This window comes from Gigantopelta aegis, chromosome 8, assembly GCF_016097555.1.
Source record: "Gigantopelta aegis isolate Gae_Host chromosome 8, Gae_host_genome, whole genome shotgun sequence".
Classification (NCBI taxonomy): Eukaryota; Metazoa; Mollusca; class Gastropoda; order Neomphalida; family Peltospiridae; genus Gigantopelta; species Gigantopelta aegis.
In genome coordinates this window covers 79,505,965-79,650,143 of record NC_054706.1, presented here as the reverse complement: position 1 = coordinate 79,650,143, position 144,179 = coordinate 79,505,965, and the positions used below count along the sequence as shown (strand labels likewise).

General features: G+C 37.4%; 5 protein-coding genes and 1 long non-coding RNA gene across 9 annotated transcripts; 4 read left to right on the top strand and 2 right to left on the bottom strand.

The window, feature by feature from the left end:
* The first annotated feature begins 1,531 nt into the window (after positions 1–1,531).
* On the top strand, positions 1,532–5,929 carry LOC121379337. The gene is made up of 3 exons (XR_005958834.1): positions 1,532–1,731; positions 4,791–4,987; positions 5,338–5,929. It is a non-coding gene; the product is annotated as an uncharacterized LOC121379337 (long non-coding RNA).
* A 20,205-nt stretch (positions 5,930–26,134) lies between these two features.
* LOC121379870 lies at positions 26,135–27,986 on the top strand. Its single transcript, XM_041508529.1, has one exon. It carries the CDS (start codon positions 26,553–26,555, stop codon positions 27,666–27,668), a length of 1,116 nt encoding a protein of 371 aa, XP_041364463.1. The 5' UTR covers positions 26,135–26,552; the 3' UTR covers positions 27,669–27,986.
* Positions 27,987–54,697: 26,711 nt separating this feature from the next.
* On the top strand, positions 54,698–89,043 carry LOC121378707. Its single transcript, XM_041506991.1, has 5 exons — positions 54,698–54,830; positions 73,157–74,406; positions 76,891–77,074; positions 79,952–80,068; positions 81,208–89,043. The coding sequence occupies exons 2-4, from the start codon at positions 73,175–73,177 to the stop codon at positions 80,033–80,035; spliced, it is 1,500 nt and encodes a 499-aa protein (XP_041362925.1). The 5' UTR covers positions 54,698–54,830; positions 73,157–73,174; the 3' UTR covers positions 80,036–80,068; positions 81,208–89,043.
* Positions 89,044–93,305: 4,262 nt separating this feature from the next.
* Positions 93,306–109,508, bottom strand: LOC121379090 (NAD-dependent protein deacetylase sirtuin-1-like). 3 transcript variants are annotated; one of them, XM_041507554.1, is made up of 10 exons: positions 109,195–109,508; positions 105,979–106,049; positions 104,914–105,016; positions 104,293–104,537; positions 103,033–103,185; positions 101,621–101,768; positions 100,622–100,701; positions 99,713–99,899; positions 98,122–98,766; positions 93,306–97,433 (listed from the first exon to the last, which is right to left on the bottom strand). In XM_041507554.1, exons 1-10 carry the CDS (start codon positions 109,400–109,402, stop codon positions 97,099–97,101), a joined length of 2,175 nt encoding a protein of 724 aa, XP_041363488.1. In that variant the 5' UTR covers positions 109,403–109,508; the 3' UTR covers positions 93,306–97,098. The 3 variants fall into 3 exon arrangements, with proteins under 3 accessions (XP_041363488.1, XP_041363489.1, XP_041363490.1); XM_041507555.1 differs by having other exon boundaries at positions 109,201–109,507; XM_041507556.1 differs by having other exon boundaries at positions 98,197–98,766; positions 109,195–109,504.
* LOC121379091 (dnaJ homolog subfamily C member 12-like) lies at positions 109,414–116,115 on the top strand. Its single transcript, XM_041507557.1, has 5 exons — positions 109,414–109,602; positions 110,254–110,332; positions 111,078–111,217; positions 114,675–114,843; positions 115,510–116,115. The coding sequence occupies exons 1-5, from the start codon at positions 109,525–109,527 to the stop codon at positions 115,602–115,604; spliced, it is 561 nt and encodes a 186-aa protein (XP_041363491.1). The 5' UTR covers positions 109,414–109,524; the 3' UTR covers positions 115,605–116,115.
* A 2,020-nt stretch (positions 116,116–118,135) lies between these two features.
* Positions 118,136–143,383, bottom strand: LOC121378670 (transducin beta-like protein 3). 2 transcript variants are annotated; one of them, XM_041506950.1, is made up of 23 exons: positions 143,254–143,383; positions 140,275–140,326; positions 139,554–139,649; positions 139,183–139,230; positions 138,483–138,560; positions 137,440–137,588; positions 136,839–137,009; positions 133,965–134,040; positions 133,005–133,104; positions 131,013–131,311; positions 127,551–127,751; positions 126,809–126,915; positions 126,143–126,344; positions 125,492–125,581; positions 124,904–124,972; positions 124,702–124,772; positions 123,219–123,375; positions 122,171–122,229; positions 121,237–121,340; positions 120,411–120,482; positions 119,534–119,692; positions 118,848–118,938; positions 118,136–118,320 (listed from the first exon to the last, which is right to left on the bottom strand). In XM_041506950.1, exons 1-23 carry the CDS (start codon positions 143,271–143,273, stop codon positions 118,176–118,178), a joined length of 2,616 nt encoding a protein of 871 aa, XP_041362884.1. In that variant the 5' UTR covers positions 143,274–143,383; the 3' UTR covers positions 118,136–118,175. The 2 variants fall into 2 exon arrangements, with proteins under 2 accessions (XP_041362884.1, XP_041362885.1); XM_041506951.1 differs by having other exon boundaries at positions 131,013–131,206.
* Positions 143,384–144,179: the final 796 nt, after the last annotated feature.

Sequence of the window (144,179 nt, the reverse complement as noted above, 5' to 3'; positions counted from 1 at the left end):
CAGTTTAGCTGTATACATCTATAACGAGACGCTGGGCATAAAGGGGCTGTTCAAATATTACGTAACGCTATTTTTGTCAAAATTAGACACCCACCCACCCCCTTGTAACGCTAGACCATACACCCCCAAAATATTACGTAACGCTCGGGGATAACACCCCCCCCCCCCCCCACACACACACACACATCCCACACCCCAATACACAGACAAAGCAACGTGGCAATATTTATTTATACCCATGGGTGCTACGATAATGTCATTAAAGTGACGTATTGCTGTACGATGGAGAAAGAAAACAGCGGGTTTTCACTTGCGCCATTTTAATTGATCACTATCATGGTTGACAAAGAAAAATTATACCTGACCCTAATTGAAGGGTATTGACGAGCTCACACAGAGTTGTCCAAAACGACGGTTCAACTTGAAGTTGCCAAAGTTTGGACGGAAATGAAGAAGCAACCAGAGGATCTCACACCTCTGCTTTCACCCGAATCCCAAGAATCTTCTTGGAAAGGAAAAATATAAATACAATATTAAAATGTCTGGTGTATTAAAGCATTTCAGCTTGATTCATAATTGTTTTGGGTTTACGTATTTACCTCTAAAAACCTACATTATATATTGTTGTCATGGCATGGCACGTTTAAGAGAAAAATTTTTTTTTACGTAATACTGTTCATTACACCCCCACCCCTTGTAACACCACATAACGCTTGGACTTACACCCCCACCCCCCTAAATGTTACGTAATATTTGAATGCCCCAAATAAATAAATAAATAAATAAAACCAAAAAAACACTACATATACTGGGTATTTTGTTGGAAAGACAACAATTTGGGGAAATTCATCATTCGGTTAAAGGCATACTGTCACGGATTTAAGGACCTTATTTCTCTAAAAGTGGATAATAAATAAAAATTACATTAATTGTTGGAAACCAAATCGCATCACCTTAACTGAAACATGATGGAGTGAAATTCATGTCATCCCTCTCGGCAATTTTAGTTTTTGGATTATGGACTATTGCCATAATTCAATTATTTTTACAAAATGTAATTAATAAATAGAGTGTGGTGGTTATGAAGATGGTTGAATAAAGTACATTTAGGAACAAATCGAATTATTTTTGTTCAGGTAATACTTCGTTAAACCATTAAATAGGTAAGTGGTCTATGACAATATGCCTTTAACCATTCTCATATGATGACATTTTATTTCGAATGCTACCTCAGCAATTGAGGACGACCTTGAAGTTGAACCAAACTATTTTGAAGTTCATTAAGGATGTTTTTGCAGGTTCAGCAATACAAATTGGGTCGTGTGCATCCGGATCAGCCTGATAATTATGTTGACCTCCACTGCCGAAACACCCACCACTACAGAGATATACAACGCAACACATTTACGAACTCATTTTCCGCCTTCCGGCATATTTTAAAGCTGCTATCTCTGGTTTCAATCTTATAAAATCAAGTCCTAAGTTCAAATACAAGCATAACTGCACTTTTAATTCACTCATGAGTTGTCGCCATTAACGCATATCGTCAAATGCTCACTACGCAGTTCGCAAAATGCTCGCCATTTTGTAACGTACCAGATGCTATACTGTACTATTTTTGTGTTTTTTTACCGTATTTGACGTCACGAATTTTAATGTGAAAGGCTTTCCCCCAGTCAGCAGCGCTCGTATATGTTTGGATTCGGTGAAACAAGCAGAGCAGGTAATCAGGTAAGATCAAAAAAGTAATTATGTACCTTGTTTACTTGTTTATGTCGTAGGGAGATATAATTGAGGCCTTTAAGCCGATATAATATTACGGCATGAGTTCCTTATTTTCCCCATAACGATTTTAAAGAAATATTTGTTAGAATTAGTTTAAGGTTAGGGTTAGGGTTAGCGATAGTTATATACAATATCTTTTAAAACAATTTGTTCTATAAAACCAACATAATGTTTATATTTCGTAATCCAGTTTCGCTATGTTTTGCCTTTGAAAAATTAGACATTTTGACTATTCTGTGTAACATTTCCTCCACAAGGGTGCTTTTGATGGTGCTTTTGGAAGAAATATAGCACAGAAGACAGAATGAGGCATCATGGGACTAAATCTTCGTTTTATTCCGTAGACGTTCGGTTCATTCCGTCAAAATACACCCTATGAGATTTATAAGTGTTAAAATGCACTTTCACTTGTTGATCCACTGCGTGCTCGAGTGGATACAGTGCTCGGCTACAGTCCCGATGGTCTGGAGTTCAAATCCAGGCCTAGCACTACGTTGTTTGTAGTGTTTAATGCAATACCCAGTTCATATGGCTAATTCAATACCCCAATAGTGGGGAAAATACTACGTTGGTGTATTAAATGACATACAGGCAATGTGGCCAATGTGGTCGTACGTATTGCCGTGATAAATCTATTGTGAGTATTGTCCGTCCCAGCCTCCATGAACAATGCTCTTTGTACATGTTTTCAGTTTGATCGGACATTAAAAAAAAGTAAAAATGTTTTGAAATGACACTTCCACCCACACCACATTTTTGTGTGCAGTAATAAAAAAAAAAGGTTCAGTCAGAAATAAATACGTATTATGAAGGTGACGTTCACTGGTGGGCACTGGCGTAGTCAGGATTTTATAGGGGGGAGTATGGGGGAACGCACCATAGTCCACAGGGAAATTCCTTTTTTTTCTACTATGGAATTTACTACAAGTTTTGTATTTCTAAGCCGATTGTTTTTTAAATTGCACACAAAAATAGGTGGGTTTTTTTCAAAAAAAAATTTTTTTATTCTACTTTTCTTTTTACATCAAACCCAAATGAAATTATTTACAATACAATTTTTTTGTAGGAGAATAAGATGGGGTTTAAAGTCCAATATGATCAACCCCACTGAAATGTTGGTAGTCTAATTACCCGAATGAAAGTTAAATTGTTCAAAGATGAAGATTAAAATTAATGTTGTTGTTTTATTGTATTAACTTATACTCCTGCGTCCAGGGATTTATCTAGATATTTTATGGTACCAGACATAAGCCCCTTCCCAAAAGCAAGTGACACTGAAAATTCCCAATTTGACATGAGAATATTTTTTTATTATGTCTACTCCAATAAATCATCATTCAGTGGCCTATATGTCACAATTATGAATCAGTTATGCTTATTTTCCCAGTTCCATCACATATAGGACCATAGTAAAACAATTCTCAATAAATCCCTGGAGTCATTATTATTATTTGTCATTAACATCCATAAATGCATTAGGCTTCAAATTCTGTTCGATTTGATTTCTTTTCTCGTGCATGCTTCATGTAATCAACATCCAATTTGTTGTCATCTGTTAGCAATTAATTTTTGAGGTTTTTTATTTCAAAGTTTGGGAACATTTTTATTAAAATCCTCCTACAAAGTAAATAAATTTCAGGTTGGTTTGACATGAGAAGAAAATTAAAAGGTTTTAGAAATAACAAAAATTACCATTTTTGTGTGCAAGTTAGAAAATAATCGGCTCAGAAATAAATAATGTGTAGCATATTCCATAGTATGAAAAAATGTGTCCCCTATGGGAAGGACTATAAATGCATATTAACTTTACACACAAAAAAGCCTGTTAATTTTACTAAATCATTATTCTTTATTCCTTACATGTAATTTACTGCTATTGGTCCACTTGATTCGTAGATATGAAGTTAAAAATGGAGAAAGATTAATTAACATTTGGTGAGTGTCACATGACCTCACACATGCCAAATCAACAAAGGTAAATTAGTAAATTTTTATGATTTTCACCCAACCCTGTTAAACGTTTGCTAAATTTATATTTGATTTGCAAAAGGTATGCTGCATTTGTGTGCCTCTATTGTAGTGAATAGGAGACACAATCCATTCACAAGTGTATATAATTTTGAGTGTATAAATTGTTATAATAATTAATAATCAGTTCATTAAAAACTTTATATTTAACAAAGTATTCATTGGTATGAAAGTATTGCCCATCTGTATTGACATCAAGTGTTAGCAACCATGGGTAAAAAAAACCCAGGTGAAGTGACTGCTGTTGACAAAACTGAATTTATTTATTTTTAAATATTAAAATGCTCATCCACTATGCATATTTCAGAAACATTTTTTTTTCATGTAGTGGCCTTAAAAATTGAAAAACTGCACATGAGCAAAAGAGTTACTTTTGAAAATACTGCCTAAATATAGTTAAAAACCTAACACACTTGCCAGTTTATTGGATGGTGTTACACTTTGTTCGCTATAATGGATTCGTCTTAAAGGGACATTCCCGAGTTTGTTGCACTTTTTAAGATGTTATTGACTAACAAAGACTTTTTAACGATTGTAATTACTTATGAAATATATTTGTTTCTTGCATAAAATATCAGTCGCTGTATAGTAAACGTGTTTCTGATCGTTCTAATATTTCTACTAGGTTAAATTTCATTTTATTTCCTAAAAATGTTGTTTTCGTACGTACGAAATTATTTCAAAACAAAATACAGTTTTGGCTTCTTACAAATATTAAGACGACCAGAAACACATTTAATATACAGACACTGATATTCTGAACATGAAAATATATTTAATATGTAAGTATAATCGTAGAAATATTTTATTAGTCGGAAACATCTTACAATGCAGCACTCAGGAATGTCCCTTTAAGCTAATTGGTCCTTTTGTTTTTTACAAAAAAAAACAATACAGTACAATACAAAATAATACAGTGTATCAGCTATAGTTATTAGGGAGCACCAGTATTTAGATTTGTTTCTTAAACATTCCAGTAAAATTCTGTTGATGATGAATCGGTAACCTATACAAGCAAGGGAAAGGGCCGTAGTAAGAACAAGGGTAAACAGAGGGCAAAGCAGAAAAGGGCAGAGCAGTGGACAACGACAGTGAAGGGAACGAGGGAGTATAACTTACCAAATGTGACACAGAAAGTGTGAAGCAACAATTTGAAAATAGGACAAGGTTAAACGTATGATTTTTATTGTATATAAACGTATAAAATGTTGTGAATGTGTTAATGAAAATCGCAGGAAATAATGTCAGGTTATCCATGTAACTCTGTTAGTATGTCACCTTCAGTATATTTTTGGTTAAAAATACATAATGGCATTAAAAAATACCAAAATTATTTTATTTATTAAAACAGTACAGTTCTTGTTACCAGTGTTACTCTTTTACTAGTCATTAATGGAATGTTTGGTCATTGCTAGATCATGTTAAAAGCTTTCCAAATAGCCAAATTAAACAAATTTCTCATAATAATGCACACATAGCATTAACTTTCTATGCATGTGCATAAACAATATGTTATTATTTCAGGGATGTCAACTGATGATGTGAGAAAACTGTCTGAAAATAACTGAAAGAGCGCTAGGAATTGTGTTTGACTTATATGAATTTAATAAGTACATCACCATCACCATATAGATACCATTTCCCACAAGAACAGACTAGTCCAAGTTGGTATAAGTGTGGCAATTATAGGGAGATGACAACAGAAATTGAAAGGAAATGCTGTGACAACCTTCCACGGAACTGCAGTTCACAACAACCAGTGTGTATTCATTGTATTCACATGTGAAATTTTATCATTAGACACTTCAGAAAAATAATAATAAAAATTAAATGTTTGCCAGTTTGGCTGTGATTAGTAAAACAAAAATTATCTCAAGATAGAAATATTCAGAATCAAAACGAATAATGGGAATAAATCAACTAGCCACTGTAAAACCGGCATTAACATCTGTATATGGTCAAATATAACATTGTTATCCCATAATTATACTAGCATAATTATGAACGTTTATCAAATGTTTCATACAACCCAGATAAATATTCCAAGTTGTATTTGTTATGGTTTCAAGTCATTGGTATAAGAGATAAACATGATATTAACTGCACACCAATTTTCTCTTACAGGAAGTTTTGCGACTCGCATACACATACAGTTAGGACAGTTTGGAACTCCACAACTTGATGCTTGGTTACTACAACAAGGCCATGATGCATACAGCCTATAGCCAGTTTGTCTTGTTGAAAAAAGGTCGTCTAGGTGTGATATCAAGCTGTTGTGTTTCGAGAATCCGATATAAATTTCCACACCAATATGGCAGTTACGTGGGTTTCACTCCTGATAGACTGGCTTGGTAGCTTATTGTGGTTTAAAGACAACATTCAAATACTGATTGGAATCGACTTCGTTTCTTGGAAACCAGAACTTCTGTTGCCTCTGGTTCTATCTCTGCAATGGTTCTGGATATCCTTCTTGGATCATCCTGTGAAATTGTCACTGGATATTGCATGTTCAAATATGCCTCATCTGTTCTTTTGTGCATGATCTGTGTTAATAATTCAAGAATGTACTGGTACAATTTCTTCTCCAAAACGGGCACCACACTCTTACTCTGCTTGGAATATATTCGATGATGCCTGAAATTAATGATAAATATGGATAATTAGTACATAAAATATTTAAATGTGTGGAAGGTACTGTTAATTGTCTATAAAGTTCAAATATATTAAACATTTATTTATGCATTCCACGAGATCTAACCATTTCACTCATTTAACTCATATATATATATATATATATGAAATAATAATAATAATAAATCAATAGGGCTTCTTGAATTTTTATCAAATCCACTAGCCATATTTTTACTAGCCACAATTAAAATTTCACTAGCCATAGTTTACTTTAGTTTATACAATTTTACTAAATAATAGTAATAATCAGATATGTGACCTAAAGAGGGAGATAGAGCTTAAAAACACTAACATTGGGGGTTGGGTGGGGCAGAATATGTATATTTACAAAATAGACGACTGCAACATTTGACTTTTTTCTTCCTTTTTTTCAATAGCCATCGGGCATGGTAATAATAATTTACAAGCCTAACATTGAATATCACTAGCCATGGGAGTGGGACTACCATAATCTAGAAGCCTTATACAAGTGAAGAAATAAATCTTTATATGTTGATATACATGTACAATACTGAAAATTGCTATATATATTTATATGAATAAATTACTGAAAATCTAAAAAATGCAAGAATAATGGTAAACAAAATAATATAAAATAATAAAAATGCAAGATAATATACATGTACACTGACCCTGGAGAATGTTTGGTATTGTGGTTGGGCTTTCTCTGTGAGGTTCTTCATACCTGTTATAAACATAAGTGAATAAATAACACAAAGAAAGATTTCAATTTGATACAATCCATATACCTCAGATGAGCAATTTACTAACTTGGCTAAATAACTCTTCTTCATAATGAAACAAAATAAAAAATTGAAGTATATATATACACTAAAAATGGCTTAATATATAATACATTTGAAGAAATTACCTGAAAATGTAAAAAGATCAAAATAAAAAAATATTTTTTTAGGTGACATAAAAAATTAATAAGAGAGGGCTTGTTCAAAAGTTCGCATTTAGACTTTGCTAATACACATGCGTACCTCCTTCAAAACCCCTGGATCTGTCCTTGGCAGCACCTAGTTCAAGGGGGTTTGTAGGCACACATGGAGGAATATTAGCTGCCAGGGGGTCTAGACTGGTGAGAGGGGATCAAGTCATGCTCCCCAAGAAATAATATTGAATATCCCCACTGCCAGACAGATTGCTTTACTGGGGGGAGGGTGTGTGACCCCCAAAACTGACCCCCCCCCCCCCTCCACATAACTGGCTACTTGCACAGGTCTCCAGAAAATATAGGAAATGGTTCCCATTTTATGTTTAGTGTAAAAGTAACCTTTTTGTCTACATGGAGACTAAAGTTTGTTTGTTTTGTTTAATGACACCACTAGAGCACATTGATTTATTAATCATCGGCTATTGGAAGGAAGGAAGGAAATGATTTATTTAACGACGCATTCAACACATTTTATTTACAGTCATATGGCGTCAGACATATGGTTAAGGACCAGACAGATATTAATAGAGGAAACCCGCTGTTGCTGCTGCATGGGTTACTCTTTTTGATTAGAAGCAAGGGATCTTTTTATATGCACCATCCCATAAACAGGATAGCACATACCATGGCCTTTGATATACCAGTTGTGGTGTACTGGCTGGAACGAAGAACTGAGAAAACTTTAAATGTTTTCTCTTTTATAGAGATATTACCTGTCCTCAAACAAGTGCACCCCCCCCCCCCCACGCAAGTGGACTGGTCCGAAAATCCCAACAGTGAATGGGATGGCCTAAATCTTCTACTGCATGCTCCCTTGTAGTTCCGGACATGTGACTATAGCTTCCTTCTTTTTCACTGAGTGCATCACACGGATGACGGGAAGCGGGGAGGCTCGGGCGGGAATAAACCCTTGAGGACAGGTAATACCTCTATAAAAGAGAAAACACTTAATGTTTTCTCCATTTCTTTTCAATATTACCTGTCCTCAAACAAGTGCAGCATTCAACAGATGATGGTGGGTACCAAAATCAGAAGATGTTCCTGTAATCTCCCCAAGACCGGATGGAAACTGACCAGTGGAAGAATTAGGTCAACCATAAAGACCCCTCTTCCAAGGAATGCCCGTCACAGCCCAATGCAGGTGATGTCAGGAACAACAACCGGAAAAGGCGGCAACCATCAGCAGTGGCAAGCCCAACACCAAGAACCCAACAGGAACTGGAGACATAAGCCACACCATATGCAGGTTCTGACAGGGTGGGAAGACGTAGCCACCAGGGATGCAGGTATTAGGTAACCTCCAACGTATTGGAGTGTTATTAAAAATAACGAGCAACAATGTATGGGTGCATCCGTCAGAACACTGAACTAAACAGGCCCCTGAGTGTTTTCTGACCAGTACACCAAAAACCTGTTAGTCCAGTTAGGAAACATAATACCAAATGCAGATTGTGCAAAGGTAAATGTTATCCTGACAAAAGTTCCGGCACCAGTACGTGAAAGGTGCAAAAGAACAAATGTCTCAGCAGTTCTCAGCTGTTGATTCGAAGGACATCTCGGTGTGCAGCCTAGAAGATGCCTAGAGGATGGCTAGTGTTCACCAGTGTCTGCGCAGGCACCACATGACCCAGATGATGAAAGCCCTCAACATCCTCAGTGGAGACGTCCATCAGGTAAGAGTTGGCAAAGATGGAGTCCGTCGCTCAGAAACAGCCAGTGAGTATGTGTTGGATAGGAGTGTTACAGCGCAAGGACATGGTGGCAGCCAGTGCATGCAGTTCATGCGGGTTTCATGCAGAATGAGCAGGCAAACCTGCCGTCTGGTACGCCGACAGAATCGTAGATCTAATCCAAGGAGTCTGGTGACAAGAAAGGAACAACCTCGAACGGCATTGGCGAAACGAGAGAGTCCTTTTAATATAGTGGTTCAGAGTTCGAACAGGACACAAAGCCAAGTCTTTAGTATCGGCCGGACCCAGGATGGACGATAACTCTTGGACCACATACATTCGCGGCGCTTGATCAGGAAGCTGATTCTTCGCCACAAACCCCAAGGTAACCGACTTGCATTCATGGTGAAATCGAACTAGGTCCACATCCAAGACATGTAGTTCAGAAACACGAGCAGCCGTTGCGAACCCCAACAAGAAGACAGTCTTCCGAGTAACAGCTTCCAAGGAGGACTCTTTCATTGGCTCATAGGGTGCCACAGTCAAGGACCTCAAAACCAGATTCAAGACCCACTTCGGAGGATAAAGCGATGAACTTGATCTTCTAATTTAGACCTGTTAATCATCTTATGGATCTCTCGGATAGCAGATAACTTCGTACCAGTAGCAGGATCACGGACAGTAGTGAAGACCGAGACGTAACCCACAATCGTCCAGCCCTTGAGCTTCAGAGACATACAGAGGTACACCAGGAAATCAGCCAGACGAGGTACAGGAACCGCCTGAGGCATGAGTTGCTGCCGCAGGCACCATTGGATATTGTACGCCGCAGTAGGAGATGATCGATGAGCCGTCAAAATTGCCGCAGTAGAATTGGAAGAAAAACCCTTCTTCAGGCCTATGGCAATACGGTCCACACATGTAGCCGGCATAAGCGTGGTTCAGATGGTAGAGCCGAGATGTGGGATGCAGCAGCAGATGAACCCTCTGGCAGAGGCAGCGAATGTATATCGGTGCGATCAGCAGCAGACGACAGCAGGATCGGAAGCAGGAAGGTGTATGCATCCATCTGATCCAAGCTGATATCAAGAGCACCTAGGTCGATGGCATCTGGATCTGGAACTGGCGACACATAGACCCGAAGTTGAAGGTTGAACAGGTCGATGTTCGGTGTCCAGAAACGCTCGCACCCCCATCGAAATGCCTCCGGATGTAGCATCCACTCAGTTGATTGTGGAGATGACAGCCGGGATAGACAGTCTGCTAGGACGTAGACCACTGGAATATGTCGTGAACGGAACAGCAGAGGCACGTCAGCCGCAGAAGACTACTGGATTGTGCTAATTGATGTAAGCCGCCGCGGTCATACTGTCTGTGGCCACCATGAGAGTCGCTCCAATCAACTGTTGGTGCCAGTAGCACTGCTTCTTCTGGAGACCACAGCCCAGACAACGTCTGGTCGTTGAGGTCACGCATCGGCAAACAGATGATGAGTCGCCTGGAATGGCCGCAAAAAAACTCTGTTGAAGACGTTCACCTGGCGTTAACACCATCAGAGACTGGACTGCATGGCGACTGGTAACCGGATCAACAAAGTTATTGTACTGAATGCATGGATTCAGAAACAACTGGATATGGCGAAGCTGGATGCGACCTCTAAGCGTCAAATCTTGCGCCGAAGTCAAAATTACTCTTGCAATGATACTTCATGAAACAGTAGTAGAGTGATGCAGGAACCAGGACATCGGAAACAGTGATCCCGTGAAACAGTCAAGAGCCACCGACAGCGTAGCGACTCGCGACGCTATATGCCCAATATACGTGGAAGTGAAGCAATGCAAACAGCAACCGGCTAAAATCCACGGCCGTCACACCACCTGGTGCGAGACATCAGCAGAGACAGTCTAGACAGCATCGGTCAGAAATGATAAAGCCTGATAATTATGACTTTAGGAATAATGACTTTAGGAATACTATATTTACATCAATATATTGATAACTTGTGCAGTTAAAACGGAAAGAAAGAGAGGTAATCAGATTGTCAGACAGCGTGCTTTAACCTGAATTAGATATAAGCACGAAAATAAGGTGAAATGAACGAATGAACGAATGAATGAATGAATGAAATGTAATATTCTCTACATCTTACACAACCCCACACAAATTATTAAACGGCTATACCTGAAAGTATTTAGTCTTTAAATACGACACAATCCCGCATTTCATCATTTTGGCTTTGAGTTTATGTCCTAGAACGAAAACAGTCACCATTACGCCTTTTGTTATACTTGTATTCGTGGCAACGTAACTGCGAATTGTTCAGTAGCATTATGTATTTGCACAACACATTTCGCAAACAGTGTTAGTAACTGATGAACATATTTCTTACTCAATCTGTTACCATTGATATATTCTAAGTGGTTTTACGATAATATTGTAAGCAGCTTTAGTGAAAGAATGCTTAGTTTACATTCACCCAACAGTATATTCAATGAGACACATATGGTCTATACAGCTCCGCTATATAATTTTCAATTTTGTCAGTAGCAAGTAATTCATTAATTTGTAAAGACAACTTTAGAATATATATGTGTCGAGTTTAAGAATTGTCGAATTAAAACTGTATGAACTATTTTGAGATTTGTAAAATAACGTTTTATTATAATACATTTTATGAAATTTGCTTCTTTGTTAGGTTTTCCAGACATGCCCTGATTGTAATAACTTCTTTCAAAAATTCGGAATGAAAAATCCCGAAAATAGATATTGTAAATGATAAGGTGCAGTTTTATCCACCTCATATTTATTTATGTATTTGTTTGTCTCAGAACTATATCCATTAGTTGGTGGAAGCTGCTCACAGAATCGCTGTTCTACATTACAGAAGTACCAAATAAAAAACAACAACAACAAAAACAAAAACAAACACCCAAATGCAAACTATCAGAAGACAGACGTATATTTCCTTTTAAATTCCAAATTGTCTCTCATTTAGTTTGCGAAGACTGCCCCAGATAATTATAGTACCAAGTTTCAGAACTATTCGATCAAAATGTTAGCGAAAATAGATTTTTAACTGTTCAATGTTAAAGCCCATAACAGAATCCTCTTTTTCCAGTTATGCCAAATATACGGTTAACAATACGAAGAAATCATTCTGATCAGTCTAAGGCCCAACAAATACCGGATCTGGGTTTGGGTCTGGCCAGTATGGTACCAGTCAAAAGTGAAGCGCACTGACAAAACATACCGCGCCTGTGCTGGCGCGAACTAAAGATCTGGCAACAGATGACCTAGAACATGCGCTATATTTTAACACTGCCAGACAGGTACACCGTAGCTGCACAATGTTCGAACCTTACTAATTCATTTTTGTTTATAAACAACAGGAATGGTATATATTAATCAATGTGGATTTTTCATACTTATTCTTAATGTTTCTAGAAGATTTGTCTAAAGTTATGAACGCATTAATATATATAGTAATAGTTACCGACCCAGACGTCAAAATAACCAGCCACGTGTGTTTCGGGCCTAATGCAATTTCTGGGAAATGGGCGCGTGGTTATCTCTTTCAGAGGGAACGGTTCATCCTTAGTTTTTCCTTAACTATGACATACACACATGACATTAGTCTTCGTCGTTTGTAACTAACGTTGAGTGCACTAGTAACGTGCTAGAGGGCGAGCGAAGTACAAACGAAAACAGTATATATTCCCTGTAAAATGCATGTCCGTAATAATATTAAAGGATAGGAGAAGAAGAAGTGGTTGGTATCACGGGTGCGTATGCACTCATTCCCATGACGGAATGTTTTATAAAGAATATTAAGTACACTGGCATTAAAAGCACATGTCAGCAGCCACGGTCATACTGTTGTGTAATGGCTTCTTTAGACAAGAACAGACCATCTGTGGGGCATATGATTGGTTGATAGGATTTAAAAGAGCAGGCCAGTCCAGTTTATTCAATATTTGGCATTTTATTATTGATGTAACCGCATTATATATATATATATATATATATATATATATATATATATATATATATATATATATATATATATATATATATATAATGTACTCTTCAAAAAAAAAGTAGACGAACTCTAATTAGAATTTACAATTGCAAAAATTGTAAGGTATATTAGCTGTGGGGAATGGTTATATGATAATAGTGAATTAATTGGGCAAACATTGCAACCGATAGTTCACTATTACAGTAGGTTTTATGACCACCAAAGATCTTGAAGGACAATTGGGGGTCAGAAGTGAAATGTATCAGTAAATCGCAAATTCAAACAATAACAATTACTAAAACAAAACAATAACAACTGTATGATCAACAGAATGAAAAAGATTGATAGAAATAATGTTCCAGTGATTAAACGATCTTCCTGGGAATTGACAAAATCGAGAATGACACCCCACGCACATGTACCGGGCAAATGCGTGATGCACGTGCAAACTATGGAATGTGTTTCGGTGTGTTGATAAACATACCTGGACGTTCTTTACTAGGATGTCTGTGGTCAAAATGTATGTTCGAAACGTTTTGTAGGGATGCTTTTATCCATAACCAGCATTTGGTATCGGTCTTTTTTTTACCCCGAGAAAGCTTATGATACCACGTGGAAGTATGGGATTTTGAAAGACCTCCATGACATGGGCCTAAGAGGTCGTATGCCTGACTTTATCTCAAATTTCTTACAGAATATGTCTTTCAAGGTAAGAGTGGGATCTACGTTATCCGATTCTTACTCCCAAGAGATGGGTGTGTCTCAAGGTAGCATCCTGTCAGTAACTTTATTTTCCGTGAAAATTAACAGCATCACCCAGTGTTTAAAACCTGGCGTTGATAGCTCGTTATATGTCGACGATTTTCAGATTTGTTACAGGTCATCCAGTATGAGTATCACTGAACGTCAGTTGCAGCTTTGTTTGAATAAACTTTAACAATGGGCAACTGACAATGGATTTCGATTCTCACGGTAAAAAACCGTCTGTATGCATATCTGCCAGAAAAGAGGTCACCATTTAGATCATCAGCTGTTTCTGAACAAAACTCTGGTTCCAGTTGTGGAAGAGACCAAATTTCTGGGTGTTATTTTTGACAGGAAGCTATCTTTTGTTCCTCATTTACAGTATGTGAAAAAGAAGGGCTTAAAGGCCCTCAATATCTTAAAAGTTATTGGCAAGACTGAATGGGGAGAAGACCGAAAGGTTATGCTCCGACTTTATAGATCTTTAGTTCGGTCTAAACTTGATTATGGGTGCATTGTGTATGGGTCAGCACGTAAGTCTTACTTGCAAATGCTAGATCTTATACACAACCAGGGACTTAGGCTTTGTCTTGGTGCTTTCAAAACATCTCCTGTGGAGAGCTTGTACGTCGATGCACACGAACCTAGTTTGGGTGCTAGACGTGCAAAGCTTTCTCTGCAGTATGCTACAAAGATTAAAGCAATGCCAAAACATCCTGCACACAATGCGGTGTTTGATAATAAATATATGAAGTTATTTGATGCGAAACCGGATGGGATTCGAACATTTGGTCTTCGCATTAAGGAGTTTTTATCAGTTTCCAACATAGATTTAACAGACACTTTGGAAACGCCTTCATATTTTATTTTGCCACCTTGGTGTATCAAACCACCAAAAATTGTATTCGATCTTGTGCAGCTAAAAAATATGATCGCACAGATGCAGTTATTTATAAACAACATTTCATGGAAATCCAAGAGAGGTACTGTGATTACATTCCTTTTTACACAGACGGATCACGGGATAGGAATTCTGTGGATTGTGCTACAGTTTTTCCATCAGACGCAATAATTTCCATGAGATTGCCCGATTCAGCATCAATCTTTACTGCAGAAACCTGGGCAATCATTAAAGCCCTGGAACAGATTACGGATTCATGTGCATCCAAATATATTATTTTTACACTCACTTTCGTGTCTCCGAGCTTTACAGTACATGAAATTGGAGCATCCCTTAGTTGGAATGGTGATACGAAAGTGTGTCTTTTTATCAATTGCCAATAAAGATGTTATATTTTGTTGGGTACCGAGCCATGTTGGCATTAGGGGTAACGAAAAGGTAGATGTTGCTGCCAAGTCTGCTTTGAACTTGCCCCGTGTCCATGCTGGTGTCCCCTACAGTGATTTTAAATTTCATATTAACCAATATATCTTTTCAACTTGGCAAGACGATTGGGACGGTGCGGTTACGAACAAGCTTCATTCTATCAAGGCAGTCCTGGGAGAATGGCAGTCATCCTACCGGCGATGCAGGAAGGATGAAGTAGTCTTGTGCCGTGCCCGCATCGGCCATACATATCTGACGCATTCATTTATTTTAAAGAAGCACCCCCCCCCCCCCCCCCCCCCCTCAGTTTGAACATTGTCAGTGTACACTGACTGTACGCCACATTTTGGTGGAGTGTAATCATCTAAAGCCGACGAGAAATGATATATTTGGCAACAAAAATGTTTTGGAATCTTTTAAATTCCATCCAGAATTAATTGTAAAGTTTTTAAAACACTTTTGTCTTCTATACAAAGTTTTAAAATATAATTACCTTGATTTTATGCATTGTATTATACTTTTCACCCACAGCTCCTTACACTGTGGTTTTACATAAATATATAAAAATAATATTTCCATATACTTACCATTTATGACACCCAATAGCCGACATGTATTTTTATGCTGGGGTGTCGTTAAACAAACATTCATTCATTCATTCATTCATTCATAACGTATGTTCGGTCTAATAGTTGATATTAACATTAACATTTCAGGTTCCCCTACTTTTTTTGAAGAGTATATATATACTCTTCAAAAAAAGAAACGCAAAAGGGTACAAATGGGTTATAACTCCGATTTTATGTTTCCTACCGGTTCATGCTTTGTGAATATAAGGTCATTGCATGTCCCAAACACATTCCCACGGTTACATTCGATAAAACGCAGCTACTGTACAATAAAGTTCCAAAATGTGAATATTCGCAAAAACGCAGCCACGTGCAAACCATGTCACCACTGCACGTGCGTTGTCTGCATGTGCAACATGAACACCGACAGTATAAAAGTGCAGGGTGTTCGCTTGCCTGGCCTCTGTATCTGGCCGACAGTTGACAATCCAGGACATGCCACGTCTCAGTGAACCGCAGAGAAACAATGCCATCGGCCGACTAGACGCAGGCGAATCCAGAACGGCCGTTGCCAGGGCATTCCATGTGTCCCCAAGCACCATCTCCAGACTGTGGGACCGTTACCAGCAACATGGATCAACACGTGACCTCCCTAGATCCGGTCGACCACGGGTCACTACCCCCGGGCAGGACCGCTACATCCGGGTACGCCACCTTCGGGAACGATTGACTACTGCCACCTCCACAGCCGCAGCAATACCAGATTTGCGCAGGATATCCGACCAGACCGTACGGAACCGCCTACGTGAGGTAGGAATTCGTGCCAGACGTCCAGTTCGAGGTGTCATCTTAACACCACAACACCGTCGACTCCGACTGCAGTGGTGCCAGATTCATCGACAATGGCCTCAACTGCGATGGAGACAGGTGTGGTTCTGTGACGAGTCCCGATTTCTGCTCCGACGTCATGATGGAAGATGTCGCGTGTATAGGCGTCGTGGTGAACGTTATGCGGCAAACTGCGTGCAGGAAGTGGACAGATTCGGCGGGGGTAGTGTCATGGTGTGGGCAGCCATCTCACACACTGGCAGAACTGACCTGGTCCACGTGCAGGGCAACCTGAATGCACAGGGCTACATTGACCAGATACTCCGGCCACACATCGTTCCAGTTATGGCCAACGCCAACGCAGTGTTCCAACTTTACAACGCCAGGCCTCACACAGCACGTCTTACAACGGCTTTCCTACAGAACAACAACATTAATGTCCTTCCTTGGCCATCGACATCACCGGATTTGAACCCAATTGAGCATCTATGGGACGAGTTGGACCGACGCCTCCGACAGCGACAACCACAGCCCCAGGCCCTGCCCGAGCTGGCAGCAGCCTTGCAGGCCGAGTGGGCCACCATCCCCCGGGACGTCATCCGTACTCTAGTTGCTTCAATGGGCAGGCGGTGCCAGGCAGTTGTCAACACACGCGGAGGCCACACCCGGTATTGACTCCAGATGACCTTGACCTTGGTGGTGTGTCCTATCACTTACTCACAATGGACTAGAGTGAACTGTGAACAATCCTGCAACATTTGGTAATTATCGGACTCACCATTCAATAATTAAATCAATTCTCCAAATGTTACGACAATGTGGTTTTGCGTTTCTTCTTTTGAAGAGTATATATATATAGATAGATAGATCTATATAATGTATGTATTAAAGAAAATCTTAACTCGCCAAAAGTATTATTATTATTATTATTATTATTATTATTGCACGTATCAGTATTATCCTTATTATTAATAGTATTAGTATTATTTTACCTTCAGAAGTGTTTGGACCTCCACCTCTATAGTAGTAGATATATTACCAAGGTTTTCTTCTTCGAGGTACGAAATACACAATTCGGCTTGCTTAGCAAAACTGGGCGCATTCATTAAGAGTGATAAATAAAATGATTAACTAATGATTTTATAGTTTTGTGTTGTTATTGTGCGTGCGTGCGTGAATATTTTATTGTTATTGTTGATTTTGTTGTGTTTTTTGTTTTGTTTTTCATACCTATAGTAGTATAAGGGCCTGCCGGGTGCCATGACCTACTTTCCGTGACCTTGACCTTGGTGTCTGGCCTTGGTGTGAGTCATAGTGGTGTGGCCTACTAGGGTGAACGCTCGCCCGTGTCCCTGACCGACTTAGGTTGGTACTGATGTCCTTGGACTGGCCCTGACCGACTTAGGTTGGTACTGATGTCCTTGGACTGGCCCTGACCGACTTAGGTTGGTACTGATGTCCTTGGACTGGCCCTGACCGACTTAGGTTGGTACTGATGTCCTTGGACTGGCCCTGACCGATTTGTTTAGCATTGACCGACTTAGAGGACAGTGACTGGTATACCTGGGCAGGTGTGCGACCTTGGTGTAAGTCATAGCCTTGACGTACTTGGTGTGTGACTCATCACCTAGCCTTGACCTATCTAGAGGGCAGTGAGTGGTAAGCAGCCGTGACTCATATTTTAGCCTTGGCATACTTGGGCCGGTACTGACGTCCTTGGGGGCTGGCCTTGGCCATGTTCTGACGTCCTTGGACTGACCTTGGACTGCTAATTTAGAGTATAAAAAGAGTATTTTCTCAGTATTTTTATTCGCTCGTCAAGTATAAGTATACAAACGAGATCTACATTCTGTTTTGCTGTGGGAAAAAAAGTTACTCAACAACCCAAGACTTCCCCAGGGAAAGAAATTACTGCGGAGGAAACAACTTGTCAACGTACCCCTTAGAAACCAAGTGTTCGTCAAGAAAACAGTAAGTTGTTATACTTTTTTTTAGTATTCAAATTTTTCGCAGCTTACAGAAGCAGAGTATTGTAGTGTGACACTGTATATGTACAGGAAACAATAACAACACAAAACTATCAACGCAGACCTATGTAAGATGAAACGAAGTATCACAATTTGGAACTTACTGTACTTTGAGAATCCATCGAAGTCAAGAATATATTATCAATGTGTAGAATGCGCCTTTAAATAAACCACTTCGTTTCCGTATACACAGTGGAATTCACGATAGAAACATAAAATACAAACACAGTGGAATCCACGATAGAAACATAAAATACAAACACAGTGGAATCCACGATAGAAACAGAAACTACAGACACGTTGTCTCGAACGATTCTATGTATCAAACACAGGAAGGGACGGGGAAAAGAATTTGAAAAATGTATAACAGATGTTCGCTCACTTACTCAACGAGTGCTTTGATAAGTGGAGTAACATTTCACCATGTGACCGTTTTATGTCAGGAAATTACTACAGCAAGGTGAAATATGATTCATCAGTACACTGCGATGTAAATGGGAAACGCTAGCCGCCAAAAACTGTGGGGGTCTCCCTGTGACACAGTTTTATCGCAACTTGTGGAATAGCGTCCCAACAAACACGTTTAGCTGGCTCCGCAAAAATGACCCGTTAAAATAGGAACTGCGTGTCGGCGCTGTACAAAAAAGGGGTAATTGTGCTGCTAAAATACAGATGAACAATAAATATCAGTTCAGTAAAAGTATGATATATAAAGTGAATAAGTTATATTTACCTAATATCCTTGTTTTTGTCCTCGAGTTCTTTTGATGACAGTATCTAGACGAAGTATGAAAAAACTATCACATCTGAATGTGTTCAGTGTATCAATTAGCCCGAGTACTCTGACTGTAAGAGAGCTAGACGGACATTTGGACATAAACACGCTCTCATTACAGTCAGAGACCAACCTATGTCTTTTATTGGCAATTCCTGACTACCACACGGTAGGCAACGAGTCCCGCTCTAATACCACAACAATCCTATGTTTGACGTCAAATACCTTTACATCAATCATTTTCGAGTTAAGTGATACAAAAAAATCCACATATTAATCACTAATACACTTACTACAGAAAGAAACCCGACAGCACCCACATTCAGCTACGCTTCGTGACACTCCGTCGCAACAATTGCAAAGCTCGGCGATCTATTTCGAGACGTAGACCACGTGATCGCGCACTGGGCGATTCCGCCTTGTGCAGCAGTTAGAGGGGCCGTCTCATATCAAGCGAAGTTACGACATGGATTAGTTTCGTTTTGTGTTTCTGCGATGGAATGTGCATGCTGTAAAGAACGTTTCGAGGATAAAAGTGGACGGTTGCGTAGAACAGGAATTTGTACACAATTCAAAGGTGGGCCCAGTGCTGCACAGACATTAAGTGATGTTTTTGATGTAACTGTCACTCCCGAAAAGGAATTATTCGTCTGTGTCCAATGTAGTTTGACGATTCGTTCCTTGGACACCAAAAAAAAACAATTGTCAAATGTGGAGATAAAATTTAGAAAAGTTAAAAAACCAGGCTCATACATAGCCACAAAACTACCAGCCACCCCAAGTGCCCGACAAACACCAAAGCGACAGAGAGTGATACACACGCCAAGCAGGCATACCAGTCGTAGATCAAAGACTTTTTCACCTGGAGAAAAGGTGAATATAATATTGTGTGTGTGTGTGTGTGTGTGTGTGTGTGTGTGTGTGTGTGTGTGTGTGTGTGTGTGTTACGTTTACGAGTTTTAGATTAGTGTAACTTCAAAACAGACATGCAGATGTTGCTATTGAGCATAAAAAGTCGCCAGGTTATCTTTTAAATTCCAAAAATTCGATGAACCCATTTATTTTCTATCAAAACATGATTTATTCAATGACATTCTGTTTACGGGTGCAAATGTATATTATTTAAAAACATATTTACATGCTTTATGTACAGTATTAATATGAGACAAGCAATTTGTTTCAATGTTCAATCAAATCTGTTTTTATTAATTCTTTAATTCTATATATAGGTGTCTACATCTGTGAAGAGCAGTCAACTGCGACAGGCACTCATCATCATCAGCAAGTCCAAGTACCACACTGGATTCCGTCGCCTGTTCAACAGCAGCAAGGCTGCAAAAAAGGCCGCTGTTAGAGTGATTTGTGAGGTTGTACGAAAAGAAGCAATCAATTTTGCTAAAACATTCGGAAACAAAAACAATAGTGCGATTGAGGACATCACCAACTTCAGTTGGGAAATTGTTTTAAAAGATGCATGGCATTTGTGCCCCACTTTGATTAAAATCATAATAGCTGCATTGACGAAGAAAGAAAACTGGAAAACAATAACGAGAAGAAGGGGTAAAACAATAATTTCTGCTAAACCTCTTGTTGGGTCACTTCTCTGCATTGTTGGTTTCATTCGAAGCTACCAGTGCAATATACTTCAACGGATGGTTTCATTATTGCTTTGGCTAGGAGGATGCAAAACAAAGGTAATGTAAAAAAGCTTTTTGATGTTTATAATGTTTAAAAATGTGAAAGACACACACACACACACACACACACACACATACACACACACACACACACACGGATCCAGGAGAATTGTTGGGGACCAGTACACAACAAGGTACCCCTGCTGATGTAAAGATATAACGGCCTTCCTCTAAGACTACGGCTTGGAATGATAAAATATTTGACACCCAAAAGCCGACGATCATTCAAAGCGCTCTAGTTTCATCGTTACTCGCCCCCAATACATTTAAACTCTGTAAACCAAGTACCATTTAAAACCTCACTATTTACTTGGTCCCATGGGTGTGCAGTTTACAGGTTTTAAAAATTACTGTTTGCTATTACATATTGCTCTACTTGTATAGGTATTTGGAAGCCTAAATCGACTTGGATTATGTCAAACCATCCAAACAACACGGAGGCGAATTGACGACATTAGACAGGATTTTGACAGCAAAGTAAAACAGTGGAGAGATATACTGTCAAAAAAAGAAAAAGGTAAATAGTTTCAACTTTAGATTAATGTTTTTTTTGACATTCATATTTCTATGTCAAGCATAATATTGAAATATTATTTCTGTTCACTAACAGTGGATTCTAAAAATTATGAAAGTATATTATAGACTGAATATGTTTTAATACAAAATGAGGTACATTCACAATACTAGTCTTAAACTTAATTTTGCTTTTCCTTGTTTGTATCACGGCAACCAGTTCCAGTCCTTGTCTTACATAACAATCACAGCAACAAAGGGCGGTCGGGTCACAGCCATTTGGCGAGACATGCACCGACTCTGATGCACATCAAAAACGGATCAAAGCCTGTCAGTGTCTGTAGAATCAACCGGCCTCGGTGGCGCAGTGGTTAGGTCATCATACATTTCAATGGGATTAATATATTTGTCAGAGAATAAATTTGCCATTTCTAGTAATATGAATGAAATATAGTTTTCTTTGGTTTTTTAAGCTTGAATCTATTTCCTGAAATTATTCTTCAATTGGTTTCACTGAAGTAATGGCGGATATGAAGAAAGCTAAATGCAGATCAAAGAAATTTATGCACTGCTTATTTTTAAGGTGGAATCTACTTTTTCTGAACATTATTGAGAAATAGAAGGCTACAACTTTGGATTAAACTATTATTTATAACAGATTTCGTGATATAAAGTATTTGTACATATTAGTACCAATCGTATAATGTTTCATGATAGCAGAACTAATGTACATTTTATTTCTATGTATTCAACACATGCATTTATATAGTAAATGAACAAAACAGAATTTATTTATTCCTGAATATATATACTATTAATATGCTATACATAGAAATATTCCACTGAAAATGGTCTATTGAAGCTGCAATCGAAGTTACAGTTATTAAGTTGTACAATATATTTTAGGATGCATACAGTAAATGTGTCATTTACAAATTGCTCATTTTGTTTGAAGAATTTATCTTGTTGTAGACTGATGTAAAATAAGGTCGCAGTAGTTTGTAACTCCGGACTTGTAATTACGGACTGGTGATCTCGACCCGGTAATCTCGGCGCACATCTATTTGTTACTGATTTTTTTTCACCCATTTCTTTTTTATTCAAATTCTTTAGCGTAGGTAGGCATTGTATGAAGGTTTTCTAAAAGACGGGAATATTTCATATTAAGATGTATGTAACAAGAGAGCAGGTTTTTGTTAAGTTCAATTAAATATAATATAATATTTTAAAAAAGGTTAACATATACATGTATCTTAAATGGTGCCATAAGACTAATATAGATGCATCTATGTAATATAAACCAATATAATTCAATACAATGAAAAAAAGTCTTTAAATGAAAATGTTTGTATATCTATGTGTAGTTTGACATCCCAACTATAAAATCATGAAAACTGCTTCATGTTGCCATAGTTACAGTGATACATATGTATTTTAAATATTTCACGTAAATCACGTAAGTTTGCAACCGTCAGTACTCTTTTCCGTGATATGTTGGACCGTGAATACTAGGCTAGTTAAATAATAATAACAATACATGTAAAATATAATTAGTAAAAAAAAAACCTCAAATTAAATTAACTTCTTTTGGGTATCGCATAACAAATACGTATCGCTGATGGCCTTTAAGAACTCAAAGCAGTAATACAATTAGTTTTTTGCATCCAGTAACACTTTGATGCCGGCCGAGATTATTGGGTCGAGATTACCAGGCAGTGATTATCGAAGTTACCGGTATTTTTAAAATAGAACACTTTCAAACTAACTGTTGAATTAAATAGCATTTTTTAAATATAACATGTTGTCATTTTTATTTAAAAAAAAAAGATGAAGGCGTAAGAGATGAAACAGTCGATGCACTTCCTACACTGGATGATGTCTGGGAGGACGTTGGGGAGGTGGATGATTTGTCTGCAGCTGACACGTTTGATACAGAGACAAGCTCAAACACCAATGAAAGTAAAGATGAAACGGTGGACATGAGCTCCGAACCGAGTGCAGAGTTGGGTGCATGTTCCGGAGAATCGCCTAATATCTCTGAAGGTGCACACACAAACATACACCAAGTACAATTATTAATACGTTCACCCTGTCGCAGCATAATCACTGAAACATTGTGTAGTAGTGTCTTCTGTATATATATGGGTTTTTGCAATCAATTGAAACTTTCATTGCAATTTTTTTTAATACGACTACCTAGCCTTCTATTTTTAGCAGATGTGTTTACTATGTCTACGTTTTTGCCGTTGGATTGTTTGTCCATTGTGTAATTAGCCCAATTACAATGTAAAAATTGTCCAATACTAATGTAAGTGTTTTGAACGAAGTTTTAGACAATGCATATACGTAAACACGGTTAATGGAATTCCAGTTTCCAACCGATTATAGTAATGAACTCTCAAATGGCATGCTAGTCGGGTCAGTCGATTGTCAGAGCGGTAAATTCAAGTACTGCCAATGTACACGTGTTTTTAATAGTATAAGGAATGAGTCCATATTCCAAAATGTTTCGTGTAAATTAAATATTACTTACTCATTTCAATGAATTGTAACAAACTTGTGTTATTGTTGGTATGTGATCATTGAAAATATTTATCATTTAATATTGATGGGCATTACCTGCTTAGAAAATGTATGTATGGAAATAAGACAAAAAACGTAATATGTTTCAGGATTCTTTTATTCAGTAATTCAATACTTTTTCTTTCAGTTTCTAACATTGGTAGACTGTATCAATAAAACTATTATAAAGAAACCGTCCTGTAGACCTTCCCAAAAACGTCTCATAATTTTCCAACATACACACATTTATTCCTTAGTCCAAAGAGGATGTTATGACGTGTGACTTTGATGCTTTGCTTTTCCTACATACCATTTTGTTTATTAAAAAAAGAAAAGCAAACTTTCATCTGGGTTCTTTTTAGTATACAAATAATTGATAATAAAATATGTCTTCTCTTTTCTTATACATTTTTATTTTTCTTCCAGGGTCCCATCCATCTGAATCCATTGAATCTGAAAGTGCAAACATACCTATTTATGATGCTAACAAGCATTTTCACTTTGATATAACGTTTGATAATGTTAATCAGAAGATTGGTGTCAGACATCACGTTCGGGGAAAAAAGAATACCATGTTGAATATGGTGCAGTCGTATGCCACATTAGAAAGAGTTGCAAGTTGTGGCCTGTCAAACACATTGCCAAGTGCAGATGACATAAGACAAATTAGTCTTTCAGATATGTTGCCTTCAGACACAGATGAGCTGGAACTGAAGAATGAGCTGAAGACGATGGTAAAGAGAATTCTAAGGAAATACATTCCAGTTTTTGAAAACGTGGATGTTGAATGGTCGATTTCACATCAGTACTCCCAACAGGCGTCTTATAAAAGTGAAATTGTAAGTGATTTATTCTTTCAGGCTCTGTAATTTAACAGGCGCGAATCCAGGATTGTTCAATAGCGGGGTCCAAAATCCGTTAATGTTTTGGAAATTAGAAATAAAAGATTCTTGACAATTGGACGGAATAAGTTTGGATTTTTCTAATATTCTGTAATAAATGTTGTTTGACCCAAAATAGTGAAGGCCCGGGCCCCTTGTACCCCTTCCTGAATCCGTGCTTGGTTAACCATGCATGTCATTGGTTTAAATTTGTCAGTTGATCCCTAACTAACCAGTCATTTCACATTTTACATTTACATAATTTAATCGCAAATCTAACAGATGCATAGCTCGACAATGTATTGATTTGTACTTGGGGGTCTTCCCACTCGAACCAGTGCCTCACGACAGTTAATTGAAATGCCTTGGTCTGTGGTATCCTGTCTTGGAGAAAGCACACATAAAATATACATTTATGCTAATAGTAAAATATAGCATGTTTCCTCTGAGAATAATCCAATGTGTGAAATCCAATAGCCGACATCAATGTGCTTTATTGATGTGCTTTACTGATGTGCTTTACTGTTTAACAGGTGCCTTTGGGAATCTTGAACAAAGACGAGTCTTCTACTGCTGGGATGATTGAAATCATGGAACATTACAAACAGTATGTGCCACAGGGCATACATGGCAAACCTATGAGTTTGTTGCTTTATTGTGACGGATTGAGTTGTGAAAGAATAGATGGTGCACAGCGTGCCCGGATAAATGGTGAAGACGAGTGGGCACGCCTTGACATGTATGAGCCTGGTATACAGGAATGGCACAAGCGACTGATGTATGTGCAGGTAAGGTTTCATTATTATTATTTTATTATTATTATTATTATTTCGTCAGAAATCACAACTATTTATTAAATACCAATTGACCATAGTTTAACATGTTCTCCATAACTATCTTCATAAACATACCTAGTACAAATAAAACCTACAGCAGCGCACACACACACACACACACACACACACACACACACACACACACATATATATATATATATATATTTTTTATTTACACTCATACACATATTTAGTATGTTTTTAAGCTTCGAATGGGCAAATGAATAAGAATATCCATCAAAACGATCGCCAGTAAGATGATCAAACTAGTGTATGTACATGGTGAAGTATGTTTGCTTCCTATTTTCATGTTGTCTCCACAAATTGAAAATGTCATTCGGACATTGTTACATTTCCAAACAACTGGACTAATTTTTTCATTTTCAATGAAGAAGACCAAAATGTGTCAAAAGAGATTGTATTAACTGAATGCCCTCAGGTAATAAATATGTTACAGTTAAGAATCATACAGATATCTCAAATCATTACATATCAACGTGATAATGTTCCTTTCAATGTATGAATAAGTAATCAGTATTTCAAATCATTTTCATTTTAGGATACCTATGATGAGCTATTTAAATTTGAAAGCCACAGAGAGAAAGGAACATTATATAATTTGAAACAGGTCTTTGATCACACAGGTGTATCAAAAAACATTATGGAATGTTTCAATAAGGCTGAGGAACTTCTCGTATTCTCAACAGAAGGACTGACACTTTTGAACTTTATGTCGCTTACCGAAATGGACAACATTTCATCTGTACCACTTTGCTTACCAAACTCCAAATACGAAAGGGAGCTTTATATGGACGATGTTGCTGACAGGATCATTGACTCAGTGTTTTATTCATCAAACACAAAGAATGTTCTCCATGTTGCAAGTGACAAAAATTCAGAAACTGGGATGTACTGTATTTGTAAGTTAGACATAGGTGGAACAATGGTTTATTGTAACAACACGGCCTGTACATTTGGATCATGGTTCCATTTGGAATGCTTAGAAATGGACGAAGCCGATGTTCCTGAAGGGGATTGGTTTTGTTCAGAAGAGTGTAAAACATACAGTAACACAAACAAAACGAAGAAAACAAGGAAAACTATGAACAAATTCATCGACATACAAAATCTGTATGTAAAGAGGTTGCTTTGGCGAGGATTAAATGACATTGCAAGGCATGATGCAGTTATTGAAAATGATGGACCAAGAATGATAATGCACTGGAAGTTTGATATGGTTGATTTCTATAACAAACATCACCCCAAATATTTCATATTTGGTCACAGGTTGCTTGCCAATATAGCAGGAGCTACTTCTGAAAGAATGAGACACGCTCTTCTGTGGGAAAGAACAGTGAATGTGCATGGAGGTAAACGAAAAAATGTACCAAAGGATCTCCATTGCGAGCATTTAAACAATGAATACAAAGAAAATAGTAGAAAGGCTGGTGGTCAGCTAACAGAGAAAACTGTAGGTAGGCACAGTCAAATGCTTGGAATAGGCAAGATACTTGACAGAGTATTTGATGAGAAGGTTGTCAGCAGACCAACTCCCATGAGAAAACATGGAAAGGTTGACAGGACACCAGATGTTTTAAGGATGGTTGGAATGCTACACCATATGGAACTTTTCCAAGTAAAGACTGGGAGATTTTTCAAGGGATTTGAAAATTTCTACATAGAAGGGGGCATAAAAAACCCAAAACAATTCAGGCAAAGAATGGACAAACACATGGAAACGTTGGCTAAAACAAGAGAGATGAAAATAGATAATTAGTTTTTTGTGACAAACTGATGATAAGCAACATAAAAAATCAATATTGAAATGAAACAGTGAAATATTGAAATGAAACATTGAACTATTGAAACATTGTAATGATATGTAATCAGTTCTGTACAAACATGTGACATATCAAGCATTAATCCAGTTAACTGCCATGGAATCATTACTGTGCTTGTGTCAAGTAAAATTCTATGATGGCTAGTAGTGTACTGTTTTTGCTAGGACATGTGCATTTCAAGCAACAGACGTAACAGCACAAACATCCTAAACATTGACAGCTTTGAGCACACATGTTGTCACAAGCAGACTTGTTAGCTAGACATTTAATTTCCGTTTCATTATCCGGAGATAAAGCAAAGTACTTCAGACAATAAACTCGTTGGCAAGTTGGTGTGGATACAAGGTCTTGCAAGTACACATTAGTAGGACAGGTCCATGTTCTTTTGTTACTTTTTTGTACATGTTTAGCATGGCTGTATGGTGCTTCTTGGATACCCATAACATATCATTAAAGACTTTCTTCCATCTCTTCCACACCTACCTGCTTGTTGCCAAAGTTGCAATAAAGTAGGTGGTAGACCCCATATCACAACTATCGATATGTCTGGAATGTCAATGCCCATACCCACAGCAACAGTGGCTATCAGAACTCTTATAAATCCACCAGGCGTGATGAACTTTTCCATAATACGCTCTTTGGAGCAGGTGTCTGTATGTGCATGATACATTTCAACAAGTCTATTTTCAATGTGTACATCGCCTGTGTATGCATTTTCATTCAGTGTTGAATGTAGCCATATGTATAATCGGTGACACATATTTACTAAATTGACATATACAAGAACTTTTTTCATGTGTACACCATGTTGTAAAATGCCATCTTTTATCCACTTGAGTTCCTCTTCATATTTCTCAGTAGATTTTAGTGTAGAAATCATGATGTTAGGCCTGGAATAGTAAAACAATGGTTGTAGTTAGAAGATGTTTTTGGTATTATTTTTATGTGTTTTGATTTATGATATTTATCTATGATAGTTTCATTTAAATTACACATATGCATGCAACAGAAAATACATTATGTGCAACAGTCCAATATTAGAATCTGAATCTGAATGTTATATATATATATATATATATCTTGTTTTCCATTGAGTGTTAAATATATATATATATATATATATATATATATATATATATATATATATATATATTATATAATATATGATTCAAGCAATTCACTGTTTGTTGTTTTCCATTAAGTTTCAAACAAAGCATAAACAAAATATATACCATGTTGACAGGTGTCAAAAATAAATTTTTTAACTATTTACATTAGAATCAATGCAGTGGCGCAACAATAATTGTCTAGTATGGATAACATAAACCTACCTGTCTGGTAAAGAGCAAATCACGTTAGCATCAGTCAATCCCAAGACAGTGTCAATGTCAGCCTTTATGTCTGATGTTGCAGTAGCTGTTAAAATCAACGCTGGACATTCAAAGATGCTCTGAAGAACACTCACTTTTCTATAATCGTCTCTAAAATCCAAGCCCCTGTAATTTAATTGTACACAATTAATCAATCAAAGACGCTCTTATATATATATATATATATATATATATATATATATATAATATATAATATATATATATATGTATATAATTGTATATAATCATGTATATATATATACAAACAATTGTTGGTCATATAAACAATATCAAGTATCTGTTTGAAAAATTTTAAAAATATTTGTCATGTATGCGTCACATTATGTAATAAAACATAAGGTATGTAAGTTTTAATCAAGTCAACAAACTATAGGTATGTGGGTGATATTATTAGTGATCTGCTTATAGTTTATCTCTGAAATGCATGTACCATGACATATCTTAAAACATGTTTATATGATTTGTAAACAGACTGACTTTCAATTAAATTATTTTATGCCAAAATATAACTTATTGGGAATATCGCACCATTCTGATATGCAATACGCCTCGTCGTATGCAATTACACACAGTTTTTTTCCGTAGACCTCTTGCACTATGTTCTTCCAGTATTTTGATGTTATGGCCTCTGGAGATGCAAACAACACAGTTGATTTACCTTGCTTTATATCTGAAATTGAAGTATATTTTGTGACATATAAGAATGCGCTGGTGAAAATACCCATAGCCCTAAGCAACTGACAGCAATGTGCCATTTGAAAATAAAACTAATGTTATCTGGGCAGATGTACTTTTTCTGTTGAAGAGTGCCAAATAAGAGCACTTTTTATTTTATTAGGGCAACTCCGACAAACACTTTGCATTTAAGACATCCGTGATCCCCTGTAAATGCACCCAACTTAGTACGGTTATTCTTGACAATATACAGATAACAGGTTTATAATCAATTACAAAGACTAGTACATTACTGATGCACAGATAGCAGAATTAATCATATTAATAGTAAATTTACAAATATATATTTATATATTTTAACTTGGAATGAATGTCGACATACATAATTAATTGGAAATGATGCATACATAATAGCAAATTTACAAATAAATAATTGTTTCGTTTCAATTTGAAAGGAATATCGATAGACAAAATTGAAATGCAACATGTGAAAGCCAAACGGCCCATTCAGACTGAAATTTGCAGACTATTACTAGGGCCACTTGATTTGTATCTAGAATATATAAACCGAAAATGCTTATGAAAGATGGTATCAGAAAAACAATTAAAGATGTAAACGGCACACATTACCATTACTCACCATTAACGGATTCGCTTTCCATATGTTCATATATACCATGGGCACTGATATTATGATCCCGTAAAGACTTCACTTGATTTTTTATTAGTGACGTCAGCTAGTGTGTAATTTCCCCGTGTGCATCTTAAAAAACCGGAAAATTTTAATATTGTGTAGCTTATCGGTCAGTAACATAATTGCATTCTTCATTTGATTGATATGATTGTAAAACGTACAGGTTATATAGATATGTATATGCTTATATGCTTATATGCAAGTAAATATTATAACACCAAACATGTCTTTCTTTTAACTGTTTAAAATGTAAAATTATTGTTTGAATTTTTTTTTTAATCGGAGAGGTTATTATTTTCATAAACAAATCAGCAGCAACGTCAGTCAAAAAAGAACTTGTAAATCAGCGACAAATATCATTGTCGTACTGTTAACTGCCAATGCGTATCGATGGGTAATCTCATTAATTGTGGCTACATTCTACGTTGAAAAAAGTTGTAAACCTTTTTTTAAAACTCCCACACCCCCTCTCGTTCTGAGTACAGTTTGTGGCCCTGATCAGAAATCGTGGTAGCGTACTTGAACATCAAACTGATATAAGCAGGTTAATTCCCGACATCGGACCTGGCAGTCATTTGTGGCCATACATGCATACGGCGAAACTCATCGCCATCGGTCCCTAGGCGTCAGCTTGTCTACTATGACGGGAACTCCTGTCTACAGCTGATCATTGAGTATTGTGTTACAGAATCGGTCTTTGTTCAGTTGTTGAAAACAATTGGGCTGTGTTCTACGTAGGTTAATTCATTGTCAATAATTATTAACTACCATACATATATGTGATTTACATTTGGGGCTGGAAGGGGGTAAAGTTTGATTAGCCATTTAGTAGCGGAGTTGGGGTTTTGGTGGTTATGGGTATCCCGGGGGGTGGTTGATGGGGTGGTTGGGCGGGTTGGGTTTTCCTGTAGGGTTTTCTTTGTTGGTATGAGGTACGGGGGGGGTGCAGGGTGGGTTGAGTGACTGGCGGGACCTGCTGGGGTTGGGGTGGGGGTAGTAGGGGGTGGGTGGGTTGAGGAGCTGGTGGGACCTGCTGGGGTTGGGGTGGTGGTTGTAGAGGGTGGGTGGGAGGGGGTGGAGGTGGGGTTTGGGGCTGAGGTAGTGGTGAGGGTAAGGGTGGAGGTGGGGTTTGGGGCGGAGGTAGTGGTGGGGGTAAGGGAGGGTGGGGGGATGCTATTGGAGAAGGTGGTGGTGAGAGGGGTGGTTTGGTTAGTTGGCGGAGTGGTTTTACTGAGTTTCTTGTTGACTGGCGCTACTGATTTTTTGGTGAGTTGCCCTACTTTTTGCCCTCTGGTTTTTAAGAAGTTGGTTGCTTTGAGATTGTTTTTAATTGGGCTTCTACTTTTATGGTACGCTAACCTTTTTATTGCCGTAGCTCTAGGGGGCAGTTTGGTTGTTGGGATACCTGTTTGGTTTTTACCTAGAGATGTAGGAACGTGGTGTGGACAGCTGGGATGAGTACTGGTTTTGTAAATATATTATATTTTGGTAAAAAATACATTTTAAAAATATATAATACATGTATTCAGAACGGCAACATGTTATATTTTAAAGATGGTCAGAAGTTGGAAAATGTTGTAATTATTAATAGTAATGTTGTATATTCTTTGGGAATATATTGTATATTATTAATTTCAAATATTGTATATTTGGTCTTTTATTCTGTAAGCTAGAATATGAAGAATTATAAATGAATTATTACAATGTTTTGGAGAAGTGATAAGTTGGTGGTTTTGAAATGCGAATGTAGTGTTACGGTTTGGGGTACCACTAGCCCGAGTACTCTGACTGTAAGAGAGCTAGACGGATATTTGGACATAAATACGCTCTCATTACAGTCAGAGACCAATCTATGTATATTTTTGGCAATTCCTGACTACCAAACGGTAGGCAACGATTCCCGCTCTAATATCACAACAATCCTATGTTTGACGTCAAATACCTTTACATCGATCATTTTCGAGTTAACTGATACAAAAAAATCCACATATTAATCACTAATACACCTACTACAGAAAGAAACCCAACAGCACCCACATTCAGCTACGCTTCGTGACACACCGTCGCAACAATTACAAAGCTCGGCGATCTATTTCGAGACGTAGATCACGTGATCGCCCACTGGGCGATTCCGCCTTGTGCAGCAGTTACAGGGGCCGTCTCATACTAAGCGACGTTACAACATGGAAGAGTTGGCTAATGCCGTTTGGGATGAATTACAACATGGATTAGTTTCGTTTTGTGTTTCTGCGATAGAATGTGCATGCTGTTAAGAACGTTTCGAGGATAAAAGTGGACGGTTGCGTAGAACAGGAATTTGTGCACAATTCAAAGGTGGGCCCAGTGCTGACCGACATTAAGTGATGTTTTTGATGTAAAGACTTCACTTGATTTTTTTATTAGTGACGTCAGTGGTGACACAACTAAGATAGTGTGTAATTTCCCCGTGTGCATCTTTAAAAAAAAAACAGAATTTTTTTAATATTGTGTAGCTTATCGGTCAGTAACATAATTGCATTCTTCATTTGATTGGTATGATTGTAAAACGTACAGGTTTATAGATATGTATATGCTTATATGCAAGTAACTATTATAACACCAAACATGTCTTTGTTTTAACTGTTTAAAATGTAAAAATTGTGTTTGAATTTTTTTTTTAATCGGAGAGATTATTATTTTCATAAACAAATCAGCAGCAACGTCAGTCAAAAAAGAACTTGTAAAGCAGCGACAAATATCATTGTCGTACTGTTAACTGCCAATGCGTATCGATGGGTAATCTCATTAATTGTGGCTACATTCTACGCTGAAAAAAGTTGTAAACCTTTTTTTAAAACTCCCACACCCCCTCTTGTTCTGAGTACAGTTTGTGGCCCTAATCAGAAATCGTGGTAGCAACGAGCGTACTTGAAACTGATATAAGCAGGTTAATTCCCGACATCGGACCTGGCAGTCATTTGTGGCCATACATGCATACGGCGAAACTCATCGCCATCGGTCCCTATGCGTCAGCTTGTCTACTATGACGGAACTCCTGTCTACAGCTGATCATTGAGTATTGTTACAGAATCGGTCTTTGTTCAGTTGTTGAAAATAATTAGGCGGTGTTCTACGTAGGTTAATGCATTGTCAGTAATTATTAACTACTATACATTTATGTGATTTACATTTGCTTGGATAAAACGATCGTTCATATAAAATTAGTTATTAAGCAAACAGAATACTTACAACCAACCCAAAACAAAATTTGAACTATTTTATTACTTAATTTACTAGTATCCTAGCGCACTTTTTTTCTTTATTTTTCTTTTTGCTTTTTAATGAGATATTACACCACAGTTTCACATTTGAGTCATTTCCGCATATTTCTTGGGGAGTGGGTTTCAGCTAGGTCGTTTGAGTGTTCGCGTCGCAGGATCGAACAACCTCGATGGATCCATTAAACCGATTGATTTTTTTGTCGTTCCAACCAATGCACCAGAACTGGTCAGTGGCCGTGGTATGTGCTGTCCAGCCTGTGGGAAAGTACATATAAAAGATCCATTGCTAATGTAGCGGGTTTCATCTCCAATACTCATGTCAGAGTTACCAAATGTTTGCCATCCAATATTTTGCAGTAACAAACATTGCCATCCGTCCCCTTAACGCCTCAGAATACAGCTTATGATACCCCATCCCCTCAAGAGCGTTACGTAATTGTTGAGAGAAAAAAACCCACACACTCTACTACTGTACTAATGACTAATTCATAAAACATAAAATAATCAAATTAAATTACTACTTTATCTTTCATAAGGAGGCAGTACGTAGCACATACTTTTGCCGTATCCTGTCGATAACACCCCAAATGTATCCTTCAAATTCAAAATGGAATCAATAATGTGTAATTGTTTTGGTTTAATGACGTAATTAAATCCAAATTCATCCCAAACGGCATTAGCCAACTCTTCCATGTTGTAACGTCGCTTGGTATGAGACGGCCCCTGTAACTGCTGCACAAGGCGGAATCGCCCAGTGGCGATCACGTGATCTACGTCTCGAAATAGATCGCCGAGCTTTGTAATTGTTGCCACGGAGTGTCACGAAGCGTAGCTGAATGTGGGTGCTGTCGGGTTTCTTTCTGTAGTATGTGTATTAGTGATTAATATGTGGATTTTTTTGTATCAGTTAACTCGAAAATGATCGATGTAAAGGTATTTGACGTCAAACATAGGATTGTTGTGGTATTAGAGCGGGAATCTTTGCCTACCGTTTGGTAGTCAGGAAATGCCAAAAATATACATAGGTTGGTCTCGGACTGTAATGAGAGCGTATTTATGTCCAAATGTCCGTCTAGCTCTCTTAGTCAAGAGTACTCGGCTAGGGTACCACTTGATTATTATTGTAATGACGTTAGAGTGGTTATTTTTGTGGTAGCGGTAAAGCTAGCCATTGGGAAGCCTATTGAATAGTTTGTGTGTGCACGGAGAGATTAGTCTATACAGACTGTTATTGGTGAAATGTGATATTTAAAATTGAGGTGCACTTTTGGAGACTGTTAATGTAAGGGTCTTGTTTACCTCGACACATAAGGTGCGACGACGGGGCAATACGTACCATGTTTATGTTGATCCATTTGTTGTTATAGGTTTTTGTTTGATTAATATGGAAGGCTGGAAGGCTCGAGGTGAATGACTTTACAAGATGTGAACCACTGACGGGCTAGCGTCGTGGCAATGACGGAATCTGAAGTAACCATGGAAGATCTTGTTATTGTTGCCGATATGAACCTACCTTTGTTGCAGGACAGATTCGCAAGCCATCTACGTCGGATGCGACTTTTGTTTAGTTAGCAACTGTTTGGACTTTGAGGGTGTAAACTACTAAATCAAATCCCATAGACGACAATAGTAACAGACATGGCTAAAACTCCTACCTGCAACGTATCAATCGACATAGATGCCACGGATATAAATACTACCACCCCTCACCCTTAAAGTGAAACACAAAGTGGGTGTCAAGCTGCTCATTTCTGAGATAACGGGTAGCGTCTATGACTACCCTAGTTCCGCACAAAATTTGAGTACTTTTTTTTTTACAGGTACCCCATACATGTTCTAAGCACAAGGCTACTTGACACAGTGGTACTAGATGAAATAAAATTGCATACATTTTTAGCACAGATGAAACTTTTTTTCTTTTCTTTTTTTACAACCAACACTCTCACATTTATAACCAATCACAGGACTTCTGGTGTTCACTTCTCTATCAAAAGTTCGGTGCACCTCGAACTTTGACCCAGCCGGAAGTTATTTGGTTTAGTACTAACTTGAAACTGAATTAATTTGTCAACAACTGTTCACTTTGAAACTGAATTAATTTGTCAGTGATTTGATCGGGGGGGGGGGGGGGGGGGGGGATTATATATAAAAGTAGAATCGCGATTTAATGTAAACTGAAGACATTTTAGAAATTAAATATATATTTTATTTTACTATTTGTTTTCATTTTTGTTTAGAATGTTCAGGTAGTGTCCAATTCAAGCCCTTGGTCAGTCCTGATGTGACAAAGTGCAAGGACTGTAAATAACTTTGTCGAAAAGATGTTAAAATTTGCTTAAAACCATTTGTTGTTGGTGGTTTGTCTTTGGTTTTTTGGTTTTGTCTTAATTTTTGGGTGTTTTTCTGTGTTTTTTGAGGATATGTAAGAAATAAAATAATACATTCGTGTCCGTTAGATACCATTTATCTCACAACTTGTTTAAAAACTATCAAACTAGCTTTCACTCGTTAGATACATTTTAAAACAACTCGTGAGGTAATTGATATGTCACTCATGTATTCTGTCTCTCTCTTTCTCTCTCTCTCTCTCTCTCTCTCTCTCTCTCTCTCTCTCTCTCTCTCTCTCTCTCTCTCTCTCTCTATATATATATATATATATATATATAAATATATATATATATATATATATATATATATATATATATATAATATATATAATATATAATATAATAATATATAATATATAATATAATATATAATATAATATAATATAATATATAAATAAACTTGTAGAAACAGGCCCGTACGACGGCCCAAAGTAGTTAGGGGGTCCGGGGGCATATCCCCGAAATCTTTTTAAATCTAGAAAACAGGAGATGCATTCTGGGAAGTAAATTCTCGCACGCACCTCCCCCCCCCCCCCCACCCCCCGCGTACGGGCCTGGGAAATGGGGGTAAGGTCACAAAACTGGTAGATACACACGGAAAGCTGCGAGCCCCATTTCCCAGGCCCGAGCGCAGGGGGGTGGGGGGGGGGGTGGGGGGCGACAATTTACTTCCCAGGATGCAGGAAAATGGATCTCCTGTTTTCTAGATTTAAAAAGATTTCGGGGACATGCCCCCGGACCCCTTAACTACTTTGGGCCGTCGATTATGCACCCCACACACCCCTATAAATTGCTGCGTACGGGCCTGTTAACACAAGTTATATTTTTATAGACTTGCTAAAGGGTGACTATATTAAAAGCATTATAAAATGTTTCGGGGCATTTAGGAATACAAAGCTTGGGAGTTAATGGATAGGAGAATTCATGTGTTACCAATATCGAAATCCTTTAGGGATTAGGGTCTCATATATATATATATATATAACACTTTTTCTGTAACGTCATAAAATAAAATTCAGTTTTATTTTTCAGTAAAAATTACATCTTATAAAGTTGTTGCAAGAGTACTTACACATTTTATAACCCTACCCCTATTTCCTCAACAGCAATATTTCAATGAAATTTTTAAAATATTTATTAGGATGGGCAAGGAAAAAATAAGGTAAATACAAGTTAGTCCAATAGAAATGGAAGCAGTCGTCTCATCCCTTGGAGTTAGGGTCTCGCATAATACGTTTTTTACATTATTATCCATATGGTTATAACCAGTATGACCCACGTGTATCATGATTACACGTGCACAACTAATGACGTAATTTTGTGAATCGACGTCATAACTTGATACCGCTTCCACAGTGTAATCGCTTATTAATTTATAAACACAATATTCAACTAGAGCCATATTTATTACACTGTATACATCCAGAACACTGTAAAGCTTTTACTAAATTACGTCTCGGTGACCACAAATTAAGAGACTGGGCGCCATACAAAACCCTTCACACCAGTGGAAGAACGTTTATGTGACCACTGCAATGTAATTGAAGATGAATACCATCGTATCACAATATGTAAGAAATATAATAGTCAACGTGTCAAATTATATGCATATCTAACTTTCCATAATTACCTATTTAAAAGTATGAGTATGCAAGAGAAATTTATATATATTATGCAAAACCAAAATCCAGCCTCTGCTGGTGCGGTATGCAAATTTGTTCACGATTATACATGTATTGCCCATAATTAGTCCTTATTTAGTCATTTTGTTTGTTTCTTGTTTATGCATATGTTTTGTATCCAGTTCCGTATGTGGAATGTTTATATGCAATAAAGTTTTTATCTTTTATCTTTTTTCGGAAAATTACGTCGTTTTGCTAAATACTACTTGGGTCCTCAAGTGAATTTGACGTTATGTTGGTGAGGTGCCATTAAAATGAGCTCTCATTAGATTAAAACCGATTTTAAAGTCTTATTGTATTGATTTCAACCCGATTGTAATGTACAGCATAACCTGGTGACACCAAGTGTAACTATGCCGGGATTGTTTGATACAACATACACATCATTCAATCAACCCGATTGTAATGTACAGTATGACCTGGCGACACCAAGTGTAACTATGCAGGGATTGTTTGATACAACATACACATCATTCAATCAACCCGATTGTAATGTATGACCTACTGACACCAAGTGTAACTATGCCGGGATTGTTTGATACAACATACACATCATTCAATCAACCCGATTGTAATGTACAGTATGACCTAGTGACACCAAGTGTAACTATGCAGGGATTGTTTGATACAACATACACATCATTCAATCAACCAGATTGTAATGTACAGTATGACCTGGTGACACCAAGTGTAACTATGCCGGGATTGTTTGATACAACATACACATCATTCAATCAACCCGATTGTAATGTACAGTATGACCTAGTGACACCAAGTGTAACTATGCCGGGATTGTTTGATACACATCATTCAATCAACCCGATTGTAATGTACAGTATGACCTAGTGACACCAAGTGTAACTATGCCGGGATTGTTTGATACAACATACACATCATTCAATCAACCCGATTGTAATGTATGACCTGGTGACACCAAGTGTATCTATGCCGGGATTGTTTGATACAACATACACATCATTCAGTCAACCCGATTGTAATGTAGAGCATGACCTGGTGACACCAAATGTAACTATGCAGGGATTGTTTGATACAACATACACATCATTCAATCAACCAGATTGTAATGTATGACCTAGTGACACCAAGTGTAACTATGCAGGGATTGTTTGATACAACATACACATCATTCAATCAACCCGATTGTAATGTACAGTATGACCTAGTGACACCAAGTGTAACTATGCCGGGATTGTTTGATACAACATACACATCATTCAATCAACCAGATTGTAATGTATGACCTAGTGACACCAAGTGTAACTATGCAGGGATTGTTTGATACAACATACACATCATTCAATCAACCCGATTGTAATGTACAGTATGACCTAGTGACACCAAGTGTAACTATGCCGGGATTGTTTGATACAACATACACATCATTCAATCAACCAGATTGTAATGTATGACCTAGTGACACCAAGTGTAACTATGCCGGGATTGTTTGATACAACATACACATCATTCAATCAACCCGATTGTAATGTACAGTATGACCTAGTGACACCAAGTGTAACTATGCAGGGATTGTTTGATACAACATACACATCATTCAATCAACCAGATTGTAATGTACAGTATGACCTGGTGACACCAAGTGTAACTATGCCGGGATTGTTTGATACAACATACACATCATTCAATCAACCCGATTGTAATGTACAGTATGACCTAGTGACACCAAGTGTAACTATGCCGGGATTGTTTGATACACATCATTCAATCAACCCGATTGTAATGTACAGTATGACCTAGTGACACCAAGTGTAACTATGCCGGGATTGTTTGATACAACATACACATCATTCAATCAACCCGATTGTAATGTATGACCTGGTGACACCAAGTGTATCTATGCCGGGATTGTTTGATACAACATACACATCATTCAGTCAACCCGATTGTAATGTAGAGCATGACCTGGTGACACCAAATGTAACTATGCAGGGATTGTTTGATACAACATACACATCATTCAATCAACCAGATTGTAATGTATGACCTAGTGACACCAAGTGTAACTATGCAGGGATTGTTTGATACAACATACACATCATTCAATCAACCCGATTGTAATGTACAGTATGACCTAGTGACACCAAGTGTAACTATGCCGGGATTGTTTGATACAACATACACATCATTCAATCAACCAGATTGTAATGTATGACCTAGTGACACCAAGTGTAACTATGCAGGGATTGTTTGATACAACATACACATCATTCAATCAACCCGATTGTAATGTACAGTATGACCTAGTGACACCAAGTGTAACTATGCCGGGATTGTTTGATACAACATACACATCATTCAATCAACCAGATTGTAATGTATGACCTAGTGACACCAAGTGTAACTATGCCGGGATTGTTTGATACAACATACACATCATTCAATCAACCCGATTGTAATGTATGACCTGGTGACACCAAGTGTAACTATGCAGGGATTGTTTGATACAACATACACATCATTCAATCAACCCGATTGTAATGTACAGTATGACCTAGTGACACCAAGTGTAACTATGCCGGGATTGTTTGATACAACATACACATCATTGAATCAACCATATTGTAATGTATGACCTAGTGACATCAAGTGTAACTATGCAGGGATTGTTTGATACAACATACACATCATTCAATCAACCCGATTGTAATGTAGAGCATGACCTGGTGACACCAAGTGTAACTATGCAGGGATTGTTTGATACAACATACACATCATTCAATCAACCAATTCAATACGTTTTTGTTTTGTATTTTCTTGTTAATACTTTCCCTATCTCTTTCCTTAACTTTGTACCTACAATTAGATCACGTCACGTGCAAAACCACCACCAATTTCTTATCTTCATGTTGACTAGCCTGCCTGACCTCTGTAAAAAGGAATATATTAATATTTTCAAATTGCCCAATGGGTAATGACAGAAGCTTACAGAGCGTCTGTCGGGCTTTTCAATATTAGGGTGAGATCATGGAGTTATCGCATTCGATCCACATTTAACTTTGATAGTTCGTACATGTTCGATGAATTCGTAGAATTCAAGACTCTGTTTTTCTCCATATCCATGGCTACAGCTCTCATGACTTGTCTTTACATAATTCAGATGTCTCAAAAATCAAACCCGATTCTTCTTTTTATTCTAATTCTATTGTGCAATGATGTTGAATCAAATCCCGGGCCAAACCAAAACACTGAAAATTATGAACAATTATCAATCTTCCACTTAAATATACGTAGCTTTAATACGCAATAAACTCTGTATACCAGAACTTTCGGAAATACTTACTGACTTTCACATCCTATGCTTCACTGAAACCCATCTTGATAATCAGGTATCCAATAAGGAAATAAAGATAGATCACTATGACGAACCGTACAGAAGGGACCGTACCAATCACGGAGGGGGTGTCGCAGTTTATGTCGATTCACATCTAGCCCATACACGACGATACGACTTAGAAACGCCTTATGACGAAATAATATGGGTACAAATTAAACTTAAACAGAAATCACTACTATTATGCGTGGTATACCGCCCAAATACAACACAGACAACATTCTGGGACAGGTTAGACTATTCGATAGAAAAAGCTTTAGGTATATGCGGCAACATTATTATTGTCGGTGACCTCAATCAAGATTTACTCTCGTCAAAACGAAACAAGCTGCACGAGTTAATAATGCACAAACACTTGTTCAATGTAATTGACACCCCGACACGTGTAACAGCGAACAGTGCGACACTTATTGACCCAATTCTTATCACAAATGCATGTGAAATCAACGAGAGTGGCGTTATACCGTTATCCGCGATTGTTAGCGATCATAAAATAACATACATTGTATTAAATAATTTCAAATGCACTGCTAGAGCATATGAAAGAGTAATATGGCTTTATAATAAAGGTGATTTCGAAAAATTGAAAAAATTAATTACGAATGAACTATGGCAATTAATATTTGAAAATTCTGAAAATGTTGTTATTGCATGTGATAAATTTGAAACTGTAATTAAAAATCACATTAAAAATAGTATATAGCATCGCACTGTTACTATTCGACCTAACGATAAACCATGTTTTGATAGTAAACTACGGAAAGAATTACGAATTGGAGACTGACTTCGAAAAAAAGCGCTAAAATCTAAACGACCAACGGATGAACGTAAATACAAAAATCAAAGAAACAAAGTCAATAATATGAAAAAAGAGCTAAAGAAGAATTTGCTAACTCCCTAGACGAAAAACTAAGAACACTTTGTAGTGAAAATAAAACCACGTACTGGCAATATATGAAATTTATTTTTAAAAACATCGATACCACAAACCATTATACCACCACTTAAAGATGCAACATCAGATGTGCCTGTATCATATACGAATTTTGAAAAAGCCGAAACGTTAAACAAGAATTTTCTATCAATTTCATCAGTTGATGATGCAAATATTGCACTTCCGAGTTTTGGACAACGTTGCAGGGAATCTTTGGAAACCTTGACAAGAACCACTGAAGAAATAATAGACATTATTAAAATAGTAGCTCCTAATAAAGCAAGTGGCCCAGATGAAATAAGCCATAAACTACTAAAACGTATTCCCAATTCCATTTCGATTCCTCTCCAATTGCTCTTTAATAAATCACTGATCTCAGCAGAATTCCCTACCAATTGGAAAATTGCCCACATAAAACCACTTTTCAAAAAAGGAGATAGAAGTTCACCAACAAATTACAGACCTATATCATTAATAAGTTGTGTTGGAAAAATATTTGAGAGAATAGTGTTTAAACACCTGTATAATTATTTCACCTTCAATAATCTACTTTATAAGTATCAGTGTGCATACCGACCCAACCACAGCACCGTGTACCAATTAATTGAATTGTATAATAAAATTTGTAAATCACTGGACAATAAAGAATATTTCTGTGCAGTTTTCTGTGACATGACCAAGGCCTTTGATCGGGTATGGCACAGGGGTTTAATCTATAAACTTAAACACTATGGCATCAGAGGCAATCTCTTAAAATGGATTAATAATTATATTTCTAATAGGAAACAAAGAGTGTATATAAATGGAACGTTATCAAATTATGGAACTCTAAAGGCTGGAGTACCTCAAGGATCCGTTTTAGGTCCCTTACTATTTTTGATCTATGTTAACGATATTGCTGATGAACTAGACTGTGTAACAAGGCTATTTGCTGATGATACAAGTATTGGAATATCGTCAAATGACATTTCAATTATAGAACGCGATCTAAACATTAATTTGTTGAAACTTTATGAATGGTCAAACAAATGGTTAGTTACCTTTAACCCAAATAAAACGAATGTATTATTGTTTTCTCTAACCAAATTAATTAATGAACCATGTCTCGTATTTGGTGACACAACTTTAAACAAATCAAAAACGCATAAACATTTAGGTTTAACTTTAGCAGATGATGCAAAATGGTCTAGTCATATTCAAAATGTATGCACATCAGCATCGGTAATGATCTCAGTATTAAGGAAATACAGACTGTTATTAAATCGTCAAACTCTAATGCGAATATATAGTACTTTTATTCGTCCCGTCCTAGAATATGCTTCAGAGGTCTGGGATGGCTGTTCCCAATTAAACGCAGATAATTTAGAAAAGGTACAACTAGAAGCTGCAAGGGTAATCACTGGCATGTCTAAATTTGCTTCACGTAATTCGCTATATATTGAAACCGGTCTTACAACACTTAGTGAAAGGAGAAAAACAAAACAACTGTGTACAATGTTTAAAATAATGAAAGGAATGACTCCCGATTTCTTAGCTAATTGTATTCCACAAAGATTAGAAGAAAGGGTTCCTTATATGTTAAGAAATCGGGAGGACATATTTACACCTTTTGCTAGAACCTGCTTATTAAAATCATCATTTATTTATTCAGCAATTGATTTATGGAATAATTTAAGCCCAGCAATTAAAAAGTGTGAAACAATATCGTCTTTCAAAAAAGCAGTAAGACCAGTGGTAAATAAAGTTCCATATTATTTTTCCTGTGGAAAAAGAATAGAAAATATATTGCATACTAGATTAAGACATGGATGTAGCCCTTTAAATGCCGATTTGTACAGATGTGGACTTACCACAGACCCTTCATGTAACTGTGGATACAGATTAGAAAACGATATCCATTTTTTCTTACAATGTAAACAATATGAACAACAGAGACTGATTCTATGTAATTCCTTATAGCTTTTTCAACCAATAGATTTACAGTTACTGTTATATGGTAGAAGCACATTAAGCGATGCCAATAATAAAGAAATATTTACTTATGTTCAAATATATATAAAACAAACTCATCGTTTTGATTAATAAAGTATTATTTAAATTACCAAAAGGATTATTTGTAAATGTGATAGCGAATTTAACTGTACGTGATGTACTATTTGTGTAATCTTTTCTATCATATTTCTTTTTCTTTCCTTTACATTATTTTGTATACAATACATTTCCTTACACTGGATATCATTGAATGTATACATGTAGTTTATATTTACAGCTATGTATTATAGGTCGCCATGTATATTGTATGAATATAGAAGAGGGCCTCGTAAGTTGTCAAACTTGTGCCCAATTCGTTTGTTCTTGGTACAATAAAATATGTTTTCAATCAACTATGCAGGGATTGTTTGATACAACATACACATCTTCCAATCAACCAGATTGTAATGTACAGTATGACCTGGTGACACCAAGTGTAACTATGCAGGGATTGTTTGATACAACATACACATCATTCAATCAACCCGATTGTAATGTACAGTATGACCTAGTGACACCAAGTGTAACTATGCCGGGATTGTTTGATACAACATACACATCATTCAATCAACTCGATTGTAATGTACAGTATGACCTAGTGACACCAAGTGTAACTATGCCGGGATTGTTTGATACAACATACACATCATTCAATCAACCCGATTGTAATGTACAGTATGACCTAGTGACACCAAGTGCAACTATGCAGGGATTGTCTGATACAACATACACATCATTCAATCAACCCGATTGTAATGTACAGTATGACCTAGTGACACCAAGTGTAACTGTGCAGGGATTGTCTGATACAACATACACATCATTCAATCAACCCGATTGTAATGTACAGTATGACCTAGTGACACCAAGTGTAACTATGCAGGGATTGTGTGATACAACATACACATCATTCAATCAACCCGATTGTAATGTACAGTATGACCTAGTGACACCAAGTGTAACTATGCAGGGATTGTGTGATACAACATACACATCATTCAATCAACCCGATTGTAATGTACAGTATGACGTAGTGACACCAAGTGTAACTATGCAGGGATTGTTTGATACAACATACACATCATTCAATCAATCCGATTGTGATGTATAGTATGACGTAGTGACACCAAGTGTAACTATGCAGGGATTGTTTGATACAGCATACACATCATTCAATCAACCCGATTGTGATGTACAGTATGACCTAGTGACACCAAGTGTAACTATGCCGGGATTGTCTGATACAACATACACATCATTCAATCAACCCGATTGTGATGTAGAGTATGACCTAGTGACACCAAGTGTAACTATGCCGAGATTGTCTGATACAACATACACATCATTCAATCAACCCGATTGTGATGTACAGTATGACCTAGTGACACCAAGTGTAACTATGCAGGGATTGTCTGATACAACATACACATCTTTCAATCAACCCGATTGTGATGTACAGTATGACCTAGTGACACCAAGTGTAACTATGCCGGGATTGTCTGATACAACATACACATCTTTCAATCAACCCGATTGTGATGTACAGTATGACCTAGTGACACCAAGTGTAACTATGCCGGGATTGTCTGATACAACATACACATCTTTCAATCAACCCGATTGTGATGTACAGTATGACCTAGTGACACCAAGTGTAACTATGCCGGGATTGTCTGATACAACATACACATCTTTCAATCAACCCGATTGTGATGTACAGTATGACCTAGTGACACCAAGTGTAACTATGCCGGGATTGTTTGATACAACATACACATCTTTCAATCAACCCGATTGTGATGTAGAGTATGACCTAGTGACACCAAGTGTAACTATGCCGGGATTGTCTGATACAACATACACATCATTCAATCAACCCGATTGTGATGTAGAGTATGACCTAGTGACACCAAGTGTAACTATGCCGGGATTGTCTGATACAACATACACATCATTCAATCAACCCGATTGTGATGTAGAGTATGACCTAGTGACACCAAGTGTAACTATGCCGGGATTGTCTGATACAACATACACATCATTCAATCAACCCGATTGTGATGTAGAGTATGACCTAGTGACACCAAGTGTAACTATGCAGGGATTGTTTGATACAACATACACATCTTTCAATCAACCCGATTGTAATGTACAGTATGACCTAGTGACACCAAGTGTAACTATGCCGGGATTGTTTGATACAACATACACATCATTCAATCAACCCGATTGTAATGTACAGTATGACCTAGTGACACCAAGTGTAACTATGCAGGGATTGTTTGATACAACATACACATCTTTCAATCAACCCGATTGTAATGTACAGTATGACCTAGTAACACCAAGTGCCGTTAGGGCGGGACGTAGCCCAGTGGTACAGCGTTCGCTCGATGCGCAGTCGGTGTGGGGTCGATCTCCGTCGGTGGGCCCATTGGGCTATTTCTCGTTCCAGCCAGTGCACCACGAATGGTATATCAAAGGCCGTGGTATGTACTACCCTGTCTGTGGGACGGTGCATATAAAAGATCCCTTGCTGCTAATCGAAGTGTCGACAGCGGGTTTCCTCTCGGTTTCAATATCTATGTGGTCCTTAACCATATGTCTGACGCCATATAACCGTAAATAAAAAAATGTGTTGAGTGCGTCGTTAAATAAAACATGTCTTTCTTTCTTTCCAAGTGCCGTTAATACAGGCTGGGAAATAAAAACAAAACTCTATTTAGCATCTTGTAGACTGGTATAACGTTCATAATTGAAGACCGTGACATCCAGGTTGCAAATGAAGACTGGTGGAAATGTAGCACAGAACTTTGATATCTGCAAAATATGCATCCATCTCTATCATGTTGTTGTTGTTGTTGTTTAGTCTATCAAGGCAATGTATGCATTTCCAACTGATTTATGGCTTCTTGTACAGCAATATGATTTTAAACAATAATCTTTATTATCATCTGCAGGTAACAATAAATAAGTGATCAAAATACATTTTAAGTTGACAGGGACCTTTACTGGGTTTATATTAGAAAATAATAAAACTTGTATTAAAGGAAGGGACAATTAAGCAGTGCTAGCTCTGTGTGGCTATTTTTGTTCGCCAAAAAATTCGCCAATATTCAATTTCTTTCGCCAATCTAAATATGTATTCGCCAATTACATTTTGACATTTCAGTTAAAATATTTTGGTTTTGCTCGAATTTTAGTATAAACCATCCGCGTATTAGACCAAACTCTGTGGTTATCGACGGCAGTGTGTAACCCCCACCCTCACCCCCCCCCCCCTCAAAAAAAATATCCCAATGCATATATGATAAAGCAATGAATAAATGTTTTTATTAACAAAATTTAAAAAAAGTGCGAAACGGCCATACATGGGGGCGAACCGACTCAGTTAACAGTACAAATGGATCCGGGTCGAAACAACGCGGGCAATCTAGTAACGGGCGAAACGACCTGTTACCAGTCACACCAGATACTGTGCTACCCCTCCAGAGTGCTCCAAAGCCACCGGCCTATATGCATATATCTTAATAAATAGATGTATTATTGTATATATAATAAAAAACAATTTAAGTGCGTAACTCTTGATCATACCCTACCCCATGACCTCGCTTTGTAAAATAATATGACAATTTAAGGCATTTGGCCTGGTATGCATATTCAACGATATATAATGCACATTATTGCTTAATATCAACAAGTATAATCGTATAGTTAATTAATAAAACGGTTAAATGTGACGGCTATTATATATAACGGGCGCAGCCATTTTGTACCATCTCAGTGAGTAGGCCTACGCCCTCTGGCGAGCTGGTGGTTACGTAATACTTAACGCGTAACGAATGCGCCTTAGAACTAGAGAAACACAATCTACCTGTTTTTTGCGGGATGATAAATAGTCATACATTGCAATGTTCTGTAATAATACACATCCCAGTAAGCCAGCAGTAAGTACATCCAGCTCTATATATATTATTTTTCAATACAAAATAAAATACCATTGTCAAATTGGCTACACAACAAGTCGAAATAATGAACAATGTGTTGTCCATATATTAACCTACGTACTGAAATGATACACGGAGTGTTTTCTTAGTTAATTGGTCTATGCTGTTAGTTGCTTCTACCTGTGATTCTTGATTGGCAGGTGTGTATTTGATTGGTAACCAGACTAGCCAATTAATTGACGCTGTCTAGACGCAAAAATACATACCGGTATTGTGGAATATGACCTGACGCCCTTAAAATGGCAATGGACATGGTTTATTACTGTAAATAGTTCTGTAAAACTATTGATTAAGTAGACTTTTCCATCTAAAACCACAGAACTGACCAATTACGTAGTCCCAAAGAAAAGAAAATTATCACTTGGGTATCGTGGGTTGTCGTATTTGCTCCAAATGTAGCATATCAATAGGCCTAATAGTGTACATTTTTCCTTTGGATTATTTAATAGAGAAAAATACTATAACCCCATTTTGTTCCGTTAATGCAACTTGAAATATATTTAGTATATATTTATATTATTACGTCATTTATGCTGTTTTACAAGTCAGGTTGATCAAAGAGAAGCGCCTTGTCGAAAATTACTGCTTTTGTTTACACTGTACATACAGGAGATAGTCAGGAGCTGACGTCACTTCGCCCCAAGCTATCCCACCGGACGTCACAAAAATGAAACAAAATGGCTGCCCCCAGTTAGCAGGAATAATCATGGTTTTTTATTAACTCTAAAATTACGCGTTTTTAATTTGCTAAAGTGTCAGTATGTGTTGGTGGTCCGGGTATGCATCTTTCCAACACATAAGGCTCTTGTTTGAGTTGACCCTACCTTTAAAATATATATTTAAAAACCCATATGAATACTCATGTTAATAACTTCATCAGCAAATGGCTTCACAAATAATGTAGATATGGAAGATCTAAATAATGCGTGGGAGTCCAACAAACATTCACGTATAATAAAGCCCCCAAAAAGGTGTAAACCTAAAATTCAACTAGAATTACTGTTTGAAAATTTCGAAAATTGCATTACTTAACGTCGAAAAAAAGTGTTATGTGAGACCTTAACCTTCAAATGATGTCACTATTGCTTGTATTAAATGTCAACAGGTGTGAATACAAAGTTGTGTTTAAACGAGTAACAGGATAGCGCGATATCGGACGCTAAATTAGTAATATCGATTTCTAATACCTGTAGGCTGTATGCCACCGTATCAAATAGCACAGACGATAATAGTAACGTGTAGCTAAAACTGTTACATGCAGCGTTTCAATCACCATATATACCATGAATATAAAGAATACCATCCTCACCCCTATAGTAATTCGGGGGGGGGGGGGGGGATGGACTCATTCTGCTCATTTTATACATAACGGGATGGGTCTTTGACCAACTTAAATTGGCTCAAAAATTGTCATGTTATTTTTGTATGACCCCCAATATGTTTCAAGCACATTCGTAGTTGGTACACTGAATCTAGTTCAAATTAAACTACAAGAATTTACTGACGAGATAAAGCAACATTTTACGACAACAAACACGGTCACATTTATCACCAGTGGCAGGAGTGGTAGTGTTAACTGTGAAATGAAAAGTTGGATGCACTTCGAACACTGACCCGCTCAGATACTATTTTGTGGAATGATTGAATGAATGAATGCATGAATGAATGAATGAATGAATGAATGCATGCATGTTTAACAACATCCAGCGTAAATAATACATCGGCTATTAGTCTAGTGCAAAATCTACACAAAAAGCCCTAAAACGTTTGATAGGCATTTCAGGCTAGATTTTGTTATTCGGTTGATTTTATATAATTTGGGTATGCTGAATTCAAATATGGCGGATGTAAATCTAAAAAAAAATTAATGCAGGAGCTAAAACCAAAATGGCCGCCAATACTGTTTCTAACTGTGGTCACTGCTTCTGTGTTTTGTCAGAATGATGTTTATTTGATTATTATAATAAGCAAAGTCAAAAGGATGTTTATTTTGTGAACGTGTATATAAAACTATGTTTATATATTTTGCTATAAAATATTGGAAATTAATAAAATGTGGATACTGTTTGTGCATACTGATACAATAAAATGCAGGTATTTAAATGTATCTGTTAGTATTAAAGCACTGGCATTTACATATTCTAGTAGAAATCATATTGGTTTTCTGGCAGCCGCAGTGACGGGTAACACATGTGCCTGAACACCTGCATCTTATGAGCTTGATGCACGATTTCGGAATAGTGTAAGACGTACAGGCTTTAGTTGGCCATTTACAATTGTACACCCATACTCAGCTGTCTGTGATATAGCTGGCCTAAGTTCTACATCGTTGAACCAGGCCTGGGCCCATATTTTCGAAGCAATCTTAGTCTACGAAATCGTAAAATTATCGTAAGCTATGACGTCACTATGGCGTGTGCTGTAGTGACGTCACACCCTACGATGGTTTCACGATTTCGTAGCGCTAAGATAGCTTCGAAAATATGGTCCCTGGTGCTTATACAACCTTTTGTCTAGACTCAAAGTGCTGTGCCAGATGTATGATGTATTGAGCTATATCAATCAAGATATTATTTAATATGATTAGAAAATAAAATAATAAAATGTAAAAAAAATTATATACCGGTATATTTTCCATTTAAAAATATTCCCCTGAAAAACAGAACCAGCTGAATTCGTTTCGGGAATTTCCGTAAGATTTGATCCGTGACGTCACGAAGGGAACTCCTTTCGATAGTCAGCGCCATTGTTCATTGCTTCGTTTGTGTTTATTATGGTTAAACGGCGTGTTGTTGGCGGCTGTAGCAATACAAAAACCGATAAATTTAGTCTTCAAGCTGTGTGTGAATTTGATTAAAACAACGTGGAAATACTGGACAGGAAGAAAATGCCGGAGACCGTTGCGACAGCAGACACTTTAGTTTCGATTTGTCCAAACTGGCGTGTCGGCTTTAGCGAGATATGGGAATACCATGTGTTATGGCTTTTAAAAAAGATGCTGTACCAACAATTTTTCTGCGACACAAAACAAATGACAACAAGCCGACGCCATCCACACCGAAACGACCTTGGGGTGCATATCGTCAATGTCCCAAATTGCGTTATGCTTTCAACTCCGGTCAATTTGTTTTCTCATGCACGGTTCGTGCAATCATCGAGATCCGATTTGTTGTCGTTTGCATCTCGTTCATTTGTGAGATTTTTCTTTATAGTTCGAGAACATTAAAACAATAAAGTCAGACAAGTAAGTATCTATAGCCTAGTCCGTCCCATCCTACAAAAATGTAGGGTTTTTTTTTTTTTTGGGGGGGGGGGGGGTTAAAGAAAGAAAAAGAAGCTAATTTTGTATGCATCTTAGAAAACAATCTGCTCAGAAATAAATGACTTGTAAATTCCATAGCATGAAAAAAGGCGTTCCCTGTAAAACACTATAAATACATTAAATTAATTTTACTATACCTCCCAGAGAAAACCTTTTTTCATACTATGGAATGTGCTATAAGTTATTTATTTCTGAGCAGACTGTTTTCACAACTGCACACAAAATAATTGTATTGTTTTGTTATTTCCAAAACACTTTTACTTTTTTTTTTTACGTCAAACTAAACTGAAATTATTCACACTAAAACAAAATATTCCTAGATGGATGGGACGGACTAAAAGTCGTTTTTGTTTATTTTTTAAAATTAAAATAAGTTATTTATTTCTGAGCAGACTGTTTTCACAACTGCACACAAAAAATAGTATTGTTTTGTTATTTCCAAAACACTTTTACTTTTTTTTTTTTTTACGTCAAACTAAACTGAAATTATTCACACAAAAAACCTATCATGCATGGGACGGACTAAAAGTCGTTTTTGTTTATTTCTTAAAATTACCGATATCGGGTCCACTTGACTTGTAGAATTCAAGTTATTTATCGTCTTTTCTACTACATCACAAGTATTAGAACATACAGTGTAGTAAAATAATTCGCACGAAAAGCTAAAGAACAAAACAAGAATAAAAGTTGTAAATTAGTGGTAAGCTGTCTCCACGACCATTTTCATCGTCATCTGTCAGGCCGGTGGTTCGTCGGAAGATGTTCCAGGTTCAAACTGATAAGGCATTATTTGTTGTGTTGCACAAATATTTGTCCAGTCGTCATTACTACACTATTCATCATCGAAAGAAGAATCGCATGATCAAGCTTGGCAGTCGCTGTCGGTCCCACTTTCGCTTGCGCTGAAAGTCATCTCGTGGTAGGTTTCTGTGAAGCGCGTTCCCTTCGTGACGTCACGGCTATTTACAGGCAAATGTTTTTACCGAGAATTTTACTCGGTCGTTTCCGGCAGTGTTCTACTGGAGTGATGTTTTAATACTTTTATGGGGCATTTTCGTAATTATTGACTTACATATCGGTGTAAAATATTATTGCAATGAATTAAGACGGCATTTAATTGTTGAATTTGAAATTTGAGTGTATGGCCTGGCACAGCACTTCAAGGCTCTAATAGAGTTTGTAACACTAATGTCATGACAACGCCATACAAATTGTATGCGTGTTACGTCATTGAGTCTGGACTAAAAGTGTTTTTTTTTATAAACCCTGATCATGTCCTGGAAATGTGCTCTCATGATGACCGCATCACTTGTGGATGGGAGTATTTTTTGTTGCACCCCGTCTTGAACAACACATGCACAGTCCGTGTTTTCTTGGTATGGCCTGACAGATATGATGTTGTGTCTGAACCTCTTACTGCATGCAATGACAACACGGGCAACGCTACATCATCACTGAAATTCCATGTCGTAATAATGTAATTGACAGGTATGAATCTGGGATCCCAGCTTATACCAGCCTTCATGTATATCTCTTTATTTACCATGGAACTGTGTGCATTCAGCAATAATAACACTACAACTGTGGATGACTGCGTATGCAGGCAGTATAAGATCATACGGGTATCTGTTTCTACGTGTGTGTTTCTGAGATCGTCCAGATCCATATTTGTTTTGTTGCACAGTACGTGATCAGCTTGTAGGAGACCACCACCCATGACCACACATGTATTGTCAATCAATTACCGAGACAAGAAATTAGCCAAGCCTGCTTAGTTGTCACTCAGAAAGCCATCACAATCATTTGGCAATCATACACCGGGGTCTTCACTTATCCTACATATTAGTTTGCATTGCTTTCTTCTAGATCTGGTACCCTCCTTGATTTACAGCATAACGTGAGTGACAAATGCTGTCCATACTGAAAAACTACAGTGTTTAACACCTTTGAGAGGTATCCAAAGGATCCAGCTATAAGTGTCTGAGGATTCCCAAGTGCTGCCACCAGAGCTTGACCATCACTGACTAATGCTGAATCTTGTGGAATGTTATAATACTCAGTGCACATGACTCCGTCAAGCAGTTTTTTCACAAGAAGATGTTTGTTCCCATCTCTTAAGACTGTCATCAGTTTCTGCCAGAGACAAAGGAGTTGGAAGTAGCTCATGTGTGTGTGTGTGTGTGTGTGTGTGTGTGCACGAGGACCTAATGTAGCCCATGGCCTATATCCTTATTGGCAAATAAAAATCAAATAAAGGAAACAATTTCGTATTGATCAACATCCCAATTAAACGATATTCCATCTTGACATTATGTAAAACTTGGAGACACAGTGAATCCTTAATTTCTTCCTGCTACCTGTAAGTATTTCATCTATTCCAACTTTACTTCTGATATGAAATATGATATTAACCAATTTTGTTTTTCAACTTTGCAAGATGACCGGAACGATGCGGTGGCGAGAAAGTTTCGTTCTGTCAAGCCAGTCCTGGGAGAGTGGCAGTCTTCCTATAGGCGGTACAGGAAGAATGAAATGGACTTGTATGGTGTTCTCATCGGTCATACACATCCATTTATTCTGAAGTAGGATCCACCACCTCAGTGTCGGTTCACCACATTTTGGTGGAGTTTAATCATTTTGAACCATCAAGGATTATTCATATACTCGAAATGTTAATATACTTTATACGCTGTACAACTGTTTACACTGTGTTTTAATTTTATATTGATGTTAATAATAAGTTCATTCATATGTTTTACCATTGTTTGGTGTATTTTTTATGTTGGGGTGTCGCTAAACATTTATTAATTCATTCATTCCAGTGACCAGGTCCATGGCAAAAGGTACAATTAACATATTTGTGTTGCCCATAATTTATATAAATAGCCTCAGAGCAGGGGAGGGTCCAAATGTGATGACTGATCTCTCCTTTTACACAACGCACCTCTTACAGCTCAACAAATCATGCTCGAATTTACTAAAAGGGGGTCTGGAAACACCACCCCACCCATCCCCCATCACCCCCACCATACCCCCCACCACCGGATCCGCTAGTGCTGGGTAAACAAAGGGTCAAAGCCTCTTAAACGTGTTTCTGATATTAAATGCAACTTTAAGAACTGAAAATATTTACTGGTGAAAGGTAGATAACTCTATTTAGATAAAAGACATCGTCTAGGTGGTGCTTATTTATTGCGCCCTCTGTGTATTGTGTGACACCTCACTCACCTGTCAAAAGAATCTGCTGTGGCTTGTGTATTTGTTAATTACAGTGAAATGTATCGACAGTTAAATCAATACATCGCCCTCTAAAACAGGCGTCGACTTGAGCTGGCCCATTTAACTGTGAGTAGCGGGTTTCGTTTCAAGCATTTTCCAAACAAAAGACTTGGACGAAGCATATTTATTTTAATAGCTTAGCCTTACAAGTTATGTTTGCATGCTTGGGAACATTATTTTTCCTGTTATTACCCCTGTTTTTGCAAGTGTGTGGAATGCGTTAAATCCGTTTGCTGATTAGCATATTGTAGAGTAGTACCATGACAGATGTGAAATCATGCCCAGCCTTGTGAGCCAAATCATTGGCAAATAAAAAAAGGAAGAAAAAAATATAGTGATCTCACTGCAGATTTGACCAGAGACAGAATCAACCACCCTGAGTCAACCACCCTGAGTCCCAAGTAACCTTTGTAAAGAAAAGCTTCACATTAATTCCATAACATGCATGTACAAAAGTGTGCATGTGTTGGCTCGATAGCTGTCATTAGTGCTACAGGGATGTTAGTTTTACTCGCCCAGTGTTGAGTGGGTTGTAGCTATGGTAAAGTACTCCCCTATGGTGCAGCAGATGATAGTTTCCTGTTCCAATCAATACTTCGTGACTGGTATACACGGACCATTTTGTTCAGTATTGTGTCACAATTAGTTACACAAGTTTCAGAGATCGCTACACAAATTTAAAACATTATACAGTGGTTGACATATCTAGAACAACTTTTTAAAAAGAACGATTTCCATACATAAATGGTGTTTTAATTTATTATCCAGCATTGACCAAAATAATTGTAGGTTAAGCAATGACATAGGAAGGTGCCAAAAAGTGTGTCGGGGGGGGGGGGGGGGGGGGGGGGCACACTTTTACACTATTATAAGGCAGATATAAAGCAAAACATGACCCCCCCCCCACCCCGCTTCCTACGCCAGTGTTAAGTTATGTTTAATGTCAGTAATGTTAAGATAACTATAATGTTATGGAAAATAAAATAATAATTGGGATATAAGCCAAGAAACATTTCTTTTTAATTTGTAATGTAATAAAATGGCCGTCTAATATGAATTGTTTCCTTACCTGTGCAGTCTTTTTACACTTAAACACTTAATATACTTAATAATAGCACAAAGCATTGCACACAAAGTAACGATATCTAAAATAAACAACAAAACACACATTGATTTAAATAGTTTCATTTAATCAAATACAAATCAAGATGTGACCGGGGCCAAAACAATTATAGGGTTATGGGGCCCAAATTGACAGGGGCTGAAATGTCTGGGGCCAAACATGCATCAGGACCGAAACGTCTCGAAAGCAAACTATCGCTAATGAAGAAAGTGTTCCCTGGTGTATTGTATTAAGGTTGTGGTATGTATACTAGTTGGTGTCTTTTGGAAAGCAGTGGTAAAGATCTTACATGATTCACAGTCAGTCTAGGATTGATCCCCGTAGAAAACATTCCACTATTTCTTGTTCCAGCCAGTGCACTACTGGTATATCAAAGGCTGTGGTATGTGTTATCCCGTCTTTGTGATGCCTTGGTAGAAAAAAATTATTGGGTTTCCTCACTAAGACTATATTTCAAAATTATGTTTGACATCCAGTAGCTGTTGACTAATAAATCATTGTGCTCTAGTGGTGTCGTCAAACAAAACAAAGAAAGTGTTGGAAAATGTATAATTATACATGTGTAATAGATCTCTTGCTCTTAATGAGGAAGTGTCCCCTGGAGTCCTAATCTTGATATGCATTCAATGATTGTGTTTTTGTCTGTGTTCTCTTGTGTAGCCATGAAAAATAAATATATCTCACTCAATAGTTTGTTCTTTGATACATTTTCAGCTGTTTAAATATAGTTGGAAAACATTGCATCTTTTATGAAAAATTATTTTAAAGAGGTAAATTATTATATTAATGATTATACAGTTGAATATTTACCAATTTTTAATAATCCTTAATTTCCTTTTGTAAAAAGTCATCAGTTAAAAAAGTAAACATTGACACTGGATTCAAGTTCTCTTTAAACCAAGTGCCAGGATGTGATGTCATCAGATGTGCTTTGTTTTAGTCAAAATTTAGCATTTAATTACTTTTATAGTGGGCAGCAAAATTAGCTTTAATGTACAAACATCTTTTTCTCTCTCCTAGCTGTGGGCTTATTTTATGGATGTAGACACTGGTATAGGTGTAGTCCTGTTATATGTTTAAAATCAGTTTTGTGTCACACTACACTGACTTTTTTTTATTCTATAGGCTAAACCCGAAAACTTAAATTATTCCTATAAAATTTATGAACAGTGTAGGAAATAAGTTCTGTTTGCAGGTTTCCCATCCTGGTTCTGTATTCTTCAATTCCTTGCCATCGATACTGCATGATAATCACTTAATTTTGTTGGAGTGGCCTAGACCCATTAGTTCCAGTTGTGGGTGATACATGAAAATATAATTCTCAACTTCTATTAGGACCATTGTGAAATGTTTACTGACTCTCAGTAACTTCTAATTTTCTTAATGGATTGTGCAAATAAAGGATAAAGGCCCACACTTTAAGGTTAGTAAAGCTTTTTAAAAATTATTGTTGTCATGGCAAGTAGTGATATTAGTACTAATATGACACCTAGAGCTCTGTACGAAAAAGGAACACTCCAGGATATGTGTGAAATGGGATGATTATAAAGTTATCCATTAGTAAGCAGCAGGCAATGAATTTTATAGGCTTCTCCAGTCCTCTGCATCACCTATACTTTCCATGTTTCTAATTGCACACTTCACCGCATCCATTAGATGAAGCTACCTACTTTTCTCAAACAAGGTCCTATTTTCAATGGTAATCAACACTGTGTCATCAAACAGTTGCTGAACATTATTATAGTTTTCAACGATAACACTTAATAATGTAAGAAGTCATTAAAGTGAAATAGATTTTGCTAGAGGTCACTGTCAGTATCAATTTTGGTGACGCCAGGTACATGAATGAAACAAACCAGTTAAGCAGGGAACATTCTGGTTTTTAAATTTTAAGTAGCAAACTTTTCTAGTTCATTGAAAATTGAATAGTAACTAGTGTTTAATGGTTTTAAATTGTGTAGCAATCTATGAATCTTGCATAGTGAATTGCGATGTGATACTGAACTAAATGTTCCCTGTTGATTAAGCCATGGTCAGTGAGACATTTTACAAATTGTGCCATGTAACAATGTGTGCATTTTGTGAATAAGACAAATTTATTATGTTTCTCTGCTACAGTTGTATATACAGAGAATGCCCCAGACTCGGCCACTGGCCTCCAGAGATCAAGCCGGGGGGGGGGGGGGGGGGGGGGACATGCTCGAAACCTCAGTGGTATGGGGGTATGGGAGCATGATAAAATCTTCAATCAATCTATACAGAGAATAATTAGTTAATAACATATGATATCAGGTTTATCCTGTGAAGGTAAAAATGGAAAATTCTGAGATGCTTGCCAAGTGGAATTTCCCCATTCAGTGTGAACAGTATAAAGCCAATATCTTATGTCATTAACTAGTTAGTATTTTTATCCTGTACTCCATTAAACATTAACGGGGAAAACAATTATTTCTGTTATTTTACCTACATTGTACGATGGATGACTTAAAGGTCAAGGTAACAATTTTGTAATGTATGTGACGTCAAAAGTGATAATCTGCTGGTATACGTTTATGACTTTGGTTTAATCAGTCATCATAATCGGCCATTAGAAACGGTGATTGCAGGATAAATAGTTTTATTTCCTATTGTTCTAATAGTCCCAGAAATGATGACGGCAAATTATTCCTACATGTATATTGTCACTGAGTGCATTATGGATGTATTGATCTAGTCATGAACTATTATTTTCAATAACATGAACATTCTTCATATAATTTACCCTAAAATGCATGATTACCTTCCAAAGGGCACGTGTCCCATGATATAGACGTCATATTTTGGCTGACAAAACACTTAATTGGATTGCATAATGTATTCTGTAAACAAGTGCCTGCTGGAGTGGCACATGCCACGTGGGTCAGATGTTTTAATCAATTAGCTGATTGACTTTTACCTGGTATTGGTTTTATTGCATAGGGATTATCTCACCTGAAACAGAAGTGTCAACTAATGTGTTTTTGGATGTATTTGTTGGAGGTCTGTCAAAATTGGGTTTTAAAATATTAATTAATTTGTTGTCGGCTATGAATGATTTGCACATTGACTGATATGATAAAAGAGATATTTTATTTTCATATACGTTACATGTTATAAGTTATGTTTCACTTATAAGTTATATTCTATATTCTATCATTTTAGACTTTTCCATTAATTAGATACATGTCTACAGGTATTATTCAAGGTAAGGAAAGGATTATTTGTTTAAGGTCACTATTTGGTGTCTGACATGGTTATTTCAACACTTTGTGGAGAAAAAGAATGAAGAAATCTTTTAGCTCTCACTAAGAGTTGTGTTTATTATTCATGTCAATCCAGTCATTGACTGCTCTCATGGATGTGTTTATTATTCATGTCAATCCAGTCACTGACTGCTCTCATGGATGTGTTTATTATTCATGTCAATCCAGTCATTGGCTGCTCTCATGGATGTGTTTATCCACTGTTTTTAAACTGACACGGGGCTAACTCTGGCATTCGCCAATTGCTAATTTTAAAAACAATTGGCAACTTTTATTTTAATTTGCGAAAAATATTCATGTATAAATATTAATGTACTAATTGATATTTTGTTACGAAATAACTTGGTTTCTATAAAAATTTGGAAGTTTATTATGTGATTTGGTGAAATGTTAAACTGACCCGATCTAGGGATCTACATCACCTCTCACAGCCACTTGTCCTGGCAGACAAGTACTATCAGACATACGTTGTCTTACACAAATGTTTCTCTTGAAAAAAGTAATGGCAGACAAGTACCACCAGACATACGTTGTCCTACACAAATGTTTCTCTTGAAAAGAGTCCAGCAATATTTAAGTGGTTTGTTATTAGGCAGCAAAACAATGTCACAATTTTCAGCAATATTGTTTTAATACTTACAAATATTTAAGTTTCACTTTTACGGCTATGTTATTAATTTATATAGGTGATTAGACCAAACATTTTGTTTTGTATGTTATATGCCAGTCTTTGATGGGTTGTATTATGATATGGCCTTGTCCATCTGTACACCATAAACATTTTGTTTCTGGAGCCTATCTTTGTTATCAGTTCATATATGATCAATAGAAACCTTGCATGTAAGTACAACTTGGGATGGTGGTCTGTTGCCTACCATAACTAGGTCACTGCGACCTACTTTTCACATATTAACATACTTTAAAATAAATCCTTGTCCGGGTTATATCTTTCTTATCAAATGATTTATATAGGATCATCAAACTGTATGCAATTACAACTGTGGATAGCAGTGTGTTGCATATCACAATTAGGTCACCACCGCCTACTTTGAATGGTGTATCATGTACCTCACCTTGACTCTCGAAATGGCGTCCTGCAAAAAGCAGGCCATGTTTTAGACCTAGCAGATGAAATGGAAATTCATGTTTTAAAACTACAAAAATAATTATAGGTCATCTTTCAAGAGACAGATGTAAGTACAATTATCTCACCTGCTACTTAGCTTGTGATTGTGTTATAATTTAATGCCATGATGCTGTCTCAGAGGTCCTCATTTTCCACACCCTGTTCTAAACCCTCCCTTTATCTCGTGCTGTTTAATTTTCAGCAGGCCATTTTTTTTCTCGGAAGGACATACATGTATTTCTTTTTTGGCCTGCTATATAAAAAAAAAATAACATTAGGCCATATTGTTCTTCCTATTTCGAACCCTGACTCTTGTTTTTAATTTAAATGGCTCTTTTTCTCATGGAATACCTATCATTGTTTAAGCTGACATTCGCTAGTTTAAGACTTTACCAGACCTTCTCACTAAATGTTTTATTTGACTAGGAACTAATTATCCACAACAATACTATTTGCGACCTAATTGTCGTAATAGGTCTTTGTCTTTTCCACGTTGAAGTGTAAAATTACAGCCACAGCCACAAAACAATCTTCTTTCAGTTTTAAATGTAGACTATAAGACTCTATCATAAAACATTTCCTTACCTTACCATCATATGCGGTCATGTGGGATACAAAAAGTGCACCCATGGTAATTTCGACCTGGATCGAGGCTTGCCCAAGTAAGGATGAGAGAAAGAAATATCTTTTATAGCTTTCTTTGATGGGGCAGCTCTGTCCTATATACCTCAGTAAGAGAGAATATAGATGTCTCGACTCATCATTGATAGCAAGAAGTAACTTTCTTTCCTTTTTTCTACAAACATAAATTTTGATAAGAATTCATTTTGATTTGTTTTTATTAAGATGTGAATTTTCTGCTATTAAAAAAAGGTGTAATTTAAAAGAGAAACTGTTCACAGTACAACATATGGTTGGTCCCTTCATCATGAAAGATAACAGCTTGTGGAGAGATTTCAGTGTTCTTGCTCATCTCCTGCTGAGTGTTGTGATAAGCACAGCTGGGTGTTTGCATGTTATTTTCTGACAGACCTGTACATTAGCACACTGGCACACTGCAGGCTGTCTGTGATGGGAGGCCTCCAGGTACAAACCAACTCCCCCTCCGGCTAAGAAACATATACTACTGACAGGTATACTCGACCAACATCACAGCTGGCAGATCAAGATTAGACTTGGTTCGATAAACTAGCATGCTCTGCTTACCTTTGTTTACGGTTTCTAAACATAATCACTTTACCAGACACCTAACTTCACTGTGTTGTTTTCAAACTGGGATGTAGTGTTGTGTACACACAGTTCTTCTTGTAGGTATCCGTGAGTTTTAGTACCCAAAACTTCTCTCTTTTTTCAGAGAGGGAATTTAGGTGAGTTATTTGTTTGCATATATCTAAGCTTTTGTTTTGTTGTAAAATTTAAGAAAAAATGGATTATGGTTTTTAGTCATAAATTACTTAAACTTAATTAAGTTGTTAAAGTACATGCATGTGTCTATAAAAATAAACTTAACTAAGTTGTTAAAGTACATGCATGTGTCTATAAAAATAAACTTAACTAAGTTGTTAAAGTACATGCATGTGTCTATAAAAATAAACTTACCAATGTGACACATTTAGAAAGAAACTGTTAGTGTGCAGGTACGATTGATTTTTTAACATAAAACATTTGAACATAAAAACTGTTTGTTTTGTTTAATGGCACCACTAGAGCACATTGATTTTTTTATCATTGGCTATTGGATGTCAAACATTTGGTAATTTTTACATATACCACAGCATTTGATATACCAGTCGTGATGCACTGGCTGGAACAAGATATAACCCACTGACAGAGATTATCCTAACCAAACGTGTATCAGCAAGTCACCTCTTTCTCCCCCCCCCCCGGCCCTCATACATACTGTACATATGCAGTCACATGTGCACACAGACACATATTTTGGGGGGACTTTTTTAAAAAACCTTGTTTAAAGGATACAGTTTATGTATTGAAGATAGTAATCATCAAAACATACTTAATGCTGTACTGTGATTTGTTTTCATACATTCTGATTCACGTGTACACATTGTCATTGTCACATGCATCATCATGTTCACACACATGCAACTCGCATATTCGCATGTGCACTTCAGTGACCTTTAGTATGTTCATCCAGTTACATACATATATACATTTCCGATGGCATAAATCCACCTGTCATGCTGTCCATAACTAGATTACTATGATTAATTAATCAGCACGCCGGTATCTGCGATCGTAATGTTCTGACCATTGATTGCTAGTGCCTGTACGTACTGGTATAGCTCGTATAGCGGCGTACCTGTGGCACACAGTGCTATAGAATTCAAGTGGCACTCCGTCAGGTGTTTTCAGCCATACTTCAGGTGCAATATTGATGATTTTTAATTCTTAGTTCTAGTACATCGCCAGGTGAGTAACAAAGGTAAGGGTTTGACACCTCAAATTATTTCAAGGTTTGGTGCATATTTAAACTGGGGTTACATGTAATACAGTGTCGGTGGAAAATGTTTACAAATAAATATATTAACCGTTTTTATGAATTAATAAATTAATTAATTAGTGTTATAACAACACTCCAGCACAAAAAATTCCGAATTATGTGCATTTTAAAAATGTAAGTGGTAAGCATATCAGTGAAACTATATATTAAATGAAAAAGATTTATTTTAAAGACTTTTAATTTCATTTCTAAAAATGAATTTGAGTGTAAATGTACAACCAAGTTTTATTAAATAATCTCTGCTGTTACATAGTTTTGTGTAACATGATGTACAGTGTACTACAGTTTTGTGTAACATGATGTACAGTGTACTACAGTTTTGTGTAACATGATGTACAGTGTACTACACTAGGGAGTCTTTGATCTCGTGGTGGTGACTGTATTTGTGACAGCTACATGTGGATTGTACCTGTAACTATAAAACAGGTAGGACTAGGAACCAGGATAGCAGCAGTAAATTAAGTCAATGATTTATTTCCCGTTTCAGTTGTCACTTCAGTCTAGTTGGGGTCAGCACAGTTTTTGGCATGTTTCATTGTGTATACAGCTTAATACCACTTTGACATGCTGTGTTTGTATACAGTCAAACCTGGTTTAAACATTCACAGATGGGAGTATCAAACTGTGGCTTCTTAAAGACCGCTAGCGTTTTAATACAGGTCAGTGTGCACTATCGAATAGTATGTACTATATTAGATGATTTGGAAGAATACAAATGTGGTCTGTTAATACAGGTGGCTGTTTAATACAGGTCAGTGTGCACTATAGAATAGTATGTACTATATTAGATGATTTGGAAGAATACAAATGTGGTGTCTGTTAACACAGGTGGCTGTTTAATACAGGTCAGTGTGCACTATAGAATAGTACGTACTATATTAGATGATTTGGAAGAATACTAATGTGGTCTGTTAACACAGGTGGCTGTTTAATACAGGTCAGTGTGCACTATAGAATAGTATGTACTATATTAGATGATTTGGAAGAATACAAATGTGGTATGTTAACACAGGTGGCTGTTTAATACAGGTCAGTGTGCACTATAGAATAGTATGTACTATATTAGATGATTTGGAAGAATACAAATGTGGTATGTTAACACAGGTGGCTGTTTAATAAAGTAGGGCTCAAACTTAAGAATTTGTCATCCGGCATTTTTAATGGCCCATTGACGGCAATTTGTAAAAGAATACTTTTCCAGCAAATAAATCTGACTGAAAGGTTATTTTGTTGCATGTAAACATACGTCAAATGTTAAATACTGGCAGATAATTTACACCAGATATATTCATTTTGCACTTCTTGGGGAGTTTTAGCGACGGCTGTAATTTTTTTTATCCAGTGGCCATTTGGTGATGCTCCCAACCCACAGCAATTTATATCTCAATATCTCTGCAGTCATTAAGTTCGAGCCTGAATAAAGGTGGCCGCTAGAGAACGTTTGACTGTATGTTAAGTTCGAGCCTGAATAAAGGTGGCCGCTAGAGAACGTTTGACTGTATGTTAAGTTCGAGCCTGAATAACGGTGGCCGCTAGAGAACGTTTGACTGTATGTTAAGTTCGAGCCTGAATAAAGGTGGCCGCTAGAGAACGTTTGACTGTATGTTAAGTTCGAGCCTGAATAAAGGTGGCCGCTAGAGAACGTTTGACTGTATGTTAAGTTCGAGCCTGAATAAAGGTGGCCGCTAGAGAACGTTTGACTGTATGTTAAGTTCGAGCCTGAATAACGGTGGCCGCTAGAGAACGTTTGACTGTATGTTAAGTTCGAGCCTGAATAAAGGTGGCCGCTAGAGAACGTTTGACTGTATGTTAAGTTCGAGCCTGAATAAAGGTGGCCGCTAGAGAACGTTTGACTGTATGTTAAGTTCGAGCCTGAATAAAGGTGGCCGCTAGAGAACGTTTGACTGTATGTTAAGTTCGAGCCTGAATAACGGTGGCCGCTAGAGAACGTTTGACTGTATGTTAAGTTCGAGCCTGAATAACGGTGGCCGCTAGAGAACGTTTGACTGTATGTTAAGTTCGAGCCTGAATAACGGTGGCCGCTAGAGAACGTTTGACTGTATGTTAAGTTCGAGCCTGAATAACGGTGGCCGCTAGAGAACGTTTGACTGTATGTTAAGTTCGAGCCTGAATAAAGGTGGCCGCTAGAGAACGTTTGACTGTATGTTAAGTTCGAGCCTGAATAAAGGTGGCCGCTAGAGAACGTTTGACTCTGTATTAAGTTCGAGCCTGAATAAAGGTGGCCGCTAGAGAACGTCTGACTCTGTATTAAGTTCGAGCCTGAATAAAGGTGGCCGCTAGAGAACGTTTGACTGTATATATAACATGTACAGTTACTCACACTATTTGACTTCCAAAATATTTATTTATTTATTTAATATGTCAGTTCTGTATAAATATAAAGCCAGTCATTTAAAACAAGTGATAAAATAAATATCCCGTTGTGTAGTTTGTATTAGGTAACATCCGTGGAGATCACACTTGTCTTGTTCCTTGTTATTGTCCATGTATCAACAAAACTGCTAATCGGAATCATTATCAGCTGGTTATTAATCCGGTACAGATTTAGTGGGACTCGTTTAGTTTATTATCCCACTCCCACTACCCAAGTTCTGCTGAAATTGTTGGGCCGAATTTACAAAGCCTGTTAATTTATGTCTCACACTCTTATAACTACATACATTTACAATGCTTAAATACCTGATTATGTCTCACACACTTATAACTACATACATTTACAATGCTTAAATACCTGATTATGTCTCACACACTTATAACTACATACATTTACAATGCTTAAATACCTGCGTTAAGAAAAACAGGCTCCGTAACTTCGGGTCGTTTTGTTGTAAACTTAATCGAGGCTTGGCAGTATGAAGTCTGTAATACTGAGCGAAACGATAACAGGTGCAGGTGCACTTTGAGGGTTTCAGGTGTCAACTCCTCCCCTCCCCCCTCCCCCCCCTCCACATCCGAAGCATATTTGAGGGGTTTTAAATATGTTTGTTGTATAAAAGTCTCTCAGATTGATGTTTTGTTATTCGTTATTGCAGCCTTCTATAGTCTAGACCTCGCCATTTAAAATTTCCTGCACATGTCTACCATTTTGACCACAACATCCAGAACAGGGGTCAGATTTGTAATTGTTTATGCCACTAGAACTCAAAGTGTTCCATACGGTTTACTAAATAACATTAGGGCATTAAGGCAAGTTGGAGGGACACCAAGGCAACTTAACTTTTTATCTAGTTTTCTTGGACAAACATTTCACCCTATGGCTTTAGGCTCTGACCTGTATCATTTTCTGGATACCCTCCCACCATTTTGTTTTTAAAATTATATATTTTCTCTTTTATTCAGGTTATAATTTAATTTTTATAAGAAAGTGTTTTGCTTGTCCTGCTCAGCTCAGTCCAGCCGTGCATGTTTGTAAAGTCTTTCTCCACAGGAGACTGGGGGGGTGGGGGGGTAGCTCTGGATACACGCGAATTAGACCTGTAGCTTTGTTAACACTTATTGTGCCAGGTATTCACATTGTATGATAGGTGGTGTTTTTGTGGGGGGGGGGGGGGGGGGTAGCTCTGGATACACGCGAATTAGAACTGTAGCTTTGTTAACACTTATTGTGTCAGGTATTCACATTGTATGATAGGTGGTGTTTTTGTGGGGGGGGGGGGGGGGGGGGGGTAGCTCTGGATACACGCGAATTAGAACTGTAGCTTTGTTAACACTTATTGTGCCAGGTATTCACATTGTATGATAGGTGGTGTTTTTTGGGGGGGGGGGGGGGGGGGGGGGTAGCTCTGGATACACGCGAATTAGAACTGTAGCTTTGTTAACACTTATTGTGCCAGGTATTCACATTGTATGATAGGTGGTGTTTTTGTGGGGGGGGGGGGGGGGGGGTAGCTCTGGATACACGCGAATTAGAACTGTAGCTTTGTTAACACTTATTGTGCCAGGTATTCACATTGTATGATAGGTGGTGTTTTTGTGGGGGGTGGGGGGGTAGCTCTGGATACACGCGAATTAGAACTGTAGCTTTGTTAACACTTATTGTGCCAGGTATTCACATTGTATGATAGGTGGTGTTTTTGTGGGGGGGGGGGGGGGGGTAGCTCTGGATACACGCGAATTAGAACTGTAGCTTTGTTAACACTTATTGTGCCAGGTATTCACATTGTATGATAGGTGGTGTTTTTGTGGGGGGGGGGGGGGGGTAGCTCTGGATACACGCGAATTAGAACTGTAGCTTTGTTAACACTTATTGTGCCAGGTATTCACATTGTATGATATTGTATGGATAGGTGTAGCTTTGTTAACACTTATTGTGCCAGGTATTCACATTGTATGATAGGTGGTGTTTTTGTGGGGGGTGGGGGGGGGGGTAGCTCTGGATACACGCGAATTAGAACTGTAGCTTTGTTAACACTTATTGTGCCAGGTATTCACATTGTATGATAGGTGGTGTTTTTTTGGGGGGGGGGGGGGGGGGGGGTAGCTCTGGATACACGCGAATTAGAACTGTAGCTTTGTTAACACTTATTGTGCCAGGTATTCACATTGTATGATAGGTGGTGTTTTTGTGGGGGGGGGGGGGGGGGGGTAGCTCTGGATACACGCGAATTAGAACTGTAGCTTTGTTAACACTTATTGTGCCAGGTATTCACATTGTATGATAGGTGGTGTTTTTGTGGGGGGGGGGGGGGGGGGGTAGCTCTGGATACACGCGAATTAGAACTGTAGCTTTGTTAACACTTATTGTGCCAGGTATTCACATTGTATGATAGGTGGTGTTTTTGTGGGGGGGGGGGGGGGTAGCTCTGGATACACGCGAATTAGAACTGTAGCTTTGTTAACACTTATTGTGCCAGGTATTCACATTGTATGATAGGTGGTGTTTTTTGGGGGGGGGGGGGGGGGGGGGGGGGTAGCTCTGGATACACGCGAATTAGAACTGTAGCTTTGTTAACACTTATTGTGCCAGGTATTCACATTGTATGATAGGTGGTGTTTTTGTGGGGGGGGGGGGGGGGTAGCTCTGGATACACGCGAATTAGAACTGTAGCTTTGTTAACACTTATTGTGCCAGGTATTCACATTGTATGATAGGTGGTGTTTTTGTGGGGGGGGGGGGGGGGGGGTAGCTCTGGATACACGCGAATTAGAACTGTAGCTTTGTTAACACTTATTGTGCCAGGTATTCACATTGTATGATAGGTGGTGTTTTTGTGGGGGGGGGGGGGGGGGGGGGGGTAGCTCTGGATACACGCGAATTAGAACTGTAGCTTTGTTAACACTTATTGTGCCAGGTATTCACATTGTATGATAGGTGGTGTTTTGTGGGGGGGGGGGGGGGGGTAGCTCTGGATACACGCGAATTAGAACTGTAGCTTTGTTAACACTTATTGTGCCAGGTATTCACATTGTATGATAGGTGGTGTTTTTGGGGGGGGGGGGGGGGGGGGGGTAGCTCTGGATACACGCGAATTAGAACTGTAGCTTTGTTAACACTTATTGTGCCAGGTATTCACATTGTATGATAGGTGGTGTTTTTGTGGGGGGGGGGGGGGGGGGGGGTAGCTCTGGATACACGCGAATTAGAACTGTAGCTTTGTTAACACTTATTGTGCCAGGTATTCACATTGTATGATAGGTGGTGTTTTTGTGGGGGGTGGGGGGGGGGTAGCTCTGGATACACGCGAATTAGAACTGTAGCTTTGTTAACACTTATTGTGCCAGGTATTCACATTGTATGATAGGTGGTGTTTTTGTGGGGGGGGGGGGGGGGGGGGGGTAGCTCTGGATACACGCGAATTAGAACTGTAGCTTTGTTAACACTTATTGTGCCAGGTATTCACATTGTATGATAGGTGGTGTTTTGTAGGTGGGGGGGGGGGGGGGGGGTAGCTCTGGATACACGCGAATTAGAACTGTAGCTTTGTTAACACTTATTGTGCCAGGTATTCACATTGTATGATAGGTGGTGTTTTTGTGGGGGGGGGGGGGGGGGGGGTAGCTCTGGATACACGCGAATTAGAACTGTAGCTTTGTTAACACTTATTGTGCCAGGTATTCACATTGTATGATAGGTGGTGTTTTTGTGGGGGGGGGGGGGGGGGGTAGCTCTGGATACACGCGAATTAGAACTGTAGCTTTGTTAACACTTATTGTGCCAGGTATTCACATTGTATGATAGGTGGTGTTTTTGTGGGGGGGGGGGGGGGTAGCTCTGGATACACGGAATTAGGTAGCTTTGTTAACACTTATTGGGGGGGTAGCTCTGGATACACGCGAATTAGAACTGTAGCTTTGTTAACACTTATTGTGCCAGGTATTCACATTGTATGATAGGTGGTGTTTTTGTGGGGGGGGGGGGGGGGGGGGTAGCTCTGGATACACGCGAATTAGAACTGTAGCTTTGTTAACACTTATTGTGCCAGGTATTCACATTGTATGATAGGTGGTGTTTTTTGTGGGGGGGGGGGGGGGGGGGGTAGCTCTGGATACACGCGAATTAGAACTATAGCTTTGTTAACACTTATTGTGCCAGGTATTCACATTGTATGATAGGTGGTGTTTTTGTGGGGGGGGGGGGGGGGGGGGGGTAGCTCTGGATACACGCGAATTAGAACTGTAGCTTTGTTAACACTTATTGTGCCAGGTATTCACATTGTATGATAGGTGGTGTTTTTGTGGGGGGTGGGGGGGGGGGGGTAGCTCTGGATACACGCGAATTAGAACTGTAGCTTTGTTAACACTTATTGTGCCAGGTATTCACATTGTATGATAGGTGGTGTTTTTTGGGGGGGGGGGGGGGGGGGGGGTAGCTCTGGATACACGCGAATTAGAACTGTAGCTTTGTTAACACTTATTGTGCCAGGTATTCACATTGTATGATAGGTGGTGTTTTTGTGGGGGGGGGGGGGGGGGTAGCTCTGGATACACGCGAATTAGAACTGTAGCTTTGTTAACACTTATTGTGCCAGGTATTCACATTGTATGATAGGTGGTGTTTTTGTGGGGGGTGGGGGGGGGGGGGGGGTAGCTCTGGATACACGCGAATTAGAACTGTAGCTTTGTTAACACTTATTGTGCCAGGTATTCACATTGTATGATAGGTGGTGTTTTTGTGGGGGGGGGGGGGGGGGGGGGGTAGCTCTGGATACACGCGAATTAGAACTGTAGCTTTGTTAACACTTATTGTGCCAGGTATTCACATTGTATGATAGGTGGTGTTTTTGTGGGGGGGGGGGGGGGGGGGTAGCTCTGGATACACGCGAATTAGAACTGTAGCTTTGTTAACACTTATTGTGCCAGGTATTCACATTGTATGATAGGTGGTGTTTTTGTGGGGGGGGGGGGGGGGGGGTAGCTCTGGATACACGCGAATTAGAACTGTAGCTTTGTTAACACTTATTGTGCCAGGTATTCACATTGTATGATAGGTGGTGTTTTTGTGGGGGGGGGGGGGGGGGGGGTAGCTCTGGATACACGCGAATTAGAACTGTAGCTTTGTTAACACTTATTGTGCCAGGTATTCACATTGTATGATAGGTGGTGTTTTTGTGGGGGGTGGGGGGGTAGCTCTGGGGGGGCTTTGTTAACACTTATTGTGCCAGGTATTCACTGGATAGGTGGTGTTTTTGTGGGGGGGGGGGGGGGGTAGCTCTGGATACACGCGAATTAGACCTGTAGCTTTGTTAACACTTATTGTGCCAGGTATTCACATTGTATGATAGGTGGTGTTTTTGTGGGGGGGGGGGGGGGGGGGGGTAGCTCTGGATACACGCGAATTAGAACTGTAGCTTTGTTAACACTTATTGTGCCAGGTATTCACATTGTATGATAGGTGGTGTTTTTTGTGGGGGGGGGGGGGGGTAGCTCTGGATACACGCGAATTAGAACTGTAGCTTTGTTAACACTTATTGTGCCAGGTATTCACATTGTATGATAGGTGGTGTGTTTTTGTGGGGGGTAGCTTTGTTAACACTTATTGTGGGGGGGGGGGTAGCTCTGGATACACGCGAATTAGAACTGTAGCTTTGTTAACACTTATTGTGCCAGGTATTCACATTGTATGATAGGTGGTGTTTTTGTGGGGGGTGGGGGGGGGGGGTAGCTCTGGATACACGCGAATTAGAACTGTAGCTTTGTTAACACTTATTGTGCCAGGTATTCACATTGTATGATAGGTGGTGTTTTTGTGGGGGATGGGGGGGGGGGGGGTAGCTCTGGATACACGCGAATTAGAACTGTAGCTTTGTTAACACTTATTGTGCCAGGTATTCACATTGTATGATAGGTGGTGTTTTTGTGGGGGGGGGGGGGGGGGGGTAGCTCTGGATACACGCGAATTAGAACTATAGCTTTGTTAACACTTATTGTGCCAGGTATTCACATTGTATGATAGGTGGTGTTTTTGTGGGGGGGGGGGGGGGGGGGGGGTAGCTCTGGATACACGCGAATTAGAACTGTAGCTTTGTTAACACTTATTGTGCCAGGTATTCACATTGTATGATAGGTGGTGTTTTTGTGGGGGGGGGGGGGGTAGCTCTGGATACACGCGAATTAGAACTGTAGCTTTGTTAACACTTATTGTGCCAGGTATTCACATTGTATGATAGGTGGTGTTTTTTTGTAGCTCTGGATACACGGGAACTGTAGCTTTGGGTGCCAGGTATTCACATTGTATGGGTGGTGTAGCTCTGGGGGGGGGGGGGGTAGCTCTGGATACACGCGAATTAGAACTGTAGCTTTGTTAACACTTATTGTGCCAGGTATTCACATTGTATGATAGGTGGTGTTTTTGGGGGGGGGGGGGGGGGGGGTAGCTCTGGATACACGCGAATTAGAACTGTAGCTTTGTTAACACTTATTGTGCCAGGTATTCACATTGTATGATAGGGGGTGTTTTTGGGGGGGGGGGGGGGGGGGGTAGCTCTGGATACACGCGAATTAGAACTGTAGCTTTGTTAACACTTATTGTGCCAGGTATTCACATTGTATGATAGGTGGTGTTTTTGTGGGGGGGGGGGGGGGGGGGTAGCTCTGGATACAGGTAAATTAGAACTATAGCTTTGTTAACACTTATTGTGCCAGGTATTCACATTGTATGATAGGTGGTGTTTTTGTGGGGGGGGGGGGGGGGGTAGCTCTGGATACACGCGAATTAGAACTGTAGCTTTGTTAACACTTATTGTGCCAGGTATTCACATTGTATGATAGGTGGTGTTTTTGTGGGGGGGGGGGGGGGGGGGGTAGCTCTGGATACACGCGAATTAGAACTGTAGCTTTGTTAACACTTATTGTGCCAGGTATTCACATTGTATGATAGGTGGTGTTTTTGTGGGGGGGGGGGGGGTAGCTCTGGATACACGCGAATTAGAACTGTAGCTTTGTTAACACTTATTGTGCCAGGTATTCACATTGTATGATAGGTGGTGTTTTTGTGGGGGGGGGGGGGGGGGTAGCTCTGGATACACGCGAATTAGAGGTGGTGTTTTTTGTGGGGGGGGGGGGGGGGTAGCTCTGGATACACGCGAATTAGACCTGTAGCTTTGTTAACACTTATTGTGCCAGGTATTCACATTGTATGATAGGTGGTGTTTTTGTGGGGGGGGGGGGGGGGTAGCTCTGGATACACGCGAATTAGAACTGTAGCTTTGTTAACACTTATTGTGTCAGGTATTCACATTGTATGATAGGTGGTGTTTTTGTGGGGGGGGGGGGGGGGGGTAGCTCTGGATACACGCGAATTAGAACTATAGCTTTGTTAACACTTATTGTGTCAGGTATTCACATTGTATGATAGGAATTAGAACTGTAGCTTTGTTAACACTTATTGTTGAGGTATTCACATTGTATGGGGGGGGGGGGGGGGGGGTAGCTCTGGATACAGGTAAATTAGAACTATAGCTTTGTTAGCACATAATGAAGTAATCAGATTTTTGTTTATTCCTAGGTCTGAATATACATGTGGCTTTTGTCATTTTTTTTTTTTTTTTTTATCATTTAATGTATCAAGTTGAAGTACTTAGATATAAAGTTGTGAGTTTTTTTAGGTCTCTGTTCAGACTTTGTTTGTACTTGGTGAATCAATACTTTACATGTAGATGTTATTTTTAAACTGAACAAAAATATTTTAAGAACTTTGACAAATTTTGTTTGAACATGTATAGCCAAAATAAATTAGTTGAGCAAAGCGCAGAAAGCAAGCACGTTTTATTCTCTCCAGTCACCTTTTTGGCAAACTTGTGGATTATGGCTGTATAACAACTCAGAAAAGAAAAGATAACCCCACTTTTAGCTATAACTGTTGCATATTTTCCTGTTTTTCAGAACTGACATGTCCATAGGATGGGTGGGTGCTACTCAGCGGCTGGCGATCATGCAGCTTACTACCCTAAACACAAGCTACCAAAAGAAAACCGGTCGAAACCGAACAGTAAGCTGCTGAAACAGGAGAGTCGTTCGTACAGCCCAGACAACAGCACAGACGAAGTTGAAGATAACCAGTGCAGTGATGGAACGTTGAGCGGTGACAGGAAACACGAAACTAAAAACTCTGACAGCGGCATTGGTAGTCTGGGCTCCTCAACGGACAAAGATGGACCAGCATTCGAGGAAAAGCTCGACGAAGTCTGCGACCGGTGTCAACAAAAACTTCTCCGTGACAGTCGGACCTCGTGCGAGGTGTGCGGTGAAATCACGTTTAGAAAGTCGACGCTGTTTAATCATCCTCCGAGTTCCGCGGCAGCACTGTCGACCTACTGCTCGTGTGGGCCACGACACGCCGCCTGGCAAAGGCTGAAACCCACAACGTGCTCCACCCACATTAACAGCCCTAAGACTTACAGGCACTCGGACATTGCCGGTCTCAAGTCGAGCCTCAAGAAACTGCCAAACAGACAGCCGCACAGACAGAATCACCTGTCGTGGAAGTCGACCGATAGTTTAGACTATGTGGCCTCCATGTACACGAGCATGGATCACGCAAAGAGTGAGGCATCAGACATATTCCGCGATGACGTCAGTTTTCGCGCGCCTCTGGCCGCGTTCGATTCTGTCGACGATCACTTGGAGTTGAGTATATCAGACGTGTATCGCGCTGGCTCGTACAGAACTAACACACAGACTGAGATTCAACATTTAGCAGATTCTATATGTCGGTGCGAATTCTCGGCAAGTGATTTCGTTAAAAGTTTGGAAAATGGACCAGTTGTCAGAAAAGAGGCAGAGAGACCTGAAGTGAAGTGTGATAATGTAACTTGTAGCAGTGTGTTTCCGACGGAGAGTGTGTGTAACAATAACAAGACCGATCCTTCTATTCATGAGAGAAATAGTAACAGACATTCGGCGGCATCTGTTGGTGATAGATCTGTTCATGAGAGAAATAGAAACAGTCGTAGAGTGGATGTTGGTGATAATTCGGTTCATGAGAGACACAGTAAGAGAAGTTCAGTGGATGCCGGAGATCAGTGTAATGGAACTGTGTGCGGAGACAGTCAAGGTGGTAATATCGTGTGTAATGGAATCGACGGTGGTCGTGTGGAGTTGAGACGGAAACCAGTGAAACCAGCCTCTAGCAGGTAAGATACGGTACAATCAAACCTGTGTATAGAAACCACTCAGTGGCCTTTATGAACAGGTGAGACAGGAACTTAGCCTGTTGTGCGATCAGTCTAGGATTGATCCCCATCGTTGGGATCATTGAGCTATTTCTCATTCCTGCCAGTTCATCACAACTGGTATATCAAAGGCTGTGGTATGTGCTATCCTGTCTGTGGGATGATGCATATAAACGGTCCCTTGCTACTAATAGAAACATGTAGCAGGTTTCCTCTTTAAGACTCAGAATTATAAAATGTTTGACATCCAATGTGCTGTAATAGTTTGTTAAACAAAATAAACTTTACTTTAAAACCAGATATTGTCTATGGATGGTAATTCTTCACTTTGAAATTTGATGCATATCAGTGGATTACTTTTAAAATGGTGCATGACACAAAACATAATGTGAACAATGCTGTTGCATATAGAAGCTACAACTCGTATTGAGTATATCTGCATCCACAACCTTGCAAAATATTCACTAAACATTTTCCCTTCCTTGTTAGAATGAAAAGGTCACTTCTACTTTTTCACTACTAATTTAAGTGCCTGCTGATTCACTGCAACATACTGGAATGTGGAACACATGTTGTAACCACTAATCTTGCACTGGTTAACATGTGCTCTCTGTAGGTGAAAGTGTTAGATTCCACCTTGAGTCATGATAAGTATTGTTTTCATACTTGTACAGTGCATATTCATCTTCATATATATTCCATGTTATTAACCATTTTCAGTTAAAATGTAAAGCATCACATCCTTTAGATAATATAGATGTGTTGGTCAATTATCTTCACTTCTCACTGTAATTATCCCCCTTGGCTGACCGGTACCCTGTAATTACTGTGGTTTTTCTTTAGTTGTTGGTCAATGTTAATAGGTGGCCTGTCATGTGAGCAGTCAGCGTTAACAGATGAATGACAAGCCATCTCCGATTGTTTCACTTAATAACACGTTATTATTCACTGTTCACCCATTACCGGTACCTGTCAGTATGTAACAAGCAATTTGTCATAACATGTACTTATTTTATATGATCTTATTGACACAACAGGCAATTTGTCATAACCTGTACTTATTTTATATGATATTATTGACACAACAGGCAGTTTGTCATAACCTGTACTTATTTTATATGATCATATTGACACAACAAGCAATTTGTCATAACCTATACTTATTTTATACTGATGATCATATTGGCACAACAGGCAATAATAACCTGTACTTATTTGATAATGTAATCATTGACAACAGAAATGACCTGACTGCTTGGAGCCAGGGTATGGAGATAAGTGGAAAGACGTATTAACCAATGTTCAGTTGTTAGGTGTCTAAAGCATAGTGAGCAATAACGGCAGTTGTTGAACAGCCTAAGTGGCAATAGCATCTGAATGTGCACATGTCTAGGGAACATTTTTTTTTTTTTAAATTGGGATTACCAACAGAATGAATGAATGAATGAATGAATGAATGAATGAATATTTAACCATCCCCCTTCCCCGAGCATAAAAATACTCATCAGCTATTGGGTGTCAGAAAAGGTAAGTACCAGGTATATGGAAATATTATTTACATTAAAAAAATTTTTTTATATAATTATGTAAAACCAGTGTAAAGATCTGTGGGGGAAAGTATAATACAATACAAACATCAAGGTAGATTAGCGACATTTAGTAATTAAGTTGAAAATTAATTAGTGCTAAGCTGGGTCATTCCATGCCACCTCACATATTGGCTCCCAGCTCACAGTAACAAATCCTAAGAATACTGATGGTCATTTTGGTAGAATAGAGTTATGCAGAATTTAAATTTTTGGTTGTGTAGTTTTGGAAATATTTTTTGCTAAAAATAGGGTGCCATACCATGTTTTTTAACTTTTTATATATTAGATCATATGTGTGGAACTTCATGTCTTGTCTCTGGATATAGTCTCCATCATAAGCTGTTTGTATGGGTATAGCTAGTTTAAAAAATAATTCAGTAAAATCTAAATGTTAATTGAATTTGGTTACAATTTTTAAAATTAAATTTGCCAAATTGTGATCAATGTTTGGCTAAACCCTACTATAGGTATATATATGCTTAACATCAAAAGTAACTGTAAGTCATACAATTTCATCAAATAACAGAGGCTCAGAGTGAGCAACACAGTTTAAAATACACCTTATGTTGGTGAATATTTGACTGTGAGCTTCTCAGCTCCTCGGTTTATTGAGATTTGAGATATATACTAAGATGATGTTTTTGTCTAAGATGATGTTGTATGTCTATCTGCCAGTGACAGTGTTCTATCCAATAATGGGGTGGGTAACCTTTCGAGACTACTAGTCCCCGTGGCTAATAATAATAAATCAGTCTTTATTTGAAGAAGGTTACAAAAATAGTAGTGCACTAATCTTCCTTGTGGCTTTCTGTCTAGATGTTGCAGCTTCATGTTCCTCCTGTTACATGTATTTCAGGCTGAGTTTTTCCCAGTCTGAAGCCGGTTTAGATATTATGTGTCTGCCGTCACGTGATGACCTGGAGACCATGGTGGTAGACGGTCGCGAGGTGGTGCTTGTCGACGTTGATGTTTACGACCAGGTTATGACCGGCCTGGCTCAACTTCGATCACATCTCTCACAACTCAACACTGTCATACAGGTAAAACACTGTCATACCAGTAAAATACTTTCATACAGATAAACCACTGTCATACGGGTAAAACACCATTATATGGGTAAAACACCGTCATACGGGTAAAACACCGTCATATGGGTAAACCACTGTCATACGGGTAAACCACCATCATACAGGTAAAACACCGTCATACGGGTAAAACACCATCATACGGGTAACACACAGTCATACGGGTAAAACACTGTCATACGGTTAACACACTGTCATACGGGTAAAACACTGTAAATCACTGTCATACGGGTAAATCACCGTCATATGGGTAAAACACCATCATACAGGTAAAACACTGTGGGTAAAACACTGTCATACGGGTAAAACACCGTCATACAGGTAACACACCATCATACAGGTAAAACACTGTCATACGGGTAAAACACCGTCATACGGGTAACACACCATCATACAGGTAAAACACTGTCATACAGGTAAATCACTGACATACAGGTAAAACACAGTCATACGGGTAACGCACTGTCATACGGGTAAAACATTGTAAATCACTGTCATACGGGTAAATCACCGTCATACGGGTAAAACACCGTCATACGGGTATAACACAGTCATACGGGTAAATCACCGTCATACAGGTAAAACACCGTCATATGGGTAACGCACCGTCATACAGGTGTAACACTGTCATACGGGTAAAACACCGTCATACGGGTAAAACACCGTCATACAGGTAAAACACCATCATACGGATAACACACCGTCATATGGGTAATGCACCGTCATACAGGTAAAACACTGTGGGTAAAACACTGTCATACGGGTAAAACACACCGTCATACAGGTAACATACTGTCATATGGGTAAAACACCGTCATACGAGTAACACACCGTCATACAGGTAACATACTGTCATACCGGTAAAACACCGTCATACGGGTAAAACACCATCATACAGGTAACACACCGTCATACCGGTAAAACACCATCATACAGGTGTAACACTGTTATACGGGTAAAACACCGTCATACGGGTAAAACACCATCATACGGGTAACGCACCGTCATATGGGTAATGCACCGTCATACAGGTAAAACACTGTGGGTAAAACACTGTCATACGGGTAAAACACTGTAAATCACTGTCATACGGGTAAATCACCGTCATATGGGTAAAACACCATCATACAGGTAAAACACTGTGGGTAAAACACTGTCATACGGGTAAAACACCGTCATACAGGTAACACACCATCATACAGGTAAAACACTGTCATACGGGTAAAACACAGTCATACGGGTAACACACCATCATACAGGTAAAACACTGTCATACAGGTAAATCACTGACATACAGGTAAAACACAGTCATACGGGTAACACACTGTCATACGGGTAAAACATTGTAAATCACTGTCATACGGGTAAATCACCGTCATACGGGTAAAACACCGTCATACGGGTAAATCACCGTCATACAGGTAAAACACCGTCATATGGGGAACGCACCGTCATACAGGTGTAACACTGTCATACGGGTAAAACACCGTCATACGGGTAAAACACCGTCATACAGGTAAAACACCATCATACGGATAACACACCGTCATATGGGTAATGCACCGTCATACAGGTAAAACACTGTGGGTAAAACACTGTCATACGGGTAAAACACACCGTCATACAGGTAACATACTGTCATATGGGTAAAACACCGTCATACGAGTAACACACCGTCATACAGGTAACATACTGTCATACCGGTAAAACACCGTCATACGGGTAAAACACCATCATACAGGTAACACACCGTCATACCGGTAAAACACCATCATACAGGTGTAACACTGTTATACGGGTAAAACACCGTCATACGGGTAAAACACCATCATACGGGTAACACACCGTCATATGGGTAATGCACCGTCATACAGGTAAAACACTGTGGGTAAAACACTGTCATACGGGTAAAACACACCGTCATACAGGCCACACACTGTCATACCAGTAAAACACCGTCATACAGGTAACACACCGTCATACCGGTAAAACACCGTCATACAGGTGTAACACTGTCATACGGGTAAAACACCGTCATACGGGTAACACACCATCATACAGGTAAAACACTGTATACACTGTACATACAGAAAGAAATGTTTTATTTAACGATGCACTCAACACATTTTATTTACGGTTATATGGCGTCAGACATATGGTTAACGACAACACAGATTTTGAGAGGAAACCCGCTGTCGCCACTACATGGGCTACTCTTTCCGATTAGCAGCAAGGGATCTTTTATTTGCGCTTCCCACAGGTAGGATAGCACAAACCATGACCTTTGTTGAACCAGTTATGGATCACTGGTCGGTGCAAGTGGTTTACACCTACCCATTGAGCCTTGCGGAGCACTCACTCTGGGTTTGGAGTCGGTATCTGGATTAAAAATCCCATGCCTCGACTGGGATCCGAACCCAGTACCTACCAGCCTGTAGACCGATGGCCTAACCATGACGCCACCGAGGCCGGTACACTGTATACAAGTAAAACACCGTCATACAAGTAAAACACTATCATACAGGTGTAACACTGTCATACAGGTAAAACACTGTCATACATGTAAAACACTGTATACAAGTAAAACACTGTCATGCAGGTAGGATAATTCAAAACATCGTCATACAGGTAGGATAATTCAAAACACCGTCATACAGGTACAATAATTAAAAACAGTTATGCAGGTACAATAATTCAAGTCTATAAGTAAAACTATATAATTTTAATAATTAATTTATAAAGAAGCATTTTTGCTTGTTTCAAATTACCTTGAGTGCTGTATGGTAGAAAAGAATGATGACTGCTGTGGTTTAATGTTTGTAATATCTGTAGGAAAGTGAAGATCTTGAGTATCCCTTGACCTGGGCTGGAAGTTACATTGACCAGAGCTGGACGGAAGATTGCCAGGACCAGTGACCGACAAACATGGATGGTGGTTTTGTTTTAGTTGTAAGTATTGTCGATTTTGTTACTAACCATCGATTTATTCAGTGTCATAGTAGAAATGTATGGCTGTTATTCATTTCCTTGAAATGTAATTTTGACCTCAATTACCATAACTGAATGACATTTGCTTTACAAAATGTGCGCTGCATCTTACCAAAAAAACAATAAGACATAACAACAGGATTCCAGTGTATTATTTACATTTAAGGTGTTGATATGAAACTTGTTTTGTTTTCACATGTTTCTGTTATACTGTAAACTGGATTAATAATGTTACCTGTGCTTGTTTGCAGTGTGTATATTTCATAAATGTCCGTCATTTCTTTAAATACACTCTAACTTGAAAAACAATGTTTGCGAGATTAACGGTATCCCGATATCCCGGGGATACCAGAATTTAATTTTGGATACCAGACTTCAATAATCCAGTATCCCACTGGGATACCATATAATGTTGTTGGGTTATTTTAAATCTGCGTTTTTATTTTTTGCTGGTGAAGTTAAGTAACAGTATTTTTGAGCTCGTACCCAGTCTAATGCTATGCCATAACAGTATCTCCCCCAATTCGTACCCAATCTAATGCTACACTGGAACAATAGCGGCGTAGCAATAGACTGGGAACAGCTAAGTCGCTATTATTTTTGTTGGATGTTTCCTGCGTTTAAATTTTATTTGAGATATTAATTCCACATAGTAATGTCAGAAACACTTACAGATTACTGCTAAATATTAATTTATGTCAGTATTACTCAAAAATAGATGCAGCAAATCTTTTTGCCGATTCCGTTTGATTGCAAATTTCATGAATTCGCGATTTCGATTGCAGCGTAGCAATAGACTGGGAATGACAACAATGTCGTCCAAGTTTGTTACGATGTTATTTATAAATGTCATTTAAGTGGGATACTAAATTCTTAGGTGGGATACCAGATTTTGAAATGTTAGTATCCAACTCCGATAATGGCCAAAATTTTTAATCTCGAACACTGAAAAATAATATCCAGACGAAGTTCAGCATGAATGATGCAAAATATATTGCCCCAGTTGACAGTGCGTTGAATAATATCAGTATAATATTCAGTTTTAACTGTTAGCGTATCTTTAGATTAGTACTTTATTGTTTTATTGTGTTGTTTTTCAGGAAACTTACAAAGTAGCCAGTTATTCCAAGGTGAACTGAACATAACAAGATCACAGTGAAGACTGAGAGTGAAATAGTTATAATGTGTTGAAGTATCTGTTTGGTTAATTAGTGTGGGATAGAGAAGACACTTACCCAGATAGAGGCAGTAAAAATACCTTGATAGCAATATTTGTTTATTCCATATACTGCACTGATCAGGCGCGTAGCTAGGCCATGATTTAAGACACACACGCACGTGCAGCCAAACGGACACAGACACACATACACAAGGCACTGGGGTTCCACTGGGGTGAGGAGCGAGTACATTGGTGACATGCCTTGGTTTATATCGACGCCAGTGTTCAGTGATTCACTTTTTACCTAATAAATTCAATTATTCAACTAATTTCCTTCCCTCACCCCCCAACAATTTTAAAGTTTGATGGAGATTACTTATTTTCCAGTATTTTTGTTTTGCCAATTTCCAGTGATATGCTTGAAGTTGTGCATCCGTGCCTGGCTCTGCGCCTGTTGATCAGTTCACGTCTCACTTCATAGTTAGCTTGTTTAATCTGTTCTGGAGAAGGTTATATCTTCTACAAGGACTATCATTATTATTGAACACTATTTTCCTGTGTTACACATGTGTCCTGGTGTATTGTGCACACTTTGTACTTTGAACGTTTGTCCCAAGAGAAATATGGACCACTATACTGAAGACAAATTTATTTTTATATAAAATTGGCAGTGAATTCAACATGAATCATTTTCTTCAACAGAATAGTCACAAATCAGTGAATGAGTTTGCTGCTCAATGAATACAAATCATTTCTGCCTATGACAGCTTGATCAAATCTATAATCACTCAGTTGTACAAAATGGCAACTCAAAGAAACATCTAGTTTTTTGTAGCCACAAGTTTGGGGGGCTTTATTATTCTGTTCATTTTTAGCAGGATTACAAATGTTTTATATATTTCTTTCACAAATAATGCAATTATCACTGTTACAGGGAACTTTTATAAGCAATTTTGACCTTTTATTAAAATAACTGTCAAAAATGTATAGACTTTATAAGGTAGTGTAAGTTCTCAATTGTTGTTTTTCAATTTTCTGATCATTCTAAGAATTTGTTTTAGATTTTTATGTATAATCATTAATGCACATTCTTGGAATTTTTTCTAAAAGAGTGCATAGTACACTGGAAATCTGCAGTGTCCATCAAACCTTACTATGCCAGAAACGTATTGTATAGCCAGACCAGGGCCTAATTCACTACACTCTCAAAGTGTTGTGATTTCACAGTGCAATGCAAAAACACTTGCAAAGACTGTGATGCTGTTGAAGAGAGTTTAAGAGAGCCTTGTGAATTGGGCCCCAGAATATTATTTACTGTTTTGTAATGCAGAGTAACAATCATACATCATCAGGAATCATACAACCGTTAATGTCTGAGATCTGTAAGCTGTATGTGCATTGCTCAACCGTGCAGATGGCATATATCATTGATGTTGTCATCAGGAATCATACAACCATTAATGTCTGAGATATGTAAGCTGTATGTGCATTGCTCAACCATGCAGATGGCATATATCATTGATGTTGTCCAGAAAAGAATCTGAAGTTTCAATTACAAGACCTGTTAGAATCGGAATCATCAAAAACACATATATTATATATTATATGTGTTATACATGTATAGGTGACAGCATAGCACACCTAAACACCTCTGATGTTACACTGAATTAACGGTGTGTAGAGTGCAATCAATTATGAGCAATATTTAATTGTTTATTTTAATTTATACATTATAAAATTTTATTTTTGAATGAAATAGGCCATTTTAATGTCAACAAATAACAAATTAATACAAAATGTTTTGTTTATAAAAATATTTATTATTTTAAAAAGTGTATTTTCCAAATTAATGATTTCATAATTATGTACTGTTTGTCATATTGTACACTATGATAGTAAAATATAGCAGTATACATATCAATTAAAATGAAATTTAATTAAATTTGACTTTCTGATTCATAACAGTTTGTGAAATTGTAAATTATGGAACTGATCACATGTAGATTCAGCTGCCATGCAATTAAGAGTTTTATTATTTTTAAATTGTGTATAGTAAGAATTCTATTTCTTCATTGTTAATGGGTGTTACAGGTAGTTAATATTTTAAATATGATCCATTTCACGGAATGCCAGAAATCTTGCCACCAAAGATTTGTTTCTATGCAATATATTGTATATTTCCAACAGATTCTCTTCTATTTAAGAATAATCCATAGATATTCAGAACTGCCATGCCTTATTAAAAAAAAAACCAAACATGTTTTTTTAGTTCTGTCAAATGGTTAGGTGAAAATTGCAAGACTCTATCTTCTACATGTTTGGTTTGGGGGAGGAGGGGGGTATATTTTTTTAAACTTAGACTCCACACGGAGTTAATAAATTAAACAGCCTTTTCCACCATTGAATTTGACATCAGTTAAAACTTCTTGTTTGAATTATAAATTGTGTGAAATTCATCCTGCTGTTTGTAATAGCTGAAAATACATTTTCTACAAAACAGAGACTAGAAATAGCTCGGGAATCCAGGCCAGTGATTCAGGTGTTTCACTGTGGGTGATTGTTAAAGTTCTTGGTTATTGAAGATATTGATGGCAAAGTTCATTCATGTCTTCATTGACAATAACTTAGACTATGTGTAAAAGATAAGTACATTTTGGATTGGGGTTCTTTTTATTGTTAGCTTCAAAAAGCAATGTTACATGGAAGCTTAGCTAGTCATGATTTTGTGTTAGCCTAGTCTGGTAAAGCCATGCCCAGTCTGTTAAAGCTTTTCCAGCCTTACTCAGTCTGTTAAAGCTTTTCTTAATCTGTCTGCACATTATTGCTCATTAGATGTATTGGTTAAACTTTTAAGCAAACATCTAAGAATGTATTACTATTAGAACACTTTTCCTCTTAAGAATCTAAGACAATTGTTTGTTTAACAGGTAAATGTATAGAATATTGGCTGAGAAAGTAGTACTACGATGTTCTCTTCTTACAGGTGTCAGGTTAATGGGCATTATATCAAGTATTTAAATGTGGCAGCTACAGAACCAAAATGTGGCTTTCAACATCATGGTGTTAATACATACTCAACATCTACCATTCAATCAGAGTTGAATGGCTCAATGCATGTTGTAATACAGTTATAAATGTTTAAATTATTGCTCGAACAATATGCACAAAGATATTTTTTAGATGAATTTTCCACCTACCATTATGCTGTGTGATTTTCAGTATAGTGATGACTGTACGTGTGTTGTACCAAGACTTGTAAATATGTAAACAGCAGTAGGTAGATTTACTTTGAGAGATGGGTAATCATTGTTACACTATGTTGTACATAGTCCTCCTCCATGCTTGGAATCGGTCGAGCTTCAAATGGTTTTTATGTGTTCCATATGGCTATTAAACAGGTATGCTGCAATACAAATCTTTGATCTCTTATGCTACGTTATATAACTCGAATAAATTATGACATAACCATGCTTTATTTTGTATTATCAGGATTTTTGTTTAATGTTAAACTGAATACAGATAATGTCAAGGCACCTTATTTCATGCTAAGCGTTGTACGTGTCCTTTGAATGCACAGGAATCAACTGTAAATTCACAGTAATCAACTGTAAATTCACAGGAATCGGCAGTACTACAGAAATACTCTGCATGTACAGTGGGAAACAGCTGTGGGGTAATGTACAGCATGTCAATTATTGTAATTTCAGTTTAAATATGTCTCACAGTAAATAGTAAAACTGTTAATTTTGGATAATCTTGTTTGATTATAGATGTTTACTATCACATTTTTATACTTTTTTTACCGTATAAAATAGCATAATTACGGTACTACATTTCATTTTGTTATTGGTTTCAAATACAAACATTGAATTTGGGAGGGGTGTAATAAAATTAATTATTTAACAATGCTGTGTTCATTGTGGTTGTGGGTTTGTGTTTTTTTAATGTTATTTTGGGGTTTTAGATAAAGCAGCTTACCACACATGTATTTGAATATTTTGACATTGTCCTGCAGACCTCGTTTTGATCCTGGAACAGACAACTTTCTAGTTAATTTTTATTGGTAAAAGAATATAAAAATAAATAAATATGTTGCTGCCTTTGTTGAAGCCATGAATGGCTTGCTTAATTTTAAAGTACGAGTTAAAAACGAAATGTAATCTGGAGTCTGTTCATAACCAGTCAAAGATATGTTGTGGTTTTTCCAATGATTTTTTTTTTTCTCTTTTAATTAAATATATTTTTCTGTTTATCCCTTTGGTTCAAAATATCTTTAAGAGTATGGTACTAGGAATTGCTATTTCCTACTGCATATGTTATTTTTCTCTCAAGCCAAAAATGTTCGTGTTTAGGTCTGCATTATGTTTTATTTTTAATTCTGTTTTTCAAAAACTATAAGTGCTACAATAGCCAGATACCATGAATTTATATGGAGTTTTTCAGACATATTTGACAGGAAAGACAGCTGAAGATCACTTGTAAATCTAATTGGTCTCTGACATAGAGAAATATTTTTAATCGAATAAACTTTGATTCATGGGTTTATTTCTAGTCAACATATTTATTAATATATTTATATTAATGTATTTATTTATATTAATATGAGGTATATTAATATAATGTATTTTTTATATTTACAAAATATATTTATATATATATATTAACATATTTATTGGTAAATGACTTGATAAGAAATCTTATTATACCTTGACTTTCATACATGTATTTGTAAAACATCGAGTCATAAGTTAACACTGTTTCTTTATATTGATATACCTTGATTGTGAATTCTATGATTTAACATTAATTTATTATTTTTAATATAATAATGTATTTCAATTTTTTACTTTTATAAGATTTTAATTTGTATGTCAATTTTCTTCTCTTTTTTTTAGTTATTTACATTAAATGAAATATTTGCTTGCACATTAAGTTAGACAAAATTAAATTGATTAAACTGTACCTTGATAACCAGTTGCTGAATGTATTATAAAGACAAGTTTTGAGGTTGTGACTGGCAGTTTCCTGCTTTCTTTATGATAGCAGTCCAACATTTAATATACATGTGTATATCCATTCAGTAGTTGCCATATTTGACCGGAAATAGGCCCAGGAGGCCCCAACCAACTAAGTTTAGGCTTAGCATGGGGTGAGTTTATTCTTAGCATGGGGTGAGTTTATTCTTAGCATGGGGTGAGTTTATTCTTGGACTTAGGGATTGTTTTATTTTATTTTAAAATTAAAATGAAACATAATTTTTTTTTTTTTTTTAAAGTTCAGTATCATATCCTTAATAATTAATGTACCTTATTTTGTCAGGTCTTAAAAAGGAAATGAGCTACCTGAAGGACATGGGCCTATTTTCCGTCAAATACAGTACTGTAACATTAGATAGACAAATGCATAGTTTATTTGGAGAAGGAAATGTTTTATTTAATAACGCACTCATCACATTTTATTTACGGTTATATGGCGTCAGATCATAGTTTATTTAGACATTTGAGCTTTGTTTATCAGTGTGTTTTGTGAACATGTATAGATTGGCTTAACTCACTGATATCAGTGAATATTAGAAGAAACATACCAACAACTAGACAACCAGTACACATTTATTTCAGTCTTTACGGTCAATGGTTGCTTTAACATTTTCACCAAATTATTATGGTAGCTAATTTAAAAACTTTACCTTTGTGACTTCTAATATTTTGTTAATTATTTTTCAATATTGGCTACACTGATTAGAAACATTGTATCCAAGGTTTTGATGTATGTTGTTTTACTACTCGATGATTTGAGATCATTAAAATCAACTTGCCAACAATCGTGATTCGATGAAACATGTTTATCATAATAAAGTACTCTTACAACGAACCAGTTCGTTGTACACATTTGTATAAGTTGGTTATTAATATATAGGGAGAAAAAACGGGACTTTACGATCAGTTCGTTCTAAGCATGTTCGTTCTAAGTGTACTTTACTGTATTTAATAATATGGCTGTAAGCCCCACTGTACATTTATCAATGTCATGTTGCAGGTTTCAGTCGGGACGACATAGCACTATGACGGCTGCACAACACCAATCAGTTTAGCACATATGTCAGTACAGTTGCTATGGACAGTGTCAAGAGGGCTACAAGACGTCTGTTGTTAGGAAACACAGTAGCCTGATAACTACTATGAAAAAACATTATATATATATATATATATATATATGGTAGGTTGATCACAAAAATGTTGAGTTAATCAAGCAAAAGTCCGAGCACCAACTCATTTGGCTGTTAATACACGTGGCAGCATGCCGCATGTATAGTTATTATCAGTAATACAAATAACAAGTGTTAGTTAAATACTGCAGAGATTAGCCTAACTGTAATCATCAAAGAAAGATCTTAGCTTTTTATACTATTATTTTCTTTAATGAAGATTTACTAAAGCAAACTTTGTTAAGCTGATATAAAGTAACGATATGGAGAATGGTCCATGAATGAAAAATATTTTAGATTTTACGCTTACAATAAATATTCATATGCATGCAGTTTGACCACTGTTAGTATTTTACCAGGCCTGTGTGGACTGAAATCTCTAATGATGTGACACACATGCAATTTGTATGATGTTAAAGTCACAGACTGATAGCATCTTGACTTTAATACCCCTAGTTTTTATAAGCATGGGGCCTGATCAGAATCAATGTCTTGCCACAAATGAGATTAGTATGGGGGTGAATAACGAACGACTTGATCCGTTTTACCAATCATTATTCTAAAAATGTGACATTTTGTGCAGCTTCGTATATCAAGATTTCTCATTTTAAATGAGATGCAAAGTACAAATTTCTGTTTTTCTTAGGTTAATGTCAACAGTCTGTTTAGTTTATACAAATTTTAGATGTTTAGTTTACAGATTTCAGATTTATCACGGATACAGTTTTGACGAGTCTCCTGCAGATCAATATTGTGATCTGTATACTGGGACTGATACTCTATACTGAGCGATAGTACAGGAAGCCTTCTTACAAGTCTCTGCCTGTGAACCCTGATGAGCCATTTGTTAAATATGTTAATCAGTTTGATATACACCATCCATGTATTTCACCCGACATCCATCCATTAAAGTTGGACAGCATTCCTATTTCTGTATATTTACAAACGTTACGGAGTTCAATACACACCAGATGGACCAAGAATATATAGACCTGTGCCTGTTTGTGTCGTTAGTCAATGTTTTTAGCTAAGAGTCGATCATATTCTAAATAAATGAATTCAACTTTGACATGGTTTTATTCTGAAACTCCTGTGGTTATCAATGTGTTGGACTTATTATATGGCAATTTACATGCTATTGAACACATTTCTAATTCTTTCATTTGTTCTTTATATTAACAAATATTGGAAGGTTTTGTGACACCTCCATCCTCCACCAATCTGGGATCTTGTCTTAGACCAGTGCCTAATGATTAAAAAAAGAAAAAGAAAATTTAATTTGAAAGATGTCGATATCATTTATTTGCAACATGCTTTATCTTTGGCAAGCTGTACAGGTTTTGTTCCATCTTGTAGTAGATTATGGAACATGGTATGTTTTGTTCCATCTTGTAGTAGATTATGGAACATGGTATGTTTTTGGCAAGCTGTACAGGTTTTGTTCCATCTTGTAGTAGATTATGGAACATTGTATGTTTTTGGGGGGTGTTTTTTTTTACGTATAATAGGCAGGTGGTTTTCACACTGTATTTTATTAATATTTTTTGACTAAATAAATCTCATTGTTAAAAATGTTTTCACTTATCTTTGACAATAATTACTGGTTTGTTTTGAATGTTATATTCTTCACTGAAGCCTTGATGTTACAAGGTCATTTTATATACTGTTTTATGACCACTTGATGCATGTGTATAAACTCTCCCAAGTCAATGGCAGATCTGTTTGTAGTGCCTTTTTAACATAACAATTTTTTTACAATAGAATGGTAGCAAAAGAACACTGAATATCCATGAAAATGTGTCTCTGAGAATCAAAATGTTTAGTAGAGCATATCCACAGCCCCTTCACAGGTCCAGTCCTTTGGGTGCTTGGCTCAGATTTATTTGGCGATATGCCAATTTTAGAATGTTGGGACTCCTTCCAACCCCAATCTCTTTTCCATTTCCCGATAACCGGTATATCAAAGGCCATGGTATGTGCTGTGTTGTTCAAGAAACTGAAAATTAGTATAAAAGCCCATTTACGGTTAATGAAAATATGTATAAGCATTTAAGAAAATCGGTGTGCTCTAATGGTGGTGTTAAACAACACAACAGTTAACTTTCAACGTATAAATGGCGTTATAGATGGCTGCATTGTAAATTTTTCACCCCAACACATTGAAATTCAGGACTACCGTATTTGCAATACCATAAATACGAGTCTAGAGATGAAACCTGCTGCCAACAGAGGAATGTTGATACAGAGTGACTGGTGTAGCACTGGTTGGAACTCAACATTCCAATACATTCAATTCTTGTTACTGATCCGAGGACCAATGCCAATTTTTAAGTCGTCACAGCAACAGATTTCTCATCTCAAACTGGACAACATCTGTTCATGTTGCACTTGGCAGACTACACCACACTTGACAGTAAATAAAAAACACAGACATGTAGACACCATCTGTTCATGTTGCACTTGGCAGACTATACACCACACTCAACAGTAAATAAAAAACAGACATGTAGACACCATCTGTTCATGTTGCACTTGGCAGACTATACACCACTCAACAGTAAATAAAAAACAGAGACATGTAGGTACCTCTGTTCATGTTGCACTTGGTAGACTATACACCACACTTGACAGTAGGCCTCGGACCACAATTAATTTCACTATGTATTCTAATGTAGCCCCAGTGGCTGTAGCACTTTTATTAATTTCACCAGGCCATTAGCATTTCACAGGAAACATTACCTGCCTGGGCCCATTGAACACTCGAAAGGACCACATCTGTTGTCCAGCTCTTTTACGCGTTATATCAATGTAAACAAATTTTGCATGACTTCAATGTGCTCTGGGGGACATTATGCAGTATCCAATGTAAACCAAGTGCACATATTCACTAACTGCATCCTCTTACCTGTCAAACCCAGTGTAACAATCCAGTATACTAAGCACCTCCCCAGCCATTAATCACATCACAAGAAAACTATATTTTCTCGCATTAGTTTCCGTATTTTGGACAACCAAATGGGTCGATAACTCTAGTCTGAGGCCAGTAAATAAAAAAAACACATACATGTAGACACCATCTGTTCATGTTGTACTTGGCAGACTACACCACACTCGACAGTAAATAAAAAAACAGACATGTAGACACCATCTGTTCATGTTGTACTTGGCAGACTATACACCACACTCGACAGTAAATAAAAAAACAGACGTAGACACCATCTGTTCATGTTGCACTTGGCAGACTATACACCACACTCGACAGTAAATAAAAAAACAGATATGTAGACACCATCTGTTCATGTTGCACTTGGCAGACTATACACCACTCCACAGTAAATAAAAAACACAACATGTAGACACCATCTGTTCATGTTGCACTTGGCAGACTATACACCACTCCACAGTAAATAAAAAACAGACATGTAGGTACCTCTGTTCATGTTGCACTTGGCAGACTATACACCACTCCACAGTAAATAAAAAAAACAGACATGTAGGTACCTCTGTTCATGTTGCACTTGGCAGACTACACCACACTAGACAGTAAATAAAAAACACACACATGTAGGTACCTCTGTTCATGTTGCACTTAGCAGACTATACACCACACTCAACAGTAAATAAAAAACACATACACGTACTTATGTGATAATAGAACTTTATTCTGATTAATCACAAAACAAGTAACAACATTTATACTTAAATCTGCTAATGTATAGGTGACCAGGGTCTGCATAAAAACGGACTGATTTTATTGTGCTTCGTGTTTTAGTTTTAAAAAGTAATATTTACATTTTATAAAATGATGTAATGTATGTTTTTTGTCTATTTTATTTATCATAAACAAATCAGTATGTACACGAGACGAATTAATATTTAAAAAAAAATGTTCTTAGTATAATCAAGTAAAAAAATACATTTTATATTCCCTTAAATGATTATTATTATATACCCTGGTTACCCTGGAGGCAGTGTTATGAATAAAATGTAATGATGTTTGTAAAACCGTAACAAAAGATAAGACCACTTGTTCGTCTATTATAGCAAAAGTATAGAAAAACCAGATTGTTCTAACAGCTAAATAATGAATAAACATCTACCGCTATGAGTCTAAATTCATTTCACCAATCAGAGATGTGAGAAAATCCATTATCCCTCATGTGGCATTACTGTTGGGTGCTGCTTGAAAAAGTTTTATTTCTCCATTATTTAAAACAAAATATTCTTATTCTAGGTTTATATGGTCAACTGTCACGATGAAGTTTGCCAACTCAATGGTTGCGTTGTAATTTCACCAATTTAAGATGGGTGCGCTCAGATTAACAACTAATGGGTTATGTGACGATAAGCAAGTTGTAAGAGCGCTCAGACTAGCAACAGGACAGTCGTAGATGTCGTGAGATCAGAAAGTTGGCAAACTTTGTGCTGGCAGTTGAAAGTCTGAGACTAGCATTAGATGTTAGGGGTCTCCTTTTGTGTGGAGCAGACTCGAGAATAAATCCACATTACACTTTCACTGAAAACTATGTGATAAAGGTCATTTTAAAATAAACCTACTTTTGGTAAATAAAACAATAGGTCCAAGAAGTTGACCAGCTTGGATCTACAAGCACTTACTGGCGTCAAGGCTGTAGGTGGAATTTATAACTCTTAGCTATGGGTAACTTCCTTAACCTAAGCAGTCATGTATATTTAGTCGTTTACAATAAATACACGTTAAGCAATCAATGAATACACCACCTATTTTAATGACAACACTAGAGCACATTGATGGATTAATTATCAGCTATTGGATATCAAACATTTGGTCATTCTGCAACATCTTCAGAGGAAGCCATTAGAAGCAATGAATCTTGTATAGTCTCTTTCCAAGTCAGGACGGTACATACCACAACCTTGGACATACCAGCTGTGGAGCACAGGTAGAAAATCTATTTTTGTTTAATTTGGAGACTTGGTCCACTGAAGGTGTTCCAATCTTATGACATGAGCACCTCTAACAAATGCTCTACTGATGGCTAAATCCCGTCTCTCAACTGGAATACAGACCAGTAGGATATCATCTTATTCAGACTCAACTCGATGCATCGAAAATAAATACACAATCGGCTTTCATAAATGCATCTCAATTTTGGCACTTAACACCAAATATGCATAGTATGGCAGTCCAGGGTGGAGTTCAGCCACACGAGCAGAAAAACGTCTACTAAACTGGTTTATGCGCTTCACAGTAAACCAAATGGCCACGTCAGAAACCAATCTAATAGCTTGCATACGTTAGCGAAACATTTGCTGGCTGAACTTGCCCCAGGGCTCAAACTTGCACATTGCCAAATTAGCCAATTGCAAATTTTTAAATACAAAGTGGCTGCAGTATTTAGTATTAGAATATTAAAATGTTATTTCAATTAGTAATTTTCAGCTAATTTTCAAGGAAATACTCCTGTGAAAATTGGCCCTGTGGCACACTCCCTACGAACCGTGTGTGCTGAACATAGCAACACAGGTTAAGCCATCAGGTTTAAGTCTTGCAGGTTCTATGTCTCATACCTGGCTGTTATCAAGTCCAACACCTCAATATCACGTGGACATATCGATCAGACTTTAAACTTTTAGATCTGCGTTCAAAATTTTATGTCGAAATTACTTCTTTTTTAAAAATATTATTAAATAGTTAAATATTATTTAATTTTGGACTGTCCGTCTAAAATGCTCCAAATTATATAAATATTTGGCTGAGCAGTCAATTCTTTTTATTTTTGGCTTGTAACGTTTTTCTATTAACTTTTTTACTAATTGCTATTTTCAAAATTCTGCCCATTTTCAACTCTACACACACACACCCTCCATCCCGAGTCAGGCCACCAATCTTATCGGAGGTCGGACTCGGGATGGGCGTGTTCGAAACCCTAGTGATATATGGACAAGTTAAACTAGTTATCATCATCATCACCTCAATTATCAAATTGTGTCTCACTGATCTCAGTTCTGGATAACTAAACACATAGTGTGGGGTTACTATGAAACAAACTTGTGTTTTTAGTATAACACAAACTGGTTTGAAAGACTAAATGACAGATAGGCTTGGAATCCATACTGGCCATCTCAGTCAGTTTAAATTGCTAGGGTTTTCTTACAACCCTCAAACATTTAACAAAACGTCATCCAAAAATGACTTGTCATAATCATGTATAATGTTAGCAGTCAGTGGTTAAGAAATTTAACTTGAAGGAAACTTTCACCCTTTTTTTAAAGTCTTTTTAAAAATATTATGTGAGCTTGTGATTCTAACATAAAGTGAATACAACAATGTGATACAAGGAAACAAAAATGCACAATAAAAATACATAGTCACAGCACCAAACCATTCGTTATTCAGTGTTAACAGCATACATTACACCCAGTCACAACTATCTTTACTACAAATTCCTATCAGATCACTAGAATCTGTGAAAATATAATAATCTGTTATAAATTCAGACTGATGTATAATTTCATAATGTTAAAAGTATTCACAGGACACGACAATACACATAAACATGTCAACATACAGAACTCGATAACAGTACAAAATTAACAAAATCTTTGTCTAATAAAAACTAACACAGGGGGTACAAAATACGAAGGCGAGTATAAAATACTGAAAATGATGCGAAGAATATTTTAATGGCATTCATGAATGGCAAAAAGGATCGCGTGAAATGAATGAAGACGTTATGTTATGGATAGTTAACGAAATGCTCTTTGCATATGTCATGAAGGCACACTTGAGTAAATTAGTTTTACACATATTTTAAAATCTCAGACAAAATCTAGTAATAGTATGCATGTTTTGGCAATACTTTAAATCATCATGAAACACGAAACAAGTGACAGAAACCTCTTTTAAAAATGTTCTCTATTACCTCCATGCAAACCACTGATAACAAATCAATACAGATATATATCCATATTAATACAATGTGACTAGAAATTACTAGCAAATGTATTTTTATTTACTAATTTTAGCCAGTACCAATAAATCTTTCATTTGGAACCACAATAGAAATAAATTGTAGAACCTTTAAAGTTTTAAAGTTCAGTGTTGTCTGTAAACGGTTTAAATTAGTGAATGATATCAGTATGCACACATGAAATGATGATCCTAGGAATGATTCAGTTGATATGTATTATTTTCACCATACAAAATACACTCACTGTCATGAAGTGTTTATAAAAACTATCACTACCATAGTTTACTGTCTACTATTCCAACTGCAGCTCCAGAAAAATACACTGACTGTTAGCAGTCAGCCAGAAAGATTTTAACTGTTTTCTAAAGACACGTGGACGCCCAATACCAATCAGTTTGTGCTGTATACTTCACTGACGTCTGTCACTAACCTACTGTCCCAGATGTATTATTTTCACCATACAAAATACACTCACTGTTATGAAGTGTTTATAAAAACTATCACTACCATAGTTTACTGTCTACTATTCCAACTGCAGCTCCAGAAAAATACACTGACTGTTAGCAGTCAGCCAGAAAGATTTTAACTGTTTTCTAAAGACACGTGGATGCCCAATACCAATCAGTTTGTGCTGTATACTTCACTGACGTCTGTCACTAACCTACTGTCCCAGATACACAGTCCAGACAGCTCAAATGTGTGCCTGTGACAACAGCCTTGATTGGATTAAACTCAAATTAAAATGAAATGTAGTAGTTGTGGCCATGAAGCAGTGACCACACTACGGCAAAACGAGACGATTAGGAAGACAAATTATTATTCTCAAGCAAACTCCTTGACAACAGGGGGCCGTTACAGGTAAAGTGTGAGACAAATTCTTCTTCTCAAGCAAACTCCTTGACAACAGGGGGCCGTTAAAGGTAAAGAGTGAGACAAATTATTCTTCTCAAGCAAACTCCTTGACAACCGGGCCATTACAGCTCAAGAGTGAGACACATTATTCTTCTCAAGCAAACTCCTTGACAACAGGGGGCCGTTACAGGTCAAGAGTGAGACAAATTATTCTTCTCAAACAAACTCCTTGACAACGGGGCTGTTACAGGTCAAGAGTGAGACAAATTATTCTTCTCAAGCAAACTCCTTCACAACAGGGGGCCGTTACAGGTCAAGAGTGAGACAAATTTTTCTTCTCAAGCAAACTCCTTCACAACAGGGGGCCGTTACAGGTCAAGAGTGAGACAAATTATTCTTCTCAAGCAAACTCCTTCATAACAGGGGACCGTTACAGGTGAAGAGTGAGACAAATTATTCTTCTCAAGCAAACTCCTTGACAACAGGGGGCCGTTACAGGTCAAGAGTGAGACAAATTATTCTTCTCAAACAAACTCCTTGACAACAGGGGGCCGTTACAGGTCAAGAGTGAGACAAATTATTCTTCTCTAGCAAACTCCTTGACAACGGGGCCATTACAGGTCAAGAGTGAGACAAATTATTCTTCTCAAGCAAACTCCTTCACAACAGGGGGCCGTTACAGGTCAAGAGTGAGACAAATTATTCTTCTCAGAGGAACTCTTTCACAACAGGGGGCCCCTGTCCTGGACGGAGGAGCCGACCAATGCCGGCATCTGTGCCCAGGACAGGCGTGCACTACAACAGCTTGCTCTGAATGTGCATGTAAAACCCTCTGGCCTAACCCGATAGGGGGCCGCTACATCTCAAGAGGTTGTATCGTTATTTTCCGTGAATCAGGAGGCATTGTAAAAACAAACTGCATGCTGCCTAACAGACACACTCAACTACAACTTCACACTGATTTGATGAAAGTTGAATGTCGACACCATTTTGTTCTCAACATGAAACAACATTTTCAAAATGGCTACTATACCGACAAAACTAAAGATGAAATTGCAATTGGCTAGGTAAGTAACTAAAAACCTAGCCCGCTTCAGATGCACTATTCAGCAAATAGCTATTTGTGAGAATTTTCCTGATTTTGCTTTAATTTGATTGAGTAAATAATTAACATACAAATGTATACTGGTGTGGACAGTTATCAAAATACAATTAACCCTGCAATGATGTATATTTGTTGAACAAGTGCATTTAGGTAGTAAACTCTCCATATGTATGTGGACACTATTACTATATCAGAATGGGTCCTGTAGTATAGAACATGTTGACAAATTACAGCACCAAAGTCAGATTTTACAAACCACCAAACTAACATGAATCCAAAGTAGCCAATTTTCTTTTTAAGGCAAACATTGAGTGGAAGAAATCTCACATGCAGAAATCCACCTATTTTAATCATAGTTACAGACAGCAGTTGTGCTAAATTTAAATCAAATTGGCCAGCTGTTCTTAGAATTTGCAATTTGCAATTTTGGCGAGTGGTAGATCTAGCCCTGCCACATCAATATTCCTAAACAACAAGTCTCAATTTAAACACTCCTATCACCTAACCGCTGATTTTTTTTTTAAATGATGCAGCCATTCACTTCCGTTCAATTTAACCCGTATTAAATGACAAGACAGCAACACAAACAGAAAATGGAAGTTATGTTTTGTCCCTTTAGATGAATCTCTGTCATGTCGCCACAAGAGGAAATGCTAACAATCTATGCTGAATTTATCTCCAACAATAACAACAGAGGGAAAACAGCAGTAAAAAATATTAACCCACTTTCACATTAATGTTACTCTTGCTTTCACGTGAACAATCAGATTTAACTACATCACATGTTTTTGAACTATCGCCAACTGTTGATAAGGGAGCTACACAAGCGCTGTCTGTGTGCGTCGTCATGACAACATGAGATTCACCGACTCTATCGCCACTGTCTTGTGCCTCCTGCGCCTCACACCTGGCGCTCGTCTCGAGTGACAATGATAACTCAGGCGACGTGTCAGCAGTCAGGTCCATGTCGGACTCGGACGATTCGGGATCGGAGAAGAACTCCGCTCCATGGAATATGTAGCGGTTCGGAGGAAGAAACAGATACTGATCATCTACAAGACAAAACAGAGAGAAAAATATCAGTAAAACAGTATCGGTAGCAAGAAAAGCATGAAATCATTAAAAGCCCACTCCACATATATCAATGAAGGTTAAATAAAAGAAGGAAAGAAAAAACATACACAAAGTAATTTCTACAACATATAATAACAAGATCTACTAAGGGTTCAATGTGTAACCGATCCGTGATTCACATGAATTTAAACTTGTGTTCCAACACATAAACAGCAAAACAGTTTGCACAAAATGTTGTCCCATGTCCGTCACATTCATTTAACATTAAGAACTAAAACAATACAGGGAGCATTTCATAATACCATAAAGCTCTCTTGTAAACTGACCACAGGACTACAGCAAATTCTAACACCACACCAAAACAGTGGCTTTATTCTGCATTCATTACAAGTCGTGATTATCACATTTGCCAATTCACAAGTTGTGAAGAGCGTTCATTTGGCGAAATAACCCGTGAACACAACTTGTGAATTGGGGTAGGATTTTCTGTCTCAATCTTCACAACTTATGAGTTGGGGTGTGCGAGATTGGAGTATCAGTGCATCTTGTTTATAAATCACCTGAACTTTCTCCATTTGGTGAAGTTGTGAGTCCGGTTCACAATTCTGAACTTTTTAATTCACGAGCACCAAATGAATGCATCATTACACCTCATGCTGTGCTTACCTTTCAGTCTCCTGTCCACGCTGTATCTCTCGGAACTGGACCAAATCCTGTCATTACACCTCGTGCTGTGCTTACCTTTCAGTCTCCTGGCCAAGCTGTATCTCTCGGAACTGGACCAAATCCTGCGTCGCTCATCTAGCGATTTGTCTCGCGAGTAGCACGTGTCATCGTTTTCCATCACCGTGCTATGCGACGAGTGTCTCCGTCGGCGAGCACAGGTTGAATGACATTTCAACACACTGTCACTGGATTGACAACTGCGTGCATCCGTCCGTGCAGGTTTACACGACGAGTCCACGTCTGGCACTGGCTCCGTGATGTGTTCGGCCGAGCTGTTCAGCTGACAAGACGGTGTTTTATTATCGTTCAGATCACACGGAACAGGCTCGCTGGTCAGTATCCCCGACTCGTCACTGAAACACGGACTAGTGGCGACAGTTGTCGGAGACAGCAGGTCGAGCTGGCAGTACTGGATTTCTGTGAGGCGGGGCGCGTCATACCCTGGTACCTCCCAGCCGTGCCCCAAGCGGCGACACAGTTCACAGACGATCTCGTCACAGTTACCAAGCAGCTCCACGTCAAACTTCATGTGCTCCAAGTGTTCACGGTTGATCAGCACTTGAGGAACGTCAGCAGGTAGAGAGTCTGTAAACAAAGAAGAAAGAAATGTTTTATTTAACGACGCACTCAACACATTTTATTTACGGTTTTATAGCGTCAGATATATGGTTAAGGACCACACACACATTGAGAGAGGAAATCCACTGCTGCCACTTCATGGGCTACTCTTTTCGATTAGCAGCAAGGGATCTTTTATATAAACCATCTCATAGACAGGATAGCACATACCTCAGACTTTGATGTACCAGTCATGGTGCACTGGCTGGAGCGAGAAATAACCCAATGGGCCCACTGACGAGAATCGATCCCAAACCAACCGTGCATCAAGCGAGCGCTTTACCACTGGGCTATGTCTCGCCCCTCTGTAAACAACATCATCATCATCATGACACCCGGGTCACCCAGTGCAAACAGCCACTATATAGGTCATAACAGATACATTACCTACTGACAGATAAATGAGATAGTATATCCTTGAAAGGCATTGAAATGAGCAGTGTTTGGTAACCTATATACCATACATTACAGGCCTGGTAACAGATAGGTTACATCTCATATTTATGATATTAACATTTCCCATTATCATTCCTTCATAAACATGCTGATACTTGCTTGTTCATTCGTATCACAGGAATATTCGTTTAACATCATCTCAACACATCTTAAACTACAGTTAAGTCAACATATCCTTGATTGAAAAAGGAAACCATTTTTTTCAGAACATATCTTTGAAGCTACTTGTAAGTGCTACATGATACCATGGCCTTTGGTACACCATGAGAGACTGTTTGGGATGGCAAACACCAAAGTCTACTGAGGGCAACTCACCTGCAACCCATCACCTCAGGTGAGCACTGAAATCTAGTTTGTAGCATCTTTACCAGTACACACTGTAATCTGCCAGAAAAGCTCATTTTGGAAATGATCACAAACACCAGGTAATGATCTATTTTTATAAAACATAACTTACTTGGAATAAGAGCAACAGGACGAACTTTTAAAGATGACCCGATGACAATGAGCAGATCACAAACATCTTTATCTTTGGCCATCTGTTGGTGGAACTCATCAGAAAGACTTTCTCCGAAGAAGACAATATCTGGCTTGAGAACAGCAAGTGGGTTATCAGACGGGCAGTTCGGACATCGCGGGATCACCTGCAGCAACAAAACTAATATTATACCAGTTACATCAAATATAATCTATCTTTGTAATTAAACTGAGATCCAGTAACAGGTTCACCTGGAGCAACAAAACTAATTTTATACCAGTCAAATTATATTTATTCCATCTCTGTAATTAAAGCTCATTGAACCTCTCTCCCCCCACCTCCCACCCCCCATTTTATTCTGTGCATCAGCATTTCACACACATCTTTTTCTTTCCTTTTTTTCATTAGCATGTCTATAGTTACGTTTTAGCAATAAAAACAAAAAATAATATTTAACTCTGCACACTTTTAAACTTTGGCCATTTGGTGTCTAACATGGTTATTTTGACACATGATCGAAAAAAAGAGGAAACCTGCTAGTGCCTCATGGGCTACATCTACCGATAAATCATTTTTAATGTGCACTTTCCAAGATGGGACAGCACTTCCCAGTAGTGGGATACTGACTGGATGGGGGTAAAACTGATATTTACATAGGCCAATTGATCATGCAACATTGAGCTAATTTCCCCATTACGACCACCTGCGGCCAGTACAAAACCCAACACTCTAGCCACTACCCTGCCACTACCCTGTTCTAGGAGTCCGGGCAGTTGTACATCACAGAATGTAGCACAGTAATCAGCCAATCAAAAAGCGGGTTTGTTATAGGTATTTTACAATGTTAATCAACTGTATAAAAATATGTTAGAAAGCAAACTAACTCACCTGATTAAAGATGTCCTTACGGATAGAGTCAGCATCTGTTTTATACTTGCAGGACATACACGTGGCAGTTGCAAAGGACCCTGTAATTAAATTGTGTCCAATAGAATTACATATGAACAAAGACTTTCTTAAGGTGTTCATTTTACATGACCACCACATAATAATTAACATGAACATGGAAATTAGTAAACAAAACATAAATGTTTAAACATAGTTTTTAAAAAAATGTACACATTTCAGGTCCACAAGAACAATATATGAAAGACAGACCTCCCCCAACTCCACCAGGTCCATATAATGGTTGATTTGTTATTTAAACATTTAAATACACCTACTGGATTATAGACTGGGTTGTTATAAAAAGGTGTAAATGAGCTTTTAAATTTAACATCCAATGTAAGGCTGCCAATAAAACAAAAGGATGTATGCCACAAACACAAAGGTAAGACATGGTGAGCACTGCACCCCCTCCCCCCCACCCCCAATTTTGAAACTATGTATGCGCCCCCTTCAGGTTAAAAGGTGAATTAATATATCATTGACCCCCACCCCCAGTTGCTGGTATCTTCTGATGATATCTATTGTGTATCGGTAGAAGCCTATACCATAGATGGATCAAACTGTAGTACTGTCAATAACACAAGTGACGATAAACTTGTGATTTGTATGTATTAAATATAATCCAATATAATATAACCCAATTTCAGTAAATATTCTTAAGCATACCCGTATAACAGTTTATCCGTCCCCTACTGGTCCAATCTGTCTGGCTGGTTCGTTTGTCCCACATACAGTTTTCCAGACTATTTTTGTAATAATGCCTCCAGATATTTTGCATATAGCTTTTTAATGTAGTTAAAGATCATGTTGGACTTTCATGGGATTTTCCCATTTTCACAGAGTTATGGGCCTTTAACTTGGGAGCTATAAAACTGTTTGCTTTAGCAACACTCTTAGAATGCTTAACAAGGAATTTACTCAAAGTGAAAGTGTGTGTACCGTGACATTGAATGTTGTTCGAGATCCCGGCCACCTGTTCGAGCGTGTCGATGTTCTGTGTGTAGTTCCGCAGCAGTTTGCCGTGTTGTTCTATCAGACGAATAAACTTGTGACTCCTTGACGGCTCAAACTGACCTGGGTAGATCTCCTGTCAAACACACAACAATGAAATGTTTAATACTTATTTTTATCATATAATATCTTACATTTTCAGTGCAATCAAAGTATGTGATATTTTTCAGATCACATACTTTAAGAATTTGATAACTTTGCAAATTAGATGTAAATTAGTCGAGGTCTCGGCACTAGGTTTATTGACATTTAAGCAAACGTACTTGGGTGACACTCCATGACTGACGTATGCATTCAGTCATCAAATAAAAACATTTCAATGGCAATTTGACACTGAAAGCTGTCCAGCGTTCAGAAAACAAAAAACGTTAGGCATAACTTTATTTTGATGTAAGAACATCCAAAATGACGTCATTCGAGTTTGACGTCATTTCCATTCAAAATTACACCGCGCCACATATTCTTACATCATTTGAATATCTAGTAATGGCGGACTGGAATTAAAGTTGCGTGTACAGTTTACAAAAACATGTTGTATTAAGCTTGAGCTTATATGATAAAGAGATTATTACCCTCGTGTATTTCGGTATTGTCAATATCATATATTAGGAATAAAAATAATGTATTATGCTCGCCAGAGGCTCGCATAATACAATTTTTATTCCTAATATATGATATTGATGATACCGAAAAACACTCTGGTAATAACCTCTATGTCTTCAAGACTGGAAAGTCAATAACACCATTCTGGGATTCTTTATTTATAGTTTGTACTAAATGAGCAAGAGACCAGACCATACCACAATTATATACAGCTCGCAACCAATAACAATAATTTGTGAAACATTAACGTCGGCATTTCTCAAGACAAATTTTCAAATTTCATTCTGCTACAGAATCATTCTCTGATTTCAGTCCTTTCATTTCTTAAATATAATTTTTGTTTATGCTTGATCCATTTTTAACATTTGAATTCATACTATTATATTTTTTCTGTGACAAATATTAGGATTAATTATCAGTCACAATCAAAATTAATGTATAATAAATACAAACTTTTGCCATTATACAATTTACTCCATTTTGATTGGACATCGCTAAAAAACCGTAATGTTATTATTCAATAAATCTCAGAAAATCATGTCATTACTTGAAATGAAGCATTATTACATAAAACAGGTCATGGAAAAGAAATTAAAAACTGATTTATGTGTATTTTTATCTGAATAAGTTGTTGTTTGTAATTATAAGAATTGTCTGTCATTTGTTTTGTATAAAAGTCACGCGAAATGACAAACAATTGCTATATAATGTATAGTGTAATTATCTCAATATAATACCCTGGCAAATTTGAAGAATGGACGGGGATCGTTCTGGAAATACTTGATGTCAAACATTGCTTGTGGATCCGGCAGGTCGGGGAAGTCGATGTTCAGTCGTGCATAGATTCCATTCCGCGATCGGAAGTCTGGAATACCACAGGACACAGATACCTGGGAAAGTCAAAATAAAACTAATAATATAGACTGGAATACCACAGGGCACAGATACCTGGGAAAGTCAAAATAAAACTAATAATATAGACTGGAATACCATAGGACACAGGTACATGGGAAAGTCAAAATAAAACTAATAATATAGTCAACACTATGACTCTACTGCACACTTACTCCAGCCCCAGTCAACACCATCACTCTACTGCACACTTACTCCAGCCCCAGTCACCACCATCACTCTACTGTACATACTCCAGCCCCAGTCAACACCATCACTCTACTGCACTTACTCCAGCCCGTCAACACCATCACTCTACTGCACTTACTCCAGCCTCAGTCAACACCATCACTTTACTGCACACTTACTCCAGCCCCAGTCAACACCATCACTCTACTGCACATACTCCAGCCCCAGTCAACACCATCACTCTACTGCACTTACTCCAGCCCCAGTCAACACCATCACTCTACTGCACTTACTCCAGCCTCAGTCAACACCATCACTCTACTGCACACTTACTCCAGCCCCAGTCAACACCATCACTCTACTGCACACTTACTCCAGCCCCAGTCAACACCATCACTACTGCACTTACTCCAGCCCCAGTCAACACCATCACTCTACTGCACACTTACTCCAGCCCCAGTCAACACCATCACTCTACTGCACACTTACTCCAGCCCCAGTCAACACCATCACTCTACTGCACTTACTCCAGCCCCAGTCAACACCATCACTCTACTGCACTTACTCCAGCCCCAGTCAACACCATCACTCTACTGCACTTACTCCAGCCCCAGTCAACACCATCACTCTACTGCACTTACTCCAGCCCCAGTCAACACCATCACTCTAATGCACACTTACTCCAGCTCCAGTCAACACCATCACTCTACTGTACACATACTCCAGCCCCAGTCAAGACCATCATTCTACTGCACACTTACTCCAGCCCCAGTCAACACCATCACTCTACTGCACTTACTCCAGCCTGTCAACACCATCAGTCTACTGTACACTTACTCCAGCCCCAGTCAACACCATCACTCTACTGCAAACTTACTCAAGCCCCAGTCAACACCATCACTTTACTGCACACTTACTCCAGCCCCAGTCAACACCATCACTCTGCTGCAGGTCTTCAGTAGGTGGACTACATCGTCCATGGTGTTGATATGCTGTAGTTTCTTGCGCGGCGCCGGCTCACAGATGAGATTAATGACGATTTTCCACAGCGTGAAGTCATCCAGGTCGTGAGGTATAACGGTGTCCGACGACACCAGTTCGCTGAGAATGATGCGGGGATTGTTGCCCAGTGCCATCTGTCTCTGAACCCAAGACAGAGGACCTAAATATAACACAAAAATTCAACAACAATGTCTTACAAGTTTCTTTAGTTTTGTTATTTTTACTAGTTACAAAATAAAAACTTTGAGCTGCATTTATAATGACTGGGTTTTTTCAAACGTAGGTGTTTAAATATAATAAACTTATGTAGTTAAATGTGTGCAAGACAGCTTTGTAAATTTGGCACCATTTTTTTCCAAATCGATACCAGTGACATGGAAACAAGTCTTGCTGAATTTGTATATTTCTCCTTATGTACATATAAAGCGTTTTTAAAACACTTAAATCTTTCATTATAAAATAGTGCTCTAATGTCTACCCAACTTGTGAAAAAAAAGGGTGTAAAATAAGAATACATTGTAATGTCTGTTAGTTACCAGCAACTGGCTTCCACGCTTCCTCGCTCAGTCCCGACAGGTCACTGATTTCACTGACGCTGTCCGAGTCGTATGAGTTTTCTCCCAGTGAAGCTTCAGCATCCTAACAAAACACATCCAAGCAATCTTATAACAATTCAAGTACTTTTACATTAATTAGAATAATTTTGTTCAAACATTCCTCTTTCCTTCAAGTGGCAGGAATATGTTTACAGTTAACACAAATAATTCCTTTTTTTCTTCTTCTTTTTTTAGAGTGGGGCACATTCCTTAAAGACTACAGGGTGCCGAGGACAGGTATTGACATCTCATCTTGGTTATCTATGAAACCTGACACCATAAAATATATCTAAATAGCTACAAGTTTTTCATTGTGCACCTTATGATACACTTTAAAAGAAAAGCATTAAATAAATTATTTTTGCATTATGATTATCAAAAAAATTAAAAGATCATATAATTTACAGAGAACAGGATCTCGATCTTTTTTTAAATGTCTATTTTGTTGGGGTTTTTTTTACTTTAATACAGCATGCAAACACACAGTCAATATAAAGTAAAAAATCAGAAATTGGTTTAAAGCGTTTTCAGAGTTCAATTACAATGATAACATTTCAATGCTGGGATTACTGTCACTGACCAAAATTGCCAAATGCGAATTAAAGTTGAATTTGCCAAATATATTTCATTACTAAATCACCAAAAAGCTAATTAGAAAACCGTCTGTCATTTACAGAGGTACTGCCAATTTTGTTTTTGGCTAAATGAAACTAATTTGGCAACAGAATTTTTGAGAAATTTTATGGGCTTCAGCTTAAAGCCTGCAATGTGTCATTAGGCTTTCCAATTGTGGATAATAAAGCGCCGACTTGGCCGAATCTCCACTATATCAGACGACTTCACTTCATCTCATATTATGCATGATTCACAAACTCGGTCCAAAACATGAAAGTTTATCATACTTATCATTATAGTTAAGATAACCATTTTTGTAAATTTTAATCGCTGTAGTAGAATTTCACTCCCAGTATTATGCTATGCTATAATTTATCAATTAAAATATACCTCTTCATCATCACACTCATCTGCTGTGCGGTCTTCATGAACTTTGCTTTCAATGTCATAATTAGATGAATCTACAAGACAAATAGTACATGTCAGGTCCGTGAAAACAATATTTGGAGAATGGAAGGCACAAGCCTGATTTTTTCTTCTCCTTATTTATATAGAGTAGGACCCAAAAAACAAACATTTTTGTACTTAAGCACCCAATTCCTCAGTTCCTATGCACCTGCATGTACATGTAAATACACGTATCACATAAAAGCCCAACTCCTATAGCAACAAGCATTGTAAGAGTACTGTTAAAGCAATACATGTCCCTAACCAGGCCACATTTCTGTCTGGGTATATTGTCATAACATTCAAACTTGATCGGTAATAGTACATGTTAACATGTTAAACCAACAAGCATTGTAAGAGTACTGTTAAAGCAATACATGTCCCTAACCAGGCCACATCTCTGTCTGGGTATATTGTCATAACATTCAAACTTGATCGGTAATAGTACATGTTAACATGTTAAAACTATACACAAAATTTCACCTCAATATCTAGAGGCATCCGGGAAAACAAATGTTTGTATCCTCTAAGTTTAAGGGCCATAACTCTGTCCAAAATGTGTAAATTGTCATGAAAGTAAAAAATTGATCTGTAACAGTACTTAATAAAGCTATACACAAAATTTCAGATCAATATCTTGAGGCATCGTGAAAAAAAATGTCCGGAAAACTATATGTGGGACAGACATAGACCAACAAAGACAAAACCTATACTTGGACCAGTAGGGAACTAATCAGTATAACATGATGGCAGATATGGTCATAGATCTCGAATATTCATCAGGTACAATTTTGACAGCAGACTCCGTGACAATTATGTGACTTCAATAACTACACAACAGGACAGCTTGAGACAAAAAACATACTTACTAAAATTGAGAATTTTCTTTCAAATTAGTCTTCAGGGGTTCTACAATTTTTTTTAATCCACTATAGTCACTTTTCACACGATTGTTTTGTCTACATACATAATTTTTAAGGCAAAATGTCACAAAGAATTGTATATACATACATAAATAAAATTTCAGAAAGAGATGGACCTGTACCCCTCTATATCAAAGGCTCTAAGACTAACCCTATCCCTAAAACTACCCTAACCATTCAAACGGGGGTACAGGTCAAACTCATGCCAAAATTTCTTGGCTTATCGACTGTCTAGACGTCTTAACCTTCTGAGTACTGCAGGCGAGATATCTGTATACAGTGCATTCCCCAATTCATATTTCCCGCCGTTTTGCACACAACACTCACCGGAAACGGAAATATAATAAAAGAAAAAAGAATTTTTTTCAAAATGGTGGCTTTTGTTTAGATTTTTTCAATTGAAAATATTTTGAAATTTTGAGTTCAAAGAGTGGTTTTCGGCAAGTATTTTCACTTGACAACAATGGCGGCACACCGCGGTAATTTTCAGGGATCAATAGCTGATTGTGACAGCTAATTTGATAATAAATTTGATCGTTTTACCAACAACAAAAAATTACCAAATATTGCAATATGAATCGTAATTTTTGTTTTTTTTTTTAAATTCTGTTCAGAAAACCACTGTTATCGGGAATAATGGACATAAATACCGGACAGCTGGCCACAAATGCCCGTAAGTAAATGCAACTTTTTCGATTTTTTGCCTAATTTTAATCACCATTAGCTGATCTAAAAATAATAAAAATTACAAAAAATAATAATAAAAATTACAAAAAAAACACGAAAATAATACTTACTGATTCATATATGAACTTTATTTCATGTATTTATAAAACATTTAAGTGAATATATGTGAGTAAAAATTATAAACTTGTACCCACTCAACGTGGTTTTTGTTCAAAATTAATCCAGTAGTCTAAAGGTTAATCTGAGACTTGGAACGTAAACGTAGGTGACGTATTACTTTAAAAGGGGGAAAATCACAAATGGCGCAACTTAATAACAGACCACGGGTACAAGTATAAATTCAATCTTTATTTTTTTATTATTTATATTTGCTTGAATTAACTTCATTTTGTGTATGAATGTGGTAGACATTTGTTTAAAAAGTTGATGTCACAAATCTTTAAATGAGTGTATTGCATGCAATAGGTGCATTCACTGAAACAGGTTCTCCACCAATGTGTCCTATTGTCCGAACCAAATTGTTAACAACTACGAAAAATTACTCTCCTACCTTTAATTGCCATTAGATTTCCTCCAAAGTTTGTCCAGACAGAAATCTTGAAAAAACCATTACAATGACACAGTTTCCACATACCAGATAATAACTATGTCACCTATATCGACTTCGCTGAGAGCGCATAGGGCAAAAAGCATGTAATTTTGTGCCAGCTGCCATTTTGACTTTTTATGGAATATTCTTCAAGAGGGATGAAAGGATAGGACTTAATCTAACAACGCCATAACATGTTATGATATAAAAGCAAGTGATGACATCATATTATTTATTATTATTATTATTAAAAAAAATTTAATGATACCACTAGAGATCATTGATTTCATATTAATTGTGTCACATACTTTGGAGGCTTTCACCCCTCTGACAAGCAACATGGCAGACGGCAGAAAACTGCATGTATTTTTTCCTATGCAATCTCAGCAAAGACGATATCGGGGACATCGTTGCAGTCTCGTGTGTGGAATATGTATATTTATAGTTGTTTTTTTGCGATTTGTGTCTGAACAAATTTTGGAGGAAATCTAACGGCAATTAAAGGTAGGAGAGTAATTTTTGGGGCAAGAGTTCCAAACGTTCCAGCATTCAGTTCATTCGGGCTTAGGCTTAGGCTTAGGTTTAGGCTTAGGGTTAGGCTTAGGTTTAGTGATAGTATTACTATTAGCATGCATGCTGGAACATTCGGAACTCTTTCCATTTTTTGTAGTTGTTAACAATTTGGTTTGGATAAGGCAAGGCACCCAAGATATTATTTTAATTTTGTTCATACATTGCAGCACACACAAAAAAGAAAACAATTAAAGTAGTATAAACAGTAATATTTGGCAAATCATCAAAAAAAGTACTGATATCGTGTGTTGGGGGGGGAGGGGGAGGGGGGGCAACAACATAAAATGAAAACATTGTAAGACCAACTCCAAAATGACATTTTGACACACATCAACAAAACTAACATCATGAGTTTACTACGCTACTGTATATAAATTTCATAATCACGTGTACCAGTCAAGGGGTTACAAAAAGTGCTGGAATTGAGCGTTTCCATGGTTTTATCTTCAATTTTTCCGATCTCAGTAGATGTACAGTTTGGCAAATGGGTTCGTTGCATTTTTGGCCGACTACTGTCGCTCAAACTGTTGTCTTCGTTCAGTCGAGGACGTTTTAAAAGACTTTCCGACAACACTTTTTCGCCTTCGTTCGCCATGTCAGTTTCCACAATTGCGCATGCGCATTGGGGAATCCTCGACCGATACTGTCAAATGCTGGCCTGTCAAAATTTAATGTCAACAATGTAAAAACACAAATATGACGTTTTAAAGAAATAAAATGGATAAAATATTTAACTACAAAAGGAAACAAGAAGACGACTATTATTACATAATTGGATGCGACGAACTGTCAAATGTGATTACGAGTTTTGTTTTACCTCAGTTGTTAAAACTGCATGCAAACTACCAAGTTCAGTAACAGTAACCAAGGCAAACGTGAATTTACATAGTAGCCTAAGTAGGCCAATACCAGAAAAAGATAACAATAAAGTAAATTATTTGTACCAAAACATTTTGAGACAAATAAATCTTCATCTCACTTCTCTTCTTAGACATTTACAGCAAAGATAATGAACATCATGGAGAAAATTGTTAATCTGCTATTTCTGAAACGATAGTTTATAACCACATTTGTGATTTGTTTTGTTTAACGACACCACTAGAACACAACAGTTTATTAACCATTGGCTATTGGATGTCATACATTTGGTAATTCTTAATCTTGAAGAAAAAACCTGCTTCATATTTCCATTAGTACTAAGTAGAAAAGAATATTATATGGACAGTATCACAGACAGGATAGCACATACCATAACCTTTGATATACCAGTCATGATGCACTGGATGGAACGAGAAATGGCCCAATGGGTCCACTGACGGGGATCGATCCTAGACAAAGTGTGCATCAGGCAGACACTTTATCACTGTGCTATATCCCACCCCATTTGTGTGTAATTTCTAAGGGAAGTGTAATATGTTCAATAATAAACATATATTTGTATTTTAGGAAAGTCAAATTTTGGCCGAATATAAAGCTCGTGTTCTGTCATGCCATCCAGACAAACATCCGAATGACCCAGATGCAGGTACTGTAACTAACATGGCTGTAAATAATTCAAAATTTGAATTGTTTTTTTTCTGTCATTTTTAAAGCGGGAGTAGGACACCATGCCTTAGGCAAATAAAAATAGATAAAAGTTAATTAAGCATGCTAATTATCATTGATCTTTTTAGCAAATTTCATTGTGAATATATTTGCAAAATTCTACTTCTAAATGTTTTGTTTTTAACAACAATATAAACTCTAGATGTACACCTGTGTATGTTAAATGAATGTACATAATTTGTATTTCAGGTAAATGTATATCCTGTTTAGTTACATGTTTTACATCTGTGAATTGTGTAGGTCCTGTGACATGCTTATATTGTGTATTTCGTACCTGACCTATTTTGGATATTTTGTACAGTAAAATATTGATTGAATAATAAATCAGGGCCATGTTGTTCAAACATCAGTTAGCTTAACCAGTTGTTAACAGAAAGTTTTTGGAAAACAGAAGGACTAAATGAATACTAATAATAATCAGAAATTTATGTTGAAACGTGATTCAGACAGTCAAAGGTATCTATACAAAATCAGATCTAAAGTTTATTTTGTATTTGTACAAAAATAATTTAAAAGAAAATATAAGACTAACCCAGGGTTAATTTAACTATGCTTTGAACAACTGGGTCCAGGATTTTTACTGAAACAGTACCTTACTTAAAAAATAGTTGATATGCCACAACCAAGATAAAAACCTTTTAAAAAAAATTATTAACTTTTTTCAGCGGAGCAGTTTACTAAACTGCAAAAGGTCAAAGAAGTTTTGACAGATCCGAAGAAACGAGCTCACTACGATAAATGGAGAACATCGGGAATTGCCATGCCCTATGATGATTGGTGTTCACTGAGGGATTCCGTACATGTTGTGAGTATCGTCACGTTGGGATCAAATCATCATAATGGAATGTTTGTTTCTTGATGCTTCAGCAGCTATGTTCGTCATATTATGTACTCAACATTTCACGAATTATGTTAGAGAAGGGAAGGAAAGCAAAGGCATGTGTTAAAACACCTCAGAACATTTTCAACTATGGCAGTTTGTTCTACAACAAGAGAAAGATACATGGAGGGGAGGCTACTGCCACCACACAGGCAACTTCTACTTAAAAGCAGAAACGGATATTTTATGTGCAAACCACTTCCTTTGATGTGCCAATCATGGGGCTCTGGTTGCAACTGAAAAACAAAATTGAGGGTAGTCGATCCTAACATCCATTGTATCTGGTGAGCACCCTGTCACATAGCTACATGCCAGCCTAAGAATGTCAGATTGAATTTTCGTGCTTATATCCAATTAAGGTTCAAGCACAATGTCTTGGGCACACACCTCAGCTATCTGGGTTGTATGTTCAGGACAGTGGGTTAGTGGTTAGTGAGAGAGTAGAGGGTGTAGTGGTCTTACACCTACCCATTGTCATTAAAACTCGTTCTGGGTTGGAGCCGGTACTAGGCTGTGAACCCTGTACCTACCAGCCTTATGTCTGATGGCTTAACCACGACACCACCGAGGCCAGTAGAATGTCTGAGAAGAAACCTGTTGTTTAATACTATCGGATAATCCCATCCATAACCAGTAGTATAATATCCAGTAAGTAAGGATGAAGCATTCACCTGATGCACAGTCTGTCTACGATCGATGCTCATTGGACTGTTTCTTGTTCCAGCTATTGCTCCACAACTAGTGTAACAAAGGCTGTGGTATGCACTATCCTATCTATGGGGTGCTGATTATCAAATTACCTTTGCTTATTGCATGGTGGCAGCGAGTTTCCTCTCTCATTATCTGTGTGGTCCATATTATGGCATGTCCAACACCATATAACCATAATTAAAACATGTTGAGTGCATTGTTAAATACATTCCTTCTTTCCTTCCTACCGGCCTCGGTGGCATCGTGGCAGGCCATCGGTCTACAGGCTGGTAGGTACTGGGTTCGGATCCCAGTCGAGGCATGGGATTTTTAATCCAGATACCGACTCCAAACCTGAGTGAGTGCTCTGCAAGTCTTAATGGGTAGGTATAAACCACTTGCACCGATCAGTGATCCATAACTGGTTCAACAAAGGCCATGGTTTATGCTATCCTGCCTGTGGGAAGTGCAAATAAAAGATCCCTTGCTGCTAATCGGAAGAGTAGCCCATGTAGTGGCGACAGCGGGTTTCCTCTTAGAATCTGTGTGGTCCTTAACCATATGTCTGACTCCATATAACCGTAAATAAAATGTGTTGAGTGTGTCGTTAAATAAAACATTTCTTTCTTTCTTTCCTTCCTTATCCAATATCTGGTTGTATAATACTGCATCCCATCTATAACAACTAACTATTGTTTAACATTTTCCCATCCATAACCAGTAACCATAGTATAACACTGCATCCCATCTATAACAACTAACTATTGTTTAACATTTTCCCATCCATAACCAGTAACCATAGTATAACACTGCATCCCATCTATAACAACTAACTATTGTTTAACATTTTCCCATCCATAACCAGTAACCATAGTATAACACTGCATCCCATCTATAACAACTAACTATTGTTTAACATTTTCCCATCCATAACCAGTAACCATAGTATAACACTGCATCCCATCTATAACAACTAACTATTGTTTAACATTTTCCCATCCATAACCAGTAACCATAGTATAACACTGCATCCCATCTATAACAACTAACTATTGTTTAACATTTTCCCATCCATAACCAGTAACCATAGTATAACACTGCATCCCATCTATAACAACTAACTATTGTTTAACATTTTCCCATCCATAACCAGTAACCATAGTATAACACTGCATCCCATCTATAACAACTAACTATTGTTTAACATTTTCCCATCCATAACCAGTAACCATAGTATAACACTGCATCCCATCTATAACAACTAACTATTGTTTAACATTTTCCCATCCATAACCAGTAACCATAGTATAACACTGCATCCCATCTATAACAACTAACTATTGTTTAACATTTTCCCATCCATAACCAGTAACCATAGTATAACACTGCATCCCATCTATAACAACTAACTATTGTTTAACATTTTCCCATCCATAACCAGTAACCATAGTATAACACTGCATCCCATCTATAACAACTAACTATTGTTTAACATTTTCCCATCCATAACCAGTAACCATAACCCTAGTATAACACTGCATCCCATCTATAACAACTAACTATCCCATGTTTAACATTTTAACATTTTCCCATCCATAACCAGTAACCATAGTATAACACTGCATCCCATCTATAACAACTAACTATTGTTTAACATTTTCCCATCCATAACCAGTAACCATAGTATAACACTGCATCCCATCTATAACAACTAACTATTGTTTAACATTTTCCCATCCATAACCAGTAACCATAGTATAACACTGCATCCCATCTATAACAACTAACTATTGTTTAACATTTTCCCATCCATAACCAGTAACCATAGTATAACACTGCATCCCATCTATAACAACTAACTATTGTTTAACATTTTCCCATCCATAACCAGTAACCATAGTATAATACTGCATTCCATTTATAAAGTAACAAAATATATTGCTGGTTTGTGGATGTGCAATTTTGACCCTTGTGCGTAAACCTTTTTTCTCTTACATTTCCCATATGGTAGCTACAACAGCACCATCTATACCAGAATAAAAGATATAATTAATATATATACAGAGAGAGTGAGAGAAAGAGGGAGGGAGGGGGAGGGAGATGGGGGAGAGGGAGAGGAGAGAGAGGGGGTAAAGAGAGGGAGAGCAGAGAGAGAGGGGGTAAAGAGACAGAGAGAGAGGGAGTGTTATTTCTTCGTCACCCTTGTCTGGTGCCGAGTGGCCTGATCCACATTAAATATATTCTGACACTTTGATGTAATATAATTAAAAGTTTTTGCCGTGGTAATTGGGATTGGACGTATTTTGTAACAATTTGAGGGTAAAGTTGTTCAAAGATTTATTTTGTAATATTTTGAGGGTAAAGTTGTTCAAAGATGTATTTTGTAACAATCTGAGGGTAAAATTGTTCAAAGATGTATTTTGTAATATTTTGAAGGTAAAGTTGTTCAAAGATGTATTTTGTAATATTTTGAGGGTAAAGTTGTTCAAAGATGTATCTTGTAATATTCTGAGGGCAAAGATATATTTTATAACATTGTAAGGGTAAAGTTGTTCGAAGGTGTTGTAATATTTTGAGCAGGTCAGACCGTAATGTTTTGACAAACAGAGCTTGAGCAATGATATCTTTGTTTGCTTTGTTTTGTATCTATTGCTCATATTGTTTTAAATTTTCTTCTTTTTGTTGTTTTAAGTCCATGCACTGGGGAACTGTAAAAACTAATCCAATGCTTTCTGATGCGGAGTCATCTGTCAGCAGTCAGTCTCATACAGAGCATGAACACATCACAACGGTTAATGAGTCGGACACGGATTCGAACAAAGACACTAGTCACAGAGTGGACTCGGTCCAACAGCCAGAAGGTATTCTTCTACAGAACAACACAATCATTTTAACACACAATTTTACTTGCCTGTTTTAGTCACCAGGGGTGGGAATTCTCGGATCAGCTGTTTTCCTCGCATTTTAATAGTTTTTTTCCTCCAAAGTCTGTCAGATGGCACTAATTTTAACCTAGGATTTCAAGAATTTCCGGGACCCCTCTAGATTTCCTCTCTTTTACAGTTCACCAATTCCCACCCATGAGTCGCAGTATTAAGTATTAGAGAAAAAGTGACATATTAGTCACAGTATCAATTATTTACAGAAAAACAAATGTGGATAAAAGAAATCTGTTAATATTTTTCATATGATGAGGGAGGACCATAATTAATAAAAATAAATTAATGTATGCCAACAGTTCTTATGAAAACATGTTTTAACTGCATATTAATTGTCCTTAGTGACTTAGTGGTTAGGCCATCCGATCAGTGTTAAGGCTGGTAGTTTCACAGATTGGCACCGACTCCACGGGGAGGTCATTACATTGACTTCTGTCTCACTAAAAACAACGAGACAGCACAAAAAGCCAAGATGTGTTTTAACTTTAACTGGGTACATGCAAGTAAATTGAGTTAATATAAAATGAAATAAGTCACTTTCAAATACAGCATTGATTTAATTATGTATATTTAATCTTTCCTTTTCAGAAATTGCACGACCTGCCCATCAAGTCCACTGCCCCAACTGGGAGAGAGACTGCAGGTCAGGTTTGCTTCAGAAGTTCAGGAATTACGACATCTGAAGACAAAACCTGAAGTGTGGCATTTTTCTGAGAAGTTTTCTATCTAAATTAGACTCTTAGATTAGAGCATTTTGTGATAAGGCTTAACTTGACAAATACTCTGTGTATACAGGCTGCAATTTTAGCAGGATTCCAAGAATCTCATATTTTGGGTCTGAATCTCACATCTATATTACATCATTTTACAATTCCGGTAAAAAAACATCCTTTAAAAAACATCCCAAAATGCAATGCCTGGTATATATTTCATTGTTTCAATAATGTAGTAGTTAGACATCTTAACAAATATTTCATTTTATCCTGCAACAATGTTTTCTATAGGCTGATTATGTCCTAAACGTATATTAGCAGATTATGACTTTTGACGTACACATTTTAAAATTGTTCATACGACTTCTAGGTCATTGTACAATGACAATGTAGTGAACAGGTGTGTGTCCAGAGGTTTGTGAAGGGGGGTGTCTGCAGACACAGTAAGAGGTGTTTGAACAGGCTTATATATATATATATATATATATATATATATATATATATATATATATATATATATATATATATATACTCTCTTAAAAAAAAGTAGGGGAACCAGCAATATTAAATGTTATACGTTTTGACCAGACATCCTAGTAAAGAACGTTCAGGTCTGTTTATTGACACACCAAAACACATTCTATAGTTTGCATATGCATCACGCAGTTGTAAATTCTTATTATAGTTCCCCTACTTTTTTTGAATGTCGGCAAAAAGCAAATGTGGGGACAAGCACCCCTCTGCACTTCAGCCTGAATCCACCCTGGTGAAATAACGAGCAATAGTTTCTCCTCAATGTTTGATGTATTGCAGGATAAAAATTGTAACTAGTTAATGGCGTTTGATTTCTACTTTATCCTGTTCAGGACAAATGGAAAATTCTCATTTTTGCCTTCATAGGATATATAGAATACTGCACTCGTTTTCACTAGATATCATTTTCATGAAATGAAAGAGAGATACCGTGGGAAGATCATGAGTTTCATAAAAATATAATCTGGCAAAAACGAGTGTGGTATTTTGTTTATTACCCACCATCAAATAAGTTTTCTTCCAACATTACTCAAAGAGAATGCGCACAGCTTAGACCAGGGAAGATGACGTCAGTGACGTCATTTAGCAACTAATACACACCTGGTGGTGCATACAAAATTTGTACCACACACCCAGATGTTTACAAGATGGGTACGGTATTACAAAGCCATTATCCTACATCATTAACTAGTTACTCTCCATTTGTACAGTCTGTGTGTAACTGTATATAGGTAATAATCCTGGAAGTCGGCCAGTAGTCGGGATTTACTTTAGTGAACTACTTCTACAAACTAGCATATTGCTGTAGTTATGACCAGGTTTTATGTATATAATGTAGTACCCTCAGTGATGACTTTTAAAGGAAAAAATTCTGGGTTATAGTCCGTCTCATAGGGAACACCTTTTTTCATACTATGAAATTTACTACACTTATTTATTTTTGAGCTGATTGTACAAAAATAATATTAACCAAACTGAAATTATTTACAAAAAAAAAGTTTTTTAGGATGGGATGGGACTATAAGTAGTCATTTTTCTAGTCATGGATATGCTAGTCAGACAATTCCATTAAGTAAAGTGAACTAATACGGTCAATATAATTTCCCCACAAGCTTGGTTTTAGTTGTTTATCAGTACTTAGCAAAAGTAGCATCAAATTCTGCTGGTGAGTATGAAACGAACTTGCCAGTGCATAGTTAATTGGTTGATATTAGGTGTCCAACATGCACCTTCCTAGATCACTGAACCTGACAGTAGATATATTAAATGTGGGACCACTGTAATAGCATCATATTCTGCTGGTGAGTATGAAACGAACTTGCCAGTGGCATAGTTAATTGGTTGATATTAGGTGTCCAACATGCACCTTCCTAGATCACTGAACCCGACAGTAGATATATTAAATGTGGGACCACTGTAATAACATCATATTCTGCTGGTGAGTATGAAACGAACTTGCCAGTGGCATAATTAATTGGTTGATATTAGGTGTCCAACATGCACCTTCCTAGATCACTGAACCCGACAGTAGATATAGTAAATGTGGGACCACTGTAATAGTAAATGTGGGACAACCGATACAAATATATCAAATGTGGGACCGCCGATACAGATATATTAAATGTGGGACCACCGATACAGATATATTAAATGTGGGACCACTGCTATATTAAACGTGGGACCACCAATAGGCTAATGTGGGACCACCGACAGGCTAATGTGGGATGTTGATAAGACTAATGTGGGACCATTGACATATTAAACGTGGGATGTTGATAGACTAATGTGAGACCATTGACATATTAAAAGTGTGACCACTGAAGAGTAACTTGCAACACTTGGTATAAGGAACAAAGCACTCAGTCTCAGAGGTTAGGTTAAACTGTATTCATGAAAACAACAGTAAATGTTTTCCACAGCCGGACTAGGTGTTTGATAATTAAAATATCAAAATGTAAGCCACAAGAGCTGTTTGAATCAACTTTTATTGACATATTTTAAACAGGTTTAATCACTTTTGTGTCGGGATTTCACTTTTTTACTAGATAGCGTCTCTGTCGTAATGTCCTTGTCCACACCATTTTCACGCGATCGGTCTCGCTTCGTCGTCTTTTCTTTGTCATGCAGAATCACCTTCTTTGAGGGGTCCTCTCTAAAAAAACAAAAAAGACACATTTGTTTAATGACACTTCAATGCATTTTAACCTAAAAGCAGACGGACAGAGAGAGAGAAGAAACCCACTGTCACCTGGTCCACATAAGATTAAAGTTACTCCTACTAAAAAGCAGCATGAGATCTCTTACCAGCACTTTGACAATAACATAAACAAAGACGAACAATACCCGATAATAATTTATACAACTCATTAATTAATAATAGTAAGAAGTTTGAGCACATTGATTCATTAATTATCGGCTACAGGATGTCAAACATTTGGTCATTCTGACATTGTCTTAAAGAGGAAATCTGTACCATTTTTCCATTAATAGCAAGAGATCTTTTATATGTACCATCCCTCGGCTTTGATACATACAGCAGAAACAGTGTACTGGCTGGAACAAGAAACAGCCCAATGGACCCACCGACGGGGATCGATCCTAGGGCTGATTATGCGTCAGGTGAGCGCTGATTGCTGGTAAACAATATAGTGTATATGTTAAGAAAGGTGCCCGACTTACACCTGATCTCCAGCTGTTCTCATGCACTGCCAGGTGTACTCCACAAACATGGCCTGCTGCAGGAGACGATTCATCCTCTGGAAGTGACGCTCTGTGGGGAAACGAACAAAATGTCTTGTATACCTAGCCAAATGTCTTGTATACCGGTACCAGCCAAATGTCTTGTATACTAGCCAAATGTCTTGTATACTAGCCAAATGTATTGTATACATAGCCAAATGTATTGTATACCTAGCCAAATGTCTTGAATACTAGTCAACTGTTTTGTATACTAGTCAAATGTCTTGTATACTAGTCAAATATATTGTATACCTAGCCAAATGTCTTGTATAGTAGTCAAATGTATTGTATACCTAGCCAAATGTATTGTATACCTAGCCAAATATATTGTATACTAGCCAAATGTCTTGTATAGTAGCCAAATGTCTTGTATATTAGCCAAATGTCTTATATACCTAGCAGTGAAATATAAAAATGCATGGAAGCTGTAAAACAAAGCTATATTTATGAACAAATGCAAATATGAATACATTTCGTTGGCCAGATTTGGGCATTTCTTCGTTGAATTTGGGCAAAAATCAACCTCATCCCTCTCAAAACCCCCTACCCCTCAAAAAACTAAATAAAACAAAGAGAGCCTGTAAGGTATATAATAAGAGAAAATTATCAGTTTTGTTTGTTCTTACCTGTGTATGGGATAAGACCTTCCAGAGTCGACTTGATGTTGGGCAGCTGCTGGATATCTGATGATTCGACAGTTTTCAAAACGACGCCCACGACAAACTGAGCAACGTGACAGTTCTTGCTGTTCGTGTTCCACTGAATGGCAAACCGGAGCAGGGAATCTGAAACACGACTTCATTATAAAATATTACTAGCTCTTGTGACAAGTAACTGTCTTAAAATTAGATAGTTCTATTTCGGATGCAATATTTTATAGTTTGTTATTACAGTGGAGTGTTTTAAAGGGTCGGTTACTGAGGTTAGCATGTGTTGTCCTCATATACTGAACAACACATTTTACAGTTTGTTATTACAGTGGAGTGTTTTAAAGGGTCCGTTACTGAGGTTAGCATGTGTTGTCCTCATATACTGAACAACACATTTTTTTTTAATATTTAAAAAACAAATTCATGATTAATTAATGTTGTGAAATAGACCACCAAAATGGCCCTTAAATTTTGACAAGACATTGATCATTTAATATATATAAGTTAAAGGGATTCTAACTGAATAATCTAAAATAAAGAAAAGTAAACTGAAAACTAAACTGATGTGTGTGTTGTTGCTCAGTGTATTATTAAAATCATACAAAATAAAGTTTTAGTTTATTGAGAAAGTAAGGAATATCCTGAACTGCTTGAAAACAAGATGTCACAAACAACAATTAACTAGAATATCGACACTGTAAAGGTTGGTTTAAAGTCTGTTTAACAACACTACTAGAGCACATTGATTTATTAATCAACGGCTACTGGATGTTGTGATCTAGATTGTATTAAAATGTATTTCTAACATATAAACATGTTTGTTTTTGAACCAGTAAAAAGTGAAAACTTGTACCAGTCTGATCCGGTCTTAGTTGCGACAAAACATTCTTCACTTGAGTAGACCCATCCTTCTCCGACAAAATATCTGCAAAATTAACATTTGTTTGCTAAAATACAGGTTTTGTTTTTGACAAGAAGAGCATGCGTTTCTTTACAGAGTTGACTGCAACTACATCTATACAATGATTTTTTTTCTTTATACAGTTCTAATGTGTATACGTTTTAAATATACTTAGCAAATGTTCTTTATTCTTTCATGGCTGCTTATTTTCTGATCTATATAAAATCATGTTCATACACTGTTTGTTGTTGTTATTATTTGTGAACCAGAATATAATGGTACTACACATAAAGAGGACATTACGTACCTCTCAGTATGGTCGGTAGTCTAAATAATGGTACTACACATAAAGAGGACATTACGTACCTCTCAGTATGGTCGGCAATCTAAATAATGGCACTACAAATAAACAGGTCATTACGAACCTCTCAGTATGGTCGGCAATCTAAATAATCGTACTACACATAAAGAGGACATTACGTACCTCTCAGTATGGTCGGCAATCTAAATAATGGCACTACAAATAAACAGGTCATTACGAACCTCTCAGTATGGTCGGCAATCTAAATAATGGCACTACAAATAAACAGGTCATTACATACCTCTCAGTATGATTGGCAATCTAAATAATGGCACTACAAATAAACAGGTCATTACGAACCTCTCAGTATGGTCGGCAATCTAAATAATGGTACTACACACAAGAGGACATTACGTACCTCTCAGTATGATTGGCAATCTAAATAATGGCACTACAAATAAACAGGTCATTACGAACCTCTCAGTATGGTCAGTAATCTAAATGGCTGCTCCAGTGTGATGGCCAAACCTATGGCCTTCAAAAACTTCTTCTTGTGAATCAAGTTGGACAGTTCTTGTTCTCTAGCAACACAAAGAAAATACTGCATTATATAATAAAGACAATCAGTTTACTTAGCTCTTTTATTTAAAGAAGATGGACATGGTAATTGAAAAGGAAAGCAATATTTAACAACACTATCAGTTAAACTATGGCTTAATATGGCTGACTAGTATGTGGTTATTTAACACTTTGTTCAGTTGGAAACCTACTGCTGCCACAGAAGATACTCCTGAAATGGTATGGTATAAGGATTACTGTGCACATTCAGAGCAAGCTGTTTTAGCACACACCTGCATTGGGCTCCTCCATCCAGGACAGGGAAGGGTTGGGGTAGGAGGGAGAAGGGACCACCTGCCATAGAGGACCAGCAGCCTGACCAAAGTCTGTAGTACTCCTGAAAACCAGCATGAGGTCTTTTTATGACCGTACCAATACAACACAGTACTTATACCATCTGTTGATTGGGATGGAAATAAAAACAGTCCATTAAGGATGATTGATCACCCGACCCATGTTTGTTTTGTTTAACGGCACCACTAGAGCACATTGCTTTATTAATCATCGGCTATTGGATGTCAAACATTTGCTAATTCTGACACATAGTCTTAGAGAGGAAACCTGCTACATTTTACTGTTAGTAGCAAGGGGTCTTTTATATGCACCATCCCACAGATAGGATAAAACAGCCTTTGATATACCAGTCACTGTGCAATGGTTGGAATGAGCAATAGCCCAATGGGCCCACCGACGGGTATCGAACCTCGGGCAGGAGCTCTCCCACAGAGTCACATCCCAGCCACTCCATTAGGTTGAAAACTGACAAATCTACTCTCTGAATATATGTACGTACTGTAATATCATCTCTTGTTGCTTCTGTTTAGTCTCCTCAATCTCAGTCTCTGTCACATCCTGTGGGGAAAAAAAGAGAAAATATTCAGTCTACTATGTGTCAGGACTAGTGCTATTCAAATATGAAGTGGCTTCAATTAATGACTGATAACTGGTCTTGAAGACAGAGACTGAGTCTAGCCTGTAAAAGATATTTATATAATGAATAAGAATTCTGAAAATGGTGACAAAGCAACATGTCCCTATCCAGGCCCAACAAATTTTGATATCTCTTAAGTTCAAGGACTATAACAGTTGGTGTGAAAAATGGGTAAATCATGATGCAAGTCAAAATTGATCCGTTACAGTTCTAGTCTGAAATATGCTAGTCCAGTCGGATTTACTTGACATGACCTATATTTTGATATATATATAGAATATCAGGTTACTACGATTTGATAGTGTGGTTATTTGGTGATGTTTAGATAATGCAGGGCTCGAAATGATGACCTGCCAAAAGCAGTCCATGTTTTAGACCGAGGACGTGAATTAGAAATCCACTTGTTAAAACCACTAAAGAAAACACTTAGCTCATAATTCCGTGGTATTTTAATTTTATAATGCTCTAAGATACGTCGTAGGGGTCCTACCTTTCCACACACTATCCCAAACATTCCCCTCACTCAGTAAGCCATATAGTTTTTTTAGCAGGCCATATTTTGGTCGGTTGCCATTTGAAAACAATAACAGCAGGCCATAGTTTACTTCCTATTTCGAGCCCTGTGATGGTGTGAAGGGCGAGCTCCAGTGAGCCTGCTACACCATTACATATAATACAGAAAAACAATGACGATGAAATCATATAAAACATTGTTTTTGTTTTTAATTGCATCTTTGTAAATCCTTAATAAAACAAGCCTATTACACCATTACTTATACTGCCAAACAATAACAATGAAATCCGATAAAACATTATGTTTTTGTTTTTAATTGCTTCTTTGTAAATTGTTAATAAAACCAAATAGAAAAAGCAAACAGCAGATTAAAAACCAAAGAAACAACAGACCAACCTTCCAGATGACGAGCGTGGAGTCTGCTCCGCCAGTGACCAGCCGATCCTCCTGTCTGCCGACCGCCAGCGCCCACACCTTGGCCGAGTGTTCATCAAACGTCTTGATACACTCGCTTAACTTGATCGTCCACAGCTTGACCAGTCCGTCAGACCCACTAACACACAATAGCAACACTCACTGTTAATAACATCAGTGAACTAATTATGAATTACTATAAAACATCAAAATGAACAAAAGTAAATGACATCGAAGGTACAAAGATCAGATCCACTAAAACAACGTATAATCTCAACATTGAGAAGTGTTACGGTCAGTGGACAGTGATTTTAATGTTACTATTAAACATTAATATAAACAATAATAAACAGCAAAAAACATTATGACATTGAAGGAAGAAAGAAATGTTTTATTTAACGACACACTCAACACATTTTATTTACGGTTATATGGCATCAGACATATGGTTAAAGATCACACAGCAAGGGATCTTTTATATGCACCATCCCACAGACAGGATAGAACATACCATGGCCTTTGTTACACCAGTTGTGGAACACTGGCTGTAACAAGCAATAGCCCAATGGGTCCACCGACGGGGATCGATCCCAAACCGACTGAGCATCAAGTGAACGCTTTACCACTGGGTTACGTCCCTGCCCGTCATGACACTAAGTCACTAATTAAAGATTTTACAATTCATATCTTCCTTTAGATTAGCAGCCAACTAGTAAAGATTTTACAATTCATATCTTCCTTTAGATTAGCTGCCAACCAGTAAAGATTTTACAATTCATATCTTCCTTTAGATTAGCAGCCAACAAGTAAAGATTTTACAATTCATATCTTCCTTTAGATTAGCAGCCAACAAGTAAAGATTTTACAATTCATATCTTCCTTTAGATTAGCAGCCAACCAGTAAAGATTTTACAATTCATATCTTCCTTTAGATTAGCAGCCAACCAGTAAAGATTTTACAATTCATATCTTCCTTTAGATTAGCAGCCAACCAGTAAAGATTTTACAATTCATATCTTCCTTTAGATTAGCAGCCAACCAGTAAAGATTTTACAATTCATATCTTCCTTTAGATTAGCAGCCAACCAGTAAAGATTTTACAATTCATATCTTCCTTTAGATTAGCAGCCAACCAGTAAAGATTTTACAATTCATATCTTCCTTTAGATTAGCAGCCAACAAGTAAAGATTTTACAATTCATATCTTCCTTTAGATTAGCAGCCAACAAGTAAAACTGTTGCAAGTATTTCTTAATTAGATCATTTCATATTTAAATTAATTAATATTTACAAATAATTCTTCACATTGATTAAGAAGGTAATTAGTATTATCTTGCACAAAGCATAATGAAATTATCTGATTGCATTGTTTTCCATGAAAAAAAAGTCTTAATGAAAATAATGATGATACATTTCACTTGGTAGGTTTGTTGAATAGTATCCGCACGGTTGTATTTACACTCACCATGACACGAGCTGCATTCCTCGGGTGATGAAACTTACTCGTAGAACAGAACTGTCATGGCCTTCAAATGTCTGAAAATAAATTTAAATACTTCAACAATTTACTCTTCTTTTATAAACATAAAAACCCCAATATAATTATATATTACATAGTTTACATAGTTTGTATGTTTTAAAGACAAAATGTCTTGATGTATACTCACCTTTACACATGAGAAATCTATTATGCTCCAGATTTTTATTGTTCCATCAGCAGAACTTGTGGCAAGGCACTAGAAGAATTTAAACCAAAAAATTAAATTAAGTTACAAAGATCACAAAGAATACTTTTAACAATTTGCACAATTTTCAATAGCAGAACTTTAATTATCAAAGTTCCCACAAACAGAACACCACATACCATTGCATTTGATATCTCACCTGTATATAAAAAGAGCACTCTCCAGATGCATGGTTGGTTTCAGGTTGATCCCCATCAGTAGGCCCATTGGGCTATTTCTCGTTATAGCCAGTAAACCACAAATGGTATATTAAAGACTGTGGTATGTGCTATTCTGTCTGTGGGATCCTTTGCTTCTAATGGGAAAATGTAGCAGGTTTCTCTCTAAGACTGTAAGACAGATTTACCAAATGTTTGACATCCAATAGCTGATGATTAATAAATCAATGTGCTTTAGTGGTGAAGGGTACATCACTACTGTGAAGCAGAATAAATGACATGAGTACAATACATTGTTCCACAAAGACCATTAAATATTTGGTATCCAATTGTTTTACCCCCCACTGCGTACCTGATCAACTGGAGAAAACTGCACACACCAGATTCCCCGCCTGTGGCCACGAAACACTCCGATCAGAGATAAGTCAGAACTCTTGAAAAGCTGCAAAAATTAAAATATTCAATGTAACAATGATATATATATAGTTACATTTATAACCATAAAGTGTGCAGAGTTTTCCATGATATCGCATGGTCAAATATGTATATTGTGTTTTCAGATTTATCCCGGCTGCTATGACAAATTGTGAAGGTATTTCAAAATTTTGCCATACCTCAACACTCAGATATATGACCAATATATATTGACCGAGATGTGTTCAATTAAGACAAAAATTAGTTTTTATTACAAAGTGGTAGTGAAGATTCCTATAAGACATTTTCCGTATCCCACAATGTGAGATACACTTGTTTGGAGGTCTTGACCTCCGATCAACTGATCGACACTGTGATGCTGCCTGACTCAGCAAAGTGCATCATGCAAAACGTGTACACGTTGTTCTTTCAATTCATACTTACATCACACCAAAAACACATTTAAAAATCATGTATCTTGGGAACTTTCCTATAGAAAGGATAAGACAATTACCTGCCCTTGATTCACCACTGTAAAACACTGCCTATAATGAGAAAACCATCTACTGCAGTCAATCTAATGTAATACCTTTGCCGTTCTGTCCTGTGACCCGGTGGCTACGAATTTATCATTGGGCGACACGACCACTGAATTAATGTCTTTTTCGTGAGCACGCTCTGTGGCCAACACAGGCAGACTTGTAACAACATCCGTGTCCAGTTCCGACGGAAGCAGCCATTTCTTTAGTGTACTGTCTTGGCCACCACTTACAAGAAACGTCGTCGACTTTCTGAAACAGGAATTACGTGCAATTAAATATCTCTCATAATTTTGTGACTGATTTAGTTATTTTTAAAAAAAGTGTTTTTGAATAAGTAGGTTTTTTCCCCAGCATACACTGAAATAAGCATTCATAGATGCAACTATAAACCAAGTTTCACTTATCTAGGAGCTAATGGAGCTAAGTGTAAAAACCTTAAAGCTAAATGCAAAAGAAGACGTTATCATTGCCGCAAACGTAATAACTGTATCTCACCTTTTGACTTTGTTTGCATTTTACACAATATACGTTACTAATTCATAGATAAGATTTAGTTCATGTCAAAGTCACTTAATTAATAATTAATAAAAAGAAGAGTTTGTTAATCACTAATTAAGCAAACCATGAATTTAACTTGTTCACACACTCTACCTAGAACCAAGAAATATTTGTTTAACAACACCCCACACACTTATGAAGAGCAGTTGGAGTACCTAGAGAAGGCCACAGTTCCCACGGCATGTGTGTGTCCACATCCCACAGCCACGCAAACCACACGGCCGGTGTCGGGCAGCAGCTTCCACAGCCTCACAGTGTTGTCCTGACAAAAGATAGAAAGAGTTTAGTTAACAATGCACTCCACACACATGGATGGATGGATGGATGGATGGATGGGTGGGCGGGTGGGTGGGCAGGATGGATGGGTGGGTTGGTGGATTGGTGGATGGTTGGGTTATTGGGTGGGTGGGTGGGTGGATTGGTGGATGGTTGGGTTATTGGATGGGTGGGTGGGTGGGTGGGTGGATTGGTGGATGGTTGGGTGGGTGGATGGGTGGATGGATGGAGATAAAATGGGTGGATGGATGAACACATCTGGTGAATGGATGGATGGATGGATGGATGGATGGATGGTTGGATAAAGATAAAATCGATGGATGGGTGGAAGGATGGATGGATGGATGGATGGATGGATGGATGAATAAAGATAAAATCGATGGATGGATGGATGGATGGATTGATAAAGATAAAATGAATGGATAAAGATAAAATGGATGGATGAATAACACATCTGGTGGATGGATGGATGGATGGATGGATGGATGGATAATAACATACAAACTGGTCTCATCAAATTTATAGGATGTTCTGTAAGATAGACACGATTCCCGTTCCACAAGAAACAAGAAATATTCTTGTCTTCTGTAGACTACTAATCAGCAGATTTACCTCCCTTACCTTAGAGGATGTGACGATTAGCCCAAACTTGTGACAGACGTCGGCACTCAGGATGATGTCAGTGTGACCCGCTAGAATCTGACAGTCCCAGGTGTCCACCTCAAACACCTTCAGCTTGTTACTGTTGCTAATGACGACCAGGTGGGAGTCGGTTTCGCCAAGAAATTTCACATCAAGTATCTCGTCTATGAAACCAGACAGCTAAAAATAAGATCAACAAAGGGTCACTACAATATACCTCAAATGAGGAAACATTAATTTCTTGTATAATGTGCTACGTTTATACATGCATTGAATACGTATAAAGACTGAATTGTATATTACAATATGTGTTCTAGAAATCAAATATAGTTTGATTCGCTAAATTCATTTATCCAAACATATTTTTGTTTTGAAAGAAAAAAATTTCACTGCTTGTGCACATTTAAATTCAACCACTATGTGACTCAAAACCAATAAAGTAGAAATTACAGATGAAAAATGCATTAAATTTGAATGGGAGGTACAAAAAGGTGGTTTTCATAGAAACTTGCCATATTGCAATCTCAAAACAATTACTGACCAATTATGAATGCTGTTGACTCAGATAAAAGAAAACATTTTAACAGTACGATTGATATACTTAATTAAAGCAATACATGTCCCCTACCGGGGATCAACACATTTTTTATTTATTTTTATGTACCAAGTTCAAGGGCCATAACTCTGTCATTAAAGTCAAACCTGATCTGTAACAGTACAGTGGACTCTGTCTAAACCGGATTTTGTGTAATCCGGATCTCAATGTAAACCAGTCCATTTCTAAAGCCCCGCCCAGCTACCATTTATCTCTAAGTTATAAATCTCTGCCTAATCCGTATTCTGGATCAAAAATCAAGAACGAAAGAACCGTTCATGCATTAATTACCTCTGTCTACAACAGATTGGGATTTGACTGAACGACTGGCTGCTTACTTAGTTGAACAATGATCGTCGATTGCCAAGTAATCAGGACACTGTTGCAAGATCAAATACAAAATGTAATCGTACTGCAGCCATTAGACCAGGGTATTATTAAGGCATTCAAGGCACAATACCGAAAATATTTGATACTATCTCTCATTTCACGGATGGAAGACAGTGCAAATGTAACCAAGCTCTGCAAGGCAATCATGGTTTTGGATGGAGTAAACTGGATTAACATTGCATGGAGGGAAACACAACAAACAATAATCGCCAAGTGTTTTATGATGTGCAGATTTCCTGTCACCTCCGAGCAGGAATCCGATGATCAAAATGATGACGACATTCCTCTCGCTACATTGATAGCAACCATATCAAGTGATGACGACATTCCTCTCGCTACATTGATAGCCACCATATAAAGTGATGACGACATTCCTCTCGCTACACTGACAGCCACCATATCAAGTGATGATGACATTCCTCTCGCTACACTGACAGCCACCATATCAAGTGATGACGACATTCCTCTCGCTACACTGACAGCCTCCATATCAAGTGATGACGACATTCCTCTCGCTACATTGATAGCCACCATATCAAGTGATGACGACATTCCTCTCGCTACACTGACAGCCACCATATCAAGTGATGATGACATTCCTCTCGCTACACTGACAGCCACCATATCAAGTGATGACGACATTCCTCTCGCTACACTGACAGCCTCCATATCAAGTGATGACGACATTCCTCTCGCTACACTGACAGCCACCATATCAAGTGATGACGACATTCCTCTCGCTACACTGAATTGATAGCCACCATATCAAATGATGATGACATTCCTCTTGCTACATTGACAGCCACCATATCAAGTGATGACAACATTCCTCTCGCTACACTGCCAGCAACCATATCAAATGATGACATTCCTCTCGCTACATTGATAGCCACCATATCAAATGACGACATTCCTCTCACTACACTGATAGCCACCATATCAAATGATGACGACATTCCTCTCGCTGCATTGATAGCCACCATATCAAATGATGACGACATTCCTCTCACTACATTGATAGCCACCATATCAAATGAGCTTCCAGTGGCTGACTTTGTTGATTTTGATCATGATATTCCAACAGAGGATCCGAATACGAGTGTCTGGGAAGCTCATCTAGTGATGGCACACACATCTACTGACAAGAGGGAGGAGATGACGACAACAACACACAGTTGGACACAATGCCTGAACTAAATTATGCCGATGTGTTCAAAATGTTAAAACAACTCAAAATTTTCGCGGCAACTACAGAAAATAGACTTTTACAATCAGTGTTAAACTTAGAAGTCATGACAGAAGAGTTTGCCCTCGAAAGAACATCAGGAAAAAACAAACAACAGTGAAAGACTATTTCTCAGCTGACACCCGATAAATTTCATTCATTCAATTAATCATAGTGACACTTGCTATTTAAATAAATAAATGTTTGTTTATTCAACATAGTTCATTCAGTCAATGTGACACTTGTTAAAACAACGAACTCCGTGTGCTATTTGATGTGTATTAAATCAATACAAATTTTGTTTATTAATTTTGCCATTTTTTATGTGTTGCAGTTTAAAGGGACATTCCTGAGTTTGCAGCATTGTAAGAAGTTTCCAACTAATAAAATATTTCTACGATTAAACTTACATATTAAATATAGTTTCTTGTTTAGAATATCAGTGTCTGTATATTCAAGGTGTTTCTGGTTATCTTAATAATTATAAGAAGCCCAAACTGGATTTTGTATTCAAATAATTTTGTACGTACGAATAAATAATGTTTTAGGAAATAAAATGAAATTTAACCTAGGTCAAATATTAGAACAACCAGAAACACATTTAATATGCAGCCACTAATATTTTATGCAGATATGATATGTAATTACAATCGTTAAGAAGTCTCTGTTATTCGATAAAAAGTGCAGCAAACTCAGGAATATCAATTTAAGTATATTTTTTATGTCTGTGAAATATTCGACTGCAAGTCTGGCTTGTATGACTGTGTTTTCCAACCATCCATGGATTCAAATGTCATTGCTGCTCACGAGTTGTCGATCATTCAAGAACCATAACTCTGGATGAACTCTGTCTAAACCGGTCCTCTATGTATACCAGACTATTTCGATAGTACGAAGTCAGTCCGGTTTAGACAAGAGTCCACTGTATATGATAAAGCTATATACAAAATTTCACCTCAATATCTCAAGGCACTGTGAAAAAAAAGCATCTGGAAAGCTATATATGGGACAGGCGGATGGACGACAGACAGATGGATGGAGATGAAACCTACAAGTCCCCTCCAGTTGGGCTGGTTGGTGAATAATTAGAAGGGTACATACATAGTCTAGAAAGCATCAAAAGGTGGTTCTTTTACAAACTTGCTTATTGCAACCACGAATCAACTACTGACAGACTGTGGATGCTTTTCACTTGATGCACAACTGTGTTTTACACTAACTCACCACCTACCTGTTTCTGCAGAGTCAAGTCTTCGTCTCTGTAAAAGAGAATATCGTGGTCGAACGTGACAACCGCGAGCTGTCTCAGACTGTCCGAGTAGATGATGTCCGTGATTGTCTGGTCGCCATCACGGTCCGCCGACCTGATACAAGACTGCTCGTGTACACACGTTCCCGTCACAGTGTTTATCACTCGCAACGCTCCTGGAACACAATCACAGATCAAACAATCGATAAAACAAACACACCTGATACAAGACTGCTCGTGTACACAAGTCCTCGTCACAGTGTTTATCACTCGCAACGCTCCTGGAACACAATCACAGACCAATCAATCAATAAAACAAATACACTTTGATAAAGTACATCATCACACTTAAAACACCTAAAATGGAGTTAAAACAAATAATTAAACAAATAAAATTCATTATCACACACACAAAACATCTAAAATGGGGGCAGAAATAAAATAAATGATTAAACAAAAATAATTTGACAAAGTACATTATCACACAAAAACCCCCACATAAAACAGATTGCTAGATAAACCATTTGAAATTAAACTGGTAAGATACATTCTAGAGTTGTTCTTTAACAGTATGTGTAAGTACCGTATATTGCATAATATTAGCCAACTTTTGAAGTCTAGAAATACTTTCCAAAAGAAGAGAGTCGGCTTATACATGGAGGCAACAAATTGATTCATAAAATTCCAATCGAAAACGCTCCCAACCCCGATGTACAAATTTTGATCAGACCCTTACAGCCTTTCACAGCTTATGTAACAATAATTTGTGCACAGTATAAATAAAACACCCCATCATGCAGTATTTTGTAGTTTTTTGTTCTTTAATGCATTACTAGTTTGATGAATAATAATAAAAATTACTTGTTTTATTGTCATGTCAGTGGGTAAAAAACGTGTTCCGCCATCTTTGATTGACACCGCTGTCTATATCATTTTAAAAGCTCTTATTTGATTGGATCACACGATTTTGTGTAAACAACAACCATGGACCACAGAATCGTTTCATGCTGAGTGGGGGAAAACAGGGATTAAATATGCCTTAATGAGTTTATTATTTGCTGTCCATTGAATAATTAAATTACTTATATGCAGTAATATGTTGTTCCAGCTTGAATTGTTTATTTTCTTGTTATGATTTATCGGTGCTAAATTAGCTTTGCACGGCATGGAAGACGTTAGCATTACTATAACGATTACCGTGTCTGTAATAATTAAAGGGGAAGAAAATGTAATGAAAAAGAAAAGCACAAGTCTGTTTGTTGATAGTATTATTGAAATCGATACAATGTACAACTGGACAAAAGATGACTTCGGCTTATACACGAGGCCGATGATTTTGTACCTGATATTTAGGGTCAAACGAAGAGGTCGGCTTATACAATGAGTCGGCTAATACACAGCAATATACGGTATAGAATAACAAATTAACACACTGTCACAATCTTAACAAAATATACACACCAAACATTAATTCGAAATGTTTATATTATTTAAAATGGACACTTTATGGAGTAGTAAAAACAGGTATACCAAATATATTATCACCATTTCAAATATATAACAAACAGTCATTTAAATCTTATCGTTTTTAAATTCGATACATAACACTGAAATGGTCATCATGTAAGTTGGTGTTATTTTTAATATGGTAGTGAAGCTATCCATTATAAACAAACACTCAAATGCATTAACAAACGGAGGAATAAACTTGATTTTCAATGGTTTGTAATAATCCTGGCCTGTCAGTAAATAAAATAAGTTTGTTTTGTTTAATGACACCACTAGAGCACATTGATTTATTAATCATTGGCTATCGGATGTCAAACACTTGGTAATTCTGACACATAGTGTAATAGAGGAAACATGCTACATTTTTTCATAGTAGCAAGGGATCGTTTATATGCAGTCAGTAAATAAATTAACAAATTAGCAAATGAATTACAGGTACATGTCAAACATAACAGTAAAACCTACCTTTATTTCCCACGACGACAACATGTGGTTGAGCATCGTCTTGTGTATCAATAAATTTGTACTCTCGCTCCGAATCCAGCAGCACTAAGGACTCAACACTCTAAAAACAACAGGATTATCATTAGAGATCTTACTCAATAAACATCACTGCATTATTAATTAGTAAATGCATTACAAACAAGCCATAAGACTGACTAACATATGGTTGGTGAATTTAGTTATATTCATGAAGCCGATATGGATGCACAAATAAAGAAGTAATAGTACCCTGGAATTAGTATTTAAAGTAACTCTAATCATTATGGTTCATCATCTATCTAAATTAAATTATTTTTAAGTCTTTAAGCTGTAATTGTTCTCATTGTTAGTTTTCCTTTTGAAATATTTTTAAAATATGTCTGGGAACAAGTTCAGCTGACTGAAGTGAAAATTAAGACAAATGACACTCAGTTCAAATTCACTGGACATGATTCCATACAGTGACACTATGGCATATTTTTCACTAATGGAGCCATTTTTGATAACTGAATTGACATGACTTAGAAGTGTTCCCAGGCATACTGGTGTTTCTAATACAATTAAATGCATTTTTCATATTGCTAAAAATGCACATATTTCTGAGAAGTAATTGTTTTCGACATAAGCAGTAATCTTTTTAAAAGAATATTTCCTTGTTTCAACATCACAGACTCTTGTTTCACTCTATTGTAATTTATTCAAAAGTATTACAGATTTGTAGACTAACCAAACATAAGTGTCCATTTTCACAGGTTGAAACTGGGGGTTTGCAATTTTAAATATACTCAGTTTGATTATCAGCAGGCATTGTATTAACTATTATTTACTACTAAACGGACAGCTTTGAGAAGTGGGGGGAGGGGGCAGCATGTGGGAACGTTAATGAAAGTATGAAATTGTTTCTAATGAATAACTATGAGGAACATTGTGTTATACTATTACCTCAAACACTGGTATCGTTTTCGTAACTTTCACTTTTTTCATACTCCACACTGCTATGATACTGTCCCTGCCTCCACTAACAAATAAAAACACAAACAAATAATTTAATTAATCAACAACATTTAAGCATGGCTACATTTCTACATTAATATAATTAGAGATTGCTTGAATTTTCCCATCAAAATTATGAATGTAACTCCAAATGGCTGTATGTTTGACATCCAAATTAGTTACTGGAAAAGAACGTTGGTCAAAACCTGCAGATTAGCAAAGAAAATTTAGTAGATCATCACGTCACTATTAATGATACTACAATAAGTAAGTTTAATAAATATTATTACCTAATATTGTCACCATCTGTATTGTATAAAAGAAAAAATGAGTGTTTAAAAATACGACAGCACATTATGTAACAGCTGGCATTATACATTAGAAATACGACAGCACATTATATAACAGCTGGCATTATACATTAAAAATACCACAGCACATTATATAACAGCTGGCATTATACATTAAAGGGGTGGGACATAGCCCAGTGGTATAGTGCTCGCCTGTTGCACGGTCAGTCTAGGATCAACCCCCGCCTGTGGTCCTATTGGGCTATTTCTCATCTTGTCTGTTAGTGCATATAAAAGATCCCTCGCTACTAATGAAATAATGTAGCTGGTTTCTTTTAAGACCATACATCAAAATTATCAAATGTTTAAGATCCAACAGCCGATGATTAATAAATCAATGTGCTCTAGCAATCTCGTTAAAGAAAACAAAGTTTTAACTTTAGACATTAAAATGAAACCAAAAATTGTTTTAGTTCCTATGTTTACTGAAGCACTGACCTACACATTACTACACATGGTACCATACAATATGTTACTGTATGAAAGCAAGAGTCTAAAAATAAAGTTTGTTTTGTTTAACAACACTACTGAAGAACATCGATTCATTAATCATCGGCTACTGAATGTCAACATTTGGTAATTCTGACTCACAGTCATCAGAGGAAACCCACTACATTTTTCCTAATGCAGAAAGGGATCTTTTATATGCACTTTCCCACAGACAGGAAAGCACATACCATGGCTTTTGTCAAGTTGTGGTGCACTGGTTGGAACAAAAAAAAACCCAATCAGTTGAATGGATCCACCAAGGTGGTTTGATCCTGAGATGCAAGTGTAGCATTCCTGGTTTTCAGTCTGTCTATATTTTCATATTTTCCTTGGTTATTATATTCAGTTAAGATTCTGATTATATCTCTTACTAATTACATTAACAGCATGATCTAACTCTACTCACTTATGAATATCAGGAACGTTATTTTCTCATTGCTACGAGGGATAATACAATACGTGTCGTGCAACCGTTTTAAATGTTGTCGGCAGAAGTCCGTGCAAGAGTGTGGCCTGACTGAATCAACCAATCAGGTTGGTCAGGTTAGATAATTTTTCGACGCACGTTATTCATCCCCACTTGCGCTCGGGTTGTTTTTCTGTGAGGTTTGTTTTTATGTGCTGTGTTGTTTTTCGTTTTATATATATGTAAACATGTTTGCTTCCATTCCTAGCTGTCTGCCCATTTATACATACATTTAACCAATGTATATCCTATAAGATTTGGTTATTAAAATTATAAATTAGCTACGTAAAGCGAGTCATGCAATGACCCGTGTTACGTGTAAGGTGTAATCGTCCCATATATAATTCCGTGTTTTTACCGTGCACGAACTGTCCACTTAATCGTTTTGGCTGAGTTAGAGAACGGACGACCCGTCTGAATAAATTAAACCTGATTAAATTAGGATCTCGTTGATTTTAATAAGCGGTCTTCGCCATTGTCGATGGTTTGTAACCCCATTCCGAATAAGTGAGTCCTAATTAAATGGATTAACGACTGCGTTAATAGGGTGTTTTGGTTAAAAATATCTTTGAAGGGGGCTGTCCAATATATATGATTTAACAGAGTTCGTGTACACCGGCATGGATGGGTAATCGTGTAAGGTGTAGAGCCTAATTATTTGGTGTGGGCTGTCCTGCAGATGTAAATTTAATTCAGCGAATATTCTCTTTGTCGGGATTATCCACGACACATTCATACACGTCCCTAAATATAAATATTTATTTGTATGGATATATGGGTGTAAATTTATTTATTTAGTGGTAGTCAATTCATATATGGATCTTAGAGGATTACCATACATATTTGTTATTTGTTTGTACTCCCTCAAATAAATGTGTAATCCGTTTGTTTGTTAGTTTGGGTTTTCTGTGCTAGTCAAGTCGGTCTGGTTTATAGTAATTTCAGCCTTCTAGAGAATTATTAATAGACTCTTAGTACCAGCAAAAGTCTACAACCGAAAGGGGTAGCCGAACCCATGGTCCCCAGATTGGGACCCGAAAAGTAAATTTCATTACAAGTGGAACCTCCGGCGGGACCCGAAAGTTAAATTCCATTACAAGTGGAGTCGACGTAGGGACCCGAAAAGTAAATTTCATTACAAGTGGAACCTCCGGCGGGACCCGAAAGTTAAATTCCATTACAAGTGGAGTCGACGTAGGGACCCGAAAAGTAAATTTCATTACACAAGCACCTCAAGTAAGCACTCAACCGACTGAGGTAAATCTCCCCCCCCCCCCCCCCCCCCAGTAAGAGTGTAATGAAGTAGAAAAGATCTCAGGCCACATTTATGAAGTCTGTTTAAGTATGACTGTAAGACAAAAACAGGCTTTGTAAATGAAGTAGAAAAGATCTCAGGCCACACTTATGAAGTCTGTTTAAGTATGACTGTAAGACAAAAACAGGCTTTGTAAATTTAGCCCTCATACTCTAATGTTTGTGTGTTGACGAGGGATGAAAGAGAATTATTTCCGAGCCGACCTGTACATGTGAGTGCCGTCTTGTGAGAAGACGAGCGCTGTAATTCTGCTGTAGTGAGCATCGACGACAGCCACACAGGAACTCGTCCTCAGATCCCAGACGCGAACCTTGTAATCATCGGCCGCAGACACCAGCTGCAGTCGGTCCATGTCTGGGTTAAAACTCACAACACTAAAAGAAAATCAAACTGAAAATATCATCTAAAATCATGGGGAATAAATTATATATTAATAGCATGGTGTTCACTTTACAACAGCCACCAGTTGTTTTTGTACAGTAAAGTAGTGAAAGGAAAGTTCAATGCTAGAAAAGATGTCAAATAAGTAACATGCTTAACAGTTGAGAAAAGAAGGCAGCAATAACTATTCGTCAGAGAGGTGTATAATTGTAAACATTAAAAGTAGGCTTCTAAATTGAACAAATTCAAATGTTAAAAAAGAAAAAAGAAACTTTTTTTAAAATTATTTTTAAAGACTATTTCTAAATTATGTTACATTTTGTTCCAGTTTGAAAATTATTCAGAAACATCCATCAAAAATTGACAGCCATAAATGTATGTCCTGTATATCATGCAGTGTTGCCTGATGGGACTGATATTCACCTGACTACGCCCTCATGTCCACGCAGATTGTGTGTGCAATACTGCTTGGTGATGTCCCACATCTTAATCGTCGAATCACTGCCACCGGTCGCCAGCAGGCTTGAGGTCGTGTCAAAGGTCATACAGGATATAGGCGATACGTGGATTATCTGGAAATAAAAACAGTATTATTTAAACTGTATTAGTCACAGAGTTTCTGTCTGTACAGGAAACAGTACACCTGTGTCTTTAAAGTTATAATCTGAGAAATATTTACATTATATAACCATGTAGAACAGATCAACTATATTAATGTTCTGACTGTCACATGCCACTCTTCAATAGTTTAGGATACAATCGATAATCTAGCTCAAACAAGAAGCTCATCATGAATGACAGAAAGATGGTGGTTTCTCCACAGTCTCCAGTATTATAAAACAGGGTAGATGATCTAGTAAGACAGTTTATCAAATATATCGATAGTAAAAACATACAGGTGAGTTTATTAAAACAGTAGTTGTGTTAGTATTTTTCATTAGGAATCAGTGTTGCAACATAAGGAGGGAGAACATCAGTTTAAATTAGTCATGTGTAAAACGGAACATGCTACGGCAGGGATAGCTATGGGTGTGTTGAAAATTAAGCCCAGTTATTTATTAAATTTCAAAACTTGCAGAATAAAATTTGCCAATTGTTTTTAAAATTTGTAATTAGTGAATTTGGCGAATGCCAGAGCAAGCCCTGTATGGAACCAAACCTAAATGGATAATTAGTAAGATAATAAAGATATACATGTCCCAACTAGTTCGAGGTAGCCATTAAACTGGATGGGTGTTTTAACTTTCAGTTGACACAAGTATGTAAATAATGATTCAGCTGGTCAAACTATATTGTTTCCATAAATTATTTGGATTAGCAATTAAAAAAATATATATTTAAAATATTTAGATCACATTCATTGACAGATAAAGTGAAAAGGTTTTTTGGTGGGGTATTTTTTTTAGCTAACAACACAACTATTGTTGGTGGGTGTATACATAAACAGAAACAATCGAGAATGTTACCCTCCATGTCCACAGAAGTTTTTTTTCTTTCCAGTCCCATTGTCTCAGCAGCAGATTGTGTGTGGCAATGATCAAGAACTGCAACAAATAATCACAAATATTAATATTCACTATGACCAGGTCATCTGAAATATTAATATATTCACTATGTCCAGGTCATTTGAAATATTAATGTTCACAATCTAACAAGCATTCTGCAAGTACTACTAAAGCAAGATACAGGCATGGCAGAACAGTGGGGACTGGAGGGGGGCTAGAGGCCCACTCCCCCCAGTAAGTCTGAATCAAAAATATTACTGGTTGTACATCTCAAGGCCGTGATGAATTTTACTTCTAGGATGCAGGAAATTCCATTCCAGGACATCTAGTTTCCAAATGTTTACTGGGGAGCATACCCCTGAACCCCCCTAAAAACTTTACTTTGCACCCTCAGTCTATGTCTATCCCCTAATTGCATCTGCCATGCCTAAGATAAGGTCCCCTACCGGGTCCCAATTTTTTTCGAATTGTGTTAAGTTCAATGGCCATAGCTCAGCTGCTCTGTGAAAATAAAAATGGTTAAATCACTATGAAAGTCCAACTCGATCTATAATGATACATGATAAAGCTATACACAAAATGTTAGTTCAATATTTTGAGGCATTGTGAAAAACAAAGTTGTCAGAAATTTTAATTAAAGCATAACTGGAAACAAACATACCTTATCATCAGGACTTAGACAAAAACAGGAAATTTCTTCATCTTCTTCCTTTTTAGAAAAATAGAGAAAAAACACTGAGAAAACAAAATTCAATAAATTACTGATATATTAAATTTTGTATTTAAATTGAATTATAAATAAGTTAAAAGTATAATCAATAACTAAGGATGATTTCAAGATATCTGGACACCAAAACGGTTGTATGTGACGAGGTCTGTATCTCTGTACAATGCAGAATCAAATGGGCATTTGGCCAAATAGTGGATGACTCCATGAATCTCTATCTAGTGCTTCATCCATAAGAGGACAAACACTGCCAAGGAGATCCTTTACTGGAGATTTCATCCTCCTCGCACTGTCACAAAACTCACCTTTCCAACTGCCTGCTGTATCCTGCCAGATTTATAATCCACGATTTGGACTTTGTTCCCACATCCACAGAATACTGATGAGCCATCTCTTGATATCTGACCAAAATAAAATATATTAAATTTGTCTTAAAAACTATCTTAAAAACTGCTCAGGGGGACTAAAAGAACAAAGTGCAAAGTGAAATACATGATTATTACACGACGAGCACCAAATATGATCATCTATTCACATGTTCCCTAATATTCAAGTTTACAACGTTAGATGTGTGAGTGCCAGTGCAAATAATTTTTACATGCTCATATACCACTAGAGTTTCGAGCATGTCCATCCCAGGGCCTGTCTCTGGATAGCCAGGGGCTTGTCCCGGGACAGAAAAAAATTAAGCAGACAATTTTGAAATTGACATACAAAAATTAAATAGTGGGCCTTTAAAAAATTTATGCGCATCTCTAATATAAATAAAGAAAATTCTACTCATTAAATTTGGTCGCTAGATTAGATCGGGCGGTTAGATGTGAGTTAGCTGTAACAGTATCCACTGTTTAAGGGGCCATCACTCTTTGTACCGACATGGTAATATCTTCTATGACTCACCATAATCAAAGTTAGGGCAATAATTAATCACTCCTGTTAATTATTTTCACAAGTCTACTGAAAATGAGATTTCTTAGTGCAAAAGTGAGAAAATTAAAACAGCAATCTCATATAATGAAACCAAACCTGTACTCTTCCACCGGTATAACATGCTTCATACTTGAAAGAAACAGCAAAACTGAAATTACACAAAATAAAATGTTGTGAGTTACATGAAACTACAACAAATTCAGCGACTTAAAGTTGGGAGACATTTATGAACCGTCAAAGACATGTAGTGCTAATTCTTCCATAGTTAGATGATGGCATGACATTACTTCACATTACATTATCAGAGAATTATTACTACTCACCCTGACAAACATAAATTAGACACAAACTGAACATTGTTCCTTCATTTCAGCAGACTTGCATTTTGAATGTCTTAATCATAAAGAACTGACATTAAAATCTGTAATTATAACCGAATAATCTACCTCCACTGTGGGGATTTGAACCACAGACACTCAGTACAAAGTGTCCAGCACTCTACGAACTGAGTAGGAGCACTTTATACCAACGAAATTTGGCTGGGTTTTTTGGACAGAATTCTACTTTGTTCAGGGTCTCGTTTTGACTGTGACTGTGGGTAACACGAAGTTTCATCCTTATTACTAATTTGCCTGAGTAGTTTCAACCAGGGTCAATCCATACCACCAACCGAGTCGTTTTGCCCTAATTTTAAATTTTATTAATAAAAAATAATGAAATGTTTTAATTTAGTTTATTTCCATTAATTGATTTTTCATTTTAGGTTGAAACATCTGCTACATGTTTCGTTTTTTATTATTATTATTTTAAACAATATTTATTCCATCGTTTTATAGTAGTAGGTCTAATATAAGGCTATATCAGACCACAATATATCTAAAAAATTAATTATGATTAATGAGGTTTTAGGTTTTTTTTAAAATAATAATAACTCTTCTTCCTTCACTTTTGTATTCATGGGTGTGAATATATATTCGTATTTGTCACCTCATATTTGTGAATTGTATTGTAATCGCCACTATGTGTATTCGTTACACCCGTAGACTACATACAGCGATTTAGTGCAGCTTCAACTAGCAGAGGTTCAAATGCTGAGTATGTCAATTTTGCCAAGTTTCAGGTGACAGAAGGTAAACAGCTGGTAAGGCATTAATAGCCAAAGACAGCACATTACCTAATATTTGGCAATGAATAATGAATAAACAAACAAAAACAAAAAAAAGACTCAAAACTATAATAAAATTAAAAATTGGGGGGGGGGGGGGGGGGGGGGGGGGGGGGGTGAAATGAGATTTGGGGTGAAATGAGATTTAGGGCGAACCAACCCTAGCTGAACAGGACTAAGGGTGAAACAACAATGGTTGTAGAGTGAAACAATAAGGAATAGTGATTAGGATTAGGGCAGGCCATCGGATTTCATGGTAACAATTGTTACCGATAGCGTGTCAGCAAAACCACGGAACTGAAATTTCGTTTCCCATTATTATGTCGATTAAAAAAATTAAAATATCTATATATATATATTATACAAATAATAATGTTTCTCATGTAAAACTACTGGAGATAGTTTTCAACACAATCACGACACCTGATTCGGATTTTAGTGTTCGCCATACTTTTCAGTGTTCAAGTAAACCCGAATCAAGAGTTCGACACCATGCTCAAATCAAACCCGACCAAAAATTGTAATATTGACATCATGGCATCTGCTTCAAAGAAGAAAAAGTCTGAATCCGTTTCATTGAACACTTTTTAAAAATGGCCATATAGTGACGATTTTGAAGTCGAAGTCAAAGTCGATGCAGTCGATAACAATCTGATAGATGTAGAGTTTGCAGTAACCATTACAAGTGAGATACTTATGAAATTGTCCAAATAAAAAATGTTAAGTGGCCATTCATTTAGTACGATACAAAAAAAGTTGTGATTTTCGACATCCTTCTTCCTATTGCACACGTGCAAACGCAACCACTCCCACACACGAGTCCATTCCCGTTTCGATGACATAGGTAATAACAGGTATGAGCCTACATTGTAACCTTGTACGCAAATATATATATAAATAATTAATCCATATGTAAATTGCACATTTGAACCAAAATCAATGGCGCTAATTATTCGTAGTGTCGCTGTTAAATTTAAGGACCCAAAATAGGATTTTAATTCAAACATTATTTGATAAAAATAATTAACCTTTTATTACTGTCACTGAAGTCGACAAATTTATTGCCGATGTCACGCACGCACTTGAGTACTGAAGGTGACAATCGAATAAGCTCCACTATTTCTTGTCTTTTAATTAAGGGCAGAAATGACGTAAACTGTTATATTTATGTAGCCGTCAGTCAGAACAGCATGTGTACGTAATGTGGAGGGGAGGGGAGGGGAAGGGGTGCGACTGAGTCGAAAATATTGAGTTTGAAAACGTGTCTCTTTCCACGGGTTTGTGCGTTGGATAATCGGTAGCTTGGGCGGACTCAACTTTTTCAGCCCAAAACTGGCCGTAATGCAAACAGTCAGTTGGCTAGATTGGAACCTTTATTTGATGTAAAAAAAAAAAGTCAGTTGGCTGGATTGGAACCTTTATTTCATGTAAAAAAAAAGAAAAGAAAGTCAGTTGGCTGGATTCAGGGATTGGAACCTTTATTTGTTGTCATTTATTGATTTAAAATAATAAGTCAGTTGGCAAGATTCGAACATATTACCCAACCAGCATAGCATTTTGACAATCCATTGCATTATGGTATAAGAAATGGGTTCCCATAACTTGTTTTCATGGAACATAAAAACAGCTTCCGATGGGTTCCCATGATCTCAGGGCACGGAACCCAAAAAGTGTTTCCCATGAAATTTGAAATCCTATGGCCTGTAGGGTTATGATTATATATAATGGAGAAAGTTCAGTTCAGCTCTTTTTTTTCTGCTATCCACGAAAACAGAAGACCTACGAATATTGAAGCAAGTACTACAATAATTGTAGCTTTAAACGTATTTTTATATTTAATTATAAATAGTACTGGCGCTATTTAATGAAGTTTGGTGACACTAAAACGTGCCGGGTATTTACAGACTCACCTTGATTTAAACTGACTCATATCAGATGAGTCTTAAAAAAATTAAAATCGGCACATGAACTGCAAGACGAATATAAACAAACCAAACACGTGCGCACCGCTTCTTCCGGGTTGTGAACTTATGATAATCCGTACAAGACCGATTAAGACTGCCAATCACTACTAACTATTCGAGGCACATTAGCACGGATGTGGGTATCCAGTATCATGATATATGTATTATAATACATTATTTACAGGAAAGAAGGAAATGTTTTATTTAACGACGCACACAACACATTTTATTTACGGTTATATGGCGTCAGACATATGGTTACGGACCACACAAAGGAAAACCGCTGTCGCCACTTCATGGGCTACTATTTTCGATAAGCAGCAAGGGATCTTTTATATTCACCATCCCACAGACAGGATAGTACATACCACGGCGTTTGTTACACCACTTGTGGAGCACTGGCTGAAACGATGGGACCACAGACGCGGATCGATCCTAAACCGACCGCGCATCAAGCGACCGTCCCACATTATTTACAGAAGCATCAACAGTGGAAGGCTTCTAAGAAAATAAATAATGTTGCAATTATTTCTTTATTCCTTCGTTCGTTCGTTCGTTCGTTCGTTCGTTCATTTTATTTATTTATTTATTTAGTCCTATTTATTTATTTATTATTCAGTCGCCAGTCCGAGATATCTGCTGTCAAATGGAATTTTAACGGATGATATATCGGACGAGGATCACCCCAACGTATACAGTTGTATTACACTGTTAAAAGAGTTGAGAAAGCCAGTTGAAGCCAAAGATCCGAGTTTCCGACAGACAACATAAAGTGAAGTATGGCGCTTACCAAATGTCTTCGTACAGATAGTTAAATTTTAACATTGGCAAACATTAAGTGGGGGTGGGTGGGGGGGGGGGGGGGCAGCCTA

Bases quoted from the DNA above. Each gene is read 5' to 3' on its own strand.
- LOC121379870 (XM_041508529.1), top strand. From the start codon at position 26,553: ATGGAATGTTTCAATAAGGCTGAGGAACTTCTCGTATTCTCAACAGAA.
- LOC121378707 (XM_041506991.1), top strand. From the start codon at position 73,175: ATGGGTGGGTGCTACTCAGCGGCTGGCGATCATGCAGCTTACTACCCT. The intron at 74,407-76,890 runs GTAAGATACGGT...CATGTATTTCAG, and splicing joins GTGAAACCAGCCTCTAGCAG to GCTGAGTTTTTCCCAGTCTG. The intron at 77,075-79,951 runs GTAAAACACTGT...TAATATCTGTAG, and splicing joins AACTCAACACTGTCATACAG to GAAAGTGAAGATCTTGAGTA.
- LOC121379090 (XM_041507554.1), bottom strand. From the start codon at position 109,402: ATGGCGAACGAAGGCGAAAAAGTGTTGTCGGAAAGTCTTTTAAAACGT. The intron at 103,186-104,292 runs GTAAGTGTGCAG...TGACTTTCCCAG, and splicing joins TGGTGTTGACTGGGGCTGGA to GTATCTGTGTCCTGTGGTAT. The intron at 100,702-101,620 runs GTACACACACTT...ATTTAATTACAG, and splicing joins GAACAACATTCAATGTCACG to GGTCCTTTGCAACTGCCACG.
- LOC121379091 (XM_041507557.1), top strand. From the start codon at position 109,525: ATGGATAAAATATTTAACTACAAAAGGAAACAAGAAGACGACTATTAT. The intron at 109,603-110,253 runs GTGATTACGAGT...TTTGTATTTTAG, and splicing joins GATGCGACGAACTGTCAAAT to GAAAGTCAAATTTTGGCCGA. The intron at 114,844-115,509 runs GTATTCTTCTAC...TTTCCTTTTCAG, and splicing joins CTCGGTCCAACAGCCAGAAG to AAATTGCACGACCTGCCCAT.
- LOC121378670 (XM_041506950.1), bottom strand. From the start codon at position 143,273: ATGAGTCAGTTTAAATCAAG. The intron at 140,327-143,253 runs GTGAGTCTGTAA...GTGTAATTTCAG, and splicing joins ATGAGTCAGTTTAAATCAAG to TTTTGCTGTTTCTTTCAAGT. The intron at 138,561-139,182 runs GTATGTTTGTTT...TATTTGTTGCAG, and splicing joins GTCTAAGTCCTGATGATAAG to TTCTTGATCATTGCCACACA.